We start from the raw sequence: 144179 nt of genomic DNA on the forward strand, positions 1-144179 counted from the left end.
AAATGTATGATAAAATAAACGATTTCAACTTTGAAATTGTCAGTTTTCCAATACCGGACGGACGGATATGTTTTTTGAGCAACATCATACAGAGTATATATAATCACTGCTAGGGGATCGTTGATAGTTCATATAAATTGTTATGTTACAAAGAACTTGTTACAACAGGTATACCAATATGATAAACTACGGAAGGTTTTTACTTAATTTTACAACAGAAAATGAAACAAAATGCTTAATATTCTAATCTATGATTTGTAAAATCTTTTAGAAAAGTTGTGAAAAGAGGATACGGTGTAAAACATTTACCGCCTTAGTCTAGTGGTAGAGTGGTGTAGCATCCGCCTTGTGTGCAGGAGGTCGCAGGTTCTATCCCCGGCCGCGTCTGATCAAATTAAAAAAATATGGAATCAATTTGCTCAATTGCTTGGCGCTCAGCTTTACAAATGAAAACTAGCTTCCCTTCTCTCATACCCTCGTGGCGGTGGATTCAATCAGGAATGAGGTGTCGAGAGTGGTTGAAATTAATTGTAAGACCTGCTTCGAAATCGACCTCTTTCTAACTAAAGAATATAGTTATTGCCTTTTATTACAATTGTATATATTTTTGTCAAAGACATAGTAAGATTAATAGAGTTTGGGATTGCATTTCCAATTGGACGTTTCGTGACATATTATGCACAACCTTCACATATTGCCATACATCAACTATTAAAACAAATATTTTCTGTTTTCTTGAATACGATTGATTAAGATTCCGTAAAACTAATATTTACATATCTCAGTCTGAAGAGCAATGCTTAGTAAGTAAGTAGAGCTCTTAAGACCATCGACAAAGTAAAATTTTAGTTTTGTCAAAGTGATTTAACTGATGGAAATTTTGATCGTATGTGATTGAGTACTCTATATTTATAAGAACAAAGATAAAAGAAACAGGCAGGTCCCGAGCACAAGCCTCCTCTAAAATAGTGTGTAAATACTGGCCTTTGTAAGGACAAATATAATAGGAATAGCCATTTTCCAAGAACGCTGCCTCCTCTAAAACGATATGTGCACGGATATGTTAATACTCATCTTTGTAAGGACAAATATAATAGGAATAGCTATTTTCCAAGAACGCTGCTTCCTATAAAACTATGTGTGCACGGATATGTTAATACTGATCTTTGTAAGGACAAATATAATAGGAATAGCCACTTTCCAAGAACTCTAACACGAAACCATATCTACGTGTATGATTAACATTTAAACAAAAAAAGATAGCGTAAACATTTCACAAAAAAAGATAAAACAAACTAATAAATGAAAAAGTTGGACCCAGCCTTAGAACGGTCAGGGACAGTTTAAACTGGTGAATAGTACACCAAACCGTACCCTTAATTTCCACAAGGTTGCAAAGCCATAGAACAGTAACAAGCTAAGAGTTGAACATGGCAGTTAGGGTCTATAGAACATTAAAAAGTGTCTTTTAACTACTGAAAATCCATTTCTTTTCAAACTAAACACATTATTGTATATAAGATAAAAGGTAAGAGTAGAGCACAACATTGTGCAATTAACTCGTGTCGGACGCCTGTCGGATTATTTCCTATAGTGTTCATTGAAAGTTCCAATGTCTTCAAATTCAAAAAGGAAATTCTGCTCAGTATGGTTGTATTTCACAATTTTGTTCAAGGATTTTCTTTTCAGCAGATTTTTTTTTTTTTCATCTAGGAAATATAACATCGAATCCCAGACCATTTTATCATAGTTAATCAATTAAAAGCACAGAACATGGACGTAGAATGGGTTTAATTGTGCAACACTCCTCACGCATCCCTGGCAGTAACGACTTAAGCAGTTTTCTTTAAAGAAAGAACATTCTGCGGAATAAATGATGCCATATATGACCATACATTTTAACTACACTGGAGTGTTTAGTTTTATACAGCACAGGCTGGATTTTGTAAGGCTCTGAAAGCTTTATTAATTGAATATATTGTGTGCACTACCAAGATAATTTATAAAGGAAAGTTTCGTGAATTTAATTGCAGTCGCAGTTCAAAAACTTAAAACTGAAACCTATAATAATGACTTACCCAGACTGATCGCATATCAAATGTTTCTATACATAGAAATGTTATGCTGAGATCTGAAAAAAATTATATTATCCTACTGTAGGAAATTTTTGGTATTTTCATATGCAGGATAGTACCTTATAGATATATATGTATTTGCATTTGATATTGTGCTTAACGTTTTCTTGCCATTGAAACAGTTATGCGATAAATTACTGCAGACAAAAATTATATACGTGTTGTTGTCGGAACACCTACCGCATTATGCTGAGATCTGGATACATATTTCTATGTATAACAGATTAAATATATCGGATTTACAGAGCTTCCTTTCAATGATAAACATGTTCAAAGTATGATTAAGTCTATGATCCCTTTTATTAAGTTTATGATCACATTTGATAAGCCTATGATTCTTTTTATAAAGTCTATGGTCCATGATATAAAATAAAAATGATCCCTATCATAAAGTCTTTGACCCTTTTTGCCAAGCCTATAATCCTTTTTATATGAAGTACATGATTTCTTGTCTGCTGATTTCGAAGAGTTATGCCGTTATGTTTGGATACTGTAGAATAATCAAATAGGCAAATTGGTCATGACTGATTGAAAAATTATACGAAGTTTGATTTGTTTCTTTTAATTGAGAGTTTTATTAATTGATACTCGCATGTTAAATCAAGAATTTGTCGAAACGGAACTCATTCGATACTGGTTTGATTTATTGAAAACGGAAATAATGGGAAAATTTGTAATTGAATTGATTTTGCCATCAAATGATATGGAATTTGTTTGAGATAATTACTGATTACACATACTGTATTTACATATACATAAAATACTGATATATCAAATGTGCCTTAATATTCGTTGAGCAATCTTTCATTTTTTGCATGTTCATCATGAACTAGCTAAAATACATAAATGACATGTGTTTAGGTAAAACCAATGCCGAGATTTCCAATGAAATGTACCGAGGTCAATATTTTGTTACAGTAAAGCCAGATGTTAAACTTTAGATTATACGCTGACTTGCAACATTAATTGTCTGTAAAATTTTGAAAAATGTTCCAACAAAGTATTTGATTATTTTCCTGTCAGTTTCCTCCACAACACTGACTGTTTTATGAATTATAACAATTATAATAATTATAAAAACTCATCTGAAAGTCATTGTCAATACAATGCAGTTTCAACGTAGCCATGATGGACCTTAACGCTTATTAAATGCATTTGCGCGACAACACTTAATCACTAGGTTACTGGAGAAATGTCCTTCCGTTCCATGCAAGCATTCCATCATTCATTTTGTTGTTTCTATAAGTATGCAAATTTTGTAAGTTATGGATAAGATTCTATAAAATGGCAATTGTGTGTTTATTCATGTCAGATATCATGCATAATAAGTCGGTAGGATAGGGGAAAATATTTATATTTATGCAGATTTCTCTTGAAAGATTAAATTAACAGATAAGAAGTCAAATGTCTTCTTTATAAAAACAATTCCAACTAAACTGAGAGTACTGTTAATACGTTAGTTCGTTTGTTTGCATTCTGTGCCCCCGAATGTTCTTCTTTTAGTACAAACACAATCTGACTAAAGTACTTGATCTTCTGAACGAAGATCTGAGAATGACCCATTCACATTCGTCTTCTGTATATTTTGGATTTCAAATATTGATATTTTTATTTTCGCAAATCTATTTTTATTTGAACCAATCAGACGACTTGTTTCAAAAGCATTTGGCTGAACCATCAAAATAGCGTCGAATGTCAGAGTAAGAAAAATTTGCAGTCAGTCCGGGCTCGAACCCGGGGTCCTTCGCTTACAGGGCAAGTGCCCTACCGACTGAACTAACCGGCTATCTAACACTTAACGTGACCAAGTCCGTGCCATAACATATGATTTCTCTCAAAACACGAGGGCGTAGTCGCGATGTGGTCGTCATAAGAATTGTAAATATGAAAAACCCAGGCTAAACATAGATTTTTTAAACTTACAAAATGTTGTAAGTAAGCCTTCTGATTGGCTAGCGGAAGGGTCGTCAGAACGAGGCAATCAATAGCACGTCTTCAGATCCTAAGCGTAGCGTTATAGGAGATGTACTTTAGTCAGATTGGTACAAACAGAAAGTTTCGCTAAAGCCGTACTGGAGAAAGGCGGGAAGTGGAGGAATGGGGAGGCGGTAGCGGACGAGGATATAAGAATCTTTCACTGGTCGAATGTGTTGATGGAAATATTAAGGTAACTGATTAGGCGGTAACGAGACTGCCGAGTTACCGCAACAGTTACCCGAGAGCCAGGTATTTCCATCCACACCTTCAACTAGTGATAGATTCTTTTTCTTGCATGCCGTACTTTTCAGTTATTAAAAGAAATAAATAAAACAAATGCTTTTCTTTGAAGCTCTATTTTATTATAGTAGCGTATGAATTTACGCATTCATTCATAAATTTCAGCGCGTGATTCATCTTACACCATGGGGTGTAAGATGAGTTACCGACAAAAACACGGGATAATCATGTCTGGCATGTAAGAAGTGTTGCACTTTACATTACTTCTCATTAATATACTCAATCTGAACTTTTTAATTTATTTTCTTGGTTGCATCCTATGCTTCTGAAAGATCACCAGACTGTAAATGACTGAGAAAATTTTATTGCAGTTTTGTTTGGACATACTTTTTTACATGTGAGACGTTTGTTTTTTTTTAATATCTGAAACTTTCAGAATAAAACAGTCTGTCAAATACTAAAACGACGTTCGTATGCGCAAGAATCCGCGTGCAAAATTTGTGCCCGCGTAAAAATTTAAACTAAATACTCCTTTAGTTTACGTTGAGTGTATTTTGTAGGCATATGAATCATAGATAGAACTGCTATAACTATAGAATGATTTTCAGTTTCAATTTAGGGAGACATTAAAAATCCTGATCAATCATATTAATTTTAAAAAAAATTCCGGCCGCAGTACGGTATTGTATTCACATTTACTTCCTGTAAATATCTGGGGTGAAGGTCATTTAACAGCTGATTAAAACTGTACATTTTGATTGCTGAATGAAAAATTCCATAGGGTTTCGAATGGAATAGATAATATTTTCTTAAGTGGTAGCTGTATTGTTAGACTCCTGTGGAAATAGCTTAACTTCTGATACGGATTGATCTCCCGTAAACGATTTACAGTCAACTCGTACCCTAGTCAACTCGTCCCCATATTGTCATTTGGTATCCCTTGACGATTTCAAATTGGTCATTTCGTTCCCCACTTTTCTGCTCCTCTTTTTTAGTCTTATTTTTTTGTCAAAGTGTCCTAGATTATGAATAATATAATTATGATGTAAAATATGTGTTCTGTAAAATATATATTCTAGATAAAAACATGAACATTTTACTTTGAAAACTACATTTTGGTTTGCTTTATAAATACCCGATCGTATGTAAAAGTGCAGAGTGCATGCACGTTTCGTAGCTTAAAGTGTGGCTAATGCGGCCGTGTATCTTTTTTAAAGATACTTCTTGTTTTCTTTCTGTGTGACAGAAATCTTGAATAAGTAATAACTGTACAATATCTATCAATGTAATGCATAGTTAACAATTTAATTATTTGCACATTGGCTTAGAGGATACTTGCTTTTTACGGTTGCATGTAGTTGTTTAGATTATATTAAGGGATGTTTTATTTTTTAAAAACAAAGTGTTGGTAATTGTTTAAAAATAATGTAATGAAGTGTTATGTTTAATAAATGAAAAGTGAGGGAATGTGTGACGTTATTGCCAATATTGTATTTAAACTAGAAAATTTAAGAGCAAAAATATACGAATTAGAGCAAAATAACATTACACTACTCCAGGGAATAACGAACGAAGCCAGTAATACGAAGAAAAAATGCAGTAAAGTTATTTCATTAAAAACAATTCAAGTCCAGGGAATTATTAGTCACCATGTTTAAAATTTTCTTTTATAACATTACTTTTATTTCTTTTCTGCACGATATTCACATGAACATCATCAGTTTTAAATTATGATTTTTTTCACATTTTACGACAGATCCGGTGAAACAATGAGCACCTCAAGTGTTAGCATTTTAGCATTGATGTTGGCCAACTGGCGACATAATTATTAAGTCACCCTACTCAAGTCAAGGCACCCTTGCAGTATGTCAAGTCAACCGGCGGCATATCAAGTCACCCCGGCAGCATCCACCTCAGACACGTACATTCTAATTTGGTTTTATTTCAAGGATGTAACAAATAACATGTGTAATAATTCACATGTCCCTGATAGACTTTGTGTATCTATAATGTTAAAATGATTATATTGTTACATTGTTAAGTTGTTAAGTTTGTGTATCAATAATGTTAAAATGATTATATTGTTACATTGTTAAGTTGGTAAGATTACTGTAAGTCGAAAACAACATTATTCAAATTTCAAATTAACGATGTCTCAGTTACAGTTAACGTGGTAACTATCCAATCAGTGAATTCACTGGCACCAAACTAACACTTTGTCTTATTTGTTGACAAATCCTTATTTCCTAGTTTTTGATTGATTCTGTTTTCTGTTACATGTTGTAACCTTCCATTTACACGTTTCTACGTTCTTTAATTTCAATCTTGCTTTGATAATTGGGTGTCAAAAGCATATTTTGTTTACATAATAATTTGTTTTGTAAGCTGCACGCAATAACCGTGCAATTATTGTTATTTTTATCATTTTTATTCATACTATGTAGTGGTATGCTAAATGATTTCTCGAAAAGACATTACATGAGGACATTATCGTATAACAATCTTAATGTTCTTGTCTAGACAGTATGTATTAACTTACTTAACGTGAGCTTTGTTATGTTGAATAATGAAGTTTGGGGTTCAAGTAATAATTGCGCGTTATTATTCCGACTTTTAGGTTTGCAGTACATGATTATCCTGTCTGCAGAGTATGATATGCCATATTTGTCTTATTTTTCTTTTGGGCCTACTTTGGCATGCATGGCTCTTTGGCTGTGTTTGGGGTGCTTTGTGCTTCCGGGATATCGACCCTCATCTTTTATCTTATATAATTTTTTTCTCAGCCACTATTGTTGTTCTAGGGGGTTTGAGTGTAAATATTGAGCAGCCAAGTTGAGAAAGTAATAGATAAGAAAATGATTAAAATAAACGGAGAAAAATGTTCTGAAGTGCACCTATATAAACTTTAAACATATTAAAAGAAACAAGGAGAGAAGTTTAACACAGGGTGTGAGGTAGCAGAATAGGCACTATGAATATTAAAGATGTAATGAAATGATTTGCTTTTGAGACCTTTTACAGCCACCACACGAAACAAAGTAAACAATACTTTGTTAATCAAAATGAAACAAGCAGGAAAGGCTATACTCAAAGAAAGCAGCCGCTGACGAGACTCAGTCGAGTTACCGCGAAACAGTTATCCGAGAGCCTTCTATCATTCGGTGTTATATAATTACAGACAGATTCTAGATATATCACAATTTGTCATATAATGTTCCACTTTTAATCAGGGTTGTTAATAATTACTTGCAAAAGTAATGCATTAAATTAGCATTACTTAGAAATAATCGGCATTAAATTAGCATTAGCATTACTCATTTTTGTCAAAATAATGCATTAAATTAGCATTACATAGGATGCATTAGCATTAGCATTAGGATTACTTTTTGTGAATCATTGCATGTTATATTCGAATCACTATTTGTTTGTTGTTTGTTTTTCATTTAATCATTTTAGTTGTTTATTTAGCAGTAACACATGACAATCATTTGTAATGAATCAAATCTACCAACTAGGGATTATATATAATTTGTATGAAATACTTGAAATGATCCAACAGCACCATAAGAAACACAGCATTTGAATTCTTCAGTATTTTTGTATCTGTCTATGTCTCCAGTGCTTGATATATGTTAATGTATTATAGTTTATCACTGATGCATTTTATGAACATGAGCTGCTCAAAGATTTGAGCATTTAGTCTGCTTTACAGTATTTACCTAGGTAATCTATAGTTAATTTAAATACATGCACGACTTTCTTATATTATATCTGAATTTTTCTTTTACCATTACCATTACTTTATAAAAAACACTTATGTTGAAAGTCAAGTACCTGTTTAATGACTCCCTAACAGCCTATTTGACATGACATGTAAAAGCTAGCTGTCTTAAGGTCTCAGTGACATGCTGTTTATTGATAAAAAGGTGTCAAAAGATAATAGATTCTGTTTGATATTTTGGTTGACAAAACTAATTATGTCACACTTTAATTGTTATTATGAATTTGCGCTTTGGAGCTGTCCCAGATTTTAAGTGTATAGTTCAATGCATTAATTTGCATTAGATACACTGTGAATGTTATTGAAAACTTAATTGGTTACAAACAAATAGTGCTAGTGTTTTAAGTAAAATTGTATGTTCAAAAATGTTTCATAACTAGACAGCCCATATATGATTTAAATTTTATCAGTATTTAGGCAGAATATTGTGTATACCTTAACATTTGGGTTGTGTTTTATGTCCTTCAGATTGAGGTTTGTGGTATATCTCTGGGTCTGGTCTGGTTCACACCAAGTTAACTTAAACCTGGGATTTCCAGTGATACAGAAAATAATGCCTAAGTAATGCTAAGCATTAGCATTAGCATTACAAACTTTGGCATTAAATTAGCATTATTTTTAGTGCTAAAATTGTGGCATTAATCATTACTTGGCATTATTTGAAAAAAATAATGCACTATTAATGCATTAGCATTAGCATTCGCATTACTACAACCCTGCTTTTAATGGACACATGATCATAAATGGTCATATAACTGACTTAGAATAGAAATTGTTACAATGTATAAAAGACTCTACATGTATAGTTTAAAGTCATTAGAATGTTGTCAGTCGTATTTAGAATGACAATGTTTCTTGTCTGTTTAGACTTCCCTGTTTCTGAAAGCCCGAGTTATTGAACTAGCAAAAACTTCCGAGAAAGAAAATAAAACCAGCGTATGGAAAGAGCATTCTCCTAATAGTTCTGGGAAAATAGTTCCCATATGAGCAATAAATGATCTGCTAGATACACTATGTCAGTTCAAACTAAAGTTACAGAATTTATTTCATCTTCTCGGCTTTTATTTGTTCCACAAGGAAATGTGGATTAAATCACATATACCAAAAAGATGTATGACATATTTATTGCTCCATTACTGCATATCTATTTACTGTTTCACAAAAGCTCATAATTTCGTTGATATCATTGTTGATAAAGACACGCCTAAAATATTTGTCTATCTTATTTCAGATGTGATAATTAAACGGTCATTAGTTAGTTGAGAGAAAAACATGTCTCTCCGTACTTGGATTCAGTGTTGTTTTATATTTTTTGGTCCTTTGGGATCATGGAGTCCATTCAGTATATATGCAATAGCATTCTGTTTAAGCCGGTGGTAGGGGGCGTAAGGGGCGTTGCACTTTCCATATCTTCTCATGAACATGCTCAATCAAACCGAGTCTGCTATTGTTTTGTTTCGTTGCATTCTTTGCTTCCGAAGGATCTATTTACAGATTTTATTAATTTATCGAAACAATGCAAAGAGGTTATACTCATGCGGAATATTTTTTCAAGGGCGTTCCCGAAGTGATTTATTTCACGCGGCGTATAACCGATTCGGAGTGTTAATATAATTGTATCAAAATAAGGTCTTGCTATATTTCATTTCTATTCTGATACGTGCATTATGTAAACAAGTAGATGAAATAGAAAATCAGTGTTTCACGGCCCATGAATGGCGCCATATACAGTAGGTGGACCTGATGTCAACGCGTAATATTTAGTATTTCAATAATGGTAAAATGCATGGCCCTTGGAATACATATGTTGTGCGAAGACGTCTAGTGAGTTGTTCCCGGCTTCTAGGCTTCTAATAATCGATTAAGTGTGAAACGTATTTTATCTAAAACGGTAGAAAAATTTGGTTGCACTCTTTAAGAAATTCATGGACATTACCCAGTTTTTTCGTATTGTTTTTGTATTGTTAAAGAAATATTTAAGTTATGTATTTTACAGAATAAATGACATTAAGACCATTTCCTCATATTTCTGCAAATACTATGTCAGGATTCAGCAAATCTGCGTTTTATCGCTTTGTATAGTAACTTCGAATGAACTAAAGCTCGCGCTAACTCATGAAAACTTTGTGCGTAAATTTAAACCAAAAGTTAACAAAAAGCAAGAAAAGAACCATAAAGTACCAAAAAAGAAAAAGATATGAATGTGGCTAGACTGGCTGTCGTCCCTATATTTGTTCTGTCGTTTTTCTCATATTCAAAGTTTTCTCTTATTAAAAGGAAAGTAACTCCATCAGGCTATTTTTATTGTCACCCCCCTCCCCCCCGGCTCCAAACTATCAGATAAAAATATGTTATTTTAAAGGCTTGAAATTTTCTTATAAAATGTTGGCAGTATTTAAATACATAAAAAATCACCATGCAGCCAGGGAGCCAGCCTAGAATGTGTCATTTAATAGCAGGTATCTACAATAGTTGAGATATCAGTTTGCCGTGTACAAAAATCTTTGTGGAATAGCTGAACATATAGACGAGCGATGTACAGGCGTTATTACACCCTATAGAGTCTTCGTTCGAACTCTTCTTGATCTCCATAATCTTCATTATATAGATTCTCCCAGTTTATACAGTTACTTGATTTTACTAGGTGCACTTCAAAATTTTAACTCGTACATATGCTGCGTTTATTTTGCACTTTATATCCATCTATTTAAAGGGACTAACCTACACATTTTAGGCAAAAAGTAATTTCTCTCAAAAATCTATAAAAAGTTAGTAGTTTGTAATCGACTAGTGGTACAAACTTATTGACATAAGATTTTTGTAAGACATTCTTACAAAATAACCAAACATAATATGAAGAAGGTAGTAAACCGTTGCAACGCTTTTGAAATAATGCAGAAAATATACATTCTTTTTGAATCTTACCAATATCTAACTTTTATTTTCACCCACTTTATCATTTTTAGTGTCTTATATACAGTCTATACCAAACTTGGTAGAAACGAACATGTTGAAAAATTTCACCCAAACTGTGGGCGAGTAGCTTTAACTGAATTGACTGAAATATGTAATTGAAAAAAAAAATGATTCTGATATATTTTCTTTCGCAATATTTTGCATAGTTACAGTCGCATTTGATTAAATCCAAATTGAAATGATAAATTTTCTTTTAGTGCAATTTCCGCTCTTTCTCGGAATTGTATACTAAATTGCTTGAAATGTCTATAGAAACAGCGCATCAGTTATTAAGTGCACAAAAAGAGATTTTGTTCACTGCATTGCACTCGATATTTCTTTCGTACAGACTGTCAGGGTGGTATTGAAATCAGTTTATTTTATAGCTTCAAGATGTTAAATAAGTGTCTGTCTTATACGGAATGCCGATTGTAAGTAAGTAATGCCTTTGTTAATACAGGCAACACAAGTCTCATATTTACGAATAGCATTATGCGGAGTTCCTGAATATCCTCAAATTAAGAACGGGATCGCATAGCTTTGTTACATAGTATATAGAAATGCTTTTTCTAGGAGACAAAGACGCTAGTCCAACAAGAAAAATTATGTATTCAAAGAACACTGCCACTCCTACAGCTCTGAATTAGTTTTACATTTCCAATGTCGTTCCGGCAGATTTAGATGTAAATCCTACCATCAGTTACCTATGAAGTTGCACAATGCTTCTTATAGACATTGTGAAATATAAATAGATATGATTTAAAATTTACGGTTGCCTAGCCGTAATGATAATCAGCAATTTCCGTGTCTGGCATTTTCTGGTTGTTATTACGTTTATTATTATTCTGTAATATATATTGCCGAAGGATGCCGAAACAGAATACCGAAAGTACGCAATCGCAGACTGCTCAATCAAACGAAAACTACGGGTGTCATTAGTGCGACAGGTCAACTGCTTTTATGTAGTGTGTTTAAAATGTAGTTGGCGGGCTTTTTTTTTATTCTTTTTAAAATTATGTACATCCTTTGATCGATTGGATTTTTATTATAAGTCTTGTTTAAGATTTTTTGACCTCCAGATGAGTATCTAGCCTTTGGTGTCAGCTACTGCTGGCTCACCAACCTGCTAGGCCTTCAGCTGATCACCAGATCCTTCCGCCTTCAAAGAAAACAGGGGACCAAACAAGGCTTTTTGCTAAAACTTCCAGATGTAATGCATTTTCCTGACGTCAAATCAATAGTTTTGCCATTATCGTAGAATTTCTTAATTTGAAGAAACAGCAGAAAGAAACACAGACATGGTCGAAGAAATGTCATCACTCCTTGAATCTTTCACGTAAGATTCCCAACCAATATAATTGAAGAAACCATATTCCACGAAAAAGTAGTCCGTATGTTATCTCATTACTAACAACGTTAAACAACGGTCGAAATAAAAATGAATATCTGGCTAAAGCTTATTATACGGCTTTGTTTTCAAATTATAGTCATAAAATGAGCCGTGCCATGGGAAAACCAACATAGTGGGTATGCGACCAGCATGGATCCAGACCAGCCTGCGCATCCGCGCAGTCTGGTCAGGATCCATGCTGTTCGCTAACGGTTTCTCGAATTGCTATAGGCTTTGAAAGCGAACAGCATGGATCCTGACCAGACTGCGCGGATGCGCAGGCTGGTCTGGATCCATGCTGGTCGCAAAGCCACTATGTTGGTTTTCACATGGAGGGCTCAAATCTACTTTGCTCTATGTTTCAATAACTATCATATGACCATTGAACATTTTTCCGTATCCAGTAGAAGTTGAATACAGGGTTTTGTATTCATAGTGAAATACAGCCTCAATTTCAGACAGAAAATTCTGTTATACACTAAAATATAGCACAAGTTATTTATTGCAATGTGACATCGCCACAATTAATAAAAATCTCACATCTTTGCTATGAATTTGTTAAAGATTGCTCATTACAATTTGTGACATTCTTGTCGAACTTAAGTCTATAAGAAAGTTAGTTTCAATCAAATTTCAGACAAAGTTTAATGACTCCTGGTTTTAACTTATTTTGTAATATTGGGCTATGTTTAGAATCCACATCAACACGGTATCAACGCATTGCGTCAACTTATCCCTCGGCGTTATCATTAACGACATTCCCATACCACATCATCGTGGTTTCGACTTTTCACCATCGTTGTTTCGTTTTTCGACATTTCAACATCGTAGTATCGTACTTCGGTTGTTTCAGACTAACAATATGTGGCAATGGTCCTATCGGGACACCATAATTAGCGTTTTGACTGTTCACTTGAGTCTTGTTACTAAATTGAAAGATAACGCTTTTTATACGCCCGTTTGAAAAACGGGACGTATTATGGGAACGCCCCTGGCGGGCGGCGTCCACAGACCTTGTCCGGAGCATATCTTCTACATGCATGAAGGGATTTTGATGAAACTTGGCACAGTTGTTCACCATCATGAGACGGAGTGTCATGCGCAAGAACAAGGTCCCTAGGTCTAAGGTCAAGGTCACACTTAGAGGTCAAAGGTCAAATTCAAGAATGACTTTGTCCGGAGCATATCTTCTTCATGCATAGAGGGATTTTGATGAAAGTTGGCACAATTGTTCATCATCGTGAGAAGGAGTGTCATGCGCAAGAACCAGGTCCCTAGGTCTAAGGTCAAGGTCACACTTAGAGGTCAAAGGATACAAGAATGAAATCTTTGTCCGGAGTATTTCTTCTTCATGCATAGAGGGATTTTGATATAACTTGACACAAATGTTCACCACCATGAGGCAGAGTGTCATGCGCAAGAACCAGGTCTCTAGGTCTAAGGTCAAGGTCACACTTAGAGGTCAAAGGATACAAGAATGAAAACCTTGTCCGGAGCATGTCTTCTTCATGCATAGAGGGATTTTGATATAACTTGGCACAAATGTTCACCACCACGAGACGTAGTGTCATGCGCAAGAACCAGGTCCGTAGGTCTAAGGTCAAGGTCACACTTAAGAGGCCAAAGGTCAGATACAAGAATGACTTTGTCCGAAGCATTTCTTCTTCATGCATTGAGGGATTTTGATGTAACTTGACACAATTATACACCATCATGAGACGAAGTGTCATGCGCAGTTCCCTTCTTTCGAATTACTTCCCTTTGTTGTTACTATAAATAGCTTATATTGTAACTTCTTCATTACTAGTCATAGGGAAAAACCGAGACCACTTTTCTGTAGTACAATATGCATGCTACATCCAATTTTGAGGTGTATTTTGCCCAGTCTGTACCTGGTAAAGATTTTTGTGAGGACTTACAATTTTTTTTTTTTTTTTTTTTTTTTTTTTTTTAAGATTAACTTCCCTAAGTTGTTACTATAAATAACTTATATTGTAACTTTTTTATAATTGACCGTAGGGAAAAACCAAGACCACTTTTCTGTGGTACAACATAGATGTTACTTTCCAATTTTAGGTGTATTTTAAGGTATCTCTACCTGGTAAGGAATTTTTTTGTGGACTTAGAAAAACAAAACACTTAGTTATTACTAAACAACCACAAAGTTAAAATTCCATTTGCAAATACAGGTGCTAGAGTAAAGAAATTTGCTGTGACGGGCGTATATTGTGACATTCTTGCACTCTTGTTGTAAATTGCTTTAGCTAGGGCAATAAAATCCTTGACTAATGAAGGGTACAACATTCTTTTTAAACGGATATTTTAAACTTCATGCCAATACAAGATTCATAACTACACGATGGCCATAGTTTTATCAGATCAAGTGGTTCCAACGTTGTTTGAGCGGTGAATTTTACGCCGATCAGATGGAGAAATATGGCCGATACTACAAATTCCCGGTATTGTAATTATGAGTTTAAGGAATTTCTACCCGTTTAATAACTAATCAAATGAAAACGATGGGTGCACCTGGAGAGCAAATGTGTCTATGTTTTAGCACATATGTCCATTTAGCTGATATTTGTGCCGTTTATTCAAACACACAATTCAGGTTTTTGTAATACGCGTGTGTTTATTTTAACTTTTTTTTTTTTTCTTTTTTGCTATGTGTATGGATCTTCTTTGGAGCTGTAAGTCATTGGGCAGTGATTCTTCCTTTGCATTCAGTGTAGATCATGATCAGTCTGCACATCCGTGAATTCTGATCAGGATCTGCACTGTTCGCCATTCAGTCAGTAACTTTTTGGTATGCACCCCTTTCATTAGTTAATGGTACTGTCCAAATAGAAAGATGGACAAGTTCAATATAGAAATTTAGCACGGTAATGGTTACTCGTAACTATATAAAATAGGACTGAAAAACGTGAAAGAGCAAACATCCTGTTTTAAGCGTCATTTTTTTTGCAAGCATCGTATCAAGCAATCGCATAGATCCCCCATTTTCTTATAAACAATTTTGAGAAATTCGTAATTATTCAAGTAAAGATATTGTTTTATCAATATCTTGAATATTGAAAGATTTCCCGCCGCACTATACTCTTCCGGTGTTATATTTGTGTAAAAACCGTGACCGGTATACTACACTACATTGGATAGATAACAGGTGATGGATTTAAAGTTTCGAACTATTTCTGGACTAGCATCTACTGAAATAAAATCGGGGTAAGCGTTTGTTTGTTTGTTTGTTTGATTTTTTTTGTTTGTTTGTTTTTTTTTTTTTTGGTTGATTTTTTTTCATACTGTAAAATATTCCAGTAAAAAGTGTGTATAATGCAAAAATTACTGTAGTGGAATATAACATTTTCAAGAATTCGTGTACACAAAAAAAAATCAAATGCTCACAAACTGTTTTCGAACCTAGTTTGTTACTTTGCGTATAGAAGGTAATTCTGGATTATCTTTAAAACATAAGAAGATGCAAATTGGAAATTATACACTGTTTTCCAAAGTGAAAGTACCAAGTGTTTGAATTTCATTTCAGTTGGTTTCTAGCAGAGCCATTAGTGAGGCTTTGCGGCGCCGACAGCGTCGCGTTACGGTTAGGCGTGTGAAAAAGGAAACAGAGATCGTGTTGAAAATTCATGGTATTTTTGAAATCAGAATAGTTTTATATGCGTAAAGGGAAATAACTGTTACAAATATTTGTAGTAAATCATGTGAAGAGTTATCTATCGCACCTGATCTGGCCACTATCGCATTATCCTTAGTGATAGATGGCATAGCTGACCCATACTCCTGACGTTTTCCGGATTATGTATTAGAATACCACAGCTGCGGAAACAGTTAATATACAAGAAAAACTGCTACTTTAATGTACAAACACAAGAAGAACGTTAACTATGCCACATTAGTACAAACTATGAACTTAGAGCTGACCCATACTCCTAACGTTTTGCGGATTATGTATTAGAATACCACAACTGCGGAAATAGGAGTTTGATAATTTAAGGTCAATGTTGATATTACACACAGTAATGAGAAATGATCCACCTTTTATGCCATGACCACCAAGTATCTGATTGGGCATTATAGACGTTTTTTAATACGGACTGTAACTTTTCTTTCAAAGTAAATAATACTGATACATCCTTCTCATAAACGTGGCAACTACTTTGAAGCATGTCAATAGGAAGGATAATGTATGCACTTTATATTGAGTTGTAGAAGAATACTATCAACCTGACCAGAATACTGTCAACCTGATGATAATACTGTCAACCTGCGGATAAAACAATAAACGTTTCTCAAAAAGTTCAAAATATTACTGTCCCACGAAAAGCAGTGTGAAATGTGTTTTATTCAGCATCCCCATTTTTGTTTTGGTGGGGTTGGGGCGCACTTACAATTGCCATTGTCCGTCCGTCCGACTTTGTGCAAAAGGATTACATATTACTAAACCCGATGATGGAAAAGTGGCGTTGTTGAAACATGCCAAACATCTTATTTGTCACAAAGGTTAATATACGTCGTTACCCTCGAATGCATGGTCAATATGTGAAAACAAAATCCATTGCGACTCTCTCATTACGCGCAACAATGTGCGCATCGGGTACAGCTGGTATCCAACGATTTATATTCTGCAGTTCCGATGGTGTTGCTATTGGCAACAATAACGTCACAGAGGTTATATGTGAGGCTGATCCAATCCCATCAAAGCGTCTGTTTGAACCGTATGCTTCCTCGAAGTTGGCGGGTGAACGTGTAGTTTTATCAGCCAACAGTAAGTGTTCTTGAGGAAGTAGTATAACGTAAAATTTGAATGTGCGCTTGTCCAACCGGAAGCGAAATGTGAGAATTTATGACAACATTTACAACAAAATAAACGTGTTAACTAAACATTGCTTAAAGGTTTATGAGTATATTGCTGAATTTCCATGCCATCCTTGTCTTTTCTTTAGAGAGCATTTACTTCAAACCGGTATAGATTTAATTGTTTAAATAGAAGTGGCAGAGACAAACCAACAAACCAATTAAATGATCTACTTAATGGATATTTGGTTCGCTCCCTGATCACGAGATACCAAAGATGTGAAAAATGGTACATTGATTAATAATATTGATTTCGATGCTGACTGAGTAATAAAGAGCATTTAAGTGATCCATGGCACCTGACCAAAAAATGAAAATGCCATTGTGCAGGGAATGCTTTACCCTGCCTAATCTATGAAAACCGTGGTCACCAACGGGAAAATAATTATACTAGCCACTTCTCACCTAAAACGCACAGTTCAGAAGGGGGAGGGGGAGTAGATTTTCAAGTATTTCTAACATAAAATACGGAGCGCCTCTGCAATAAGCATCATTGTGAAAGAGTAGCTGGTGCATGATGGGAGATGAATTATTAGTTACGCAATAGACATAGAACCCATTTGCCGAACTGCGCGTTTTATGTGATGAATACTCCATTTAAATGGATTAGTATATTTCCACCCTGTCTGTGACCGTGGTACTAAAAGTATACCTAGGGGTATGGTGTACCATTTATAATGTCTTATTCTTTCTACTTTGATGCCAGCGTTATTAACGTTAAACACATTATTTAGCATATATCAAACCCCAAAATATAAAACCGGATGTTTGAAATAATGCTAAAATTTGTGTCGTATCAAAAGTCAAATTATAAAATAGATTGTTTATTTGTATGTTTTGATTAACCCTTAGCCTGCTGCAGGCGAATTTAACAGCCTTTGCAAACAGCTTGGAACCAGATCAGACGCCGATTAAATCGGCGTCTGATCAGGTTCCAAGCTGTTTGTTACTCTGATAATATTTCTTCCAATTTTGGAGCAAATTGAATGAACTTTACAATTTTAACAGACGACATTTCCAGCAGACGACAATTTATCTAGCATGCTAAAGGTTAATTAAATGTATTCTTATTTTATGTTTTGCTGTTGCACATATTCTGCTGAAAATAAAGCTTTACAAAATCTTGCTTTTTAACAATGATGTTAAAAAAAATATTCCAACAGTTTAAATCGGTGATTTTTTTTCAGGTAAGAATTTTCGTTCGGTTTGCTTAAGACCATTGCTCATGTAGGGGGAGTTGGATACATCTTTCGTGCTACTGGCTCTGAGAATGGCATTTTGGACGTTTGGGTACCTACCTACCTTCAACTGCGGCGACGTAGTTCAGCAAAACGCATATGTCGGCAACGTGGCTTGGGGCTTTGTGTGCGCCGAAACGAAGTTGTATAACGATTTTAAAAAAGGTGATCCTATCTCAGAAATGACAGACACTGTTAAAAGTGGAGGTGCAAAAAGTGAGTTATGTTCTGAATTACGCAGAAGATCAAACAATACGCGAAACAGTTCAAAACTTGAAGACTTTAAAGATATTGCACGTGACTCTGAACTGTCTTCTGCTAACGTATACTACATAGCAGACGATACTCCTCCTGAAAACATTTACAAGTTCCAAGAACCGTTTTTAGCTGCATCAGGTTGTAAGTTGATAAAATACCCCTATCCTTTGATTATGATGAATATAGTATTTTATATCATTTATGGAGTACTATTATTTCTAAGGTTGCTTGGACTGAAGTTCAATTTTCCAGTGGGTCTAGGATTTTTGAGTTATTACAGGAGGTCATACATTTTCAATGACGCCAAAGCACGCGAGGAAATGGGTTACAGTCCGTTATATACACCGGAAGTAGCACTGGAGAGATCATTGAAATATTACAAGAAATTTTCTCACTGAGTAAACAGAATTAGACACGGATGCATTTTGCATTCATGAACTACAGAGGATGCAGTTTGTATTAATTCATACAGCTGTATTTATAAATATATATAGTTTCATATATAAATATCTATCAATATATATATAAAAAAAAAATGTTTTTATTATTGCCAAAGAACAAAACGTTGTAAACGCTGTAGATGACACATATTCTACTTGATATACATGAAACTCGGTAAGGATATTTGCATTTATAAAATCATAGGTTAAGTTCGAAACAGGATTATCAGAAGTCTAAAGCCAGAAGGTCAGAAGCCCTGATCATAGTATAATCTTATAAGCAGTCTAGAAATCACATTTTCTACCCGGCCCACAGGAAATCTGCTCTTTGTTGATACAGGGACTGCATATCAGTTGCAAGCGAAACCAGTTTTATTATGCTTCCTGCCATTTTATGTTTCTCGATTATTAAAATGTGTGACAATCAAAAATGATATAATGTAAGAAAGAAACAAAGGCAGTGAATGAAATCCTTACATAAAGGAATTAGGAGCTGAACATTTTTATTATTTCAAAAGATAGCTTTTTAGGTAAAAATGTAAAAACCCTTATATGAATATCATTTAATGGGACAGTTATCTTTTCACTGCCCCTGTCAAATAAGAGGTACTCCTCTAAATGCTGCATGTCTGAGAGATTATTTACAGTACACTTTCAATGGAAGATTACGTGAAGAGTGTATTGAATAAACTGTCCTTATCTTTGTTGTTAACAGTTTATAGATCTAGTATTAGTAATATTTTACTCCTACTTCCGAGAAACGATATGGTTAATCATTGTTGTGTACCACTTTGTAGCTTGGAGGATTCCATTTTTCAAAGGACAAGGTATTAGATAGCTGTGAACAAAGGAGGGACATAACTCCATCCTGCTTTTTGCAAGAATTATGGCCCCTTTTGGACTTAGAAAGATAGATTTCTTGGTTAATTTTTGTGTTTAGGTCAGCTTTTCTCCAAAACTATCAAAGCTTTGGCTTTAAAACATGCAACACTTGTTCACCATCAAAACAGCTAGAAACATAACTCCATCCTGCTTTTTGCAAGAATTATTGCCCCTTTAGACTTAGAAAATCGCAGATTTCTTGGTTAAGTTTTGCGTTTAGTTCATTTTTTCTCCTTTACGCTCAAAGCCATTGCTTTAAAACTTGGAGCAGTTATTCGCCATTCAAAGCTGACTCTGCATAGCAAGTACTGTAACTCTACATTGCATTTTTGCAAAAAGTATGGCCCCTTTTGGACTTAGAAAATCATGGGTATGACAATATTTATACTGTCTGCACCTGTAAGACGGTGCTCTTGTTTTGGTATCATTTCTTTGTCATACGCACTATTATGAGTGTCGTTAACATTACTGTCCATCACAATGTTACACGGCACTGTTATTATTATTTAATGCAACCCATATTGCTATTTCCTTGTTCACACTTCGTCAACATTATTATACATCACTGTGTTACGTTACTTATTGCTTGTATGTTCAGGTAAATACAATTATCACAAGAATCATTTCTATTTTTTTTTTAATTTCTTTATTCCATGTTCTTGATACGTTTTCACCACTATATTGCTGACTTTCTTAGCTGAATTTCCGCCTTCTGTGGTACAAAACTCAGGAAACCTTTGACTTTGTGTGTATTGTGCGTATTTGTTTTCTAGTGCGATTGCTTCTCTCATTAGTTGTCATTCATTTGAAGAATCAGACCACATCTATGAAAATTATTAGGTACTACATGTAATAATGTTTCATTCTGTATAAATGTAATACTTGATAAAAGTACTTTTTGTTTTATATCAAGAACTATAAAGTAAGATATTTATATAAAATAGATTTTCAATAATTATTACCTTAAAACGGTTTATCAATTGCTATGATTAATAGTGAGTATACATGTAGTAAAAATTATTTTCTAAAAATATAATAATCTTACTAGTTTGCAGAAAACCAATCACAGTTAAAATGCAATTAATAAATGCAACATTAACCTTCCCAAACTGAAAATGGGAACTTAATACTGCAGATTGAAATCCTATATAATTGTTTTTGTAACCATACTTGGAGCTAAAATGTCATATCTGTTTAAACCAGGTTTGGGCTGACATTTAAAGCCCTGCTCCGCGGCTATTCAAATTCTTCTGTGTGTATGCAACCCATGGTTACAACAGGTAACAGTTAACAGCCACGTGCCATACTTTAGCACGCAAAACCACACGTATTTCATATAGAATTTTATTATAAAATAGACACTATTTTGACAGGCATCACTGTTCATAGTCAGGATTTAGTGCTTTTTCAGTGACAATTCAAGGGTAAAAGGTAGGACGGGAGCACAGCTTTAAGCAATTCTAATGTAACCTGCAGTTTTAAATACTTGGTTTCTGCACTAACTGATTGGTAAAATATTACGGATATGTTACCTTTTATCTTTTTATACTTTGTTTTTGCTCCAGCTTCATGCACAATGGCAACCTATTTTGTTCCAGCAAAAAAACAGTATTTCTAAAACCATGGTTTTTGCTCTAGTAAATGAGTTAAGTTTACAAGGAATTGTTCATGCAAAGTGAAAGTATTTTGAAATACATGCTTATTGCTGGTTTGTTTTACTATATATGTGCCATTATGTAGGCAGCAACGTCAGTAAAGTGCCTGTAAATGAGGAGAGATCGAATATGAAAACCAGGTAAAGACATAATAAGAACTGAGCATACCTTACTTATACAGACTGAGTATTACCTTCAAAATGAGCAATCAACGTTAAAAGAGCACAGAATTTTAAGATACTTAACTAGTGATAGTATACAAAGAAAAAAATAAGTTTGAACATCAACAACAACACTTAAACACGAATTTAGAGTTTTTTCGGAGTTCATGCGCAAATACGTGTACTGAATTATCTACCCACTATTCGAAACCTACATGGGCTTAAAACATGTCTTAAGCGATTTTTTTTATGTCTTTTTTTTTTCAAACACGATATGATACAGTCTCATAGGCCCTGTCTTATTAATATAAACGAGAAATTTCTAATTATTTCAATATGAAACATTTTAAACAATTAAAGATTTCCCGCCACACTACATTTCCGGTGTTATATATATTTATACATGTAAGGTAAAGTTTGACGATATAGGTCATGTTTGTTTTAATTTGTACACTCTATCAGGACTTAAAAAAATGGGTTTGTGACTGTTGATTAATCAAAAGTTTTGAACTAATTCTTGACTCAATTCGCTGAAACAAACTATACTGGAGTTAAACCGAGGTAAGTGTTTTTCGAACTGATTGTGTGCACTGCAGTGAAAACTCTTTCACAAATATATGTCCAGAAAAAAATGAAATGCCCAAAACGCTTTTCGAACCTAGTTTATTCTTTAGCATATAGAGTATATATATATTTTTTTAATTATACTGGATGATTTTTGAAACACAGAAAGAAGGGTGCAGACTGTAATTTCCAAAGTGAAAGTAGGCTACTATGTATTTGACTGTTAAATGTGGCTAAAATTCCATTTCTTCTTTTCTATTGGACGGATTTCTAATTTCTCTAGCTAAAAGTCGGGACATTTTCCTTTGTTATAGTTGAGTTAGCTATATTAAAATAAACCCAATACGTGTAGCATGAAATATGCAATTAACTTTCACACAAACCTGAAAAAAGTTGTTACGTGTCAAAATCTAGGACATTACACACAATGAAAATTTATCAGCAGATTTTATATTCAATAGCATAATTAGGATAACGACCGAAATCCATAGTTCAATTTAAAAACCTAGTTTATCGAACATTAACCCATAGTTTACGTCCGTTATCTTATGTTTTCGCTCGAACATATATGTCAGTACTCGAAAAACCAAGTTTTACGTTAAAAAAACCCCTAGTTTATCGATTGTCCTAGCTTTTCGACCATGACCCTGTCGGACAATTAGACGTCAGTTGACTTGCATTTCATTCAACACTCCTTTTCGTTGTATTGTTGTTTTATGGAAAACAGGTGTCTGACAGAATGAAAATCTAGAAACTGGATCGAAATGGATCCCGATAGCCTAGTGGTAGAGCGTTCGCTTCGAGTGCGGGAGGTCGCGGGTTCGATCTACGGCCGCGTCATACCAAAGACGTGAAAAATGGTACCAGTAGCTCCCTTACTTGGCGCTCAGCATTAAAAGGGAAACTGGCCTCTTCTATTATTCCATCAGGAATAATGGTGTCGAGAGTGATTAATATAAATTGTAGAACTTCCTTCGCAATCGACCTGAAATAAATAATGTATGAACTAAAATGGATCTGAAGTGAAATTAAGAATAATTACTTTTGTTGGTATATAATCATGATGTGACTGCTACATACAGTTTCACTATGATTGATATGCAAATATAACTTGAACTTTTTTTGTTCTAATGGGCGAATTTACGACATTTTTTTCTACAGTACCTCAAAGGCAATGAAAGATTCGGCGACTGTACTTGTGACTGGAGGGACTGGCTTTCTCGGACAGCACGTTGTTGGACTTTTGCAGACAAAGGCCGATCACGTGACTGAAATACGCGTTTTGGACATGGTACCTTTTGAGAATAAACTTGGTAAGTTCAGATTTTTTTACAAAATTATTGTTTTCATTCTTAAAAATGCCAACTGATATCTGTGTTTAAGACTGAATATAGTTTTTTTTGCACATTTGAAAATCATTTTCTAAGATTAATATTCATAAACTTGAAGAACGTTATGCGATGTTATGTAGATTAAACAGATGTTTTCTTTTAATTTTTCATTGATGCAAATTAGTCAAATACTGTGATTTATCGGTTGGAGATAAGTCATATATCATTCATTTCATATCGCTCATTGTGAAATATACATGCATAACTTTGTAGGTCAACTTGTATATTGTTTATTAATTTCTGCGTAAAGCTGGATGAAAACTGTAGTCAAAAATTTTATAATGTTATGCTGCAAATAATAATATGAAAGGGGACATATGTCAGGTGCGTCACAAGACGTCTGTCGTCATTTTCGTTTACATTTTGTTGCAAATGTGCATTTATCACAAATCTAATTTATATCTTACCCCGAGGTGAGCCATTCATAATATTGGAATCATCTATTCCTTGGTGTGATATAGTCTATATAGTCCATATTCACTCAAAGCAAGCATATCCCCCCAGTGTATACATTTATTTATTACATACTCGTTTTTATTCCCCGTTAAGTTACACTGGTACCGGAAACGTCAATATTTTTCCATACACTGACGCCTGAATTTCATATCGGGTGCGTGACGTAAATCAGTGTGTGTTGTTGCACTATTTCTTTCTTTTTAGTTCAGTATTGTTAATCCTATTCAGGCTATTGAACATATTTATAATATTTAAATAATATCTATACGTGTAGATGCGTATGTAATAAAAAGATTATTATCTTTGCATCGGGAAATATGCACTCGTTCTTCAGCGGAAGAATATTGCGCTCCTAAAGTCGCGCAATATTTCCGCTGAAGAACTCGTGCATATTTCCCGTGCAAAGCTAATAACCTATAAATATTTCTTTGTTATCAAATGCTGTGCGAGATATTGAAATTGTGATATCTTATTTAATTGTTTATTTGTGTTCAGATTATAACCATACAAAGCCATTGAAAACCTTCGTGGGCAGTATAACAGATGAAAAGATTCTCAAAGAGGCATGCCATGGTGTCCAAAGTGTCATACATATAGCTGGCATTCCAGACTCCGCCATGTTCCCTGACAAGGATAGAATTAACGAAGTTAATGTACAAGGTAAACTACGACTTAAATGTACGTATACAATAAGAACTATGCCACACGAGTTCAAACTATGAACTAAGAACTGACCCATACTCCTAACGTTTTCCTGGCTATGTACATTGTATTAGAATACCACAGCTGCGGAAATAGATGGGAGTTTAATCATTTAAATTATAAACAATTATGAGAAATGATTTATCTTGTACGTCGTGACCACGGAGTTTCTGATTGCGCATTGTTGACGTCCCTTTATACGGTGTGTAACTCTTCTTTCAAAGTTAATAATTCTGATTCTGATACATCATTCTTTTTTCTAAATTAATTATAAGGGTTTCAACTACTTTGAAACATGTCAGAAGGAAGGATAATTTATACATTTTGCAATGCAGTAAACATGCAAAAGCATTAAAATTTGTCAATAATACTGTCACCCTGCGGACAAAACCCGTAAACCGAGGCGGAACTGAAGCTGACAATATTTCTCCAAAAGTTGAAATTATTACTGTCGCACAAAGAGCAATGTGATATTAGTTCGATGATTAAAACTAGAAGAATTTTTAATGCGCACGTTTCAAAATTAATTTGAATCTGTTACAGAAATAGTTAGCTAACTCTAGTCTTTATACAATAAAACTGATCCGCACCATGGGAAAACCAACATAGTGCATTTGCGCGCAGCCTGGTCAGGATCCATACTGTTCGCTTTCAAAGCCTATTGCAATTAGAGAAACCGTTAGCAAACAGCATGGATCCTGACCAAACTGCGCGGATGCGCATGCTGGTCTGGATCCATGCTTGTCGCAAATGCACTATGTTGGTTTTCTCATGGTGCGGCTCAATTCTTATTATGTCTTTATCTTGTTTTCATATTCGATCTCTCCTCATTTACAGGAACTCTATTGACCTTGCTGACAGCCTTGGGTACAGCTGGTATCCAACGGTTTATATACTGCAGTTCTATGTCTGTTGCTATTGGCAACAATGACGTCACACAGGGTATAAGTGAGAATGATCCAATCCCATCTAAGCGTCTGTTTGAACCGTATGCTTCGTCGAAGTTGACGGGAGAACGTATAGTTTTATCAGCCAATAGTAAGTGTCTTGTTTATTTGTGTTTGAAATGCACATTAACGTATGACGACGCATAACGTTAAAAACGAAGAATCCTTAGAAAATCAGTAGGTTATCCATGCATCATGTTTCTAGTTTAACAGACAGACAGATAACTTTATTATAAGTATAAGTGTAAGTAACCATTAGCAACCACCATATTTGCCGACTAAATGGTTTACTTAACCCTTACCATGCTAAATTCCTATAATGAACTTGTCCATCCTTTAATTTGGACAGTACCATTAGCTGTTAAAAGGGGTGCGAACCAAACATATACTGACTAAATTGGCGAACAGTGCAGATGAGGTTCAAAAGTTCTTATTGTATGCACCATGATGTAATGTAAAGTGACGGTAGTATCAGTACACAGATATTGGCATTTCAGAATTATTGTAGTAGGCTGCTGTGAAAATGTAACTTAAATATGTTGGGAAATCAAGAGCGATTCGTTGCTTAATTATACCCGTATATAAACGTAAAAAATGAATAAAAACCTACAAAACAGCAATTCAGTTCTGCTTCCTTAAACTTTTAAAATTTGCACTGTTTCATCTTTTTCTTTGTAGTTTTTTTTTTAAACATATATCTTAAAGGAAAACCGATTAAATGGATGAAAAAAAAATTAATAGCCTTTAATATAATGTGAAAATGGTGCCGTATCAAAGTTAAAAGTCAGTTTTCATTGCAATCAAAATGAATTGTTCATTGGTTTTAACTGAATTAATTCTGAACGAGATTTTTATACAAGTTATGGTTAACTTTCTTAAATGTTGTAAAATGTCTATGGAAATAGAGCTTTTTCAAAACTTGCTTTTTAACAACAGTTTCAAAATGTGTTTTGTTTTTCAGGCCCGACGTTTCGTACAGTTAGTTTAAGACCTTTGGTCATGTGGGGTGAGCTGGACACTATTTTCGTACAACTGTCTCAGAGAATGGCGATGTGGACGTTTGGGTATCTACCCACAATCAACTGCGGCGACGTAGTTCAGCACAACGCATATGTCGGCAACACGGCTTGGGGATTTGTGTGCGCCGAAAAAAAGTTGCATAGCGATTTCAAAAAAGATGATCCGATCTCAGAAATGTCAATCAGTGTCAAAAATGAAAGTGAAAAATCTAAGTTTTGCTCTGAATTACGCAGAAGATCAAAGAGGATGCGAATAGATTCAGAATTCGAAGATTTTAAAGATACGTCACGTGACTCTGAACTGTCGTCTGCTAACATATACTATATAGCTGACGACAATCCTCCTGAAAATCCTTTCAAATTTCAAGACCCAATTTTAACAGCATCAGGATATAAGATAATAAAATACCCTTGTCCCTTATTTATCATGAATATAGTATTTTATATAATTTATGGAGTGTTAGTGTTTTTAAGGCTGTTTGGACTGAAGTTCAATTTTCCAGTGGGCTTAGGCTGTTTGAGTTACTACAGGAGGTCATACATTTTCAATGACGCTAAAGCACGTGAGGAACTGGGTTACAGGCCGTTATATACACCGGAAGTAGCTCTGGAGAGATCATTGAAATATTACGAGAAATTTTCTTACAGAGTAAACTGAACTGGACACAGGTGCAGGTTGCATGACTTTAGATATTTTATAAATATATACTAAACGTCTGTCAATCGTTATAGTATGCTTTACTTTTATTGATGCCAAACCACTTTATTTTTTTCCCGATACTACTTTATTAAAGAAATGAAACTTGTTTTTTGTTGGGTTTAATATCGCAACGACACAATTCATAGATCACATGTCGACTTTCCTGCTTTTGATGGTAGAGAAAGACCACGTGCATGATTTTATCACTGGCGGGCACCTTGAGAGGACCACCGACATTTTGTAAGCCATCTGGATGGCTTTCTAACATGAAGAATTCTACGCCCCAAGTGTATCAACATCGGTAAGAAGACAAGTGATTCAAAGTCAGAGACCTTACCCTTTAGCCTGCTGGCGGCAAGTGATTCTGCCTTTGCGACCAGTGCAGACCAAGATCAGCCTGCACACCCGTGCAGTCTGATCATGGTCTGCACTGTTCGCTATTCAGTCGGTATCTTTTTGGTAAGCACTCCTTTTAACAGTTAATGGCACTGTCCGTCCAAATTAAGAGATGGACAAGTTCATTACAGAAATTTAGCAGGGTAAGGGTTAACCACTCGGCTACGGAGGCCCCGAGATTATTCAGTCCCTATAACGCTTTAAAGTAAGGATACTAGTTGATGCGTGCCGTCTGATCACACCTGAAAACAAAGTTCTTAAGGATGAACTATTGTGGTCGAACATTGACCGTCATTGTTCGGTGTACCTGGGCCCGTATTCATAAAGCTCCTAAGGGAAAATTTTCCCTAAGGGACTAACTTAGGGAAAAGTTCCAAAGCATTTTGTGGACAAATGTCGAGATATTTTGAATGTCTAACAATATTGTCTCATAGAGTCTGGCATAGTAATGAAGATTATCAATAAATCTTATCAAGTTTACACTTTTCTTTTGTGCTATGTTGTTTAGGAAATTTTACAAAGTTAAGGATTTTCCTAAGTTTTCTCCTTAGGAGCTTTATGAATACGGGCCCAGGTCAATAAATTTATTGTTATCTCATTAAAGACTTATTTTTAGCAGTCTTCACGATACATATACTTTACGTATACATGGCTGTCATAACATCTCTGACAAGTTCAATAATGGCATCAATAGTGACATCATTAACCGAACTGTTACAGATGAGCTACTCGATTGTTTTGTTGACATATATGTTGAATATATTTAAAGATGTTATAAAAACTACTATGGAGTATTCATCACTTTTCTCAGAATAAGAAAATATGAGGTAGACGCTAATTAATTGTACTCGGTATATAGATGTTGAAATACAGAAATGTTGAGCAAATGATCTGTTTAGAATGTGCTTTATGAAAATTTCATTTATAATCTAAAAACTTTAAGACACTATTTTCAACCATTTTCTGTGTATTGGAACGAACTATTTTGAAACTTTTTCGTCAAAATCAAAAGATGTGGTAAAATTGCAAAACTTGAAACGAACCTGGAAATCGGGCATGTGTTATTCATTTATATGAGAATAATAAAAATCGCATTGTTTGATATCTTGAACATCTCAGTCTGTATTTCAAAAGAAAAAGGGCAAAATAGCAAAATTAATTAGGTGCATGTGGCGTTTTGTTTTTCTTTCATCTTTGAAAGTACGTTATATCTTACATTTTAATTGATTAACAGTACCTTGTTACATATCACCCATGAAGGAAAATTAAATATATTTATTGGTATAGTTACAATTAGAAAAGAAGGGTAAACTAAACAGTTTCTGTTGTTTAAAGGGTCATACTGTTTTTGTTTATAATACGGCTGTCACATTCGTTTATGTTGTGGACACGATATACTCTAATTTCTTGTTAAATCCTTTCTCCTATACTAGTAATTGTTTTCTCATATAGGTCTCAAAGATTTAAATATTGATTGGAACAGTAGAAAGTATTATTCAATCCATTGTTATTATTACCTCCCTTTATTGTTGTCACTGTATCATTCAGGAAAGTGAAATATTGAAATGTAGCGCTTTTCTGACTATATAATTTTGCATAACGGCTGTCTAAACCTTTGCTGTATCTGTTTTAAACATAAATATAAACCCTTATGGAGCTGTAAATTCGTTTTACATTAAACATGTGCGTTGAAAGGCTATGTGTATTAACTATTAATATAATAAAAGGTAACATTTTTATTATTAAAATTAGTCTAAACAGTACTTTAACTCGCATTACAACCCCACAAACCTTAAGATGAGTTGTTTTAATCTTAGTATCACATTTTTTCTTAGTATTATTCGATATACTAGAAATATAAATCATCAAAAAATAAAAGGGTTTGGTGACATCAAAACAACAACAGTTAACAGAGAAATTATCGAAAAGTTGCTAATTTTGTAAGCACCCTCTTTTTTACCACTTCTAGCGAATCTTTTATAGAATAAACAGATACACGATTTTCAGTCGAAGTCTTAAAGTACGACAGTAAGGAACCGTGAGAGACGTAAAAAATGTTCACAGTTCTCATGTTATTAACCGCGACCGCCGCCGCGTTAAACGCTGCGGAGCCGCAGTGCTCAAGATTTCATTATGAAGAACAAACTCTCGCTAAAGTTATAAAACTAGAAATCCTTGTGCAGAAAATGAAAGAGGATCTAGATTCAACTCAAAGGCAAGTACTAGACAAAATGCTGGAATTAGAAAATGACAAGGAAAAAATGAAGGTTGAATTAGACACTGAAATGGAAACTATAAAAACTGAGTTCAAGCAAGTGAAAGAAAAGAGCGAAGCAGACTTGAGTAGACTCACCGAAGAGGTTAAGAAGACAACAGGTATTGTTATGCGATTTACTAGAACAGGAACATATAACAGGTTTTTGATTTGCATAAATTTACAGTGCAAGGGTTTTCAAAAGATTTCATTGAAATCCTTCTTGGTGATTACCTTACTTGGTCTAGTTTACGAACATTTTAGGTATTACTAATCATATTCACTCTATCATGAAAAATGCAGTTGGACCGCATTATTTCTCAGTTTATATTTTGTTCAGCTCGCGAGGCATTTTTTTAACTGAAATTATTTTAGGTAGGGTAGAGATACTGGTCTTCAATTCACTAATAGTCAGAGTTTTTACGTTATTCGTTATTAAACTAATTAGCATATTCATCAATATTAATCAAGATATTACAAAATGACAAAATTTTGTTTAAAATAAATCATTTTCTAAGTTTTGAACCAATTTTAACGTATTAAACGGTTTTAATATGGTCTTAAAGTTCCTCAGTATTTTCTCAAATAGTGTTTAATTGTTATGCTAAAGGTAACTTAGTGTAATCTACATGACATATGTTGTTTTTTTCTACTTTTCATAAAATGAATCAATACTTAACAAACATTTCTGGAAAAAAGATATTACTTAGTAGAATAAAATGATAACAGAAAGAATTATGAATGATTATATGAGATATGTTGTATGAAAATATAGTGTAAACGCCTAATTGAATGAGGAATCGGTCAGTAACACGCTTTACAAAGGTTACGTTACCATTTCAATATCCTTGTTTTATTGTATCAGTTTTTAGAAAATTTTCTGTGGAAACAAAATTGTCATTAAGTAATTTAGTTCTCCGACAATACAATGAAGTTATACGTACTTGTCAAGCAGTGACTGTTTTTCCATGACGGTACTTTTTAGAAATACGTTACCACTATGTTAAAACTGCATTGTAGTTGTATTTAAAAGATATGTTAGAAGCAATTGAAACTACTGTTATCAATATACTGCTTTGTTTGAACTTTAAGGTAATTATTGTAAGCTTTTTGTCATCTACATGTCAACTACAAATTTCATGACTATTCATCAACGTTCGTACTTCTTAAAGCCCTGCTCCGAGGCTGTTCAAATTATATTGTATGTATGCAACCCATGGTTACAATAGGTAACAGTTAACGGCCACGCGCCATACTTTCGCACGCAAAACCAAAGGTATTTTATATAGAATTTTATATGAAATAGACTCTATTTTAACAGGCGTAACTGTTCATAGTTAGGATTTTCATGCCTTTTCAGTGACAACTTAAGGTTAAAAGGTAGGACTGGAGCAGGCCTTTAAGAAAGCAGTGTTTTTTCATTAATCAGGTGTCCAGCTGAGCATTTCTGGAAGTGTAGGTCCTATAACAGCCTGAATTTATCGTATTTCCGAAGAATCTGCTTCTCAGTTTATTTTCTCCGCAGATGCAGCTATAAAACCCCCAACTGCTGCTTTTCTTGCCAAGGAACTGACTAATATAACACCAAAATCTGGGGAAGTCTTGGTGTTCAAAACAAGCATGCTGAATGAAGGACATGGCTATGACAACACTTCCGGCATCTTCACCGCGCCAACGGAAGGGGTGTATCTGTTTACCATCCAGCTTTGTGTCAGTCCGAAATCGGTACCTCAGTATATTATTGTAGCAGACGACAAATACCTAAAACGAGGCTATTTCTACGACAAGGAGAACGACAGCTGTCACACAGCGGACGCAGTTGCTATCCTAAAACCTAAAAGTCGTGTTTGGGTTACAACTTCTACTAATCAACCTTTGCAACAAGGTGGCTATTACTGGAATACATTCAGTGGGGTACTTTTATAAACATATATCTCACATAATAAATAGCATACTGCAAGTGTTGCTTTGGCACACTTTATTACTACAAAGATATTAAAATCAACCTATAGACTACATTTAGACAAACAATTTTCTTCTTTTCTTCTTTCTTTGGAGAATACGCAATGTGAAAACGATTGCTTATTCATTTACCGTCAACAACAGTAAAATTGTAAAAGAACATCTATTTAGGAAAGAGTTTATAGTGCGTAATCATAGAAGCATAGTTGAGAGTTCTGCTGTTTCATCACATGACCCATGTTCACAAGACTATACTAAGGGGAAGATAAACGTATCGGTTACAACAAAATTTTTACTTCGTAATTACGTTTGTTCTTTTACGTATGTGTGATAGTTTTTGACTGTTTCACTCAAACACATTGAATGTCCTAAATAGAAAAAGACATATTCATTTATAAATGTTTATATGTGGCACGTTGGATCATTTAACCCTCAAAGTAATTAAGCATTTGAGAATATGCATTTGTACTCTACAGTCATTACCGAGTTATCATTTAGTTAAGACATTTAAATTCAGTTTAACTTGAAACTGGAAGCAGCAAAGGTTTTTAAGAAAACATGCCAAATATGTGTGGACAACCCGCCTTACATATGAACCAATGTGAAGGCCACAATAAACAAGAGTTGTTTGTAAAACGTGTAAGCCTCTCATAATTGTCTGTCCCCTTTTCTGTCCCGAGATCACCAAGACCTTGCCTCTTGACCTACTGATCCCCAACACAATTACCGTCATCGCTGACCTCAGGCAATCATCTTATGAAGTTTGTGGTCTGTAGGCAAACGCGTTCTTTAATTATTGAGCAGAAATAGTTTTCAGTCTCAGTGTCACTGTGACCTTGACCTTTGACACCAAAACAACAGAGATCATCTACTGAACCCAGGCAATCACCTTATGAAATTTGAAGATATTAGGTCAAAGACTTCTTAAGTTAATTAGCGGAAATCATTTTCAGTTTCGGGGTCACAGTGACCTTGACCTTTGATCTATATATCCTGAAAACAAGAGGGGTCATCTACTGACCACAAGCAATCATCCTATGGAAAGTGACGTCTGTATGCCAAAGTTTTTGATTAGAAACCCTTTTCAGTCTAAAGGTCTTTGCGGCCTTGACCTTCTGACCACCAAAACCAAGTGGTCATCTTAAGCTCAGGTAATGTTTTTCCAACAATAAAACATTAATTTTAAGCCCAGGTGTCCTAGTAATGCTAGGTAGAAAATAGTAGAAAATGTATTTTTCGAGAGAGAATAAAGCTTTTCCATCCCGAATGCCCCACTTTTTGAATCAAGATAATGCAGTTTCAAATTCGAGTAGATATTTTAAAGACAATCATTCTGACCTAATTTTATCTGAATGGTGAGAAAATGCATCCACTTGAAGATGCAAAAAGCTTTGGACTGAATGACCAAGACGCAACTTGACATTCTGATCACATTTATATTTTAAGTAGTTGAGAAGTTTTCTCCCTATCATCTGACAGAGTTCCTTGTGTTTACCTAAAATGACCCAGTTTGGAACCTAAGTCATATAATCAGACAAACTTAGTGAATACATTTCATGTTAATCAGACAGAAATTATGACTTTCAATGATTTTACCAAGTGATCTAGGTTTTGATCCAAGATGACATAGTTGTGAACTAGACTTAGAGTTTACTGAGACAATTTTTATTTTGTTAGGTTTAACGTCGCACAAGACAATTGTGGCACTTATCCAACTTTGACTGGTTAGGTAGTTTGAACAGATTAATTTCACCAAAGCGGGCTTCCAGGTAGAGAACCACAACTTGCAGTTAAGTCGCTGAATGTTTACTCACATAAAGAATTCAAACTCCGAGTGAAGCTGAACCCTTTACAGTGAAAGTGGCAAAGCCTACTTTTAACTGATGACACTGACATCAAAATAGAATCTGATTTTACAGTGTAAAACGAATGTCAAAGACCTTTATTTTGCAATTACAGCTGTAAAAGAAGGGTAAGTGAAAAATGACCAGCAATACAGTTGCATTTTACAGGTGTAACTTTTGAGGGGTGGGGGGATACGAGTACTGGCAGCCATCTTTGATACATTTTGGCAGCATATAATTGAAATTCAGAGGCACCACATCTAAAATATTGAAATTTTGACCAATATGGAAAACTGTTTAATTATCTAATATAGCTGTAAAAGGACATTTCAGCTTTGTGTTTTCCAGCCATCAGACTTTGATTATAACTGGAAGTATGTTACAAGATGATAAGCTGTGTAATATACATAGCATTAACTATATACACTATATCTGAAGCTGATAAATAATTACAAAATTGCCATATGTTTTCATGACAAAAAAGTTTGTATAAAAGTTATAAAACAAATATTTGATGCATAGTTTCTACTTTGTATCCTACTCTGGAATTTTGCAGTTCCTATACTGTAAACATGTTTCATATTGTTTTTTACTTACTAGATCATTTATTTTGCTATTTTTATAATAATTGCTACTCTTTCCAGAGCATTACAAATCATCTTTAAACTTTGTGCACCTCTGCTTTCTTCCCTTAAAATAGTGCCCTTTTTAACATCTGTTACATTTCTACAGCTGTAATTTTTGGCCCATTAACTGCTGGAACTTCTGCATTTTTATAGCTGTAAGTTTGTTTTTTACAGCTGTATTTCATTTGCATAATTTTATCTGTCTTACAGTCATTTTCAAACTGTCAATTGAAAAATCTGTAACTGTAAATGCTATGTTGTTATATAAAATGTACTACACAGATGTAAATTTGAAATAATCATGACTGTAATTTTAAAATGCAGGTACTTTACAGCTTTAATATTTCATACAGGTTGTGACATAGATTTTGGCCCCAGATTGCACAGCATATTTGCATATAGAACTTCTCCAGTATACAATTAAGATATATTTTCTGACCAAGTTTGAGCACAGGTGTTTGAAGCTCTATCAATGAAATATATGTGCAGGTTAGATCTCTTTAAGTATACAAGGTGGGTGGGATATGGTAACTATGCATATAGTTATTGATAGAGCTTCAAGCGCCTGTGGTTTGAAGCTGTGTTTGTGGTGCTCTGTGCTTTTGAGATTCTTAAGATTTGGCCAAGACTGTGACCTCTAGAGTGCCAGCAATAAAACTGTGCACAATGGCTGACAGAATGTGGATCATCTAACTATACAATAGCTCACACTGAACCTTATTTTAGGTCAGCTAAAAAGATTTCAAAAAACACAAAAGTCTATTTTACCATTTATTCAGTAATTATTGGTTGTGAAATAACAGTTCTTTACATACCTAATTATAGGAATATACTAAACTGCTAGCTACAGTTGTGCCATAAAAGCAATTTAGATATATCATAGTATTTTACATACTGTTGATAAGACATTTCACATAAAGAAAACCTTTACTTTTAAGTAAAATACACTTATAAAGTTTATATTGTAACTCTTGTCCTTTTTAAAGTTACAACAAAATGGCAATGAGAGCACAAATTTAACAGCACAAATAAAAGTAGAACAATTTTACTACTGTAAACAAGATAATGGTACTTAGGGAGAAAGCCTGCACTAGATTGCTATCTCCAACTTATGAAACCAAAATTGTCTGAGGAAATTACTTCATTGTACCCATATACACTTCAGTATAATAACTTGTTTTGTTAATTAATTAACATAATACAAATACGTGACAATAATTTGTTTGTTGTTTTTTTTTAATTTTACAAAAGAAATTATTAAAAAGGTATGACTTGATAAATTTGACTAAAATTTTGTCAAGCATTTCTTTGTAAAATACAGGCCTATTATTTACTAACATGTTACAACAAAAATTAGACTCCCCAGGTCAAAACATTAATTTGAGCCATGCCATGAAAAAACCAACATAGTGCGTTTGCAACCAGTATGGATCCAGACTAGCCTGCGCATATGCGCAGTTTGGTCAAGATCCATGCTGTTCGCTAACAGTTTCTCCAATTGCAATAGGTTTTGAAAGTGAACAGCATGGATCCTGACCAGGCTGCGCAGATGCGCAGGCTGGTCTGGATCCATGCTGGTCGCAAAGCCACTATGTTGTTTTTCTCATTGCGCAGCTAATACCATTTTAATACATTTTTTGCAACTTAACTCTATCTGCAATTCAAGGTTATAAAACAGTTTGAAAACCAGTCTCAGAAACCTAGCATCTGATTGGCTGTTGACAAGTTCAAAATAATGAAACTGACCAATGAAATGGCTGCATCATAAGACTGGTCCCAAAACTTTGTTTTTATAACCCTTGAACCAGACAAATTCTCTACCATTAAATGTTTCAAAATTACTCTGACAAACCCGATCCTAGAATTTTGACAGATGACAAACTTGTACATACACTTCTTTACAAAATGTCCTATACTTTAAGTATAAGAAAATTAATTTCTGCAAATATGTCTGTCTGTCTTTAAATTGGCATTAGTTTAGCAAACTTTTTCAAGGTTATCATATGGTATTAAACTCCTCTGAACAGGAATCCATCGAAATGGGCTTAGCACTTTTATACATTCATAAAACAACTCATGTAAGCTTGAACAGTTGTAATTAAAAGCTAAACATTGTTTGCTTCCATGAAGTGTTTTGTGCTGTCTCTCAAATTAGGTTAAACTATTGTATTACATCAAAAACAAGAAATAAATATATAAGACTTAACGCGTGCAGAATAACAAACAAATGAGGTAAGATACAAAAACTTAACATAACAGTAATAAACGAAGTAAAACATTATACGAAATTGGGTCATCATTCTAAAACAAAACTCACTATGCTAAATAATTGCTTATATGTTTTCATTACGATGTAATGGCCTATATGTATCTTTTGTTTAACTAGCAACCTATATATCTTAAATTTTATGTAATAAATTAAGACTATTATCATCTGATGGGACTAACTTGTGAGGATCTTGATGCCCAAACAAACATACTTAATAGTTTGATCTCAATGAACATAAACATAAAGAGACATTATTTGAGCCATGTCATGAGAAAACCAACATAGTGCATTTGCAATCAGCATGGATCCAGACCAGCCCGCTCATCTGTGCAGCATCCATGCTGTTCGATTTCAAAGCATACTGCAATAAGATAAAACAGTCTGACCCGACTGCACGGATGCGCAGGCTGGTCTGGATCCATGATGGTCACAAAAGCACTATGTTGGTTTTCTCATGGCGCGACTCATTTTATTATCTCAACTAGAAAACTCCCTATCAACTACTTTATATCCTATATGAAATACAGAAATATCTGTTTTAGGTGAAACCATTAAAGGTCCATAATGCCTTTCTTTATAATGTGGCTGCCACATTTTTTGTTTTGAACATAAAATGTATTAATTTTTTTGTTAAATCCAATATACTAATATTTGTTATTTGAATATAATTTCCATAGAAGACTGTTTTATTGAATACATTGTTTTTGATTACCTCCCTTTATGACTCTAAATGATTAAATTCATAAGCAGTTTTGAAAGTAGCACTTTTCTTACCATGTAATTCTACAAAACATCTAATTGGGCAGCTGTTTCATCTGTTTTTAACATAAAATTTCAAGCCTTATGGGACTTTAAATTTCATGCAAATTATGTAATATAATTTCGTAATATACCATAAACTATTCCACAGAATTACAGGGAAGTGCCCCAGACCTCTGGTATGTATTAATGTTTGTAAGAATCATGAGTTTAAGGTTACAGAACTGAGTTTGGAGACCAGTCTTGAATTTCAAGCATCTGATTGGCTGACTCTAAACTTGAGATTGAAATTGACCAATAGGAAAGCAGCAATTGGAGACTGGTCTCTAAACAGAGTATTTAAAAAATCAGAAATAGATTTTGAATATAGGCTCTGAACATATTTCAAAACTTTCAATACTATGGTCCAATTTTACACAGAGAACATGCATATCACATATCTAACATAAATTCTAGCTTACCTATAGTATAACAGCAGATGAGAAAACTAAGTGTGTATCCATAGGACACAGGTACCCCAACCTCACTCATTACTGTTACTGAACATGGTTCCATGACTCCAGGTGAAATATTTTTATGTTATATGCAACACTTTATTAAGCACTTCATATGTATTTCATAAAATCAAGGACTATAACCCTGACCTAGCTGAGAGAAATCCCAAAGAGAACCAGGTGCACAACTTCACATGCTATATAAAAAAAATTGTCTTACGACTATAAGTCAAGTACAATTTGAGATACATGGGCCAACAACTTTTATGCCCTTAATGCATATTTCTGACTAAACCTTGGAGTGAAATCCAAAGAATTAAACTCATGCACACAATTTCAGCATGCTGAATACTATTCCTAGAAGGTTTCATGACTGTAGGTGAACTGTTTTAAAGATATTGCAATGAAACCGTTTGAGCACTTTGTGTGTATTTTTCACTTAGTCAATGGCCATAACTCTAGACTGGTTGTGTAAAATCCCAAACAGAAAACAATGTGCACATTCTATATAACAATCCCCTAATGTTTTATGACTCTTAATAAAATACTTTTTGAGATAAGTTAATACAAACCTGCATACCCTTAATGCATATTTCTGACTAAATCAAGGGCCTTTACTCTGGTCTGACCTAAAGAAATTCCAAACAAAATCCAAGATGCACAAATTCACATGCTGAATTATATTCCTATTATCTTTCATGACGCTAGCCTACTAGGTGAAATACCTTTTTAAGATATGTGCGACACAAACTTTTATGCGCTTTTATGCATATTTTGTCAAAGATTCATAACTCTTGTCTGGCTAGATGAAATACACAACAAACCCAAGGTACATAACTTCACATGCTGAATTATATTCCTGTAATGTTTCATACTCCTAGGTTAAATACTTTTGAGATTCATGTGACAGAAACATTATGCCCTTTTATGCATATTTTAGATTAAAGTCAAGGGTCATAACTCTGGTCAGGCTATCTGAGATCCCACTTAAACCAATTAAAACACCAGGAGCACAACCATCCTGAGAAACAAGCTTGTTCAGGTTTGACGACTAAAGTCATATATTGTTGAATGTTTCATTGTTGGTATAGAAAAATAAATAACATTATAAAACATAAGAACTTATGTATAATTCTTGTTGGATACGCACAAGTTTTAACTTTTGATCGACTCTGCGGTTAAATACTTTTTTTGATTATAGCATGACATCAAAATTGGTTGGAGATCAGATCGGCCAGACAAGGGAGAACCACTACATACTTATAACTTAATCATATAATCAACTTAAATAACTTCGGTGTTTTATTCTAAATACTCAGCTGACTTTTTAATTTCTTTTGAAAAATGTGATTTTTTAATGTTAATGTTGAGGCAGGTCCCATTTTAAACATAAAGTAAAGAAAAATAATTCATACATCAATATGCACACAAACATGACATCTTAACCTACATTAATCTGTGATGGTCAATGAGTACATAGCGGTGATAAAACTCAAGCATGAAAAATATAACTGAGCCGCGCCATGAGAAAACCAACATAGTGCATCTGCGACCAGCATGGAACCAGACCAGCCTGCGCATCCGCGCAGTCTGGTCAGGATCCATGCTGTTCGCTAATGGTTTTTCTAATTGCAATAGACTTTGAAAGTGAACAGCATGGATCCTGACCAGACTGCGCAGATGCGCAGGCTGGTCTGGATTCATGCTGATCGCAAACACACTACGTTGGTTTTCTCATGGTGCGGCTCATATAAAGTGTATATATCACTGTCAATATAGACAGAACAATAAAAGGAGAAAAAAATACGGCAGTCTGATCAAACACACTTTGAATCTTTTAAAAGTATTCTTACTTTTTATTCATATCAATTTCTTTTTTAGTGCAAAATTTGCAGCAGTGAACTTTATGTAAACATATCAATCTATTAAAAAAGCTTTTTAACAATGCCCGTTGCGGAAAATGTATAAAAGCATGAATTATCATTTTGGTTGACCTCTTAGTTTTCTTATTAGTGCTATGATGCATTAAAGCTAATTTACATTGGTGAAAAGTGACTCTGTTCGTAATTACATGTAATATTATGCTTTCTAATCATTCTAGTTTACAACAACTGTTTACCTTGTACCAAAGTTAACTACCTACTTAAATATGTATGTTCGGCAATTATTTAGCATGCAATTTCACCACCTATATTCATTGGTGTGTTTCTTTGACTAGTAAGTATACTTCTAACGGGACTGAAGTCTGTCACATTTGTACTGATTGGTTCCCTTTCATTTACATCAGTTAATGATTCATCCGCTAATGGGGAACCATTATTTCCATAATTAACAACCCAGCCAAGACCTTTTTCTTGAGCTGCGGCAAGGTAACGCTTCCGTCGATTTATTTTATAAATTCGTAATCTTTCCATTTCTTGATCTTCGTCATCTAGCTTGAATTCCCAGCGTAAACTTTCTTCGCTTCTAATTCTTGCAGCCTCCTCTGCAGCTTTATTTATAGCGCTTTTTTGTGGATCTATTTTCATAGTTTTTTCACGTTCTCGTTTTGTAGCACCACTTGAGGTTGTTTTGGTACCAGTCTTCGTTTTGCCCCTTTGGGAAGCATTTTTAGATTTCACTGACATTGTCGAAAGACTTGTTGATACAGACTGAATTTCATCAAGATTAGAAAACGAAACAGTGTTTTTTCTAAGTACGTGTTCAGAAGTGCTCAGAACACTCGCTGACTGCGTGTGTTTTAAAGTTCCGCTGACTGGTGTGTCGACTGATGACTTTCTTGCGGATATTAGTATTGAGGATTTAGTTTTGTTTGATAAATCATTGTCTGTTGGGTTATTCTGTGTCGGTATGGCGTTGTTTGTTGAGCTAGCTTCTGGCTGAATGGAAGACTTTGCGGACTGTACTGGTGATGGCCTATGTCCGCTGACGGGGGAATCTGTGGAACCCACACCCGAACCTGCCTGGCGACTTAATGAGCAGTCTGACTCTGGTTCTGAAACGAGAAAAAAAAATATAGTTATAAATATATGAGACTCAACAAACCTATTGCCAAGCAATAAAAGTCCCCTACAGGAAGCCGGAAGGGGAGTTTGTCGTATTTACTGCCATTGGGATCACATTTTTTATACTGAAACTTAACTGAAGGACTGGCTTTATACTCTCCAAATAACAAGTCCTGGTATATAAACCAGTTTTCATGAAAATACCTGTATTTCATTTTTTTTTCAATTTAATGCAGGGTCTATCTTTAATAACTGAAAGAACAGATAAACAGACAAAATAAAATGATGTGCATATTCTACATATTGCCATGACCATGTACCAAGTTTCATGAAAATAATTGTCTTGAACCTAAAAGTTATGGCAGGATCTGTGACTCAATGAATTGATTACTTATAAAAGCAAAAGGTAAAATAATTATTTTCATGATTTATAATCTCCACACTTTATTTTGTCAATATAGAAATTGTCACAAAAAAATCTCTTTTACATCTTAAATTATTACAGGATTCACATTTTTGTCAGTTTTTTTTTGTTTTTTGACAATTTGTTGCCTTAGCAACTACATCAATTTTTTTACCATGGAAAAAAAATAGAAGGACATGCACAATAACCATATCATTGCCATTTAAACAATGTACCAAGTTTCCGGGAAAAACATTAAGACACTGTACTAAAAGTGTACTTTTACCATAAGTTCCCCGAAGTGAAACATCAGGTAGCAGACTAATAAAGCTGTCATCAATGTGTGTTATTTATCTAGCCTGGGTATATTCTTTTCTTCAAAGGCATTTCAAATATATATAAATGCTATTAATTAATATGTAGCATACTTATATGCATACAAAAATAGTAAAGTGACAAGTTCATTTCTAAACTAGTCTTTTCTTGACTTTTGACATTGTATCAAACTATATATTTCTGCAAATCGTGATGAAAATTGTATGATGCAAGAGTTCTTTCCATTTTTTTAAATGAGACATGCACTATTTTATGCCAACAAACTGTTAAACAGAATACTGTAATTAGTTTTTTAAAACAAACTTCAACCAGTAGTTTGTCAATCCTTAAAATCCTACACTGGCTAGTTCAATGCCTTTAAACACTCACTATTATTAACAGTTACATGTCTTTGTTTTGATGCATTTACAATAATGTCCCAGTGCTTAAACTTCACATAACTTGGTTAAGCATTGATTTGAACAATTGTTTACTTTTATTTCTTTACAAATGGCATTCTTTTATAAAGGGGGACAACTTAAAAGAGAATATTTTAAGGATAACATGGTGTAATAGGCCTCAGTTTCACCAAAAGTGTACATACAACTTGATAATGTAAGCTTTAAAAATGTCAAACGATAGAAATAAGGTGCAAATTGACAAGTTATATAGTGACAGAAGTTCTCTAAAATTTCCTTTAGATTACCTCCCCTGATAACTTTGGCTTTTTCATGAGTTATCACCCCTGAAAACTAGAAAAAATGATTTTCTCCTTTTCCCTACGGGGAATTTTAAATTTCTTTTTGATATTTGTATCAGAATCATATAATTCAGCTTTCAACCACAAAATTTTCTCAAAACTCAAATTCAGATTCTCATAATCAAAGAAATTATATATTTCCCATAGGCATCAATGTTAACATCAATACCGATTATCTCCCCAAAAAATGAAAAAAAAATTGAAAAATCTCTTGGTGAAAAGTTTTCAATTATGAATGTCTTTAAAGTGACCAAATTTCATTTAAATATTACCATCCAGTTACAACATACGAAATATGGCTATTACTATGTTATCCTGAAGTATCCAAAGGTACAGGACTGTGAGTAAGGTAAAACATGTATTAGACAGGTAGATTGTTGGTAAAAATGTTGTTCCTTTACCAGTCGTTTCTGTGATTTGGTGATATACTGCTAAACCTTAATCAAGTTTTTGTAATACCAGACTACCTGTGGACCAGAAAACCTAATTACTTATGAGTTTTTGTGAAGTACATCATTCTGGGCCAAGTTAAAACTTGTATTTTGTAAATTGTCCCCTGGTATCAAGTATGTACATTTTGCATTAGTTTTGTATCTCTGGGCCCTGCATAAGAACTTGATAATCTAAAAAGTATTTACCAAAATACAATGTTATGGTATGTTTACAATCAATTCAAAACAGACAACTCAATTCCATGTAAACATCTTACCAACGTGGTTTAAAATATTTTCTGTAATATTTTTGTGATTGATTTTTATGTTTACTTAAAGAATAAGGAGATTAAAACTGAAGAAAAGACCTTATAAAAATGAATTTTCATATCACATCTAATTTGAATACTAGCGATATATTAAATTTATTTCTTTTGGAAATAAAATGCTTTGCAAAAATAAATTTTAATAGAATTTTCATGTTTTTTCACACACAGTTTACGCTTTACAAATAGCAAGGATTAATTTACACCCCCTACTTGTTAACGAGATATCAAATATTTACATTGTCGTACAATATCTGTCATGGCTATACTAAGCTATACTAAATGTAGTATTTCAGATTTACATTCAAGATATCAAATGACATGAGGACAAATGCTGATCAATAATTTTTTTATAATCTAAAGACTATTTGATTACAAAATTTACAAACCTTGACTACTTAAAAGATTTGTAATTCGTTCATTCATGCAGTAGTTTGAAATGAGCATTACAATGCAAAATTTAATAAGTTGCAAATTAAATGGACACTGTCAATCATTGAAAGAGCACTGACCACTGCTAAACTGTTATACATGTAGGGTCATTTAGAAATATAATTTCCTTATTTTCTACACTAATATTATAAGTAAATGTTCCTTAACTTTGCATATTTTGATTATTAACTTTTACTCTGCTAAATTACTCAAAATTTTGGCAGTATCATTTGTTATTCGAAGGGGTGTTCACAGAAAATTTTCTGATTGAATAGCAAACAGACTGCAGGCTGATCTTGGTCAGCGGACGTGCAGGCTGATCTTGGTCTGCACTGGTCTCAAAGGCAGAATCACTTGTCACCACAAGGCTAAAGGTGGTCAATCTGATTTTGGTTTAGTAAATTGATTTTTTTGAAACTTTTAACATCTGATCATTAAAATGCTACAGTCTGAGCACTTGATTTGGGCTGCCCAACCAAGATGAGTTTTTTAGCATAAGAATAAATTTGATCAAATACTTCGCCTAAGGAATGGTATGAAGAACAATTTCACTACATGTACATTTGTCACAGATTTGCATTGATAATTATTTGCTAAAATTCATCAGAAATGCAACTTTTTAAAAAAAAAATTATTATCTCTCTTTTGCAAATAAATCTTTCTAACCAAGACAGACTGGAAATAATTATGATGTTTCAAAAAGTTTCATACAGTGGCAATTTGGTTCAGATTGTTGAAATATCCCAATAACAGTTATCAAATAGAAATATATAACAGAAGAATTACCTTATTATGTGACTAACCCTTAGTACAAAACATTATCAGTAAAAAATAATAGAAAAACAGAGTTTTTAACACCAATTTGAGGAATGGGCCAAGGCCTTTGCTGGGAAAAGTGTTGTAAGATATCCAAACTGTTTTACAAGCCTTAGGGGCTTATTTCTCACCTAAACTAGGAACGCATACTCATGGTGAAAAATATGATAATATGACAAAAAAAAAAAAAACAGAAAAAGCACAAATACAAAAATTTAAACAAAAACATTTGGAGGGAAAAATGTAATTTTTCCATGTTTTCTCTCAAATTAATAATTGCATTTCACTTATTATTGTTTCACAAGAAATTTTTTAAAAAAAAGCAGTTTTCATTTGCTCATCTAAATTAGTAATTTCTGAAGCTGAACTCATAATTTCTGGAGCCACTGAAAAGAAAAAACATACTTTTTGCAACTGGACTTAATCATTATCATGCTGTACACAACTTATGATTCTGCCTTTGCAATCAGTGTAGATCACGATCTGCATGCACATCTGTGCAGTCTGATCAAGATCTGCAATAGTTGCCATTCAGTCAGTATCTTTGAGGTAAGCACCCCTTTCAACAGTTATTGGTACTGTCCAAATTGAAAGACGGACAAATTCATTAAACAAATTTTGCAGGGTAAGGGTAAATTTATTACCCTTGTAAAGTAGGAGCAAAATATCCTTTTATAAATCTTTGCAACCTTAAAATGAAACTTCAAAATGTATCAAAAGAATACAAAGATCTCTTACACTAAGCAACTCCTGAGAAAAAGAAATAACTGTGATCAAAAATAAAATGTCACAATTTCTCACTACATTGTATTTCACATCCCCATTGAAAAAGCTGTTACATAATCTGAAATAAATGAGTTTTTTCTTTATGTGTTAACACTAAACATGCATATTTGGTCTCACCACAGTTTAATCCTGTTTATCCAGTTATAAAAACCTTATACAATATCAGCACTTATTTCTTAAGTGTTTTCAATAGGTTTTTAAAACTCTAAATGAATTCAATCATTGTAAAACCATTTAATCCATTATAAATAAGATATGAATTACACAGGTGTTGCAAAAGAGCCAAGTTTTGATATATTCAGATTTACCCGGGCAAGACATGGGCCATTTAAAACATGGTTTCCAATATCTTCATAACTGACCCCTTCTAAGGATAATTGAAAAAGAATATGTTACAGTTTTGTAACCAGAATACAAGAAAGTTGTTTTAGTTCTTGTGGACAATGAAAGGTCTAAACGGAGAAAGATCAATTTTCATATTTCCTTTTCTTTTGAATTTATGTCTTTTTTAAATAGATATTTTGCCAAAAACTTAACTAAAATCCCTTTAATAGTCCTTAATAGACAATAGTTACTTTTCAGTAGCTTGCTTTCTATGCAATGTCTATACATTTTAGTGTCTTATGTGACCAGATTATTGCAGTTCTTCAACAATGTCAGTTTTGGTTTCTTTGCAGGCCAAACGAAGAACTAAATCTGCCCAAAACACAAATAATTAATATACATTTGTATATATCTTAAATGCAGTAAACTGGTAAAAATGTGAGAGAACATCATATAACAAAAACTCTTTTGCTTTAAATTTAATAGTCATTTGATGATATGTAAATAAAAATATAGCTTTAATAAATTTACCAGTATATTATATTATTTTATATTTGATAGGAGCTGTAATCCATCTGAAATGAGAGTAAATTAACTTCGCAAAATGATGTTGAAATGAAACACCGTCATTTAAATGCATAAATAAAAGCTGATATATACTGAAGTTTTGGAAGAAAAGGGACAACATGACTTTCAGCAATTTTTTTCATGAATTATTAAGGAGAAATATTAAGTAATTTCTCCAGCCGGCCTCCACTGGGCCTCAGAAAGTTGTAGCCACTTTTTGAGAGAAACTGCCAAATTGAAGTTGAATTGCTGAAATTTGGCCACATTTTAATAAAAATTCTTGTAGCAACTTTCAAAAATCTATAGCCAGTTCTTTGAATTTGTAGCATTTGGCTACATTGGCGAATGGCAGAGGAGTCCCTGTTCCTCGCTGAAAAATATAACTTTTTTCACTGGAACAGAAGCATAAAACTGGAAAACGTTTGACTGAAACATTTAAAAGACTTGAAATAAAAAGAAAGTCTGTTTTAACCATAAAATAATATATCTTTCACATGAAAAACCAGGCTTTCCATTTTCACTTTTGGGTCACAGGGTTCTCGGAAATGCTTAATTCTGCCTTATTTGTAAACATACTTTTTGGAAAAGGACCCCAAAATATTCCAACCATGATTCCCCAGGACGCATAGAAAAATTGTCGAACACATAGCTTACCGATTATACAAAAGAACTATCTTTTCAGAAGCTATTAATTGGCCTGTCAATCAAAGGCCGAGTTTGCGGTGGCTGCTTTGCGCTCTCAACAAGTCTTAGTAGTATGCGGTGGCTGCTTTGCGCTCTTGACCAATCAGATCATTGTTTTCCAATAACCACATGGTTAATTAAGGTAGTATTGTTTACGTAATAATCAAAACGCAACAAACTTTGATTAATGTGCTAAGTGTGTTGACCAATTTATTTTCATAACACACGGCTGAACTAATGCTTTTTACATTCGCCACAAATTTAGTGTTGGACTAAATGATGACTGAAAATAGCAGTGTTTGCAGGACAGTAACTGGGGAATAAAAATTATTCAAATCACTGCAAGTGACTGGAAAAAATTTCTTTTACAATATCTGGTACACAAAAATAGCTATAACTCCCAACTACTAATTTTTTTTCCAAATTTCAAAACAAAACTCCAAACTTGTTTGCTTCTCAGAAATGCGTAATACAGGATTCAGGTTTCCATCTGTAGTTAATGTATACATGTATATGTCAAGGTGAAACCTATATACAGTTTGCGAGCATTTTCTACTTTTAAAAGCACCTTTTGTTGTTACTGAATTTCAGTTGATTAAAAAGCAATGTATACTAAGATTAATATATCAATCAGACGAAATTCTTATGAGACTGACTTCGATTTAATTGATAAATTGATGAAGGTAATTTTTAACAGAAAGGAAATGACACAATTTTGCCTTTATTTCTTGAGGCAAGGATTAAATAACAGCACACTCACTGCACCGACGTCATAATGTCACAAGATAGTCATTACACAGGCTTAATGGGTAAATTGTTGTTAAAGCCATTTTAAAGATATGAAATAAAAATCTTTAACTAATTCACACAAGATCTTACAGTCTGGATTATCATCTTATTGAGCACTACGAAGACACAACTATAAAATTTTTTATGGACATTGTCCGACAATGATTATTTAAGACATATTTTTAAATATTTTCATTATACTAATATAAATTCCTAAATTTCATAAATGTGATACTGGCTACGAGCAAAAAACGCCATGCTTTAAAAACATATCGGAAAGAACAAGTTATATTGAAGGACCAAAATTACCATACATGATCAGGATTTCCTGTAATTTTATGTTACAGTAACTAATGTGTGCATATACCTTTTGGTTTTTAAATTTCTGTCTTGTTATACTAGCTGTATAACACTATAATAACAGGACCACACATTGTAAGTCTGCCTACATATCCTAAATGTAACATTATTTCAACGAAAAAATGGATAAAACTGTCTTTATTCTTAAAGGTTCTCCTAGGTATGTTAACTACAAGTATTTAAAACAATGCCATGAACAGTAAAAGACACCAAACTTTCTGAAAGTGCTGACACTCTTACTGGAGGGTAGTCCAACAAATTTGACACGATCCTACGAAATAACAAGTTATTTACATGTATCTTATGGGCAATTATGTCACTTGCGACATATGGCAAAATTTTTTATATTGGTGACAGACAGTCTTACCATCAAAACTTCGAAGGTCCGAAATAATGGAGGATAAATCCCAGTACACTGTCATGTAAAGTTATTTCTTTTATCGCTTGCGCATATTGCGGTGTAGATGCAGTAAACGTTTATCGTGTACAGTACACAGAAATACATTTTCACTAGAAAATTCGTACTTTTGGAAAATATTTGATAATTTTTAAATAAATCAATGAGGAATTGAATCCCCTTTTGATACATGTAGGTTTCATTGGAATTTATCTCAAATTTGCTATAAGATCAGCATTTAAACCCAAATTGGCAGTGGTGGCAATTTCATCGGAAATTTCCATCACTATTTTGGTTTTTCGAGTGTTTGCATATCATAAAACAATCTAGTCAAAATAATTCGACGTTCGGATTGTTTTATATTTGTGACGGGCAATCTAAACGTCAAAACTTTGAAGGACCAAAATAATGGAAGTTAAATCACAATACACATGCAGTCATGTAAAGTTATTGGTTTTATATGGCGTGTAAACACACGGTAAACGTTGATCGTGTACAGTACATACAAAGGTTTAATTCACCAGAAAATTTGTAATTTTTGATACTATTTAACAATTTTTACTCAGATTACTGAGAAATGGAATCCCCTTTCGATACATTAAGTTTTATTTTAATTTATGGCCAATTCGTGAAATAATCGGCATTTAAACATATAGCATGTAAAGTGTCGGCACCGATGAAAATTTCATCAGAAGTTGCTTCAACTATTTTGGTATTTTGAGTGTTTGACGCAAGTGGGGATATTGTCCATATGAATAAAATATCTCAATATTTCCTAGGATCACGTCAAATTAGTTGGACTAAAAACAATCCGACTGTAGAATCATTTTTTTAACTAACTGGAGGGGCAGTGCCTTTTCACAGAAAAATCCAAAATACCTCACTTTACAGATAAGCTGTGCTTAATTTCCTAAAGTCAGTTATACCTGTTTGTTCAAGTGCTTGAACCCCTTCCACCTCCAGAATATCCGGACTTTGATCGTTTTTCGTCTTTTTGTTCTTCTTTTTCTTTTTACCAGCTGACTTTTTCGATTTTTCTGTACCCATCTGAATTTTCTTACTGTTTTGTTTTGCACTATTGTTTTTATCCATATCAAAACTGTTGAAACAAACGTGTCGCTTCTTTCTTGTTTTGTGTGGCCGCCATATTGTTTACACCGAACAACACAGAAAAACGTAGCACCGAAATCAATATTTTTTTCACGAGACTGTGTTAGGAATACAAAAATACATTAAAAATAGCAATGTGATAAAATATGGGAATTATTTATTTCATCTCAAGAAAACGAATATCTTTATAATGTCATTTTGAATATGTTTTATTGTTGCTAAGGTAATTAGTTCGCGCACTACTTTCACGGTGAATCATTTTATTTTCGTATACGTGAAATTTAGTGCGCAGCGCGCGAGTTTAAAATGCAGGAATGTGTTGTCAAAGATTTTAGTGACGATGACGATGAGTTGCTGTCTAGGGCAATAGAGAATTGTAAATAGTTTATCGTTTTTGATAACTTTAATATTATTTAATTTCATGACATTGAAGAGAAATGTGTCAGTTTCAGGTTTATCATTAGTTTTCGCTATGACTAGATACCGGAAAGGGCCCTTTCCGCAAAAAGGACTTAACATGATCGGAAAGGGCCTGCCATATGTTTATTACTGGAATTTATTTAATTATTTTTTCATATTTCATTATGACATTATAAAAGAAAATAAATTATGAAAAAAAGTTATCATTTTTTTTATTTTTAAATGAATTATATAGACAAAATACGAGTAACGACTTAAACCGCGCTGATCGGAAAGGGCTTAACATGATCGGAAAGGGCCTGTCACATGTTTATTATTGAAAATTATTTAATTATTACTTCACATTTCATTTAACATATGAAAAAGACAATAATTCAAAATAAAGAAATCATCAATACTCGAATTTTAAATGAATTATAGACAAAACACGGGTCATGACATAAACCGCGCTGATCAGAAAGGGCTTAACATGATAAATGAATTACAAGAGACTTTTAATAATCTACTTTTAGACATCCACATTACTGTATGAATAACAGTCACAAATGATATCATATTCTATATCCTAAAAACTTTGAAGAATGAACAGTTTTCAAATATCTCATATATCGAAAGAAATACTTTTTAATAATTTATTTTATTCTTTATTTGATAAATTAAACATGATACATGAATGTAATTGATACAGATCAACTGAAAGTTTAATTATAACAAATATTCTTGAAATATACTTTTAAAAATTCATTGCCTATCGTTCTGTTTAAAGTACCTTAAGTACCTTATAATTGTTTATAACGAACGGAAACGTTATTCAAGAGTCACCTGTCAATCAACAAGTTGAGTAAACACCGATTGCTATACGTGTCAATCAAAAGGTTAAGGATGTTTTTACGGCTTTTCGTTGTTAAAATAATCTGCCATTGAGTAAATGATGCTTCATTCAAGGCGATTATCTGTCCAGTATAAAGAAATTGTTAGACCGTATTTGTTGCATGTCCTTTGTGTGTGCTTACAAATACACTGATTAATTCATATAATCAATAGGAGTGATAATCCAATCAAACTCTATCAGGACTAATCAGAGGCACGTGTTTGTTACGCCGCATATATTATGTTAATTCTGCTTTGACAATGAACGCAGTAAACGTTTTTGTAATTATATATTAAACATAATATAATTCTTTTGAAAAGTGATTTTTCATAATTTATTTTCTTCTTAATTTATCAAATTAAACATGAAGAAATTATTCAATTAGTTCCAGTAATAAACATACGGACTGTCCTTTCCGATCAGCGCCGTTTATGCACTGATACGTGTTTTGTGTATAATTCATTTAAAAATCGAATACTGACTTTTTTTCTGAATTTATTTTCTGTTTTATTTGTTAAATGAAATATGAAGAAATAATGATGAACTATGGGTAAATAAATAAATGATTTCCAATAATAAACATATAGCAGGCCCTTTCCGATCATGTTAAGCCCTTTTCGATCAGCGTGGTTTATGTACTAACGCATATATTGTCAATGATTCATTTAAAAATAAAAAAAATGTTATATCTTTTTATTTTTCGTAAGTTCTTTAATTTTTTGATTTGATAAAATGAACTATGGGTAAATAAATAAATAATTTCCAATAATAAACATATAGACGGTCTTTTCTGATAATGTTAAGCCCTTTCCGATCAGCGCGCTTTATGTACTGGTACGTATTTTGCCTATAATTAATTTAAAAATCAAAAATTGGTATATTTCTTTGTATGTTCTTTTCTTTTTGATTTGATAACTGAAATATGAAGAAATAAAAAAAAAACAATTTCCAATAATAAACATATTGCAGACCCTTTCTGATCATGTTAAACCCTTTTCGATCAGCGCAGTTTATGTCATGACCCGTATTTTGTCCATAATTCATTTAAAAATCGATATTGATAATTTTTTTATCTTCAATTATTTTATTTTTTATTTCTTGAATGAAATATGAAGAGACAATAAAATAATTTCCAATGATAAACATATAGCAGGCCCTTTCCGATCATTTTAAGCCCTTTCCGATCAGCGCGGTTTATGCTATGACTCGTATTTTGTGTATAATTCATCTAAAAATAACAAATTGATAACTTTTTTCATAATTTATTTTCTTTTATCTATATCATAATGAAATATGAAGAAATAATTAAGTATATCCCAATAATAAACATATGACAGGCCCTTTCCGATCATGTTAGGCCCTTTCCGATCAGATACCACGGAAAGGGCCCTTTCCGGTATCTAGTCATGCCCATTAGTTTTCGCTATGTACAGGTTGGGGAAGGTATTAAATTTAGCTAATTTAGCTTTTTATAACTAATATAGCTATATATGGCTAAAAATTGAACAAAAGAACTGCACGCTTCCATTAATTACTCTTAAACTGTAAATAGGTGCATATTAGTTACTTGCATATCAACTGAAGTTGGCATTTGTAACATTTCAGAGAAATAAAATAAATTATTTACGCAGTGTTCGAAATTCACAGTAGTCCGACAGCCTGTGGCTACCAAATTTCAGCTCGGGCTATCGATTTTCCACAGGTACAAGCCCGACTGGGCTACCGAATTTTCCTCATTTGTTTAAAAAAAACATGCTAATTAAACTAGTACTGCAATGTGGTTTTCCAGACTGAGAAACGCTGATGGAATTATTTGTTTTTGCACTCTTCAAAGACGTAACCGCAGCGCTAATTGGCTGAATACAAACACCTCTAGCGTAACGGATAATTTGATTAGCTTTCACACTTCTCGCGAAAATCTCACAAGTACCTGCAGTAGGCGGAGCTTAAATTATGCTATCAGCGTGTGTGTAAACGTGTATTCAGCACTCGGTATTACATCTTACAAATTGTCAACAGTCCAAGTTGCAGTAATTGGCGAGTGCGGATCCTAAAAAATCGGGCATAACAGTTTAGATTTCGTTTTGGCAAGGAGTGTCATGTCCGATGCTTTTGGACTCTGACGATGCTGGTCTGGACTGGAGTATTTCGAGTTAAAATGTTTAAAAAACATGGCAAACATGTACTGTAATCTCTGTATGTCTTTTTTATTACTTCAAACATGCATAGAGATGTCTGTAAAACAAAATGTTATATGGTGCAAAAGTTATGTATTTTAAGGTGTTAAAGTTCGGGCTAGTGAAATTGGTGTCGGGCTTGGAAAATTTTTAATCTGGTAGCCCAAACGGGCTATTGGATTCAAATCTGAATTTTGTACACTGTTTACGGATGCGTTTTTTCAGAAATAATTCAATTTCTCCTTCCATCACACAAAGTAAATCTGATAAGCACACAAAACAAATTATTTTTTCACAATGTTTCTAATTTTCAGCTCTTCTTTCCTAAGCACTCTTAACACATCTACATTGTATGAAAATATGTTCAGAAAGTTGTCATTTGTGAAAAATCTGTGATATCACACACAGTGTGCGACATTAACGGTAGCCCGATCGCCAATGGCTACGAAAATTTGACTCGGGCAACAGAAAATCGGCAGACCGTAGCCTGTCGGGCTATGAAAAATTCTGAGGAATAAATTTACCAAAAAGATCATTGCAAACATGGGAGCAAAATAGTTGCTTTGAAGCTTCAAACTTCGCTCAAATCCAATCTCTAAGCGAATTCAAGTTGCCCGAATTTTTTTTTGGATGCACACCCGCTAATCTTTTGACAATTTGCACCATGTCATAATGTGCGTTGAATACACATACACACTCGCCGATAGCATAATTTAAGCTCCGCCTACTTCAGGTCAGCGTTCGACACTAACTTTTTTGCCAGGTATCCCGAAGGAATACCTGCTGGGAAATTTAGGAATCCCTGCTGAAAATTAGGAGTCCCTGATAACAAAATGTGGTAAGAACATGAAAAAACTAAAATCTAACAAACACAACTGTTTACAGTACTACATGTATTTTATTTCCACTTTATTTCCATTTTACATCAATGACAACAATAGCTTGTATGACTTTTGCTGTAAAAGAATAATGTCATTTCTGTCCAAGTCCTCTTCCCCCTCATCTTCACTACCATCGCACTCCTCTGCCATTTGTTGTAGTTCGTCTAAATGTATGCCGCCTAGTTCATTCCCCCTTATAACCCCCTTATTTGTAATCATTTTTTTGACATAAAAAAAAATTCCAAAAAGTCTCTCTTAAATAAAAAAAAATTCAAAAAAAAAAAAAAATGTTCCGACCTACCTACCCTAATTTTTTGAGCATGTTACCAGATACAAAGATTTTTTAGGCCTTATTAATGCAACTCCCACAGACTTTATCTAAAACTAGTACATTGGTCATAACAGATTTTCTTAAACATTTCATATTTTAGTTGTTTTATTTTGCACATTGCCTAAAAGTGGGTGGGGTTTAGTGTTTGCATGCTTTTATCATCAGCAAATTCTTCTAAATAAGAGCTGCTTTGGCAACAGTGATCATATTTTTCGTAAATGCAGACGTTTTATTGGCTTTTTATTTTAGTTTGTACTAGAAAAATCTTGTAAGAAATGATAAAAATGTTCGAAAATGTCGGTCTAGAAAACGAGTGACAAATACGAAAAACAAAAGTAACAGTTAAAGTTCTTGAAAAGATAACTGTTTTAACTTTATTTTCTCATCATACCACGTATAATTTCTGCTTATTTAATTTGTTTTGCCCAAACAAAGCCTCGGCAATGATAATAAATTTGTTATAGACCGTAACGGCCGACCGGCTCATGTAATCGTATCGAGCACACAAAATAATGGTACAAACACGATAATCTAAGGCTGCATTGTTTATCAATTAACTTGTAAACATTGATCAATAAACACCTTTGATAATGACAAGGCATATTGTACTAAATACAAACCGCGAGATAAGCACGTGTCATATGGCGCGTGGCGTGACTGACATCTGTCGGTAGCTAATTAACATACGACGCTCCGCCTACTGCTATATTTCCGCTTGTGCCGGCTAACAATATTGAAATTCACTGGGATTTTGATTGACAGGGGGCAGAACTATCGAACTTGGAACGCATCTAAGTAAATTTTCGCGTGTCAAGCCGACGCACATGCCGTAATTTATGCGGGTAAAATACGAGTTTTTCTCGATTTTCGCGGGTCAAAACCCGAGACCTCGGGTCAACTGAACGCCCTGGAAGCCTTAGCAAAAGACCGATGTTTGAGCGAACAAGACTGGGGAATTTCATTTTTTTAGAATCATATTTTATCTGAAAATCAAGAGTCCCGACGGAACACCGAAATTGTGAACTTTAGGATCCCTTGCGGATTTTTGGTGTCCTCGGGATCCCGGGACACCGTTAGTGTCGAACGCTGCAGGTACTTGTGAGATTTTCGCGAGAAGTGTGAAAGCAAATCAAATTATCGGTTTCACCAGAGGCAATTGTAATAGGCCAATCAGCGCCGCGGTTACGTCTTTGACACTTAGCATTTAATTGTCAACACGTGCGAGTCGTTTTCTAAAGAATTGTCAATTACATATGCGATTAATTGGAATTATAGACACAATTATTTGGTATCCATGGTAAAAGAACGGCATGTAAAGTATTAACTTCGTAAAACTAACTTTGATGGATGAATTGATTTGAATACCGGTATGTATTTCTAGGTTTGATACAGTTTACTTTCAGTTTTATTCGAATGAGAAACTGTTCACACAAGTGGTGACTCGGTATAAATGTGTATGGTAAAATGATGTAACTAAGAAAATGAGTGGTCATTGAATCAATTCACAGCGTCGAGGTAGAGATATAAAAATTAATGGAGTCTTCCAACTTCTCCCTAAAGTCTCCCCACTTCTCCTTAAATCTGTTTGAGGGATAATTGACTTCTCCCAAAAAAATAATGGGCCTAGCGAGACCCCTGGTCAGTCTACTGCCAAGCTATTTCTTGTCTACCATGTCTACAAAGCTGTTTAGATCTCTTTTCATGACTCTGTGTCTTTGAATTTCTGCACAATTTTGTGAACACTGTTTCAGATTTTGAAATCAATTCTGAAAAACTCATACAAATTTCTGAAATATATCAATATTCACCAACCTACAGCAGTATATCGAAAGAAATTAAATATTACTAGAATGAATGTCTTGTTCATTCTTGAGCGAAAAATTAGTGGGGCTACGAAAAATTCTGTCGGGCTACAAAAAATTGGAAGTCTGTAGCCCCTTTGGCTACGGTTTAAAAAGTTAATGTCGCACACTGCACACAACATGTTTTATAGCTTGCATGTATAATGTGTAACCAATGTAAAAAATTCAAAAACTAGGTCACCAGGTCAGATAAAAAGTAAAGCCTGTTAACAATCTAGAAGCCACATTTATAACTGTATCTTCATGAAACTTGGTCAGAATGTTAATCTTGATGATCTTTAGATCAGGTTCAAATCTAGGTCATGTGGGATCAAAAACTAGGTCACAAGGTCAGATTAAAGGAAAAACTAGCAGGGGTTCCATTTGACCCGGGAGATTTTCAAAAGACGCTCAAAGGACCCGGCAGAATACTTGCCTGTGCGTCCTTCGGGACCCGGGGGCATTTTCCTTTGATAATCCTTTTTCTTATCATTAATTTCCTTCAGTAAAACTATTTCCACGATAGACACGTGTATTCAAAATAGACACTCGCGGTCATGCTCTACAGCTTTTGATCTCTGCTAAATCCCGCCCTTTCGCCTGTAGACATGCCTCGCTGATTTTTATCAGCAAGTTACGTCACGGCGAGTGCACATAGGTAACAAGAAATCAATGAAGTGTTGAAATTAATTGATAAAGCGAATCCTGTGTACTGTCAAAAAAGGCGCCAATTATTAAATTATCGTAAGCAGCTGATTACCGAGCATGTGGAAAGTGCCCTGCAAGATTTTCTCATGCCAACTTTAAATTAGACCATTGTTTAGTGATCATATCGTAATTTCAACAAGAAACTTCACAAATTTTGATGAATTTCGAAAGCAAAAATAAGTTTAGAATGTCCGTTCACGGGTCTAATTACACCCAGTGGACACCAGGGCATGCTAACATACATGGGAATGACAAAGCTGACACCCTTGCTAAAGAAGCGGCCAAGGAGGCTGAAGACATGGAGGCAGAGGAGTTTGATCAGCCAACCAGTCAGACAGAAATACGTGCTGCAGCATCGCTGGCTACCTGTGACAAATGGCAACGCAGATGGGAAATTTCAGAAAGTGGGCGAACTCTCTTCCAGTATCAACAGAAAGTCAAGCGTAACAAGGTAAACTTTGATGGCCTACCGCATCAAAGAAGCATATTGGCACTACAGAGTGGTTACTGCTTGAAAGACTACAATTACAAAGTTGGTTTGACTGACTGTCCATACTGCGAACGTAGAAGTCGTGAGACAATAGAGCACTTTTTATGTGAATGCCCTATATACAACAATGCAAGGGAAAAGGCAAAGAAAGAGATGTTTCTCTTGACAGGTATATCAGTCTTCAGTGAGAAGCCCTTCCTAACCATTGAAGAAAATGACCCCTACGAAGAATGGCGACGGGCACTCAACAACGAACTGAATGATTTCATAGAAGCCACCAAGCGTTTTGGTTCCCGTGGTCCGAGAAATTTTCTCGCGTAACCACTTTTAAACATAGACATATATACATAATTCATAACAATACCTGAGTGTTTTGTACCCGAGAGATCCTACCGGAAGTAGACGATACCGACGAAGCATTCAATCGGCCAAGTTTTAGGCTGTGACTCAACTCAACTCATATAATAATAATTATGCATATTTCCAAAATTCCTAAAAAAAACCTGACTTTCAATGCAGTTTTTTATGATAAGTAGCATCATTATTTGAGGAACTATCGCTGATTTAGCTTAGTTTGCCAAATAAACTGAGCAAAAACTACTTTCCGATGACATTCTGAAAGTGTAATAGTATTCGGATAGTACATTTTGGATACATTTTTCTAGAGTGTTATAGCACTGTTCTGTTATTAAAAATGAAATGAAATATTGAAGAAAAACCTAATTAAAATAACATGAATTTTGATAAATATTAGTTTACAATATGAGACTATATGACCTGAGACTGACATTTTTATTATGCTGTAACATGATCTTGGGTTTATTGTTTTCTTCTAGGTAAAGATCTACGTATTACTGAATAAAAAAATATAGTAAATTATATTGACGTGTTGGGACAGGACTCCTGTATTTTGGATAAGGACCCTTCAAAATTTGGGCCCAAGGGTCCTGGGACTCTTGGGTTTTCGGGTCTAGTGGAACCCCTGAACTAGTAAACACTCTAGAGGCCACATTTATGACCATATCTTAATGAAACTTGGTCAGAATGTTAAATTTGATGATCTTTAGGTCAATAGGTCAGGTGAGCGATACAGGGCCTTCATGGCCCTCTTGTTTATTACTTGCCATAGGGAAAAATCGAGACCACTTTCCTGTGGTACAACTTGCATGTTACATTGAATTTCTAGGTGTATTTTGACCTATCTCTATCCGGTAAAGTCTAATAGAATTTTTTTTTTAAGGATTAATTTCCCTTTGGTGTTACTATAAATAACTTATATGATAACTTTTTTTAGGTTTTTATATATGCAAATTTTTATCCAAGTGTTTTGTTATAACATATTGTATATATAGTACAATATTGTTTATACATCATTGACAGATATCAGTTTATTATTTTATACTGCAGTAGAAAAATTAGGTGCCTTCCAGTAGGGGACTTTGTATTGCATGGCAATACTTTATTCACTTGTTTACACTGTCCCGTGACTTTTGAACATGGCCAAGGTAAGAGGGTGCGCACCATATACCGGTTTAAGTTTCACAGTAATGTTTTTGCCACTGACAGTTACAAGGCCATGCCCTTCTGTGTTCCTTAATTTGTTTGTTTTGTCCTCTTGTGTTTGCTAACTGTATGTGTGTGTGTGTTGGCATTGTGCACATCTGTGTGCTGTGAGTTTTGTTTTGGGGATGCTGCATTTTTAGCTCGACTATTCATAGAATAGTAGAGCTATTGGACTCGCCCATGCGTCGGCGTCTGCATCCCGATTTTGGTTAAGGTTTTGTATGTAAGCTGGTATCTCAGTAACCACTAGTGGAAATGGATTGAAACTTCACACACTTATTCACTGTGACAAACTGACTTACATTGCACAGGTTCCATAACTCTATTTTGATTTTTTACAAAATTATGCCCCTTTTTCGACTTAGAAATTTTTGGTTAAGGTTTTGTATGTAAGCTGGTAACTCAGTAACCACTTGTGGGAATGGATTGAAACTTCACACACTTATTTACTGTGATGAACTGACCTACATTGCACAGGTTCCATAACTCTATTTTGCTTTTTTTACAAAATTATGCCCCTTTTTCGACTTAGAAATTTTTGGTCAAGGTTTTGTATGTAAGCTGGTATCTCAGTACTTACTAATGGGAATGGATTGAAACTTCACATACTTGTTCACTGTCATGATCTGACATGCACTAAGCAAGTCCCATAACTCTACTCTTTTTTTTTTTCAAAATTATGGCCCTTTTTCGACTTAGCAGTTTTTGGTTAAATTTTTGTATGTAATCTGATATCTCATTATCCACTAATTGGAATGGATTGAAACTTCACACACTTGTTCACTGTCATGATCTTACATGCACTGTGAAGGTCCCATAAGTCTGCTTGGCATTTTTACAAAATTATACCCCTTTGATTTAGCAGTTTTTGGTTAAGTTTTTGTATGTAAGCTGGTATCTCAGTATCCACAAATTGGAAAGGATTGAAACTTCACACACTTGTTCACTGTCATGATATGACATGACTGACATGCAGTGCAGAGGTTCAATACCTCTACTTTGCATTTTACAAAATTATGCCCCTTTTTCAACTTTTGTATTCAGTCAATTGACAAGGCTGTTGAATAGTCGAGCGTTGCTGTCCTCCGACAGCTCTTGTTGGAACATGGCATTCCCTGTTTGATATTTATTCTTGTTTTTTTTTAGCATTCAATAGAGAATAAATAAACGCCAGCTGATACTAACATAGATATTGCACACTATTGACACTGTCATTGGAGTATTCTGGACCGTAACATGTCTTTCAAATAGATTTATAACCACAGTGCCATAGATACAAGCATTTTTCCCCATTGAAAGACAGCAAAACATTTAAAAATGATGCTACTGTATGGAAGGGGAGGCATAATCCTGCCAGGAATATCAAATTTGCTGTTGAGAATTGCATTTCATCAGTATTCAAACCTTCGAAAAATATTGGAGGAAACAATTATTGGAAGTAAGATTTAACAAGAAATTGAAAACCACAGGGGAAAATATTTTTTGAGGGGGAAATTTGGTTCCCTGAAACAACCTCAAAAATCATTGTCTTGTGTTAACTTATTATTATAATAAGTACAAGAACTTACTTTTTCATGAAATCAGTTTTATAGATGGGCCGTTCCATGAGAAAACCTGTATTAGTGACATAATATAAACATTGCATAATAAGTAGTTTAAAATACTGGAAAATCATTGTTTTTCTCATGTTCATGCAGAAACTAGAAACACAATACAGTTACTTAGAAGGGAAATCAAATCCGACAATATTTTACTAATAGTTTTCATTTGATTTGTTCAAAGGGAAATTTCATCACATAAAAATAAAAGAGACATATATCTGTTTTCAACGCTTGGCAGTTTATAAAAATTTCAGCTTCTGCTTCTTACGGAAGAAATTGTGTGCTGCTTTACACAGATGAAAATCTGAACACTATATTAAAGCTGACCTTGCTAAATTTCTATAATGATCACGTTCATCTTCCAACGTGGACAGTACCATTTACTGTTAATAGGGATGCTTACCAAAAGATACTGGCTGAATAGCAAACAGTGCAGATCATGATCAGACTGCATGAATGTGCAAGCTGATCATGATCTACACTGGTCGCAAAAGCAGAATTAATCATGTCCAGCACGGTTAGGGTTAAAGCTGACTAAACATAATTCATGCATTCTTAAAGTTTTTTTTGCAGATGAAACCACTTCAAACCCTATCACAAACAATGCTGAACGTGTTATTCCTGTTGTTACTAGTGAAGGTGAACTTGGATCTCCCCTGTCAAGGTTTAGACCAGGATATCTGTGGGTATCTGACCTGACTAGACAGAACTGGTGTGAGCAACAGTTGTACTATAGCTTCACAGTGCCTTCAGTAGTGGAAGAAAATCCCGTCATGACTGAAGGTTCCAGCCTTCATCTAGCAAGAGGTATGTATTATTATGTCATTGGGAGGTATATTGTTTACAGTCAGTGTATCTAAGCTGTCTGTCTGTCAGCTATCACATTTAACTTCTCCATAACCACTGGCTGGATGTCAACCAAACTGGAGTGGTTGGTATTATTTCTGGTGGTGCATTCATCCTGTTTGGTTATGTCACTGGAACATTTGACTGGGGTTGTTTATTGTGGTACCATTTGTGGTCACTTTTGAAAACAACGATATAAGCTTGAACTTATTGATCAGTACAAACTACAGCCAAATTTCTTCTTTTTATGCCCGGGGCATCTACTGATGTGGGAGGCATATAGTGATTGTCCTGTCCGTCTGTTCGTTCGTCCGTCCATGCGAGGTTAACCAAATGGGATCGTTTCCTCTAGCACCAATACCCCTAACTAGAATGACTTGATACTAATGCAGATGTAACCTGTGACCATTCCTCATCTTCACACATCACCTGACCTCATATTGACCTTGACCTTGAACTTGACCTCATTTTGGACTTAGGTTGCTTTGTATTGACAAGGCTGCCACCGGGGACATAAGGCGTTTATTGAAGGCATCTCCTTGTCCAGTATATTTTACAGACTGCAATACATGAGTGTTGTCAAAAAGTGCTATATAGAACTTGCTGAAAAGTCATTTTTAGCTCGACTATTCATAGAATAGTAGAGCTATTGGACTCGCCCATGCGTCGGCGTCCGCGTCCGCGTCGGCGTCCGCGTCCCGATTTGGTTAAGTTTTTGTATGTAACCTGGTATCTCAGCAACCACTTGTGGGAATGGATTGAAACTTCACACACTTATTCACTGTGATAAACTGACTTACATTGCACAGGTTCCATAACTCTATTTTGCTTTTTTACAAAATTATGCCTCTTTTTTGACTTAGAAATTTTTGGTTAAGGTTTTGTATGTAAGCTGGTATCTCAGCAACCACTTGTGGGAATGGATTGAAACTTCACACACTTATTCACTGTGTTAAACTGACTTACATTGCACAGGTTCCATAACTCTATTTTGCTTTTTTACAAAATTATGCCCCTTTTTCGACTTAGAATTTTTTGGTTAAGGTTTTGTATGTAAGCTGGTATCTCAGTACTCACTAATGGGAATGGATTGAAACTTCACACACTTGTTCACTGTCATGATCTGACATACACAAAGCAGGTTCCATAACTCTGTTTTGCTTTTTTACAAAATTATGCCCCTTTTTCGACTTAGAATTTTTTGGTTAAGGTTTTGTATGTAAGCTGGTATCTCAGTATCCACTAATGGGAAAGGATTGAAACTTCACACACTTGTTCACTGTCATGATATGACATGCAGTGCAACGGGTCAATAACTCAACTTTGCATTTTACAAAATTATGCCCCTTTTTAAACTTAGGAGTTTTGGGTTAAATTCTTATATGTAAGCTGGTATCTCAGTACCCACTAATGGGAATGGATTGAAACTTCACACACTTGTCCACTGTCATGAGCTGATAAGCACTATGCAGGTTCCATAACCCTATTTTGCTTTTTTTAAATATTGCCCCTTTTTCGACTTTCGTATTCATTCAGTCGACAAGGCTGTTGAATAGTCGAGCGTTGCTGTCCTCCGACAGCTCTTGTTGCTTTTACTTTTAATTTGCAGTTTCTGTATTAAGTTCAGAATATGTCTCCCCCCACTGGGGGGGTGGGGGGGGGGAGACATATTGTTTTTGCCCAGTCTGTATGTCCGTCCTTCTGTTCATCCATCCGTCACACTTCATTTCCGATCAATAACTGGAGAACCATTTGACCTAGAACCTTCAAGCTTCATAGGGTGGTAGGGCTTATGGAGTAGACGACCCCTTTTGTTTTTGGGGACCGGGTCACTCCATTAAAGGTCAAGGTCACAGAGGCCTGAACATGGAAAAACATTTCCGACCAATAACTTGAGAATGACTTAACCGAGAATGTTGAAACTTCATAGGATAATTGGTCATGCAGAGTAGATGGCCCCTATTGGTTTTGGGGTCACTCCATTAAAGGTCAAGGTCACAGGGGCCTGAACATTGATAACCATTTCCGATCAATAACTTGAGAACCACTTGACCCAGAATGTTGAAACTTCATAGGATGATCAGACATGCATAGTAGATGACCCCTATTGATTTTGTGGTCACTCTTTTAAAGGTCAAGGTCGCAGTGAACAGAACATGGAAATCTATTTCTAGTCAGTAACTTGAGAACCACTTGACCCAGAATGTTAAAACTTCATAGGGTGATAGGACTTACAGAGTAGATGACCCCTACTATTTTTTGGGTTACTCTATTAAAGGTCAAGGTTGAAGCGAACAGAACATAGAAATCCATTTCAAGTCAATAACTTGAGAACCATTTGACCTAGAACCTTCAAATTTCATAGGGTGATAGGACTTACAAGGTAGATGAAGTGATATTGTTTTTGGGGTCACTGCATCAAAGGTCAAGGTCACAGTGGGCTGAACATAGAAAAACTTTTCAGTCAATAACTTGAGAACCACTTGACCCAGAATGTTGAAACTTAATAAGATGATTGGACATGCAAAGCAGATGACCCCTACTGACTTTGGGGTCACTGGATCAAAGGTCAAGGTCACAGGGAAAACCGTTTCCAATTCATAACTTGAAAATAACTAGGCCGAGAATGTTGAAACTTAGTGGGATGATTGGACATGCCAAGTAGATGATGCCTATTGAAGTCAAGCATCAGTGTCTTTTTTGACTTTTGCTCCTGTCCCCTATTTACTTCTTGCCTATACCTATGCACTGGGGGAGACATGCGCTTTTCTACAAAAGCATCTTCCAGTTTCAGACATTTATAATGTCTTGAGGGATGCCCCTTCACAGTACGTTTAGATGATAAAGGATGAGAGATTTTATTTTCAGAACTGGCTGTCCATGATGTAGTTCAAGTGAAAGTTACATCAAATGAAGACATTTGGGCAATCAAAGTATTGAACCTACTATCATCACTGGTATCTCTTCTCAATGGGCAGACCATTGCTAGAGAGGTACCAATATTTGGGGCTCCTTTTAATGAGGATGTGTTTATTGTGGGACTGATTGATGAACTTCGATTTGATCCTTCGTCTTTCCAGTTAGATTTATGGGAATTTAAGACACGTAAATATAAATCTATGCCATCTAAATCACAGCAAGCACAGCATAGATTACAAGTTATGCTGTATAAGAAACTGTTTGATGATTTAGTAAAGGGGAAATTGTCCAAAGAAGTGATTGCAAAACATTTGAAATTGGATTTGAATAGAACTTTCGGAAGTGATATTCAAGAAACAATAGATGGTAAAGGTATGACAGGTACAAATCTTCACCAACTGTTAGATGTGCTGTTTCATAGAATACAATGCATTACATGCATCAGGGAAATTGGAATAGAATATGAACATCAAAGTAGTAAGGAATCTATAGGGATACACAGTGTTGATTATAATGATGAAGAACTGGTAATGTTGTTTCGAGATTATCTCCAATTTTGGCGAGGTCAGAGGGAAGTTAGGGGTGTGGACATAGAGGAAGCATGGAAATGTCAGTCATGTGACTTTGCTGATGTGTGTGATTGGAGGAAACTCAAAGCAGAACAATATTCCAAAGTTGGAAATAGTAAAAGTAAAGTTACTCATAAATAAGTTCACATGATGTTCTGGAACTGGAAATATAAAGCAAGTCCCAATGAGTGTCATTTATTGATACATAAGTTACCAGCCCTGGCATTTTCTATATATGTGAACTTGAAGTAGGCCCAAATTAATGACTTGTTAGTTACCAGCTCTGGCATTCTGGAAGTGTGAATACAAAGCAAGCCCACTCAAAAAAGTTACCAGCTCAAACATTCTGGAAGTGTGAATACAAAGCAAACCCACTCAAAAAAGTTACCAGCTCAAACATTCTGGAAGTGTAAATACAAAGCAAGCCCACTCAAAAAAGTTACCAGCTCAAACATTCTGGAAGTGTGAAGACAAAGCAAGCCCAAAGTAATGACTTATAAGTAACCAGCTCTGACATTCTTGAAGTGTGAAGATAAAGCAAGCAGAAATTTAACTCCTGAGTTACCTTTTCTGGCATTTTTGAAGAGTGATAACAAAGCAAGCCCTGTGAAGACGAAACAGCCCAAATAAATGGCTAATAAGTTGCTAGCTCAGGCACTATGGAAGTGTGAAGACAAAGCAAGACCATATTAATGACTCCTAAGTTACCTGTTGTGGCATTCTGGAAGTGTGAAGACAAAGCAATTCCAAGTAAATTACTCTCCAGTTACCTGTTGTGGTATTCTAAAGAAGTTGAGACAAAGCAAGCTCAAGTGTGAAGAAAATGGGACCCATAAGCTACCAATCCTGTCATTCTGAATTGTGTGAAGATGAAGCAAGCCCAAATTAATGCCTCCTTAGTTACCAGCTCAGACATTCAAGAAAAGTGGACAAAGCAAGCCCAAATTAATGACTCATTTATAAGTTTAAGTCTCAGGCATTCTGGAAGTGTGGAGACAAAGAAAGCTCAATTGTAATTTATACAACTCCAAAGTTACCTGTTGTGGCATTCTGAAGTTGTGAAGACAAAGTGATCAATAAGAAATCAAGCCTGTCAGTTTGAAAGTGTGATGATGAAGTAAGCCCAAAATTAATGACTCATAAGTTATCATCACAAGCATTCTGGAATAGTGAAGATGAAGTAAGTCGAAAACCTAGTGACATTTTGGTGTGAAGTTGAGCAAATCCAAATAAGTGACTCATAGTGAGATGTGAATGTAAAGTAAGTGTGGAAGGACTATAAGTAAAGTAAGCTGCAGTAACATCTCAGTGATGTAGAAGAAAGGGCAAAGTAAAATAAGTAAGTGTGTTACATGTATAAATTCATGTAATTTGTTTGAGAAAAAATAGGTACTACTCTTAAGCTTTGTTTTGCAAATTTTTGTTAAGTGTTTTTTTGTGTAGAAATTCTACTAAGTTTATATTTATGCCCCGCTTCGAAGAAGGAGGGGTATATTGTTTTGCAGATGCCTGTAGGTCGGTCGGTCTGTATGTAGACCAATCCGTTTCCGGATGATAACCAGCAGATGACCTTATTGATTTTGAGATGAGTAGGTCAAAGGTCAAGGTCACAGTGACCCGGAACACTTAAATGGTTTCCGGATGATAATTCAAGAACGCTTGGGCCTAGGACCATGAAAGTTGATAGGGAGGTTGGTCATGAGCAGCAGATGACCCCTATTGCTTATGTGATTAGTAGGTGAAAGGTCAAGGTCACAGTGACCCGGAACAATTAAATGGTTTTCGGATGATAACTCAAGAATGCTTGGGTCTAGGGTCATGAAAGTTGATAGGGAGGTTGGTCATGAACATGAACAGCAGATAACTCCTATTGATTTTGAGGTCAGTAGGTCAAAGGTCAAGGACACAGTGACCTGAAACAGTTAAACGGTTTCCGGACGATAACTTGAGAATGCTTTGGCCTAGGATCACAAAGCTTGATAGGGAGGTTGGTCATGACCAGCAGATGACCGTTATTGATTTTGAGGCCACTAGGCCAAAGGTCAAGGCCACAGTGATCCGGAACATTTTAAAACGGTTTTCAGATGATAACTCAAAAAAGCTTGGGCCTAGGATCACGAAACATAATAGGGAAGTCGATCATGACCAGCAGATGACTCCTATTGATTTTGAGGTCAATAGGTCAAAGTTCAAGGTCACATTGACCCAGAACAGTAGAACTTTTGTGTACAGTGACCAAGTAAGTTCTGTTCCTTGTGCAGTTACTGAATGCATCAAGGGTGGGGGAGCATTTCGTGTTCTACAAGCTCTTGTTCAAGATTTAGACAGTCAGGGGTGTAACTAAAATAAGTTACCAGAATTGTAACCTAAAGCAGTTATTTTTTAACAATGTAAGATTTGTTTTGCTTGAATCATGAAATTTGACCAGAACATTTTTGTAACTTTTTAGCTCACCTGTCACAAAGTGACAAGGTGAGCTTTTGCGATCGCGCAGGGTCCGCGTGCGTCCGTGTGTCCGTAAACTTTTGCTTGTGACCACTCTAGAGGTCACATTTTTCATGGGATCTTTATGAAAATTGGTCAGAATGTTCATCTTGATGATATCTAGGTCAAGTTCGAAACTGGGTCACGTGCGGTCAAAAACTAGATCAGTAGGTCTAAAATAGAAAAACCTTGTGACCACTCTAGAGGTCAAATTTTTCATGGGATCTTTATCAAAGTTAATCAGAATGTTCATCTTTATGATATCTAGGTCAAGTTCGAAACTGGGTCACGTGCAGTCAAAAACTAGGTCAGTAGGTCTAAAAATAGGAAAACCTTGTGACCACTCTAGAGGTCACATTTTTCATGGGATCTTTATGAAAGTTGGTCAGAATGTTCATCTTGATGATATCTAGGTCAAGTTCGAAACTGGGTCACGTGCCATCAAAAACAAGGTCAGTAGGTCTAAAAATAGAAAAACCTTGTGACCTCTCTAGAGGCCATATATTTCACAAGATCTTCATGAAAATTGGTCAGAACGTTCACCTTGATGATATCTAGGTCAAGTTCGAAACTCGGTCATGTGCTATCAAAAACTAGGTCAGTAGGTCAAATATTAGAAAAACCTTGTGACCTCTCTACAGGCCATATTTTTCATTGGATCTGTATGAAAATTGGTCTGAATGTTCATCTTGATGATATCTAGGTCATGTTCGAAACTGGGTCACATGCTATCAAAAACTAGGTCAGTAGGTCTAAAAATAGAAAAAACCTTGTGACCTCTCTAGAGGCCATATATTTCATGACATCTTTATGAAAATTGGTCAGAACGTTCACCTTGATGAAAAACTAGGTCAGTAGGTCAAATAATATAAAAACCTTGTGACCTCTCTAAAGGCCATATTTTTCATTGGACCTGTATGAAAATTGGTCTGAATGTTCATCTTGATGATATCTAGGTCAAGTTCGAAACAGGGTCATGTGGGGTCAAAAACTAGGTCAGTAGGTCTAAAAATTAAAAAACCTTTTGACCTCTCTAGAGGCCATACTTTTCATGGGATCTGTATGAAAGTTGATCTGAATGTTCATCTTGATGATATCTAGGTCAAGTTTGAAACTGAGTCAACTGTGGTCAAAAACTAGGTCAGTAGGTCTAAAATTATTAAAATCTTTTGACCTCTCTAGAGGGCATATTTTTCAATGGATCTTCATGAAAATTGATCTGAATGTTCACCTTGATGATATCTAGGTGATTTTCGAAACTGGGTCATGTGCGGTCAAAAACTAGGCCAGTAGGTATAAAAATAGAAAAACCTTGTGACCTCTCTAGAGGCTATATTTTTCATGAGATCTTCATGAAAATTAGTGAGCATGTTCACCTTGATGATATCTAGGTAAAGTTCGAAACAGGGTCACATACCTTCGAAAACTAGGTCAATAGGTCAAATAATAGAAAAACCTAGAGACCATAATTTTCAATGGATCTTAATGAAAATTGGTCAGAATTTTTATCTTGATAATATCTAGGTCAAGTTCAAAACTGGGTCACATGAGCTCAAAAACTAGGTCACTATATCAAATAATAGAAAAAACGACGTCATACTCAAAACTGGGTCATGTGGGAAGAGGTGAGCGATTCAGGACCATCATGGTCCTCTTGTTTCAGTTATCAAAAACTGTTCTCAACAAGGGCAATAACCTGCTTTCTTTTTATTAAAGATTATATTAGTCTATTTAAGATTGGTTTCCCCTCTGAAAATATTAACTGAAAACAGTTATTCCCTATACAAATTAAGCAATATGTACATAATTTCTTGCTGTCTGAAACTTGTTCTGCGCAGGCGGTCAAGATTGAAAACAGTAGTCTGTTAAAAAGCACTTGAGCTAAACCTTTGAATGTTTGTGTCTTGACCTCTCTAAATAAAACTTATCCTTTCTTATGTTAGATTATAAAGTCATGTTAAAAGAATATTAATTCAGTAATGAGGCGTGTTTTAAGAAGCATACTACGGAATATGTAAAATGGCCTCTAGACACCACCTTAAATAGCAGGTATAACCATGATAACAGGAGCATGTATCAAAGTATTTATGCTATCAGATGACTGCAAGTGATAAAATGACTCTGTTTAGTTATGTAAATGTTAAATAACTATATTATCAAGAGATGTAATTTACAAAAAGCTGTGCAAATGATCAAAACAATACCTGGTTTGTTTCCAGAGATATTGAAGGAAACACTTAGCTACGGGATGGTACATGTCAGGACAGACAGACTGACCGCCCTATAGTCCAACTAAAGCACCCTGTATTTCACACCTTGAAACCACAATAATAATACAACTTCATATATATACATGTAATTATGGTTCAGTGAAACTCTGGGATATTTATACAGAAACGGTATATGAAAAAACTCACTTGATAATCTAGAAACAAAGAAGAACATTCAGTTTCACTTGTCTATTTCTATCTTTGTTCTTCAACACGGAGCAAATTATTCGCCATTAAAAGCCGACTCCGTACAACAAGTACATAACTCTACATTGCTTTTTTCAAGAATTATGGCTCAAGAATATATAGAAAAAAAAATCAGATGAGTGTCTACACCCGCAAGTCGGTGCTCTTGTTTTAAACTGTTTTTTCATTGTCCACAACAACCTGTTCTAGTGATAGTTTCCTCTTTGTTAGGGCAGGATTCCTTGTGTTTTCCAAAAACTCGACATACGGTGGCGATCTTTCTAGGACATCTGTAACCTGAAAAATTACATAAATTTGGTTACTTTATACATTCTGAAATAACCGTTAATTTTTTTTAAGGAATATCAAAAACTCTTAACAATTTCTGATTTATCTTATTATACTATAATTCAAAATAATCATTCCAAACACACTTTAATTTATCTGAAGAAGACTTCAAGTCAAAGGCAAACGAGACTGAAATACTGTTGAAAAACGGCGTTAAACCCAAACAAATGAACAAAGGCAAACAAAAGGTTGAAATACATTAAGACGGTTATGAAATTACTTTAAATTGCAAAACATCAGACCGTATCACCTAACTAATTATAGATAATTAAATCTTCCCTGAATTTATACTAATTTCGCAAATGTGCATTTTCTTGGCAATAATTGAGATTTGACCTGCTACTTTTGTTGTTAGAGCGAAAAGGTGTTATTTACACTATAATATAGTTGTCGGGAGAGCAGATAGGTTCGCAAGTTATAGCCATCTATGTTTGAGTGATCTGATGCAGAACAATATCTGTAATATGACGGGACCGCATGTTTAGTTCCAGCGAACAAAGTTGAACTGTACTATGAATTATATTTACTTATTTTCAAAGTTTTTGTTAACTGTCTTCAGTCTTTCTATTTCTATCGTTTTCTACAATATGTTTTCTTTCTGCACAACGTCCATAAATGATATACAAGATTTCTTCAATCAGACTGTACCTGTAACATTTTCGTTTATTTCATATTGAGCGACTTGTGATTTTGCACTTTTTTTATGCCCCCACTTTGGAGGGGTGTGGGATGGGGGTGGCATATAGATTTGCCCTTGTCCGTCCTTCCGAGAATGTTGTGTCGCGCCTAGCTCCAAAAGTATTTGATGTAGAGTAACAAAACTTTACAGGAATGTTGGTCAGCATATGTAGTTGTGCACTTGGGGTTTCGCGTCCGGATTAATTCAATCATTAGGTTTTTTTTTCGGCCGTTTTCATAGCCGTTATTCGGCTATATTCCCAATGCCAAGAAGTATATTTTTTTCCAAAAAGAGTGCAAAAATTCCCAATCTACATCCTGAAAAAAAATTGATCAAAATTGCACAAACATTGAGCAAATTATGGACAATTTTGTAATGAAAGTATGTTTAAGAGGTTGTACAATGTGAAACAAGTGTATGAGAGTGTGCTTAAACACATCCTTACTATATCCTGTGGGACTGAATATTTCCCAATTTGGAACATTTACACGTCAAAATTCCCAATTTTGGGGGTATAGGCTATGTTCCCAAAATAGCTAGAAAAAACCCTGATCATGTAGGAGTTATGGCCCCTGACTTTGTAAAAATTGGTCATTTTAGTGTTGTGTCGCACCTAGCTCCAAAAGTATTTGACGTAGAGTCACAAAACTTTACAGGAATGTTGGTCAGCATGTGTAGTTGTGCACCTGGGGTTTCGCGTCCGGATTCATTCAGTCTTGTAGGAGTTATGGCCCCTGACTTAGTAAATAATTGGTCATTTTAATGTTGTGTCGCGCATAGCTCCAAAAGTATTTGACCTAGAGTCACCAAAGTTTATACCTTATCTTCAAATTACCGTTCAAAGTGTTCTGAACATTACACTGATGATTTAAATAAACTTTGCCAAGGGGGACTTTCATACTGAAATTATAATGGCTTGTCAATAATCAAAAACTATAATTTTAAGTGTGTTATTACATGCCATCATAATAAACTTTCAGAGTTTTTTTTATTTTTTGTTTTAAAGGAATTTTTTCAAAAATAAGCGCCAGGAGGAGGGAATATAAATAAGAAAAAGATGTCCAAAAATGAGCGTCGAGAAAAAAGAATAAGAATAAGATGGATTTTCCATAATTATATTTTTCTTTTTTTTTCGGAAATCTTTATAGAACGTGTGTTTTGAGGTTGTGCACACTTGTTTTGTACTCTATACTGCCTGTTGTATAATAGTTTTGTATTATAAAGGCAAAACAAGCTGTCATTTTCACAAAAAGATGATAATTCATTGTGTGGGAATAGGTTACCAAGGGAGCAGTAACACGCTAGAAACTGCAAGGATGTGCAGTTGATGTCTTGCTCCAAAAGGTAAAGAGGGGTGGAGTGTAGTGATATAGGCCACTTCAAAAGCCTTCCTGTTGGGATAGCTCTTTACTAGACTTTAGTGACATGGTTGTGTGTGCGCTTGTTTTGCAAAATGTACTGCGTTCAATTCCCAGTTTGGCCTAAAGGTTTTCATCTCTCGGTTACTTCAGTAGCAAAGAGGATAACTCGGTGTGTGGTAACAGTCCTCTTGGTTACTTCAGACATTATTTTCGACCAGAAAAAGTGTTAAACAACACAAATACAGTCTTTAATATATGTTTGGATCTGCATTCATACAGTCAAAAATTGGGGGCCTCCGTGGCCGAGTGGTTAAGGTCGCTGACTTCAAATCACTTGCCCCTCATCGATGTGGGTTCGAGCCTCACTCGGGGCGTTGAATTCTTCATGTGAGGAAGCCATCCAGCTGGCTTACGGAAGGTCGGTGGTTCTACCTTACCAAAGAAGCCTTAGCAAAGAAATTTGTTCAGTCGCCATATGACCTATCATGTGTCGGTGCGACGTTAAATCCAACAAAAAAAAAAAAAAACAGTCAAAAATTGTCAACTTATGAAAACTTCTCACAATAATCATTTACCCAAGTTGTACCAGCACATGCACTGGGGTGTCTAGTTTGCAGAGGAACTGATCACTCCCCGTCCCGGTGTTGATTTTGTCCACCACCTGATCATCGACTCTTTCTAGGATAGCGTTGAGGGCCTCTCCCAATGTAACTGAATCTCTCTATTTTGTTAAACTCGTTGTTTTTCTTAAGACTTTTAATCGAAACTTTGAAATACACAATGGCTTCCGCCATGTTTAAAATTGTGGAAGACTGGTATTAGGTGCAGTATACCAATAAAAAAAGGCAATCGATAAACCAGTCTGCGACTCAGTGCGAGTAAATTTTACGTTGTGAAATTAGCGTTAGGTTAAACAACACTAAATTTTATTTTCAGTCGGAGATCCAAGCAACGACCGGCAGAAAAAATAAAAATAAAGTTAAGAATTTGAATCATATTCTTATTTGGGTTTTACAATATTTATGTACGGCGCTCCCGTAAAACAAAACATAAAAAACTCTGGCCTAATTGTTCTAAAAGTTTTGACTTACAGCAGGACTTCAGAAAACTTTTTAGGCCAAGTAGTATCGTCTTATCAGAAGTATATAATGATTTATGACGTTTTCATTATCTTCTTTTTCACTGACTTCTGTTTTAATTTTCTTTGATGCTCTCTCATTGCTGAAAGTGTGTTGGTCTCTGTCTCTGTCTCTTGTGCAGAATTAAATTTAAGGAGCTCATCAATATGTGGTACGATGGGGCCATTCTGCAAGCTTTTTTAATTCCTTTAAGGTACCTTTCCCACTATTTCTGGTCATCCTCCTCCATCTGACCTGTCGGTGAGTATTTTTGAAGATCTGCTTCCATGCTCGGTATTACTGGAACAATCTTTTGGTTCATTTCTGCACTAACCAGATAGTCCAAAAATTAAGACTAGCCACATTCTCAGTCATATCTAGTGCTGAGTAAGTATCCAATGGCCAGTCTTTGTACAACGTCTTCCAACTTCATTCTTTCAATTTAAAGGTAAAATGGTGCACCCTTTGAAAACCCTAGTACATGTAGTAAGAAAGAGCACAACCTAGACACTTGGCCCAGAAATTCCCTAGACACTCGACAGATGAGTTACAATTGGTGCAGGCTCCATGCTCTGTCTAACTGCATGATGCAGTTTGGGCAAAGTTGAAGCATCTTTCAACTTCAATCTCTTTCCTACTCTACTAAAAACAGCATCGATATCCTCGAGTGTGTGCCCTACCATAAGGAAATTCAGCTTGATCTGAAACAACAAAAATCATTCGTTTGATTTTAATCTCATTTCAGGGTTTTGTAATGCATTTTAACATATCTAAATCCAACTACCCAGGTACCCACTTGTGATGAAATAGTGCACCTGGGGTCTTGCTCCACCATCTAGGCTGGAAAGTCCCCATATGACCTAAAATTGTGTCGTTGTGACTTTAAACCCAACAACAACAAAAAAGAGAAAAAATATTCCGCTCTCTGTGTAGTGATACGCAACTTAAACACTTACATTTATTCTAGAATAAGTAAAAAAAAACGCCGTTACATGACTGAAATACTGTTGAAAAATGGCGTTAAACCCAAAACAAAAAAAAAAAAAGAGTAAGTAAATGGTCAAATGCCGTTTTGCATTTTGTACTGTGTAGCACAATTGTCTGAATAACGATGGAGGACTTTTAACAGGGATGTTCTGCAAATGGATAAGAAGCTGCTCAGTGAAAGCAAAAACTGCATCAGCGTCATGAGTGAGATGGTCTGAGAGTATTATTTATAATTTTTTTACAATGTCTGGACTGTCTTCTGTGCTGTTGGTAGCATGCCAAACAATGTAAACTGGATGCAGTGTTACCTGCTTGTGTGTCCAGTAGTTAGACTCTGCCTCATGTTGCGGTTGCAATGACGTTTTCTGAGAAGTCGATCACCACTAAACAGGGAGAGTGGAGATAACTTCCATTTCAATTCGATGTTGTTAATTAGTTCTAAACATGTGTGTTTGAACGTATCAATCTTTTCAGCCACGCTATCCACAACTTTTCAACTTTCTCATTCTTCTAAGACTGGGTCAGTCTTGTTGTTTCAATTCAATTTTGCATGTTGTGTGATATTCTCCCAATGACTGAATCTGACAGTTTCCAATTCCAAGCAGCATTGTAGCAATGGTGAATACAGATTTTGTACAGTAATCACCCAACAGTTCTTAAACTTTCGTTTATATACGCTCTGGCAGGTATTTTTTATCAAGGACAAAACTGACAAATCATGACAAATCAGACAGTTATCTAGGGATGCATTTTGTGAGGTCTTTCATTGATTTTTCTTAAGCCTTTTTGTTCAGTGCATTAACCTGCTGTTCCTGGTAATGGACACGCGCTTTCTACAAAAACATCTTCTAGGTTTTTTTTCTATATTTTCACTTTGTTGTCTCTTGGAAGCCGAACATTTCTGACAATATGTCATTTTAGCTCACCTGAGCCAAAAGCTCTCAGGGTGAGCTATTGTGATCGCTCACCGTCCGGCGTCCGTCCGTCAGTCCACACTTTCCTTTATACATTTCCTAAACCACCAAGCCAATTTTGATGAAACTTTACAGGGATGATCCATGGATGGTCTTCTTTAAAAATTGTTCAAAGACTTGAATTACATAAAGAACACTGGTTGCCAAAAGGAAAAACTTTAAAAATCTTCTTGTCCAAAACCACAAGGTCTAGGGCTTTGATATTTGTTATGTAGCATCATCTAGTGGGCCTCTACCAATATTGTTTAAATTATCCCCCCTGGGATGAAATATGGCCCCGCCCCGGGGGTCACATGGTTTATATAGACTTACAACAGTGTATATAGGGAAAAACTTTGAAAATCTTCTTGTCTGAAACCATAAGGCCTAGGGCTTTGATATTTAGAATATAGCATCATCTAGTGGACCTCTACTAAGATTATTCAAATTATCCCCTAGGATGTAATATGGCCCCGCCCTGGGGGTCATACGGTTTCTTTAGACTGATAAAGGGGAAATCTAATTGTCCAAAACCACAGGGCTTAGGGATTTGGTATTTGGTATGTAGCATCATCTGGTGGGCCTCTACCAAGGTTGTTCAAATGATCCCCCCTAGGGTCAAATATGGCCCCGCCTAGGGGGTCACATGGTATATATAGACTTGTATAGGAAAACACTTCAAAAATCTTCTTCTGTGAAACCACAAGTCCTAGGCCTTTGATATTTTGTATGTAGCATTGCGTAGTTGATCTCTAACAAGATTGTTCGAATTATGCCTCTGGGGTGAAAAGAGGCCCCGCCCCGGGAGGTCACTTCATATATGTATTATATAGGAAAAAATTACTTCAAAAATTATCAGATCATATTTCCTAGACTGTTTAATTATAATTACCTGATGACCCCAAGTGATAAGGGGTCACTCGACTGTGACCTTGACTAGCTGACTTTCTTTCTTGAAATTTGGATGACACAGATCTTAATACCCAGTTCCAATGACCATGAATGTGACCTGTTGACCTACTTTATTGTTTTTGAAGCCTTAGCAAAGAAATTTGTTCAGGCAAGCAACTAAACTCAGGTGAGCGATTAAGGGCCATCATGGCCCTCTTGTATTCCACGCCCTTTTTAACCAACTTCAGTCATATTCAAGGCCTGTGTTACTAGCTGGAGGCTCACCAACCTGCGATATTAAAACGGACACCCGGCAGGGTTTGAACATTCGACCTCCCGCTCTGTAGGCTGACGCTTTAACCACTTAAAGCCGCCGAGACAGTATAAATAAATTGTAAAGTACTTCTAATCTAAAAAAGTCTTACATTTTAATGACTGATACACTAGGTCTTCCTCAAACTGGACAGTCCCTCTTGAAAATGCCAGATCCCATGAATCATAAAACGAGTCCATCAGCTTTTTAACCAGGTTTTCAATGAAAACCTTAAACCTGAGTTATTAGATTGGGGTTGGTCGGGTGGGCGGGCGGGCGGCGGCGTCAAACTGGTGTTTCCGGTCAATAACTTTTGTTTCGGTAAAGATATTTGAATAATACTTGGTATGTATGTAGCTTATATCAAGACAAAGGCTGTGATTGATTTTGGGGTTTCTGGGGTCAAGGTCAAGGTCACTGTTACTTAAAATAGAAAAAGGGTTTCCGGTCAATAACTTAACTTAGGAATGAGCTATCATGATGAAACTTGGTGTATAGAAAACTTATATAAAGTTGTAGCTTGGGATTGATTTTGGGGTTTCTGGGATCAAGGTCAAAGTCATTGTTACTAAAAATAGTAGGGTTAGGGTTAGGGTTAGCATTTTTTATCCGTTACAACGGAATTTTCGGATTCCGACACTGACATTATTCTTTAATGTGCTTTAAAGTGGCGCACTGTGATTCAGTATACTTTTTTATTTTTATGAAAAGTGTTGAAAACCTGGTTTCGTGGCATTGCCGCGTTTCTTGTTATTGGTTTTAGATGAAAGTGTATTGAAGAGACAGATGTGCGGATACAAGAGAATCCTAGTACCAAACCCTACCCTTTTTAGCACTAAAATGTCTTACATTTTAATGATTGATAAACCGGGTCTTCCTCAAACTGGGCAGTCCCTCTTGAAACTGCCAGATCCAATGAGTCATAAAACGAGTCCATCAGCTTTTTAATGGTTTCAGATGATTGGTCTCCATGGGATCTAGGTTTCACCTGCTTCCTTCTCTTTGCCCACCTGTCCTGTGACCTGCCAATTGTTGCAAGGACGTCGTGCAATCACAACGACCGCTCAGCAATAAGGGCATCAGGCGCCAGAGGTTGATATCTTTGGGTATGTTCTTTGCCCCTGTTGTTTCTATCAGAATCTAAAAAAATACAACATAAAATCTACAAAATTTGAGAAGTTACTTTATTTGCAAAACAGAACAATTGGACAGGGTTGCCAGAAACTAAGACAGGTAAAATTCTTTAATTATCAGCCAAGAAGTGAGTGTTCAGGGGTCCTCCTCCAGGGAAAATGTTTAAATCTATACAAGTGTATTGAAAAGACAGATGTGCGGATACAAGAGAATCCTAGTACCAAACCCTACCCTTTTTAGCTCACCTGTCACGTAATCAAACTTGCACAAAACGTATGTCACCATAAGATCTTGGTTCCTTTCTTGAACCGGCCAGATCCCATAATGGGTTCTAGAGCTATGGCCCCTGAAAGGACCAAAATTAGCTATTTTGACCTTGTCTGCACAATAGCAGCTTCATTTATGATTTGATTTTAACCAGACTTGCACACAACTTGTATCACCATAAGATCTCGATTCCTTTTTATACGCCCGAAGGGACGTATTATGTTATCGCCTCGGTGTCCGTCTGTCTGTCGGTCTGTTGGTTAGCAATTTCCCTTACACTCTGTAACTCTTGAACCCCTTGAAGGATTTCCAAGAAACCTGACACAAATGTTCACCTCATTGAAACGACGTTTAGAGCGCATGTTTCGGATGACTCACTTCAAGGTCATGGTTACTCTTAGAGGTCAAAGGTCATATGGCTTTGTTTTGTTTTGCAGTGCTCTTTCTATTTGGCAGATGCTTCTTTTGTTCACTTACAATATTTTTTTATGCCCCCACCCCCTCGAAGAAGGAGGGGTATATTGTTTTGCAGATGTCCGTCGGAATGTAGACCAATCCGTTTCCGGATGATAACTCAAGAACGCTTGGGCCTAGGATCATGAAAGTTGATAGGGAGGTTGGTCATCACCAGCAGATGACCATTAGTGATTTTGAGGTCTGTATGTCAAAGGTCAAGGTCACAGTGACCCTGAATAATAAAACGGTTTCCAGATGATAACTCAAGAACACTTGAGACTAGGATCATGGAAGTTGATAGGGAGGTTGGTAATGACCAGCAGATGACCCCTATTGATTTTAAGGTCAGTATGTTAAAGGTCAAGGTCACAGTGGCCCTGAACAGTAAAACGGTTTCCGGATGATAACTCAAGAACGCTTAGGCCTAGGGTCACGAAAGTTAATAGGGAGGTTGTTCATGATCAGCAAATGCCCCTATTGATTTTGAGGTCAGTATGTCAAAGGTCAAGGTCACAGTGACCAGGAACAGTAAAATGATTTCCAGGCAATAACTCAAGAATGTTTGGGCCTAGTTTCAGGAAAATTGATAGTTAGGTTGGCCATGGCCAGCAGATGACCCCTATTGAAATTGAGGTCTTTAGGTCAAAGGTCAAGGTCACATTGGCCAGGAACAGTTAAACGGTTTCTGATCTTCTTGTCCAGAACCATAGGGCCTTGGGCTTTGATATTTGGTATGTAGCAAAATCTAGTGGTCCTCTACCAAGATTGTTCAGATTATTTCCCTGGGGTCAAATATGGCCCCACCCCGGGGGTCACATGGTTTATATAGACTTATATAGGAAAAAACTTTGAAAAACCTCTTGTCCAAAACCACAGGGCCTAGGGCTTTGATATTTTGTATATGACATCATCTAGTGGTCCTCTGCAAAGATTGTTCAAATTATTCCCCTAGGGTCAAATATGGCCCCGCCCTGGGGGTCACATGGTTTACATAGACTTATATAGGGAAAAACTTTGAAAATCTTCTTGTCCAAATCACAAAAACTATGGCTTTAATATTTTGTAATGTAGCATCATTTAGTTTGTTCAAATTATCCCTCTAGGGTCAAATATGGCCCCACCCCAGGGGTCATATGGTTCATATAGACTTATATAGGGAAAAACTTAGAATCTTCATGTCCATAACTTACATCATTCAAATTTGGACCACATGTATAGTTTTGAGTGGCAAGATGAACCTTGACATGGGTTGACCTTGATCTTGACCTAGTGACCTGCTTTCACATTTCTGTAGCTACAGCCTTCAAATTTGGACTACATGCATAGGTTTGTGTACCGAAAAAAAACTTCGACCTTGTTATTGACCTAGTGACCTACTTTCACATTTTTGAAGGTACAGGCTTCAAATTGGACCACATGCATAGTTTTTTATTTCAAAATTAAATTTGACCTTGATTTTGACCTAGTGACCTACTTTCACATTTCTCAAGCTACAGCCTTCAAATTTGAACCACAAGCATAGTTTTGTGTACTGAAATGAACTTTTATCTTGAGAATGACCTAGTGACCTACTTTCACATTTCTTAAGGTACAGGCTTTAAATTTGGACCGCATGCATATTTTTGTGTTCTAAAATCAAATTTGACCTTGATTTTGATCTAGTGACCTACTTTCACATTTCTCAAGCTACAGCACTCAAATTTGAACCACATGCATAGTTTTTTGTGTACCAAAATGAACTTTGATCTTGAGATTGACCTAGTGACCTACTTTCACATTTCTGAAGCTACAGGCTGCAAATTTGGACCGCATGCATATTTTTGTGTTCTGAATTGAAATTTGACATTGATTTTTACCTATTACCTACTTTCACTTTTCTCAAGCTACAGCCTCCAAATTTGAAGCACATGCACAGTTCTGTCTACCGAAATGAACTTTGACCTTGAAATTGATCTAGTGACCTGCTTTCACATTTCTCAAGCCACAGCTTTCTAATTTGGACCACATACACATTGTTTTGTACCGATATAAAATTTGACCTTGATTTTGACCTTGAGCTAGTCTTGAAATTTGGAACTTTCAAAAATGGCCCAGTTGATGGTACCATGATCACTATGTAATCTCTTGTTAGGTTAATAGGTTAAAGGTCAAGGTCAGATTAAACCAGAGTTGTAGAACTTTTGTTTACAGTGAGCATATAATTTCTGTTCCTTATGTAATTACTGAATGCATCAAGGGGGGAATTTTGTGTTCGACGAGCTCTTGTTTTACATTACTTCCCTTTCATGTTACTATAAATAACTTATTTAATACCTTTTTTATTATTGGCCGTAGGAAAAACCCGAGACCACTTTTCTGTGGTACAACATGGATGGTACCTCCAATTTTAGGTGTATTTTGACGTATCTGTACCTTGTAAGATTTTTTTTTCTTCCCTTTGTTGTTCCTGTCCTTAAGATTTATGGCTATATAGAAAACTGATTTCAAAACGATTTTACACAAGACAAGTGTTCCTTGGGTGACCCTCTACAATATTCCTTCAAATAATTTTGATTCATCGAGAAACATGGCCCCGAAGGGGTTTTGCATATTTTCCCTATATGCCTATATAGAACTTTGAAAATCTTTTTGTCAGAAACTGCTGGTCCGTTTTCAATATAATTTTACACAAATGTTTCTTGGGTGACCCTCTACCAAATTCCTTCAAATAATTTTGATTCATTGAAAAAGTTGCCGCTTGGGGGAGGGGCTTATTTTCCCATATGGCTATACAGAAAACTTCTTGTATGAAACTACTGGCCTGATTTGAAAATAATTTTATTTGAAGTAACTTTAAGAAAATATTTTCTCATAATTCTTTTGATTGATCTTGATTATGATTTTAAGCTCAGCAGAGCCAAAGGCTCAGGGTGAGCTATTAGGATCACTCACCGTCCGTCGTCCCTTGTCAGGCGTCCGTAAACTTTTACTTCAAACGACATCTCCTCATCTCCTCATAAACCGCTAGGCAAATTTCATCCAAACTTCACAGGAATGTTCCTTGGGTGAAGCTCTACAAATTTTTTTCAGAGAATTGAATTCCATACAGAACTCTGGTTGCCATGGCAACCGAAAGGAAAAACTTTAAAAATCTTCTTCTCAAAAACCAGAAGCCTCTAGAGCTTAGATATTTGGTGTGAAGCATTGCCTAGTGGACCTCTACCAAGTTTGTTCAAATCGTGACCCCGCCCCAGGGGTCACTTGATTTTACATAGGAAAATCTTCAAAACAATTATAAAAATAAAGCAGAAGGCCTAGATCTTAGATATGGACCTCTACATAATTTGTTCAAATCAGACCCCCGGGGTCAAAATTGACCCCGCCCCAGGGGTCACCTGATTTTTTATAGGAAAACCTTAAAAAAAACCTAAAAGCAAAAGCCCTGGAGCTCAGATATTTGACATGTAGCATTGCCTAGTGGACCTCTACTAAAGTTGTTCAAATCATGACCCCCGGGGTCAAAATTGACCCCGCCCTAGGGGTCACTTGATTTTACATATGAAAATCTTCAAAAAATTTCTTAAAATAAACCAGAAGGCCTAGAGCTTAGATATTTCACTAATAGCATTGCCTAGTGGACCTCTACAACATTTGTTCAAATCATGACCCCAGGGTCAAAATTGTCCCGCCCCAGGGGTCACTGTGGCCGAGTGGTTAAGGTCGCTGACTTCAAATCACTTGCCCCTCATCGATGTAGGTTCAAGCCTCACTCGGAGCGTTGAATTCTTCATGTGAGGAAGCCATCCAGCTGGCTTACGGAAGGTCGGTGGTTCTACCCAGGTGCCCGCTCGTGATGAAATAATGCACGGAGGGGCACCTGGGGTCTTCCTCCACCATTAAAGCTGGAAAGTCGCCATATGACCTAAAATTGTATCGGTGCGACGTTAAACCCAACCAACCAACCAGGGGTCACTTGATTTTACATAGGAATATCTTCAGAAAATTTCTAAAAATAAACCAGAAGTCCTAGATCTTAGATATTTGACTTGTAGCATCGCCTAGTAGACTTCTACAAAATTTCTTCAAATCATGACTCCGCCCCATGGGGTTACTTGATTGTACATAGAAAAATCTTCAATATTTTCTAAAAATAAACCAGAAGGCCTAGAGCTTAGATAATCGACATGTAGCGTAGCCTAGTGGACCTCTACAAAATTTGTTCAAATCTTGACCCCCAAGGGTCAAATTAGCCCAGCCCCAGGGGTTACTTTATTGTACATAGGGAAATCTTCATAAATTTGCTTAAAATAAATCAGAAGGCCTAGATCTTAGATATTCGATATGTAACATTGCCTAGTAGACTTCTACAAACTTTGTTCAAACCATGACCCCCGGGGTAAAATTGGCCCCGCCCCAGGGGTTACTTGATTGTACATCGGAAAATTTTGAAACATATTACTCTGGTGAGCGATCCAGGGTCATCATGACCCTCTTGTTTGACCTTCTTGTCCTTAAGTGCAATGATAACAGGTGATCGATATAGGGCCATTATGACTCTCTTGTGGAGAAGACCCCTTGCTTCTTTAACGTGCCCGATATATCGCACCGTTACACACTGGGATTGCCTGGTTTCTAACCAGTACACATGTAGTTGAGTGAGAGACACTAAATAGCATCTCAGAAATTTCCAGTGCCCGGACCCATAATTGAACAAGGGACCACCGGATTGACAGTCAAGCGCTTTAACCACTCTGGCATTTCACCATCCATGTCTTACCTCGTGATACCACAGTAGTCCATTAGTTAATCAGTGCTTAATGTACAGTGATGATTTTTTTTATTCTTTATTCAGCTAGAACTGGTTGAAAGTCAGGTATCTGAATGTGTATCTTACTTCAGAAACTGCTTGTATTATAATGATAGCTCACAGATGTATTAACAATTTTATGGTAGAACGTCTAACTCCTGATCCGAATGCTATGGATATTCTCAGTGCAAGGACGTCCTCCAGGACTACTTTTCCTGTATAAAGCAAACCCTGCCTTAATTTTGTAGCTTTTCACCTTTCTAATTCACTTAAAGCTTCTTGGTTTTCGAGGGAAAATAGTTGGCATGCAATTTCTTAGATCTATCAGACAATTACTTATTATGCTATCTTGTTTACTGGAAATCCTACCGCCTCGGTAGCGTAGTGGTAGAGCGTCCGCTTTGAGAGCGGGAGGTCATGGGTTCGATCCCTGGCCGCGTCATACCAAAGACGTCAAAAATGGTACTAGCAGCTTCCTCACTCGGCGCTCAGCATTAAAAGGACAGTTTTAGGACTGGTCAGCCCGGTGTCAGTATAATGTGACTGGTTGGAATATCATACCACTTGTCTACGGCCTGATATTCCAGTGAGGCAGCACTATAAAGTCGGGCATTATGCTCACTGCTACAAATAGACACCGTCGTTTATATGACTGAAAAACTGTTGAAAAAGACGTTAAATCCGAACACACACACGTACTGGAAATCCTACTTTCTCTAGGTCCTTATTTTTAGCTCACCTGTCACAAAGTGACAAGGTGAGCTTTTGTGATCGCGCTGTGTCCGTCGTCTGTCCGTGCGTCCGTCCATAAACTTTTGCTTGTGACCACTCTAGAGGTCACATTTTTCATGGGATCTTTATGAAAGTTGGTCAGAATATTCACCTTGATGATATCTAGGTCAAGTTCGACTGGGTCACGTACCCTCAAAAACTAGGTCAGTAGGTCTAAAAATAGAAAAACCTTGTGACCTCTCTAGAGGCCATATATTTCACAAGATCTTCATGAAAATTGGTCAGAATGTTCACATTGATGATATCTAGGTCAAGTTCGAAATTGGGTCACGTGCCTTCATAAACTAGGTCAGTAGGTCTAAAAAATTAAAACATTGTGACCTCTGTAGAGGCCACATAATACATAAGATCTTCATGAAAATTGGTCAGAACGTTCACCTTTATGATATCTAGGTCAAGTTCGAAACTGGGTCACGTGCCATCAAAAACTAGGTCAGTAGGTCAAATAATAGAAAAACCTTGTGACCTCTCTAAAGGCAATATTTTTCATGGGATCTGTATGAAAGTTGGTCTGAATGTTCATCTTGATGATATCTAGGTCAAGTTCGAAACTGGGTCACGTGCCGTCAAAAACTAGGTCAGTAGGTTTAAAAATAGAAAAACCTTGTGACCTCTCTAGAGGCCATATATTTCATGAGATCTTCATGAAAATTGGTCAGAATGTTCACCTTGATGATATCTAGGTCAAGTTCGAAAGTGGGTCACATGCCTTCAAAAACTAGGTCAGTAGGTCAAATAATAGAAAAACCTTGTGACCTCTCTAGAGGCCATATTTTTCATGGGATCTGTATGAAAGTTGGTTTGAATGTTCATCTTGATAATATCTAGATCAAGTTCGAAAGTGGATCACGTGCCGTCAAAAACTAGGTCAGTAGGTCAAATAATAGAAAAACCTTGTGACCTCTCTAAAGGCCATACTTTTCATGGGATCTGTATGAAAGTTGGTCTGAATGTTCATCTTGATGATATCTAGGTCAAGTTCGAAACAGGGTCATGTGCGGACAAAAACTAGGTCAGTAGGTCATAAAATAGAAAAACCTTGTGACCTCTCTAGAGGTCATACTTATGAATGGATCTCCATAAAAATTGGTCAGAATGTTCACCTTGATGATATCTAGGTCAAGTTTGAAACTGGGTCACTGCCTTAAAAAACTAGGTCAGAAGGTCAAATAATAAAAAAAACCTTGTGACCTCTCTAGAGGCCATACTTTTCATGGGATCTGTATGAAAATTGGTCTGAATGTTCATCTTGATGATATCTAGGTCAAGTTTGAAACTGGGTCAACTGCGGTCAAAAACTAGGTCAGTAGGTCTAAAATTATTAAAATCTTTTGACCTCTCTAGAGGCCTTTTTTTTCAATGGATCTTCATGAAAATTGATCTGAATGTTCACCTTGATGATATCTTGGTCAAGTTTCGAAACTGGGTCACGTGCGGTCAAAAACTAGACCAGTAGGTATAAAAATAGAAAAACCTTGTGACCTCTCTAGAGGCCATATTTTTCATGAGATCTTCATGAAAGTTAGTGAGAATGTTCACCTTGATGATATCTAGATAAAATTCAAAACAGGGCCACGTACCTTTGAAAACTAGGTCAATAGGTCAAATAATAGGAAAACATTGTGACCTCTGTAGAGATCATAATTTTCAATGGATCTTCATGAAAATTGGTCAGAATTTTTATCTTGATAATATCTAGGTCAAGTTCAAAACTGGGTCACATGAGCTCAAAAACTAGGTCACTATGTCAAATAATAGAAAAAACGACGTCATACTCAAAACTGGGTCATGTGGGAAGAGGTGAGCGATTCAGGACCATCATGGTCCTCTTGTTATCATATGCTCATTAACAACAACCTTTTCATTACACCTAAGCATATAACCAATTGGAAAACATTTGACCATGTCAGTTGGCATTTTACTGAAATGTGTCACTCCGTGATGATGTTCAACTTGCTCTTGGTTTCTAAACGACAACCCAGTCCTTAATTGCAACCCTTCAGCCCGGTGTCAGTATAATGTGACTAGGTGGAATATCATGGCACGTGTCTACGGCGTGATATTCCAGTGAGGCAGCACTGTAAAGTTGGGCATTGTGCTCACTGCTGCAAGTAGACACCGTCGTTTATATGACTGTAAAACTGTTGAAAAAGATGTTAAATCCGAACACAAACACATACTGGAAATCCTAGTTTCTCTAGGTTCTTATTTTTATATTATATGCTCATTAACAACAACCTTTTCATTACACCATGTCAATTGGCATTTTACTAAAAGGTGTCACTCTGATGATGTTCAACTTGCTCTTGGTTTCTAAACGACAAGTCAGTCCTTAATTGCAACCCTTCATTGTTTTGGTATTTAGTTCGTCCAAACCAGTTTCCTATCTTTGTACAGTTATCACTACCATAGTATACGGAATAGTGTTTGAATTCTTTTACCAATGCTTTAGCTGGTGCATCACAGACAACACAAGCATAAGTAACTGTAATAATTTTTATGCCCCTGCGAAGGAGGGATATATATTGTTTTGCAGATGTCTGTCGGTCTGTCGATCCGTAGACCAATCAGTGTCCGAATAGTAACTCAAGAACTCATGGGCATAGGATCATGAAAGTTGATAGAGAGGTTGGTCATGACTAGTCAGTCAAAAGCTAAGATCACAGTGACCCAGAACAGTTAAACCGTTTCCGGATGGTAACTTCAGAACGCTTTATTATCATTATTCATTAAACTTATTAGGGGGGTTGATCATGACCAGCAGATGAGCCATATTGATTTGAGGTCAATAGGTCAAAGGTCAAGGTGGCAGTAACTAGGAACAGTCAAACCGTTTCCGGACGGTAACTTGAGAACGCTTGTGCCTAGGGATCACGAAATTTAATAGGGAGGTTGATTATGACCAGCAGATAACCCTTGTTGATATTTTGCCACAAATGTAGCTCAGATTTAAAATGTTTAATAATTTTCTGGTTGAAGATGGTTTACAAACATTGAAAGCGCTACCCTAGTAATATTAGAAAATAATGGAGTATGTGAAACTAACTTTTATATATTACAGTCTATTACAGTCTATAAACACGTGCCTCAGTAGGTAAGAGCGTTGGTCTACGGACCGCGGGGTCGTGAGTTCGATCCTCGGACGGGGCGTATGTTCTCCGTGACTATTTGATAAACGACATTGCGTCTGAAATCATTAGTCCTCCACCTCTGATAATTCATGTGGGGAAGTTGGCAGTTACTTGCGGAGAACAGGTTTGTACTGGTACAGAATCCAGGAACACGGTTAGGTTAACTGCCCGCCGTTACATGACTGAAATACTGTTGAAAAACGGCGTTAAACCCAAAACAAACAAACTATAAACACGCGTAACCCCCATTTTTATGTGTGTAATGTGACTGGGTGGGGTATCATGTCACGTGTCTACGGCGTGATATTCCAGTGTGGCAGCACTATAAAGTTGGACATTGTGCTCACTGCTACAAGTGTCGTTTATACGACTGAAAAATTGTTGAAAAAGACGTTAAACCCGAACACATACACTCACATTGCCGGCGTCTTTCTGTGGTTAATAATAGAAATTGGGGAAAATAATAAGGATGAATTTGTCACGGCTACATAAAACTTCAATTTTCATCAGAAATTATGAGTCTGTTTATTGAAATTTGGTATAGCTTAGCTTGCTTATCCATGTATAATACAGTATTTGATAAATTGATAATGTTCCACCTTTCCTGCTGACAAGATTTTAATTATACCGTATATGATTTTCTTACAATGATTATTTTATTGAATAATTCATTAAAAATAGTTTACGCCTTGTTTGATGTTAATTCTAAGAACCCAGTCTGCTGTAACAGTAATTTAAAGAGGTATCCATATGATCAATAACTTTTCAGAGCATGTCACTACTTCTTCTTAACTGTTGTCTTGAACGAAAAAAAATCAAGAAATTCTAACCTGATTTGCATTTGATCTTTTTCATGGGAAACTTCATCAAACTTTTACTTGGTACTTTTCCATCTGTCATGGCCTTTGACACATCGCATGTGTTTCGCCAGTAGACAGCATCATCTATAACCCAAGATTCTGGAATCTCGGCCTCCTCTTCTCCTGTCTTTTCCTGTCTTCTCTATCCATACAGCTTTAACCCACTTCATATCTTGAAACAAAAGAATACAAATTTTAAGTAATATAGTATTCGCGGTATAATATAACATATACCGAAGACATATACATTACATATGCATAATTGAGTCAAAAAATGTTAACTTACAATCATATTCACCCAACTGTAGAAGCATATGTTCTTATGTTCGATTCTAGCTCTGGTCATGTGCATTGCATCATAAACTAAAAATACAGCTCTTAACAACACATATCAATGCAAATAAGGTAAGCAAATCACTTTTCTTTGTAGTTGTGGTTTTTAATGAGTCTCCTTGTGGTACGTGTTTGTTCCAAGTTTCTTATGAACACAATATTCAACAATTTTGAGTCGCAAGGTTCCGTGAAGAAACTTTTCAGTTCCTTCTTGTATAAGGACATCACATACCAACGGATCATCTCTTATTTCTTTCTCAAAAGCAAGCTCTTCCGTATATGTTAAGAAACAACTATTCCTGAAATGTGTTGATATAACAGATATCTCTGTCTGCCTTTTACAAGAAGCTATCCCTGCCAGTTCTAACTCTGTAAGTCTTTTAGAAAATATAAGCTATTGGATTTTTTGAATTTCGCACAAACTTTTTTATTCTCTGCAGGTGATTTTCAGATGGAAACACAGACGTCGTTTAAGGAACATTTAAAATGATTTGCATCATCAGCAATATGAAGAAGGCAGTGAACATTGTACACCACAAATTGTTCTGTGTATATGTTCTTGGCATCCTGTACAAAATAGCTTAACAGCTGCCTTGCATAATCCTAGTACGCAGCACGTTTCCCATCACTTGAATCTAATGATATTGAGACTGCTACAGTCAATGACAGACAATGTCTGTACAAACTTTTAGGTACTACTTTATTTAGGACAACAGGGCCAGTGTACAACAAGAATTGTCTGAACTCGGTTGCCTTCCATCTCTCTTGCTCCTTAAATGATCTGGGGTTTCTCGCAAGTTCACTTTGAGTTTTTCCAGACAGATACAACTACTGGATATTTCTGAAATATGTCTGTTAGAGAGTCTACATTCATTAGGGCCACATTTTAAGTAAAGAAGGATTCTTTTTACAACACCAAAACAAATAAGGTGCATATAGTCTAAACTAAAATCACTAATGCAATCAACTCCACATTTGGTTAATGGGCTTTGTCCAACTTGATGGTCAGTGTAATTTTACTCATTGAAGTCAGCTTTGGTTCTTTTTTCAAACAAATCAGCAGTATGAAATGTTGTCCTATTATTTGTCCTGTTACCTTTGATGGTACAACGCTCACATATGTAAAAACCAGTGTGGCCCTTAATACATTTGATGCTCTACCGGCATACATGTTGACACCGGTGACTGCAATGTTTACGTTTATTTTGAGTAGCAAATAAAGTTTTTAGTTTTTAGAAAGAAGTTTCCTGTATGTAAATTTATTTATCATACAGTTTAAAAAAAACAACAGAAAAACATACTTTTTGGAGAAAACAGATGACAACAATTACTACGGAGATATAGCACATGTATGGCAGATTCTCTTACTCGTTTGCACTGTCAAAAAGATGAATCTTGTAGTCATGTCATGACGTGGTAAAACAAATAATAAAGATTGCAAGCGACAAATTTTGAATCAGTTTCATTTTTTTTGGTAACTTTTCTTTAAGGTTTCGATGGAGGCATTGAGAAACAAAAATCAAACAACACCAAATCATAGAAAGGAAGAGTTGTTTGACATGAAAATTGAACAGCATGTAAAACATGTATATTACTTTACGAAACAATTGTCAGTGTACTGATATAAACATTGAATTCCGGAAAAGGGCTGCCTAAAGGGGCTCCACTTCCGGACAGTTAAACGCCTTTAAAAACCCACCATTTTCAAAGAAACTGTTACACATGTTTGTTTTTGATGCATTTGCAATAGGTGCGGGGTGGTGAATTTCACGTAACAAGGTTGGAACATAGTTTTCAGAATTGTTTATCTTTTTTTCTTTACAAATGGCATTCATTTTCAAAGGGAGACAACTTTTCTCAAAGATTACTTAAAATAATCGGAAAAAGTTGTTTCCCTTTGAAAATGAATGCCATTTGTACTTAAAATAATCGGGAACAGTTGTCTTCCTTTGAAAATGAATGCCATTTGTAAAGAAATAAAGATAAACAATTGCTGAAAACTGTGTTCCACCTTGTTATGCGAAATTTCACCACTCGCACGCTATTGCAAATGCATCAAAACGAACGTGTGTAACTGTTCTTTGAAAACGGTGAGTTTTTAAAGGCGTTTAACTGTCCGGAAGTGGAGCCCCTTTAGGCAGCCCTTTTCCGGAATTCAATGTTTATATCAGTATACTGACACTTGTTTCGTAAAGTAATATACATGTTTTACATGCTATTCAATTTTCATGTCATACAACTCTTTCTTTCTTTGATTTGGTGTTGTTTGATTTTTGTTTCTCAAGGCCTCCATCGAAACCTTAAATATTCAATTTTCTTCCAAGATGAAATTTGCACGGCATGTTGACAGATTATAAATTATAATGATCTACCTCTTATCAATTTAAGTTTTCCATATCACATGATAAATGAAATGCGAGCATGGCAGTCTTCTCGTCGTAAATTGGTTGGCTTTCGGGACCGCAGTGTAGCTCCTAAGACTAGTGTCAATATCCCTTACCAAAATAACATATATGCCACTTACATTTATTTGCCATTTTTATGCCCCCCCCCCCCCCCTTTGAAAAAGGAGGGGTATATTGTTTTGCAGATGTCGGTCGGCCGGTCTGTCGGTCTGTCGGTCGGTCGGTCGGTCGGAATGTAGACCAATCCGTTTCCGGATGATAACTCAAGAACGCTTGGGCCTAGGATCATGAAAGTTGATAGGGAGGTTGGTCATCACCAGCAGATGACCCCTATTGATTTAAAGGTCTGTATGTCAAAGGTCAAGGTCACAGTGACCCTGAATAGTAAAACGGTTTCCGGATGATAACTCAAGAACACTTGGGCCTAGGATCATGAAAGTTGATGGGAGGTTGGTAATGACCAGCAGATGACCCCTATTGATTTTGAGGTCAGTATGTCAAAGGTCAAGGTCACAGTGACCAGGAACAGTAAAATGGTTTCCAGGCAATTACTCAAGAACGCTTGGGCCTAGTGTCAGGAAAATTGATAGTTAGGTTGGCCATGATCAGCAAATGACCCCTATTGATTTTGAGGTCATTAGGTCAAAGGTCAAGGTTACATTGGCCAGGAACAGTTAAATGGTTTCTGATCTTCTTGTCCAAAACCATAGGGCCTAGGGCTTTGATATTTGGTATGTAGCAAAATCTAGTGGTCCTCTACCAAGATTGTTCAGATTATTTCCCTAGGGTCAAATATGGCCCCACCCCTAGGGTCACATGGTTTATATAGACTTATATAGGAAAATACTTTGAAAAACCTCTTGTCCAAAACCACAGGGCCTAGGGCTTTGATATTTTGTATATGACATCATCTAGTGGTCCTCTACTAAGATTATTCAAATTTTTCCCCTAGGGTCAAATATGGCTCCGCCGTGGGGGTGACATGGTTTACATATACTTATATAGGGAAAAACTTTGAAAATCTTCTTGTCCAAACCACAAAGACTATGGCTTTGGTAATTTGTAATGTAGCATCATTTAGTGGTTCTCTGCCAAGTTTGTTCAAGTTATCCCTCTCGGGTCAAATATGGCCCCGCCCCAGAGGTCATATGGATCATATAGACTTATACAGGGAAAAACTTAGAATCTTCATGTCCATAACTTACATCATTCAAATTTGGACCACATGTATAGTTTTGAGTGGCAAGATGAACCTTGACATGAGTTGACCTTGATCTTGACCTAGTGACCTACTTTCACATTTCTGTACCTACAGCCTTCAAATTTGGATCACATGCATAGGTTAGTGTACTGAAAAAAACTTTGACCTTGTTATGGACCTAGTGACCTACTTTCACAGTTTTGAAGATACAGGCTTCAAATTTCGACCACATGCATAGTTTTTTGTTCCAAAATAAAATTTGACCTTGATTTTGGCCTAGTGACCTACTTTCACATTTCTCAAGCTACAGCCTTCAAATTTGAACCACAAGCATAGTTTTGTGTACTGAAATGAACTTTGATCTTGAGATTGACCTAGTGACCTACTTTCACATTTCTGAAGGTACAGGCTTCAAATTTGGACCACTTGCATAGTTTTGTGTTCGGAAATGGAATTTGTGTTTACAGTGAGCATATAATTTCTGTTCCTTGTGCAATTACTGAATGCATCAAGGGGGGCATTTCGTGTTCGACGAGCTCTTGTTATATGGTACTTACAGTTCACATAGGCAGTCTACCTATAAGTCACTTATATGGGTAATGTTAGCATTTACATGCAAATTAGATGTATGTGAAGTATATGTAACATATAGGTATATGGAAAGTATAAGTAGCTTATATTTCACATATAAGTGATGTTGCAATACGTATGACATATATAATCATTTATAAGTGACATATAAGTTCAGTATAAGTGACTTATAATTCCCATATAAGTGACTTATAAATCACATATAAGTCGTTTTGGATGCCAAAAATACTGAAACTTAAAAGAACAGGGTACAATATAAATGTTAAATTCACTGTCATCTATTACAGTTTCAGTAAGTTTCTGTCCATTGCTGATTATGCACAATTATAATCAAGCTAAATTACAGGTTTGGCCAACACGAATCATACATAACCAGGTGTCCACGGCACAATAATGATATAAAAGCAGCACATATAATCTTAATATCACTTTATTAATTATACCCCCACAAAACGAAGTTTGCGGGGGGGGGGGGGGGGGGGGGGGGGTCTGTATATAGGAGTGAGCTTGGCGGTCGGTCGGTCCGTCCGTCCGTTGGTTTTTCATGGTTTCCAGATGATAAATCAAGAAAGGCTTCACCAATTTAAATAATGTGTAACATCAGAAAATACAGGTCAGTTCGAATTTGGGGTCAGTAGGTCAAAGGTCAAGGTCACAGTGACCCTGAACGGTTAAATGGTTTCCGGATGATAACTTGAGAACGCTTGGGCCTAGGATCATAAATTTTGGTACACAGGTGTAACATCATGAAATGCAGGTCAAGTTCGACTTTGAGGTCTGTAGGTCAAAGGTCAAGGGCACAGTGACTCGGAACAGTTAAATGGTTTCCAGATGATAACTTGAGAACTCTTGGGCCTAGGATCATAAAGTTTGGTACACAGATGTTACATCATGAAATACAGGTCAGGTTCTACTTTGAGGTCAGTAGGTCAAAGGTCAAGGTCACAGTGACTTGGAACAGTAAAACGGTTTCCGGATGATAACTTGAGAATGCTTGGGCCTAGAATCATGAAAATTGATAGGGAGGTTGGGTATGACTAGCAGATGACCCCTAATGATTTTGAGGTCAGAAGGTCACAGGTCAAGATCACAGTGACCCAGAAAATTTAAACAGTTTTCGGACAATAACTTGAGAATGCTTGGGACTAGGATCAGGAAACTTAATCTGGAGGTTGGTCATGTCAAGCAGATGACCCATATTGATTTTGAGTTCCAAATGTCAACGGTCATTTAAACCTTTTACGGACAATAACTTGAGAACGCTTGGGCGGAGGATCATGAAACTTCATAGGGAGGTTGATCATAAATAGCAGATGACCTCTATTGATTTTGTGGTCAGAAGCTCAAAGGTCAAGCAAGTTCGGCTTTGACATTGGCTTAGTTCTGTGACAAAGGCATATTGTGGGGTATAATTCGTCACTCCTGTGACAACTCTAGAGTTTAAACTTTATGAACATGGAGCATTTCAGGCTAAAAAAAACAACAAAGTTAATATTCTGTTCAGGGGTTTCTTCTAACTAAAAATGTAACAGTTTGAGTTTATATACATAAAATAGCATTTGAGAAAGAAAAGAATGAAGTTAATCAAATCTCAACAATGTCATCATTAACACTAAGCAAAAACTATATACACAGCCAATTTTCACTGCATTGTCATAGATGTTTTTTTTTCTACACAATGCTGCCAACGTTGACCTGGCATCAGCACATTTCTGGTTGATCGTCTGAACGACCTTTCTCCGTAAGGTTTCTCTTTGAACACTCATAATTTGGAAAAGAATTCAAAATAATCCTTGTGCTACCTTCTACAAATATTGTTCTTTTTTTATTCGTCAAAAAACCTCACCCCCAGAAGGCGTAATCACTTTTCATCAACAATTTCTTTAAACTATATCTCCAAAACCACTGAATGGATTGTGATGAAACTTTACACAAATGATCTCTGGGTAGCCCTCTTTCAAAGTTGTCCAAATAGGTAACCCCAAAGTCTTGGTCTGAATCTACATTTGTATCATCTTCGGCATCTATAATTAACAAGAACAAGCTCATAGGTCAATCTTTTCGAAACTGTGTATCGGTGCTATTTCCATTTGTAACTGCATGCATTTGTTTGATGTTAGTCACCTAATCAAAGTGGAAAGTAGCTAAAACTGGTTGAAAGTCAGGTATCTGAATGTCTATCTTTCTTCTCTTTCTTATCTTAACGATAGCTCACAGATGTATTAACAATGCTATGATAGAACGTCTAACTCCTGATCCGAATGCTATGGATTTTCTCAGTGCAAGGACATCCTCCAGAACTACTTTCCCTGTATAAAGCAAAACCTGCCTTAATTCTGTACCTTTTCACCTTTCCAATTCACTTAAACTTCTTGGTTTTCGAGGGAAAATAGTTGGCATTTGATTTCTTAGATCTAGCAGACGATCACGTGTTATGCCGACTTGTTTACTGGAAATCCTCGTTTTTAGGTCCTTCAGTAACAACAGCCTTTTTCATTACATCTAAGCATGATTGGTGCATACAATCAATTGGAAAATATTTGACCATGTTAATCGGCATTTTACTAAAAGGTGTCACTCTGTGATGATGTTCAACTTGCTCTTGGTTTCTAAACGACAAGTCAGTCCTTAATTGCAACCCTTCATCGTTTTGGTATGTAGTTCGTCCAAACCAGTTTCCTTTCTTTGTACAATTATCACAAGCATGGTATACGGAATACTGTTTGAATGTTTTACCAATGCTTTAGCTGGTGCATCACATACAACACAAGCATAAGTAACTGTAATAATTGTTATGCTCCCTGCGAAGGAGGAGGGCTATAGTTGTTTTGTGGATGTTTGTTTATATACTCGTATCCCCCATTTTCAGTTTGTATCATCTCCTTCCACCATCTCTAACTTCTTCCTGCATAATCTCATTTCCTTCTTCCTCCACCACCTCTTCTGTCTGGGGAATATTTCAACTTTGATTTTATGGCAAAATTAACATCGTGCTCAGTTCCCTGAAAATTGTTGAGAGCACATCTTGAAATGATAAGAATTACAATTCATCCAAAATAATTAATACTTCAAAGATGCTTCTTTCTTTTTAAGCACGCTGACGCTAAACATATTAGAGGATGTTGAAGTAATGGTGCAAACATCAGAAAATGAACTTGCAGTGTTTGGGAAGGCATTCATTGGGTTACCTTTGGAACATTACAATATGGACAGTATGATAGGCAAGGAGGCCATTGTTTACAACGGTGTGCTAGGACTTTTAGAGTTGGGGACTTGCATACACCTCATTTATACAGTGGTGAAAAGTTTATTCCCTTAGGTGAGACATAGACACACATACATGAAAAAAAACTTATTATAAACATTAGTGAAATTGAATGATAACGGATGTACCATATCAGAAATCATGGTCATTATTTATAGAAAGATGTTTACATGTGGTAGCCATATAGTAAATACTGCATGAAATCGGGCATACGCTATAACCACCAGGGTCTTGGGTTTTACGACAGTTCCCGTTTGACTGCAACACTGAACTTGTGTCAGCAAACTCATGTTTTACCACCTATGTAATTACTGCCGGTGTGTGTGTGTGCCTCTTCAAAATAATGTGTATTGGAGTGTGATTGTGTGTGTATGTGCGTGTGCTTGTGCATAAAAAAGAAATAAATATTAACTGTACCTTCTCTATGTTTTCTATCTGGATCGTTCCTAAATAGAAAAGACAGTTATTACAAAGTATCCTGTTTTTCTTTTTTTGACGTATCACCCAAATATGTCAGCTTAGTCTTGCAGTGTGTTGTAAATGTCCGATATAAAGATCAAATTGTTTTTCAAAGCGCATCCTCTTGACACATGTAAATACTTGGTCTGGTGTCTCCAAACATTGTTCAGTACATTTCAACATTACCTTTCTGCAATAAAAACAAGAAGCATTTATGTTTGTCATTTAAATGCTTTTCATAGGCGTGTTCAGATACAGTGAACCTCACGATGTCTAATTCACACTGGCCAACATTGACAGACAAAAAGAAACATGTGCATGTACAAAGTGTTATGATTGATTCGATGTGAACACTTTTCATTGGTTTATGGACTTTGTCCAATAAAACCTGATTTCACTCCCACCACTCTGAGAGTTACAAAGTGCGAAATCACGCCTGGATGCTGTTCATAAGAAGTTAATGATTTTGTCACCTTGATTCAGAGAGTCTTATAGGCCTAGTGCAGGTATTATATACTATCTTGTACAAGAAATGGCATTGACTCGTGTAGGATGAGCAAGAATTGGAAATATATGGTATTACTGACTAGTCAAAACCCTTAAATAATGCTCCATTGTAATAATGTTTCCTATTTTATAGGTAGTTTAAGGGGCACACTTTTACATGCATTTGGTGTACAAAATGGGAAAATCAGTGCAGTTAATACATGTATATATATGATATAAAACATGTATTAATCATTTATTATATTAATTTTTACTTATTAAGTAATATTATACAAACCACACTGTATTACTATTAATTTATTGAAAGGCCAATTTCCTGGCTACTATATAATAGTCTCTATTTTTTCTCAGTTTTGTTGCAAATCACAAATCTAGGAGGACTTTTAGATAGTTTAGTGATCTCATTATGTGTCTAAATCACAAGTTAACATGATAGGTTTGAATCTTTATAAATTATCATTTTAATAATAGATCTAATTAAATTTTAAATAAACAAACCTCTCAGTTTCTGTTCAGGGGTCATGTTAGAATAATTTATTTAATTTAGTGCTTCACAGTTTTCCCCCAGTAGTAATCTCTGGCATTTGGCTTTCTGTAAATCTCTAAAATCTTAGTTTTGTCTTTTTCACTCAAATTGCCACTGCTAGATATTTCTTTGCATATTTCTGGCAAAACTTTCATCAAAGTGAACAAATAAAACCAAATTTGACACATGCTTGAAATTTTCATCCGGTATTACTGGCATTTTCCTACGGTAAGAGTTTCTATTTTGGTGCAGTTGGATAAAAATGCAAGATTTGAGACACATGTTCCAGTTAAATCTAACCAAACAAGTTTGCTGCTTCTAACTTAAAGGGCCGACTTGGCTATAAATTAGCTTCCAGAGTCTTGTGGTTTTCCCTGACATTAATGCCCATTTTATCATAATGTTTATCTCATTTCAATGATCAGCCATTACCAGATACACTCTAAGGCTATAATGCTGGCCATGGTTGCTCACTGACCATCTGAGTTCCTCTCAGAGAATATGTTCATGCTCCAGTGTGGAATTGCACTTGTGATACAGAAAAAAAAATTCAATCAAATGTCATGTGCAGTAATATATATACCAGTAATTCGATAATTTACAGTTCAATCACTGTGACTCAGATCACTTGTACTACAATCACTGGGTCTGCACTAAAACCCCCATTACTTAGTACTTGAGTTTCTGTTTTTCTGAAATATATCTTTCATCGTTTTCATCATTGGGGGTTAGTTTTTTTATGAAACACATACTAAGATCTATTGTATTTCAAAGTAACTAGAGCTTGCAAAACAAAATGTGACATTAGTAATTTATTTACATAAATATGAGACAATAATGGATTTACAGTCAACTCGTCCCCTAGTCAACTTGTCTCCCAGTCAACTCGTCCCCGATTTGGTCATTTCGTCCCCCTTTTGAGGTGACACCGCACATTACTATCTATGTGCATGACTGAGATGAATGTGATGAAAGTAATTTATTTAAATAAATATAAGACAACTAAGGAGAGCGTTGGTCTACGGATCACGGGGTAGACAGTTCGATCCCCGGGCAGGGTGTATGTTCTCCGTGACGATTCGATAAAAGGCATTGTGTCTGAAATCATTCGTCCTCCACCTCTGATAATTAATGTGGAGAAGTTGGCAGTTGCTTGCAGAGAACAGGTTTGTACCGGTACAGAATCCAAGAACACTTGTTAGGTTAACTGCCCGCTGTTACATGATTGAAATACTGTTGAAAAATGGCGTTAAACAAACAAAGAAACAAAATTACACAATTGTGAATGTGATAATAGTCGGGGCCTTTCCCCCTATAGATCTAACCCTCGCTAAAAGCAGGTAATCCCAAAGCAAAAAAAAAAACAAAAAAAAAAAACTGTCTTTATTCCAGATTCCTAAATGAGTGTTACCTTTTTTTCTTATTTATTTATTTGTTTATTTTGCTGTTTTAAAATAGTTTTGATAAAGTTTATGTATATTTTGGTTACCAAAGGAATAGTTATACTGTTTAACAATTACTGAAATGCTTTTTTATGCAATCTATTAATATTTTACACACAAAAATATTTTTACATAGATTTTGAAATTTGAAAATATTCCCACAAGAGCATTATCCCAATTCTACTGGTTTTGGTGGCATTCCCAAAATGATGAAGAAAAGGCCTGATAGTAATTTATTTACATAACTATAAATGTCTGCGTATATATATAAACAGATGGAGAAAGAATAATATACAATAAATTTACATGTATTTACAATAAATATATTTACAATAATTACATATTAAATATTCCCGAAGATATGGATTTACTTCATGGAAAGATTATATCAATATGCATGTACTATAATGAATAATAATATACTCTAAAAATATAATAAGCCTAATCAAATAGGACCAGTGACTGGATAACGACATGGAAATAGTAATAAACTTACTCTATTGTAGTTTATTTTGTGCTAGAAGAAGTTGCATTACTTCATGTTTTTTTTTAGTGTGACACAAATACCATAATATCATAATAACGTTAGTGCTGAATAGTTTAAATTTGTGTATTTTTATCTTGTTTTTTTGTGAATATTTTTTGAAATTCAGAGTTCAGCTTTTATTTTCTCTCAGAGATATTTATACAGCATACATGCTTGGTGTGAAATTTCAACATGTAACAACACACACCTGATTCCAAAAACTGACCGAATTAATTGCTCTCTTGCAATTCATGCTGGGCGTAATGGCCATTAAATTTCCATGTTATAGCTGTAAGCAGATAACTGATAAAAGTTGCCTGGAGAACCAAGTCGGCCCTTTAACTGTTATTAATACACATTATGTGACATACCTAGTAAATTATCACCATTAGGGAATGAACAAATCATGGCAGGAAGGTCAAAACGATGGAGAGCTTGAGCATGCTTTAGGGCTGCTTTCAGCTGTTCGTCAGTAAACACAATTGGGTTTAGTCTCTTCCATACTCATATGAGCCCAAATAATCGATGTAGTACAATCATTTGCTTGCAAACTCTTGTTACAGTTGTCAGCGTGTACGGCAATCCAACTTACTGCAGAATATGTACGAGACAAACATGTGCCATTGCCAAGAGATCCCTCTGAAATTAGCAAAAAAAGTTTGTCAACAAACAAGTGCATCAAGTTGTAATACATTGAAAAGTATTTGAAGAATGCAATGAACGATGACCACTGTCTCCAAGTTTTACAACGGTCTGATGACATGATAAATTTATCAAAGATCTATATATATCTGAATAACAATCTGGTAGTTAATTGTACAAGTTACTGTGATTGATTTTCAACATTGTATGTTTTGTGTTTTATTTCCCTTTTCAGCAGTGTTTCAGTTACATAACTAAAGCGCTGTTGAAAAACAGCGTTAAACCCCAAACAGACAAACAACATCTTATCAGTGACATGAATCATGGATCTTTACGCTGTTAAGAATCACAAATATTTACACTGACATGAAACTGTTAAGAATCGCAAATGTTTACACTTCTATGAATCACTGGTTTTTACTCAGTATTTACACCGACATGAATCACTGGTCTTGACACCGGTATTTACACTCTTTAAGAATCACGTGTATTTACATTTTTCAGAATCATGGATGATACAAACTGATGTATTCACTCCATCCGAACCTTAAAGTCATCCTATAAATACCTTTTTATTTTTTAGCTCGACTATACGAAGTATAAGGAGAGCTATCCTACTCGACCCGTCATCGGCGTCTATCCGCGTCCCCACCTTGGTTAAAGTTTTTAGCTCACCTGAGCACGAAGTGCTCATGGTGAGGACAGGTATTGTGATCACACTGTGTCCGTCATCTGTCCTTACGTCAAGTCGTCCGTCGTCAACATTTGTGTTTAAATGTTATGTTACTATACATAAATAGGTAAAATGATAAAATTTTGAAATTGTTTTGCTCTAAATCCATCATATGCGCAACTGACCATGTATCTTTGAGTGAAAAAGTTGACAGTTGCTTATGGGGGATGGAAGCCTAGTACTTGTTCTTTCCAGTAACGATAGTTAGTTTAGTTGTCCGCACCATATGATTCTGACTTTTGAAAGAGGACGTAAATCAAAAACAAACAAAAAGAAGTATTAAATACGCATAAAGGTATCATTGTTGCACCGAGAGTAACAGCAGTAAAACTATTATCTATTTATAGCACGGAGAATGAATATATTTGCCAGGAGTGTGGAATGTCTTCTCGGAGAAAAAGTAATTTAAAGGCGCACGAGAAGAGACATAGTGGAGCGTGAACCTATCACTGTTGTGGGGAAAACTTTTTTGGACGACCCATTGTCTAAAAATAACAACAGAAAAAACTTATTACTTCTCTTCTTGACATGTTTATATTTTGTATATCATGTCAAATAAAAGTCAGTATAATAGATCTTATAGTCGCAGTGTAAATTTATTGTCCAAACATTATTGCGCTTCAATATGAATAACAAGTAAAAAATTGCTGCAAGATGCAGCAAATAGATGGTCGCACGGCCCAAAAAAACAAAGTGTTTGACCCATATTCAGACTTGACCTAGATTTTATCAAGGCAATAATTCTGACCAAATTTCATGAAGATCAATTGAAAAATACTGTCTCTATCGCATACACAAGGTTTTTCTTTGATTTGACCTATGACCTACATTTTGGCCCCAGATGACCCATATTCAAACTCGACCTAGATTTCATCAATGCAATCATTCTGACATAATTTTATGAAGATCAATTGAAAAATACAGCCTCTATCGCATACACAAGGCTTTTCTTTGATTTGACATAGTGTCCTAGTTTTTGACCCCAGAAAAACCATTTTCGAACTTGGCCTAGATTTCATCAAGACAAAATTTCACGAAGATCAGTTGAAAAACAGGTGAATGAAGTATTGCCATGCAATACAAAGTCCCCTACTGGAAGGCACCTAGTTTTTCTCTACTGCAGTATAACATGATGAACTGATATCTGTCAATGATGTATAAACAATATTGTACTTTATATACAATATGTTATAACAACACACTTGGATTAAAATGTGCATATATAAAAACCCACAGTTGTTTTCATATTGAAATGTTTTTTGCCGATTATAAAAAAGTTATCATGTAAGTTATTTATAGTACCAACAAAAGGAAATTAATCTTAAGAAAAAAAAAAATCTATATAATGTAAGTCCACAAGAAACTCTTTACCAGGTAGAGATAGGTCAAAATACACCTAAAAATTGGATGTAACATGCATGTTGTACCACAGAAAAGTGGTCTTGACTTTTCTCTACAGCCAATAATAAAAAAGTTACAATAAAATCTGTTTATAGTAACAAAGGGACATAATTCTAAAATAGGGTGCCTCATGGTGGTGACCATTTGGTCCAAGTTACATCAAAATCCCTCAATGCATGAAGAAGAAATGCTCCGGACAAAGTCATTCTTGAATTTGACCTTTGACCTCTAAATATGACCTTGACTTTAGACCTAGGGACCTGGTTCTTGCGCTTGACAATCTGTCTTATGTTGGTGAGCATTTGTGCCAAGTTACATCAAAATCCCTCCATGCATGTAGAAGAAATGCTCCAGACAAAGTCATTCTTGTGTCTGACCTTTGGTCTCTAAGTGTGACCTTGACATAAGACCCTGGGCTTGGGTTTTGCGCATAACATGTTGTCTCATCCAGGGGAATATTTGTGCCAACTGATGTCTAAATCCTGTTTTGCATGACAAAGTTATAGACTGGACAGGAAAAAATCCTACTGACCTTTGATCTCAAAGTGTGACCTTGACCTTTAAGCTAGGGTACTGGGTGTTGCGTATGACATGTCATCTCACCATGGGGAACATTTATGCTAAGCAATATTGTAATCCCTTCATGGATGACAGAGTTCTGGATCGGACAGGAAAAAATACTTATTGACCTTTGACCTCCAATTGTGACCTTGACCTTTGAGGTAAGGGTCCGGGATTTGTGCATGACAAAACGTCTCATCATGGGGAACATTTCTGCCAAGTAATATTAAAATCCCTTAATGAATGTCAGAGTTATGGACCGAACACGAAACAGACCTTGTTCATGCTATGTTAACATTTGACTGCTAAGTGTGACCTTGACCTTTGAGCTGGGGGTCTGAAAGTTGTGCATGACACATCGTCTTATTATGAGGTACATCTGTGCCAAGTAATATTAAAATCCCTTCATGGACGGCAGAGTTATGGACCGGACAGGTAAAAAGCCCCGTTGACCTTTGACCTCCAATTGTGACCTTGACCTTTAAGCTAGGGGTCTAGGTTTTGCGCGTGACTCGTCGTCTCATCATGGGGAACATTTGTGCCAAGTAATATTAAAATCCCTTCATGGATGGGAGAGTTATGGACCGGACAGGAAAAAAGCCCTGTTGACCTTTGACCTCCAATTGTGACCTTGACCTGTGAGCTAGGGTCCGGGTTTTGCACATGACACATCGCCTCATCATGGGGAACATTTGTGCCAAGTAATAATAAAATCCCTTCATGGATGGGAGAGTTATGGACCGGACAGGAAAAGAGCCCTGTTGACCTTTGACCTCCAATTGTGACCTTGACCTTTGAGCTAGGGGTCCGGGTTTTGTGCATGACACGTCGTCTCATCATGGGAACATTTGTTCCAAGTAATATTAAAGTTCCTTCATGGATGACAGAGTTATGGACTGGACACGAAATTGCGGACGGACGGACGGAATGACGGAAAAGCGCATTCCTATAGTCCCCGAAACTGGTTTTCAACCAGTAGGGGACTAATAAAGCCTCTGTCGCATACACAAGCTAAATGTTGACAGACGACAGAGTGACATCGAGTGATCACAAGAGCTAAAAAAAACAAAGAGTACAAATATGCCCCAAAGAGTAAACAAAATAGTGGGGAATAAATTTATTTCAAGGTAAATACAGTATTACAGCAGTTTAAGTAAATAAGATGCATTTTATATTTTACCTGTAGATCTTCTATAAAAAAAAAAAAACTGGAAAAAGTTAACTTCACAACGCGACAGTTTGCACAGCCAGACCAGGATTCGAACCTGGAACCTCCCCAAAACACAAATTACCATACGTAATTTCCTCAATTTTGGGTTGCTCTGCCAATTGAGCTATCTGACCAGCGGAACTGCAATATCCTAGCAATATCACTTAAGATAAATGTTTGATTTGCGGTTTTTAAAGCTGAAAGGGAGCATGAAAATGTGAAAAAATGGTAATGAGGATATTAGTAACCATTCAAGTTTCTACCAAGTCAACTCTGTATATAAGCTGATTTACCACCTTTTTTTCTATTGAGCCTGCTGAAATTCTCTCAAAAATATTAATTAAAATCCTCTTTTAATATTTAAAACAAGCATTGTCATTTATAAATACAAATTAGGTTAGAAAAAAAAATTGTTTCCGGTATCCCGACCTACCCTTTATTCCGGACCCTAATTCTTTTTCATTGCCTCGGAGAAGTTTTTTTTTTTTGATTTAATGTTTTAACAAAAAGTTGAAAAACTGCACTTTTTATGTTTTAAACATAGTCAGTGATGTTAAAAATCAACTTACTCAAGAAAAAATCAGCAGGGGCTAAGGGTGTAACGATACATCGGAATTCATTTATCATGATACATCAGTTTGGCGATACAAATATCGTACCATAGGCCTGTTATTTCGAAATTCATTTTACCATGATACATCAGTTTGGCGATACGCGTATCGAATCATAGGTCTGTTTCACAATACAGAAACGATAAGTGGAAACTAGAAATATTGCATGATATCTTACATACAATCAATGTTAAGGATAGTAACTAAAGAAATGTATCATTCCAAGAGTAGAGACATTGAATAATTTTTTTTTGTCACACAAATGCTTACTTACGATACTCAATTCATATCGCGATATGTACCGTATCGTTGCATCTGTATCACGATACATATTGTATCGTGAGACTAGCATATTGTTACACCCCTAACAAGGCCCAGTAGCCCATGGTTCCTAGATTTTTGGCTGGGACCCTAAATTGTTGAAGAAAATGCCCATATACCTAATGTTAAACATTTATTTTGACAGTCTGGGCCCAAAAATAAAAATAGCTAGTTTATATCCTTGTTACTGATGCTCTAAAGGAATAACTCCCTTATTCGTATTTTTGTACACAAAAATAGTTTCCGAAAGGTCCCACTTGATAATAAAAATCCAGATTTTTTAAAAAAAAATTACTGACCAGCTACCTACCTATTTTTCTTTAGCATGTTACTGGAAACATTTGTTTGGCCTTACATGTATACCTAAATTGTAGTCATACAGGGTATCTTGAATACTCTATGATTTTAAGACGGAAAGTGTGCAGATTGGAAATTATACCTACACTGTTTTTTCAAAGTGAAAGCACCTAAGTTGTTTTTCAAAGTGAAAGCACCTAAGTGTATTTGAATCATTCATTTTTCATCAGGTGGGTGCGTAATCTCCCTATAAATCCATATCTAAATTTACAGAAATACTCCCAACATTCAACTATTAATTTCTGATCATAACTGGGAGGTCAAGGCAGTTGTTAAAAACTGGGATATCTTCAAATAAATGTAGCACAAAATATGCAATTATACCTGCTGTCACTCATGCAGAAAAACCTGAAAAATGTGTTAGTGTCATAATTTAGGCCCTATATAAATCTTTATTACTTTAATTTTATGTCAAAAGCATTGATTGTCATTCAATACATTCATACACTTACAAGAGTCCAAAACACAATTTTCGTCTTGTAATCAAACTAGCAGAAAAGTAGTGGTTGCTATTTATCATCAGGAAGTACATTATGTACCAGAAGACAGCGAGTCAAAAATTTTCACAAGGTCTCAAATCGCCCATTATCTGGACTGTCATTGGACCTTATAATAAGACGAAATGCCCCCTTGTGCAGGACATTGGATTATGTTTAACGGTTCGCTTTAACAATTGGAAAAAACCTTGAACAGTGCCACCTGCCGAGTGTAACCTATCAGGGTTCTAGCCAGGATTTTCTGAAGGCATGTTGCAGAAGATATTTTTTGACGAGCAAAGGGGTGGGTGCGGGAGGGGTGTCCCTCCTTCATGGGGGGTTTGGGGGTCACCCCAGAAAATTTTGCGTTACTACAACTCATTTTGGTGCATTCTGGTGCATTTCAGAGTGAAAAACATAGTGGTATTTTCAGTGATTAATAAGCATCATTTACATGTACAACAAGATAAGATATTAGGTCATAAAAATCCTATGGAGTTATTTGCTGAATGACAAAAGTTCATCAATTTTAAGTTGCTAAAAATGTTCATTTACTATTTATTGTACATAAAACAACACAATTTTAGCACTGCACCAGATCTATTTGTATTTTAAAGTTTATGTCTTCTATTTCTGCGGAGTTTATTTGCTGAAAACTTATCCATTTTAAGTTTTTGAAAATGTCAACTGTTTGTTGTACATACATGTAAAACAACACAATCTCAGACTGCCATCCAGGGAAACGCTGGTTTCCCTTTGGATCAATGCCCGATTTCCTTTGGCCATTTGGCGTGGCTGGGAGGGATTCTGAAATTGTGACCGGCGCCTCCGTGGCCGAGTGGATGTGGGTTCGAGCCTCACTAGGGGCGTTGAATTCTTCATGTGAGGAAGCCATCCAGCTGGCTTACGGAAGGTCGGTGGTTCTACCAAAGTGTCCGTTCGTGATGAAATAATGCACGGAGGGTATTTCAAAGTTTTCTCTACAAGTTCTATTTTGAAAGTGACAACAGAAAACATTAATTCTTGCATTTTCTTTTCGATATTCCGCCCGAGAAAACACATTTCATACATGTGAAAAATATTAATATTACGGCGATAATTGTTCAAAAGCATTTTACCGTGTTGAACAATTTTTGACTTAATTCCTTACATTGTCTTTCCTTGATTGCGAAAAACATTCGGACGATAATTGTTGAATCATCTGTCATTATATCTAATGACATGTATAATCTTAAAACGTGCGAAAACAGTCACTTTCATGTACACATCACAAGATACCGCCTGTCAAAGGATTTAAGGCGGAGCTACGACGAAATTTACGTCACACGTTCCACATATAGGAAGCTGTCATTGGTTTATCGGTTATCTTAACTGGCATCGCTTTACCTAAACTATCTGGTAGCACGTGGAAGCTTTTCGAATACACTATCGAATTAATCGGGGTGTTTATTGGGATGATTTTATTGACATGTCGCTTCGGCAATTAAGGGATGACGGGGGAAGTAAGGGATGTCGAATATACAACTCAAAGTCTGAAGGCATGTCGCACGCGACAGGCGATAATAGCCTGGCGAGAACCCTGCATATGTACATGTGTAGTAAATTCGTGTCGTAAGTCACATGGACTATTCTAGGATTTCTTTGTTTTAAAATATATACTGTACAGTACATATATGGACCATCCATGATTTCAAAGATTTTTCTATCTATAATTTTACAGAACATTCAAAATCCTAGACTTGTTATCTCTTTAGACAAGCTTATACATCGGATTATTTCGACTATCTATCTCTCATACTGCATCGCTCCTCTTGTTATCAGGAAGTATGTATGCTGCTTTCTCCTTGATTCGAGCCTTTTAAATCTTTTAGGGGCGTGCATATTTTTATAAACCGGTTCAAAGAAGTATAAAATACACAGAATGGCAACTGGCTGTAATCTCGCGTGAGCTCGTGTCAGAGCGTGATTCGGCGTTATCTTACTAAAAACAAACATCGGCGAGCATGGAGTTACAATTTGTAGCTTTACAACTACATAAAATACATGTTAGCTTCTAAAACAAAATTAGTTTAATGTGAAATGGTCTTAAGACACGAAGTACACGTTTTTTTTGCCATCGAAAGAAGCGTGGTCATACGGCGATCATTATTTTACCGATGAATAATTGCTTTCGCATACAAAATAGCGCATGGAGAAAGCGCCACTTCGGTAAACGAGATCTCGTTTTTTTGTCACGGGAGGTTGGCGAGATTTGCTCTATATGCCTTTCAAGTTGCCAATCTATTTATTTTTATAGCTCTTTGACCGGTTCAATTAAATAATTTTTGTTTGTTGTTACAAAAATATTTGCATTTAACAATGAACATTAAAAATTACAATGTTATCATGTTTTATATGTACCTTTTTTGCACGAGACTGAAGGAGGTCAAACTCTGCATCATTTTAAAACTTTCTCATTGATTCGAGCCCTTTGTTTGGTAGGTCAATAAGTGTTAATGTTTGCACAGTCTATTTCCATAAAGCAAATTTCTATCAAGACTGACTTCTTGTTCAATTGTTACAACAGTCGAAATATGCTCAGGATGCTTTTATATATATATTGAAATTTTGGCTCATAATATTACCCACTGTGTAATTTCCTTTTGAAATAAGCATTTTTTTGATGCAAAATATTAAAACAAGTATTTACTCAATTTTTCAGTGATTTCATGACTAATATTTTCATAGGCATTTTAAAATGTAAATGGCACGAGTTTCTGATGGAAGAACATGCTTCATGAGCATGAATTTTACTAAAACACAAGGGCTCGAATCGATGAGAAAGCTCGAATCGACGAGAAACAGGCATACAAGAAAATTCTCTCCAAGACACCGAGTCAGAAGTTCTGACGCGGTCTCAAATTGACAAATTAAAATGCCTAATGTTTCAGTAACTGTTTCAGACATAGGGATATGTGGAGCACTTTTAGAATCTGTCCGTAGGTAAAATCTGCATAATTTGCAATATCCAGTACCTGTATGGTTTAAATAAAGGTAAGGCTTTTTTAGTTTGTATATTTCATAATTGGGGGGCTGCTGCCCCCCACACCCCCCGCATTTTCTAAACCTGGTGAGGAAATATATCCATGCTACCATATCGATAAATAAAAGAATGCCCAAATAACGAGAATAGCTACGGACAGATTCTAAAGTCTAGCCGATATGTTTATAAATAGCGTCATTTAATAATTGGAAAAACCCTACACAGCGCCACCTGCCAAAAGTAACAAATGTACATGTATGTGTAGTAAAATCGCGCCAAAAATCACGTGGTCTATTGTTTACACTATTCCGTCTTCAAAAACTTCACATTTATACACATTAAAAAATGATACTTTTGACTGCAATTCATCTCTATAAACCTATTAAAATGCATAACTAAGCAAAAAGTCTTCTAAAGCATGCTATTTATTTATGATTCCTATTGATAGTGTAAGTAGGTCATCATTTAGGGTGACTCGCTATGAGTTTGGTTTATTCTAAAATTTAGATCAACGAATGTGAATTGGCACTCAAAATGCATTGTTATCAAAAACTATATTGTTGGTAACAATTTACCTTTTTCTTGACAAAATCCACTACAAAATATTTCAATAAAAAAGACGTTACACTGACTACACTTTATGTACAGCAAGAATGTATAATTTTACTGCGCAAGCGCGAATGGCTCTGCGCGAATAACTTGAAAGGCTGAAATTGATCAAATCCGATTCAATATAATGCAAATTCTGCAAATATTGCAAAATATAAACCAGAAGGAACACAATTAAATAATATTAATTCTATTATTTTTGCGATTACACGTTAGAATATTCACTTTCTGAGTGTCAAACGAAAATTTAACAGAAATATGACTCGAAGGGAAAAAATTGTCAAATCCGAACCCATTGCACATTCTAAAACCACCTCTATATGCCCGGCCCTGATGGGCCGTGCAATAAGACCGCACGTGTCGCCTGCTGGGGACGAATGCTAGAGTAGTTCACATAAGAGAAGAAGAATGACCTCTACTAATGTGCGAAGTATCAAGTCAATCCTTTATATTGTTTTTACTTGGATTCCAGACAAGTTTCTTACACATACAGGGAGGTAATTAAAAATGGAGTCAGTAAGAGTTATGATTCCTTATCACTGCACTTTCTTTCACTGACCTGTATTAATGTGCAAAGTATCGAATCAATCCTTCATAGTTTTTGGCTTGGGCTTCAGTCAAGCTTCTTGCTTTTCCTTTTCAAGCATAAAGGGAGGTGATTCAAAAATGGGGTCAGCCGAAGTAATGGTTCTTTGACACTGCACTTTGCTTCACTGACCTCTATCAATATATCAAGTATCAAGACAATCCTTTATATGGTTTTAACATTGGCTCCAGACAAGTTTTTTCATAGATAAAGGGAGGTTATTCAAAAATAAGGTGAGCTAGAGTTATGGTTCTTTGACACTGTACTTCCTTTCATTGGACCTCTATTTATTTATGTGCAAAGTATCAAGTCAATCCTTTATATAATTTCGACTTGGGCTTCAGACAAGCTTTCTTTATAATGATAAGGGGAGGTTATTTAAAATTGTGACCATCACACTGCACTCTTCCGTCAATGTGTAAAGTATCGAGTCAATTCTTCAAACAGTTTTTGACTTGGGCTCTGGACAAGTCTTTTTATAAGGATAGGGGGAGATAATTGAAAAATTGGACCACCTAGAGTTATGGTTCTTTGATACTGCACATCCTCTCACTGTGTTCGATCATTGTGTGAAGAAACAAATTAGCACCTTTATTACTTCTTGAGTTATGCTCCGGACAAGAAGCGTGACGGACGCCAGCCGGTCGCCAGACGGACAGACGACGGAAAAGTGATCCCTATATGTCGCAGCTTCTTTGTAGTAGGCGACACAAAAACTGTCTAAGTCAGCTGTGCTTGTTTTAAAAAAAAAAACTCAGATTTTTTGCGACATTTTCTAACTTTTTTTTTGCGATCCAATATAGCTTAGTTTAGTTTAATAGTTAATTATAATCTCGTTAATGCTTATACCTGTACAATAAATTATATAATAATGAAATCATTATCAAAATATATAAGGTATTTGATTTTGTGAATGAACAACCTAAACTTAAACGACGCTGTTACTTTAAAGCTTTGGATGTAATTGACGCATTTATAGATCTATATTATCAGAATATGTCAGCATTTATAATTTAATCAACCATGGAATGGCTATAGTCTTTAGATATGCAAAATTTAGGTTAATACTGATATTTTGTTTCAGTAAGGAGGTCTAAATGAATAACTAGCTGACCAACAAACTGTCACTAACCTACAGAAAGAATAACATTTTACTCCCGCACGATAATTTAAACGACAACGTGTTTATATTATTGGTTGATTGTTATGGTCCCATGCATGATAGAACTCAAAAAGTTTGTCAATGATACAAATAAGGTGCATGCTGTCATATTAAACAAAAAGATTTTCTGTATTCTAACGTTTTAATGAAGAAAAATCATGGTTATCAAACATGCTATCGTTCGAGTTATCGTTCAGAATTTATACTAATTCCAGCATCTTTTTAACAATATAAAAAATGTTTCAACGGGTCATCAAGAAGATTTGAACATATGGATTTGATTAAACCCTGCTGACAGACAGAACTACATGGTTTATTCCCAGAAACCTAATTAACTTTTGATATTTGGAAAAAAAAGTGAACATTTAAAATGGCAAGTGCTAACAATGTCTACTTGTCAAATTAACATACACGTTTAGACCATAAAATTTCAACTGCTATTCATTTTCACTGTAGCATCTCTGTATATACTAACCTACCGAAAGAAAAACAGCCTATTCCCAGCATCTGCATCTTTTATAACAATATCAAAATGTTTACAGTTCAGTCATTTAAAGACGAAGATGTTCTACATGCATGATAAATAGTCTTTGACGTGTACGTTACCCTCTGGGGAAAAATGACGTGTACGTCACCTCCTGAAAAACCGCAACGTGTACGTTACCGCACCCTTTGTCTTACGATATCTGTAATATTCCTGAATAGTCATGTTAAATATTTGGTACAGGACTTTGGACAAAGACAAGCTTTATTTTAAACCTAAATTCCAGCGAAAATTCTCTGCAGAACCTGTGCTAGGTGCGTAACTTGTGAACAGACGTGTTCGTTACCAAAATATTTTGCATCTTTCGAATCGGTTGGGCGAGGATTACGTAAAAACGGGAGGGAGTTTCATCAAGTTACATATATGCGCTGAAAGAGCTTTTTATTGCGGGGTTTATGCACGTTATCTCGTTTAAAACAATTGCGGATCAAAAAAGTTATAGTGAAAAAACATACCTGAAGCGGGCCTATTTTTAGCACTTTTGCGTGCACGTTATCCAAGTTAGTCACGTGGTTTCCCCACCGTGATTTTAGTTCATACATTATTTATTTCAGGTCGATTGCGAAGGAAGTTCTACAATTTATATTAATCACTCTCGACACCATTATTCCTGATGGAAGAATGGAAGAGGCCAGTTTCCCTTTTAATGCTGAGCGCCAAGTAAGGGAGCTACTGGTACCATTTTTCACGTCTTTGGTATGACGCGGCCGTAGATCGAACCCGCGACCTCCCGCACTCGCAGCGAACGCTCTACCACTAGGCTATCGGGATCCATTTTGATCCAGTTTCAAGATTTTCATTCTGTCAGACACCTGTTTTCCATAAAACAACAATACAACGAAAAGGAGTGTTGAATGAAATGCAAGTCAACTGACGTCTAATTGTCCGACAGGGTCATGGTCGAAAAGATAGGACAATCGATAAACTAGGGGTTTTTTTTAACGTAAAACTTGGTTTTTCGAATACTGACATATATGTTCGGGCGAAAACATAAGATAACGGACGTAAACTATAGGTTAATGTTCGATAAACTAGGTTTCTAAATTGAACTATGGATTTCGGTCGTTATCCTAATTATGCTATTGAATATAAAATCTGCTGATAAATTTTCGTTGTGTGTAATGTCCTAGATTTTGACACGTAACAACTTTTTTCAGGTTTGTGTGAAAGTTAATTGCATATTTCATGCTACACGTATTGGGTTTATTTTAATATGGCTAACTCAACTATAACAAAGGAAAATGTCCCGACTTTTAGCTAGAGAAATTACAAATCCGTCCAATAGAAAAGAAGAAATGAAATTTTAGCCACATTAAACAGTCAAATACATAGTACTTTCACTTTGGAAATTCCAGTCTGCACCCTTCTGTGCTTCAAAAATCATCCAGTACAATTTTTTTAAAAATTATACTCTATATGCTAAATAATAAACTAGGTTCAAAAAGCGTTTTGAGCATTTCATTTTTTTTTTCTGAACATATATTTGTGAAAGAGTTTTCACTGCTACTGCAATGTACACAATCAGTTCGAAAAACACTTACCTCGGTTTAACTCCAATAAAGTTTGTTTCAGCGAATTTAGTCAAGAATTAGTTCAAAACTTTTGATTAATCAACAGTCACAAACCCATTTTTTAAGCCCTGATAGAGTGTACATATTAAAACAAACATGACCTATATCGTCTCGGTTAATCTTTAGATATTACATGTATAAAAACTTTACCTTACATGTATAAATATATATAACACCGGAAATGTAGTGTGGCGGGAAATCTTTAATTGTTTAAAATGTTTGATATTGAAATTTCTCGTTTATATTAATATGACAGGGCCTATGAGACTGTATCATATCGTGTTTGAAAAAAAAAGAACTTGGAAAAAACAAAAACAAACAAACGCTTAAGGTTTCATACCGTGTTTGAAAAAAAAAAAAAACATAAAAAAACCGCTTAAGTCATGTTCTAAGCCCATGCAGGTTTCGAATAATGGGTAGATAATTCAGTACACGTATTTGCGCATGAACTCCGAAAAAACTCTAAATTCGCGTTTAAGTGTTATTGTTGATGCTCAAACTTTATTTTTTCTTTGTATACTATCACTAGTTAAGTATTTTAAAATTCTATGCTCTTGTCACGTGTACCGAGCGTATCTAACTATTAAACTGTTTATATATATAATTTTCCTTAAGCTATCTACTTTTGATTGGTATAAAACTTGTATAATGAATTTTACTTAAGCTGCCTTGCTTCTGATTGGTTTGACCAATTATTTGTAAATGATTGTTTGAAACATAAATTAACTAAAAATCAAGCAGATAATCAATTTACTATGCGGTCCTTATTGTACATAAGCTGGTTTCCAACAACCTAAATTTATGACCTTTAATCAGCTGTTTCAAACCGTACGTTTCAACACCCTGTAATGAACCACTCGACCTAGAATGAGTGTATGGATTGGAAACCCCACAAGTATGAGCATACGCTGCAAGGATGAGGGACTGACCTTTCCACAACCTACCTAGGTCCAAACCTTAACACTATTTCAAACCAAATGTCTCAAACACCTAACAATTTTGTCTTAAACCACTGTTTTAACCCTTGTCTCAAACTATGTTTTAAACCTTGTTTCAGACCTACCAAGGTTCAGCACTATAACCTTAAACCATCAGCTTATACTGCGACCCGGACCAACAAAATAATATAGCTATCAAGAGGACCCAGCAAGGATGAGCCGAAGCTGCAAATATGAGGGTGCCTCACCTAAATTATTTATTACCAAAGTCCCAGTTATAATTACGGCTTATTGATTATAAATTATTTCTCCAGTTTTTCTTCGATGTGCACTCTTTGAGCTCCTAGGACGATCTGTCCAAACTGGATGCGCAGTGTGTATTTATATGGCCGTATGACGTCACTTGCATACGGACATACCTCTGACTTTTACATAGACTACTGTATACCGATACAATTTACCGAAATGCACTTAAAGCGCGAAAGGACCAATTTCACGACATTACCCACGCCTCCGATTTCCAAGCGTCCCGCTTGACTTCATTTAACATTCATTCATCTAATGTAATTTCAAAGCATATAACATAAAACGGATCTGTCTCAACATTTTAAATACTCTATGATAAATTACTTAAGCTTGTGTAAGAGATCCATACAATGTCTCCATCACCGCCATCTTTCATCTCTTCTGTTCTTGTAATCAAGCTTGGATATGAGTTTGATTCTTTAACCTTCTTTTCCTTTATTATGGTTGAACATTCTGACTTCTTCACACTTTCTATTGATGGATAAAAAACATCTTTCTCAGATATGCCAGAATGTTTCAGCTTTTTATGTCTTGACAGGTAATTCATTTTCTTGAACGACCTTTGACAAATCTTACACAGATGTCTTTTCTGAGTACATTGCAATTCTTGGTCCTGAAATATTGCGGATTTACGTAGATGATCCTTAACCGATGGACATATCATATCCAAACCATGTTCTTTCATCTCCGGTAACTCTGATCTACATACTTTTGACTTACAATGAACAGTCTTACACTTAACATCTGATAATTTTTCTTCTTGAACTCGGGTATGACCTTTCCGAACATATGTAAAGCTAGACATACAACATGTCCTGTCAGCTAGTCTTAGACTACATTCCTTACCTTGTATTATTAATGTATCCGATACTGCATCAACCTGACAGTGTTGAGTTTTAAGAAAGTCTAAGCCAAGAATAGCATTTACATTAATGTTAGCAACTGCAACGTTCCAAACACATTTTATGCCTTGTAGTTCAATACAAACGTTTGTTTTTCCCTTTACATCAAGAGTTGTGTTTGAAGCAGTATAGATTTTACTTCTGTATGATTTTAAAGGGTTATGCTTGGAATAGTTTAGAAGTTTGTTCCATAAAGATAATGATATGATAGAAAGAGAAGCACCTGTGTCAATTAGGCATTCAGATTGTAAACCATTAAACTTTACATCAGCAATAAGTCCCGAACCTATGGAATTATTTGACTGCCTATTGTTTCCAGGTTTATGATGTAATTTAGGGCAATTCCTTTGGATATGATTCTCAGAACCACAGTTGAAACATTCACGCTTTTCTTTCAATTTTGGGTGAAACCTTGGTCTTTGAAAATTTTGAAAATTGCCTTTGTTTGAATTCTTATGACCCAATTTGTTTTGATAATTTTCAAGAGATTTTACCGAGTTAGTCAGTTGTTCAACCGTTTTCTGCAGTGTTTTTAAACCTTCAGCAAAGTAAGTTTCAGACATCTTATCACGGTCACCTGCTGAACGGATAAAACCCTCGCTATCAAGATGTTTCCTTTCGGCTTTGTTATAAGCTTCAAGCTCAACGGCGTGTCGCACTGCATCATTTAAATTAATTGGTCTAGCCTTTTTAACACGAATTCTCATATCTGAATTTATTAGGGCATCCATGAATTGTTCTTTTGCCAAAGTTTCTCTTACATCGTTTGGGGCTGTTGGATATGCCATGTTTGTGAGACGCTGTATGTCTTGACCAAGCTCTGACAAAGTTTCAGTTGCTTTTTGTCGTCTTTCACGAAGTTGAACCCTATACAGCTCTGTCTGGTTTGGTGGCGCAAATCTTTCTTCTAATGATTTTGACAGTTCGTTATAATCATTTTTGTTGCCTGATAAATTACCAAAAACTCCTTGTGCCTGCCCTCTTAAACATATCGCTAGATATAAACCTTTTTCATCATACGACCAGTTATTTAGTGTTGAACAAGCTTCAAAATGAGCCTTGTAATCTAACCAGTTCCCTGTTCCATCAAAAGTTGCAGGTTTCAGCTTGGCACCACTCTGTTTTGAACTAGCTTTAGTTGGAACTGATATATCTGACGTAGAGGCATCCTGTTTTGGTGTTGAAGTAGCTGGTTGTTTCTGCTTCTTTCTGTTTGTTACAAAACGATATGGGTTTTTGATTTGGTCTGTTGTGTCGAACTGAACTTTCCTACTTTGTTTAGGTGTACCCAAAAGTGACGTATCTGTACCAAACATACTGTCTGTGCTTCTTTTATGGTCTTGAAACAACTGTCTTGGCCGTGTTTTGACATCTGTTGTTTCAAGCATGCTCAGCTCACGTTCAAGAAAAGATATTTCTGTCTGGAGCTTACTGATTTCGTTCCTTCTTTGTACTTCCCTCAAACGTTCGTTCATACTCTCCAGTCGTCGCTCCACATCTTCTGGACTATCCATCTTTATGTGTGGGTAAGTGATATTGTTCGATATCTGTTGAATCCCGCCGCTGCCACCAAAAACTTCTGTCATGTGTACCGAGCGTATCTAACTATTAAACTGTTTATATATATAATTTTCCTTCAGCTATCTGCTTTTGATTGGTATAAAAATCAAGCAGATAATCAATTTACTATGCGGTCCTTATTGTACACAAGCTGGTTTCCAACAACCTAAATTTATGACCTTTAATCAGCTGTTTCAAACCGTACGTTTCAACACCCTGTAATGAACCACTCGACCTAGAATGAGTGTATGGATTGGAAACCCCACAAGTATGAGCATACGCTGCAAGGATGAGGGACTGACCTTTCCACAACCTACCTAGGTCCAAACCTTAACACTATTTCAAACCAAATGTCTCAAACACCTAACAATTTTGTCTTAAACCACTGTTTTAACCCTTGTCTCAAACTACTTTTTTAAACCTTGTTTCAGACCTACCAAGGTTCAGCACTATAACCTTAAACCATCAGCTTATACTGCGACCCGGACCAACAAAATAATATAGCTATCAAGAGGACCCAGCAAGGATGAGCCGAAGCTGCAAATATGAGGGTGCCTCACCTAAATTATTTATTACCAAAGTCCCAGTTATAATTACGGCTTATTGATTATAAATTATTTCTCCAGTTTTTCTTCGATGTGCACTCTTTGAGCTCCCAGGACGATCTGTCCAAACTGGATGCGCAGTGTGTATTTATATGGCCGTATGACGTCACTTGCATACGGACATACCTCTGACTTTTACATAGACTACTGTATACCGATACAATTTACCGAAATGCACTTAAAGCGCGAAAGGACCAATTTCACGACACTCTTTTAACATTGATTGCTTATTTTGAAGGTAATACTCAGTCTGTATAAGTAAGGTATGCTCAATTCTTATTATGTCTTTATCTTGTTTTCATATTCGATCTCTCCTCATTTACAGGCACTTTACTGACGTTGCTGCCTACATACTGGCACATATATAGTAAAACAAACCAGCAATAAGCATGTATTTCAAAATACTATCACTTTGCATGAACAATTTCTTGTGAACTTAACTCATTTACTGGAGCAAAAACCATGGTTTTAGAAATACTGTTTTTTGCTGGAACAAATAGGTTGCCATTGTGCATGAAGCTGGAGCAAAAAGAAAGTATAAAAAGATACAAGGTAACATATCCGTAATATTTTACCAATCAGTTGGTGCAGAAACCAAGTATTTAAAACTGCAGGTGTTTTGCACTGACCTGTTTACATTAGAATTGTTTAAAGCTCTGCTCCCGTCCTACCTTTTACCCTTGAATTGTCACTGAAAAAGCACGAAATCCTGACTATGAACAGTGATGCCTGTCAAAATAGTGTCTATTTTATAATAAAATTTTATATGAAATACGTGTGGTTTTGCGTGCTAACGTATGGCACGTGGCTGTTAACTGTTACCTATTGTAACCATGGGTTGCATACACACAAAAGAATTTGAATAGCCGCGGAGCAGGGCACAAACCTGGTTTAAACAGATATGACATTTTTGCTCCAAGTATACATCAAATTTTAGCATCAAGTATGGTTACAAAAACAATCATATAGGATTTCAATCTGCAGTATTAAGTTTCCATTTTCAGTTTGGGAAGGTTAATGTTGCATTTATTAATTTCATTTTAACTGTGATTGGTTTTCTGCAAACTAGAAAGATTATTATATTTTTAGAAAATAATTTTTACTACATGTATACTCAATATTAATCATAGCAACTGATAAACCGTTTTAAGGTAATAATTATTGAAAATGTCTTTAATATAAATATATTACTTTATAGTTCTTGATATAAAACAAAAAGTATTTTTATCAAGTATTACATTTATACAGAATGAAACATTATTACATGTAGTACCTAATAATTTTCATAGATGTGGTCTGATTCTTCAAATGAATGACAACTAATGAGAGAAGCAATCGCACTAGAAAACAAATACACACAATACACACAAAGTCAGAGGTTCCCTGAGTTTTGTACCACAGGAGGCGGAAATTCAGCTGAAGAAAGTAAGCAATATAGTGGTCAAAACGTATCAAGAATATAGAATAAAGAAATAAAAAAAAATTAGAAATGATTTTTGTGATAATTGTATTTACCTGAACATACAAGCAATAAGTAACGTAACGCAGTGATGTATAATAATGTTGACGAAGTGAAAAAGGAAATAACAATATGGGTTGCAATTAATAATAATAACACAGTGCAATGTAACATTGTGATGGACAGTAATGTTAACGACACTCATAATAGTGCGTATGACAAAGAAATTATACCAAAACAAGAGCACCGCCTTACAGGTGCAGACACTGTAAATATTGCCATACCCATGGTTTTCTAAGTCCAAAAGGGGCCTACTTTTTTCAAAAATGCAATGTAGAGTTACAGTACTTGCTATGCAGAGTCAGCTTTGAATGACGAATAACTGCTCCAAGTTTTAAAGCAATGGCTTTGAGCGTTAAGGAGAAAAATTGAACTAAACGCAAAACTTACCCAAGAAATCTGCGATTTTCTAAGTCTAAATGGGGCCATAATTCTTGCAAAAAGCAGGATGGAGTTATGTTTCTAGCTGTACAGAGTCAGCTTTTGATGGTGAACAAGTGTTGCAAGTTTTAAAGCCAAAGCTTTGATAGTTTTGGAGAAAAGCTGACCTAAACAGAAGAATTAACCAAGAAATCTTACTTTCTAAGTCCAAAAGGGGCCATAATTCTTGCAAAAAGCAGGATGGAGTTATGTTTCTTGCTGTTCAGATTCAGCTATTGATGGTTAACAAATGTTGCAAGTTTGAAAGCAACAGTTTCAAATTGATAGTTTAGGAGAAAAATTGATCTAAACATAAAACTTAACCAGGCAACGCCGACGTCGAAGACAATCAAGTGATGACAATAACTCATTTAAAAAAAAAAACATCTAGAAATGTGTCTATGGGACACAGATGCCCCCACTACATGACAAAGGACACAGATCAACTTTGGGAAAACAATATGTTGCTATTTAAAAAAAAATGCAAAAAAAACATATATAATGTACATATAAACATATAACTGAATGAATCCTTTTGGAGCTAGGTGCGACACAACATTCTCGGAAGGACGGACGGACGGACGGACGTTCCTACATATGGGCATTTATGTGGCTACTCTTTTGTTCTTTCTATTATTCTTTTAGGCACATACAAGAAAAATAGCCACATAAAAGCCTTACGAAATGAATGACATCAAAGAAAAAGTACAGTTACCTATTGTTCCTATAGCCACTTAAGTATGCAAATGTGGGCTCGGACGGACAAGGGCAAAATCTATAACCCCCCCCCCCCCCCCCCCCCCCCACACACACACACAAAATCACCATTGTAGTGGGAAATTTCCTACCGAAGTCTTCTGGCATATATGACGATGTTACAGACCTACAAAGCCACCAATTAATTTCATTCTAATTGAAAATACATAAAGTTTAACAAGCAATGCTTGAAACTCTTGTTTTGCTCGAATTAAATAGTAATCCAATATTGTAAATCATCTTTGTTCTGATGCAATTTCATTAAAGTTACAAAATGCTGATTACATTACTTCAGTTTGGTGGTCCATTGCAGGTCCTAAGCATGTATAAAAGATGATCATAAAGTGCTCGTAATCGTCATAGCAGTTGGATTTTGTATAAACTTTTCAACCGATAAAGGTTTTCAAAGTATACTGGCAGTTCACACTGAATGGCAACATTTATTGTTGCGGGGCTCTAATCGTCCTCCGATATTGATTCACTGGGCTGGTTACCCCGCTGAAATGAAGGCATCACGCTTCCGACGGCACAGGCATTTAACAGGATGTTTACAAATATAACGGGCACGGTGAGTAAAATTGAATGTTTTTGGTTATTTTCTTGTTACAGTAAAAATATTTGAGAAATCGGAGAATGCAGCGGTATGTAGTTGTGTCTTGCCGACACATCCATGCCCAGGTTGCAAAGAAATATGTATTATTGTTAGTTTGCACGTGTTTTTCATCAGGTACAGTAACGTGAAAATTACAGAAGCAGTGAATATTACGAGTCATTTTACCTCCTGCTAAAAAGGAGTGATGCATTTCTATATCATAAAAAGACATGATATCTGACCCTTTGAAATATAATACATGTCCAGGAAAAGGCATATCCCCTCATTCTGTCGAGTTCTTAGTTAAGTGCCGCAGGCATCTCGATGGTGTCTAAGGCATCATGAGGGGTGCAGTGATCTTGAATACTACCATATGTAGTCAGTCGTACGTGTAATTTCGACCAACCAACATGTATTTAAGATAAGATAAGATATGTTTTATTTAAAGTCGGCAAAAAACAAACATTACAACGTAAGCTCTGAAAAGCTTTTGAACCAACATGATGAAAACATTAAGAACAGGTCATAGCTTAAACTATCCTGTATTTGTTGGTCTTGAACTATGGGTCTAAAAACTGCTATAAAAAGATCTTTGTAAAAGAAAAAACTAAAGAGAAAAACGACACAATAGTTTATAGCTAGAAAACGGTTATAAAATACCTATTATCACCACAAATCAGATTTGGGGAAAACTGATCCGCAACTGCTTCAAAGCCGTACAAATTACAAAACATTTAAGGATAAAACAAAGGCAATAGGCTTATATGAACAAACACAAGAAGCATCATCATAGTCAGTTAAATGATACATCTGCAAGTACAAGCAGGTGTGACGGGAACATAGGCAAGCACATTGAAATCAATAATTAAAAAGGACATTACTCAACAAAATGATAATGATTTATTGCATCAGCACAGAGCAAACAAAAACAAAGCAGCAAATAAATAAGAAGAAAAAAGCCAGAGAAAATGTGATTTCTAGACAGCTTATAAGATTATACTATGATCAGGGCTTCTGACCTTAGCCTGGCTTTTGTCTGATAATCCTGTTTCGAACTTAACCTATGATTTCATAAATACAAATATTCTCAAGTAGAATATGTGTCATCTATAGCGTTTACAACGTTTTTGTTCTTTGGCAATAATAAAAACATTTTTTTTTTGCAAATATTGATAGATATTTATATTAAAAAATATATATTTATAAATAACAACTGTATAAATAATGCAACTGCATAAAAAATATTTAAAGCATTTATTAACCTCATTTAGCTCGCTTGCCGCGAACATGCGCGACCGATTGTATATCGGTCACAGTTGTAAATGGTGAACATAGTTATCTACATTGGACTAGCTAACATCGTGTAGTTACATTAATTACTCTGAATAGCACGTGTCACTTTCATTGGCCTTTTCATCAAATGTTTCAGTTTTCTCTAACTAGTTTGTTGTTTCAGTAACAGTGTCTTTATAACTGAAAAATACTGAAGAATGTTCCTCAAGCCGCTAAACAATAGCGGAAAGGTTACTATTTAGAAATAAGAAGGAGATGTTCAAACCTTATACAGTATCAAAATACTAAATATAAGAATCTTTAAATGCAAAATGTTTGTCCATTTTCAACAGTTGATTCACCGCATTCTATTTTTAAAACAAATTTATCTTTAACTTTGTTTGGCACACGCCGTGATTTTGTAACGTAGCGTGGCCATTTAGTACAACAAACATAACCTTTTAACCAGTTTTATTTAGCATAGCAACAGTCTTCAATATTTAAACATAACATTTTAGCTAGATATTATTAAGTAAAGGTGACCTTATCAATCTAGCATCTATAACCCATCTTTCTCTCTATCTCTAAATCTAACTCTCTCTCTGACCGTAGATAATTATATTTCAGCATATATATTTAATTAAGCAGTCTAGCCGCTATGTAAAATTACACAATACGTCGTGCATTTTTCCTTAACATATCTAACTTTGATCCCGGAAGTAAATGATATAAACGACTAAGTATACTGTTTAACCTTGGGCTACATGTTTTGTGACAGGTTTGACAATTCAGCTTTTCAATTTAGATCAAGTATTATAGTTTATCATCTTTTCTACGTAGCATATTAAACAATGATTTATAGAATATACAATATTCCGAACCTTTCAAACTGTTACATTACAATCCCTTCATTTCTTCCACAAAATAATAAAAAAAGATTAATAGTAAATCTAAGCTAAAACAAATCCTTAATGTTGATCGTTTAGAATGTTGCCGAGGGTTCGCCAGGTATAATTTTAGTAAACATAATTAGCTTTTGGATGCACGACTTAAACAGTTGGGTAATTTTACACATACATATTAAAAGACAATTTAAAGTACATAATATTACAGATAGATACAATTTCTCAGTATTTTGGCATCAGAATAGTTAGTGCAAGCATAATACAAATATAATCGAGGAATTTCTTAAAACGTGATGATTTCTTTCATACAAATAAAGTGCATTATATATCTTTTCAGAACATTCGTCTGTAGTTTTATAATATTACATTATACATTAAAATTAAACAGTTTTTCATTTGCGAGTCACATCTGTCTATATTTTCACGATTACATGTATATAACAGAATATAGATATAATATATATAACTCTAAAGTATCACGTTCGTCAGATAAACGTCTGTTTGTTTCGTTTTTCGTTCATTTTGTGGAAATTCCGTCTTTCTGATGCATCTATCAGAGCTTGTCATACATATAAAACATAAGTGATTCTGAAATTAGAAAGCAAAATTACATATCTGGTTTTAAATACTACATGTACATGTTTATAGATATCAACAGCCATAAAATCACATCTTCTATAGATACGATATATCTTTTGAAACATGCTAATATTTCAAAATTAAATACGCGCACATGTATAAAGTACAGATTAAAGATCAAGGTATTTATATGCCTTGAACATGTATTTTTTTTTTATTTGCGCTCATGCTACAAGTGTATACGCCGAAAGTCGGATATCTAAATCACACATTTAAATTACTGAATATTCTTTCAAAAGTATAAATTCTGAGAGACTTGTATCTAGAGTATACATTTTGTATAGAGTATACATTTTATAAATACATTTGTATGCACCGAAAACATTTATTTATTTATTTTTTTATAAATTTCCTTTCTTTCTTTTAAATATTCAAATGAAATAAACAATAAATGATACAAATTTTAAACAAATCTGCCTCCAACATCAGCCATTTCTCTGCAGCGTAGGAACATTCAGTTGTCGGTCATGTGGCACCAAGTCTGCTGTTTCGCGTTGTTCACATCGGCGTCTCATAGTTCCGTAATAATTCTCTGTTGTTGTTGAATTCTATATGCACACATCTCGTTGCGGAGTAGCGGAGCAGGCCGTGGGATCTTGAATTTGCTAATCACTAAAATTGTCTAAAATACTTCCAGTTATATAGTTTCAAATTGTTGAATATTTGCAGTTTTCAGCTAGGGCAAAATAAAGTCTTTATATCAGCTGGGTAAAATAGTCTTCATAATCAATTTTATTTGCAAAACTGTGTCGGGTATTTTCATAAGAATTGCATAGGGAATAAAAGTATAATACTGTGACGAGAATCTGGCATTGTGTAAATATATCTGTTGCTAAAATGTTTCTTATTTGTCTTGTTTCTTTGTTGTTTTCTACACAGAATTTCAGATTATTTCCTTTTTCATTTTAACATTTTTCATAAATTCTGTCTTAACAAAGTTTCTTTAATTGTAGATGGAGAGAAAATTTGATATATCATTATAGCTCGGGGTTAATTTTCGTTGATTGTTGTATTATTCATGATTTTATCTTTGTCACTTTGGCGTTCCACCAGGAAGTTGCTGATATAGTTGACTGATAATAAGTCCTTGAGGCTGTTATTGTTACGCAGTTTCTCATTGGTCAATATCGTGCGTTCAACCGTGGAATTTGTCAGTTCCCTTTTGCATATATGGTAGAAGCTGTTAGCTAACTGGCATTGTCTTCTTGCTTGTATTGTGTGCAGACGTGTTTTAGAAATTTTGCTTGAAATTTAATTAAAGTTCCACCGTAATACGAGCACTCAGATATAATAAGGATATAACAATGGACAGGAGGAATTATTACACGTATTCAAGTTATTATAAGGTAAGTACATTATATATTTATCTTTTAACTGATATAAATTGTTTTTAAATATGAAATACTCTAACATTTAATTTGCATTTGCAAACAGACTTATATTTTATGAATTATTCGCTAAAATTATTCGGGCAAGTGAATTTGATACATAGTTAAACGAATAACAAAATTTTTGGACTGGTTGCCGCATTTTTCTTTTTATTTCACAGCATTTGTGACCAGGTTTACTTTATTAATTTAAAAATTGAACAATATAACTTTAAAATGAATACTTTTAGGATATGAACTTTGAAACATGTATATTTGATACAAAAAATAGAATTAATACGATTACAGCAATTTATTCATTTTGTGGAAATGTATCGCGGTAAATTGCTTTAACTATAATTGCTAGTAAAATATATGCTTGTTCTCACAAAAAAAGGTCTGAGAACACTAAATCTAAATCAACAAATCATATATGCAATAAAATAATTACGTAATGTAAGCCTTACTTATTCGGCTTATTCTATGATAGGTTATTAAATTGTTGTTATGCCTCTTAAATTTAGTCTTATCTGCATTTTACTATTAAGAAAAATACGTGTAAAAATTCAAATATCATTAGATACTGGCAAAGCGTACGTGCTTTAATAAAACATAAATCTCGTATAGAAAACTTCAAATGTGTTGAATATAACTAATTCTTTTTTCTTAATCTAAACTAAAATCTTCAGAAATACGTTTAAACAGGTGCTAGGAGATATTTACCATGACACCGGTTTTTTGTAGCAGGTGCGTGTGTAAACCTTTCATAACACGGTTTCTGGAACAGGTGCGTGGAGAAATCTATCATGACACCAGTAAATGAAACAGGTGCGTGGAGAAACTTATCGTGACACCGGTTTTAATATTCTACAGACTGCAGCGAACATTAAATTGCAGAAATGAAACTTAAAATATACAATTTTTATGCTTTAGTGTTAACATTAAGAAATGATCATCATTGCAAACCTCACATATGACTGTTTTCATGCGTCTTACAATACTAATGTATGCGTAAAACTAGTGAACCTCACGATATAATTTTTCTCACAGGTCTCAGAACACTATATTTTGATAACATAATTTCAAATGTGAATAACAGCATAGGTATTCTGTTCTAAACAGAATTAAAGAAACAAATGTTACGTTGAGGTTCTATCTTGTATTTTCTACTAGCCTTTTACTATGCAGAAATATAACTTTGTGCATTAGGAATTTAACCAACACCGAACAATTATAATAATAAATGTATGAACAATAACTTTAATTGAAGATATTTACAAAACAATACAGTGTATATGAATATACACCTTGGTGAAGTCATTTGGATTTATCAACGTCATCATATAGCGCTACTCTTCTTACCAATCTCTTGTTAAATCATTTTATGCTATAAAATAGCAAAATATTCTCTAAGATAGGACCTTCGCGTAAGTCCTTAAACAATTGTCTAGCAGTTAAGGTCTAACACAATGTCTTTAGCAGACCTTGCATAATTTCATTTTTGCTTTTTTCATTCTCAGCCATGTGACTTAATATCATTTGCAGATATTTTTGTTTGTCATCAGTATCATGTTTCATAACATGATTAGGTGTTTTTGTGTGTCTTGTTACATTTTCAATAACCATGTTACTTTGATTATTTTCAGACTCGTTTGACAAAGACTGTGTATCCATGTCATCTGTCTCTATGGACTGATCAGAATGCGAAGCACCTGATTCCATACGGGATTCATTATCAAGGTAATTGTTTTCTTCTGTATTGTTACCCATACTAGCAGAACTTTCGCCAGTATTGCTTGCTTTTTGTTCCGTTTCTGAGTCATTTTGTTCCCTACTCTGTTCTCTTAAATGTTTTCTTAACTGAGCTAAAGGAATGTTATCTTCTGAGGAAGAATTTTCACGTTCTTGACGGACCCTATTTGTGCTTTTAGGCATTTTAACTTTTCTGATTTTGTTTGATATTTCAGCATCAGAAACATCAGATTCATCATTACTTCTTGAGCTAGAATCATCTGGAGGTATTACATAATTTACCCTTCGTCTTGGATAACCTTTAACAGCTTTGCGTTCGGGCCATTCAACAATGTCAGCAAGCCTTATCTGATCTGCATGCACTTGAACAACTGAGTTGTCAAGCTGGTTCTTAATAAGGTATGTAACTGGACCTTTTTGTTCAAGGATTCTGTAATGCGATTTCCAACGATCTTCAAGCTTGTTTTTTCTTTGATAGTTCTTATAATAGACAGGATCATTTATTTCGAACTTAATGTCTTTTGCTTTTTTGTCTACTTGTGCCTTATGTTTTCGTTTTGAACGTTTTAAATGTCTATAAGCAGTAAGGAAACTTGCATGTTGTTCTTGAAGAACTATCTTGTGAAACTCTTCGCCGTGGTATTTAGCTCTAGGCTTTAGCAAATTATCAATTGGTAAAATCGGGTCTCTGTTGTAAACTAAATAGAAAGGTGTGAATTTTGAACTTGAAGAAACATTGTGACGTATGCCTGCTAAAGACATATTAAGATGGAGATCCCATTCTCGTGTATTACCTTGAACTCTTTTTGCTAAAATATCATGCAGAACTCTGTGCATTCGTTCTTGTTTGGCATTACTTTCTGGGTGGTATGCTGTACATGATACATTGTCAATATTTAACTCTTTCAGGACCTCCCTAAAGGCAGAACTTGTAAATTCTGACCCTCGGTCATGAATTATCTGGAGAGGACATCCATATCTAGGATATATCTCATTCAAAAGTAAGTCTATAACTGTATTTGTACTTTTATCAGGAGCTGCGAAAGCTTCTGGAAAACCACTGAACATGTCAACAAAACAAATGATGTAACGATTGCCACTAAGTGTTTTTTCATAAGGACCACATATGTCTATTGAAACAATAGCAAATGGAAATGGTGCAATATTTGTTTCTCTTAAAGGAGCTTTAACCTTTGTCAAATTTCTAGACTGGCAATCAACACAAGTTGTTACATACCTATGAAGTTCTTTAAACATATTTGGCCAGTAGTACTTTGTTTTTATAGTTGCAAACATACGTTGTGTACCAGGGTGACCATTGTTGTGATATTCTGTTATAACTAATGATTTCAAATGACTAGGAACATACAGTCTCATAACTGGTTCTTCATCTGGGTTCGAAATATAGTATAGAACATTGTCTACTTCTAAATATTTTTTGAATTCAGCCTTATTTGGGTCACCATGCTTAAGTTGCATTTTCATCTGAACAATTGCAGGATCTTTATCTTGTTCTAATCTCATATCTAAATCTGCAAATGCTGGGACAGTTTCTACTAAAGAATCTTGTTTTTGATATTCTTTGTTAGCCACTTCTTTCGGGTTTAAGTTGTTAGAGTTTATAACATTTATACTTTTAACTTCATACTTGTCAGAAACTTTGTAGGTATTGTCGTTAATATCTGGTTCGATTTCTGCTCACTTTCTGTTTGTTTATTTTCAGAATCTGGTGGCCGTGAAAAGAAATCAGCAATAACATTTGCCTTTCCTGGAAGATACTCTATCTTACAGTTGTAACCACTAATAGACAATGCCCATAACTGAATTTTCTTGTTTTGCATTTCACTTTTTAATAAATACTGAAGCGGAGAATGGTCGCTTTTGATTGTAAATTCAGCATTGTGTAAAAAGTAATTTAAACGTTGCAAAGAATAAAAAAATGGCATATGCCTCCTTCTCAATAGTGCTGTATTTCTTTTGTGTTTCACTTAGTTTATGAGACAGAAAATATATAGGCCTTTCTTTATTTTCATCTGATTCTGGTGAATTACACGCTTGAGTTAAGCACGCTGCCACGTGACTATCGCTGGCATCGGTATTACAATGTATACGGCTTGTTTGGATCTGGGTAGGATAAGAAAGGAATAGCTGTTAATTGTTCTTTAATTTTCTCAAAACTGTTCTGACATTCTTCTGTCCAAATAAATGGAGACTTTTTCCTTGTAAGGTTAATAAGAGGTTCTGCTATTTCTGAGAATGAGGGATGAATCGACGATAAAACGAGGATGCCCCAATTATTTTTCGAATTTCACGCACATTTTTTGGAACCGGAAGTGACCTAATAGCTTTAACTTTATCAGGATTTGGTCTGATGCCATCTTCATCTATGACAAAACTAAGTATTCGGTTTTAGGCTGCATGAATTGACACTTTTTCAACTTAGTTTAGTTTATGCTCTCTTAACCTTTGAAAAATAATGTCTAAGTGGCGTTTATGTTCTTCTAATGTTTTACTGAATATGAGACAGTCATCTAAATATGCCACAGCAAAATCTAATCCCTCTAAGACTTTAGACATTAATTCCTGGAACACCCCCGGGGCATTAACTAATCCGAAGCACATAACGTTAAATTCGAATAGACCTCTGAATGTGGTAAATGCAGTTTTTTCTTTATCTTTTTCATCAATCGGTATTTGCCAAAATCCTGAGCAGCGACAGTCTAGGGTAGTAAAGTATTTTGAATCACCTAAAAGAGCCAATATATCATCGATATGAGGTAGAGGATATGCTGTGGGTCTCACCAGGGCGTTGATCCTCTAAAGTCTATACAAAATCTGGTACTGTTGTCGTTTTTTCTTTTTAACCAGCACAACAGGACTCGCATAAGGGCTTTGAGAAGGTCTTATTACGTTAGCCTTAAGCATTTCATCTATAGCATCACTCATAATTTTTCTATCATTTAATGGTACTCTATATGGTCGCTGTTTTATCGGTTCATGTTCTACAGTAGGAATTTTCATTGTAATTGTATCTGTCTGTGACAATTCTGAGTCATTATTCGCAAAAACGTCCCTATTTGTTTTAACTAATTTTTCTACATACTGAAAGTGTTCTTTAGGTGCTACTATTTCTTTTGTATTTATACTTGATTTTTCACCCTTATTGTGTGATATTTATTGACATCAGAAACAGAAGCTATACATTTTTCATCAATTTGTTCAACAGTTGCAACGGCACACCCTTTTCTTAATTTAATTGTTCTATTTGTAGAATTTACTAACATAACAGGAAAACCTACGATGCTTTCGTAACTTTATGACTGAATTAGCTACCATTAAACCAGGTTCTGTACTAAGATAACCATCTTCAACACTTTTTAATATCATAGGTTTTAAAATTCTTTAGTTTAGAGTCTTTTCGTAATTGTCCTGAACAAATATGCACTGTTTGAGGTTTAATTACAGTATCTTTTTGCAACCGAACTACTGAAGCAATATGTACATCTTCTTGTAATGTGACATAGCTATTTTTAATTTCTCATTGATAAAAGATCAAAAATAAATTCTGCATTTGTTCTGAATGAGAAAGTCCCTTCCAAGTATTGCTTTTCTATTCATATTTGAGACCACATAAAATTTTTGTTCTATTTTTTCACCACCTATTCGAAAAATAAGATTGGTGTATCCATCTACATGCAGTGAATTACCATTAACAGACTGTAATGAAACTTTATGATTTTTAAATAGTTTTGGCTTTCTATTTAATGTTTCATATGTCCTCCTGTTAATTAATGAGACTTCTGCTCCAGAGTCTACTAATGCCCTAATCTTCTGTTTCCCTATTCTAATTGTACAAGAGTTTGGATTTCCCGCTAGCGCTATAAAATACGTTGATAAATCATTATTCCTACCATCGACTTCTTTATGATAGGAAGATCTTAGTTTAAAGGCCTAAATATATTCTTTTTAGGTCTCAATACACTCTTACATTCTCTCATAAAATGTCCTAATTTCCCACAATTCCAGCATCAATTATTTTTTCCAATCGTAATTGTTTTGAAATTTACTTTGGCTTAATTTCTGCATATGTCTAGTGGCTTTCTTTCGTAATAATATTGCATGAACATATTTTTGACGTGTCCTACATTGCTTGACATTATGACCTAGCCTTCGGCAATATTGACAACGAATTTGTGGCTGAATATGATCTAACTCTTTGCTTTTTGACAAGTTTCTGAAAATTTTGCTGGCTAGTAACATTTCCGAATCGTAAATTAAATCGATTTCTTAAATTTTGTTCATTCATAGCTGACGTAACTGCAGCCTGTAAAGTTTCCGGCGAATCACGCATAACTTTCATTTTCAGATAATTTTCTGTTAATCCGTCAATAAAATGACCTATTAACTGTTTCTGGATAATTGCTAAATTTGCAATATGATTTCGACCTTGATCTTGATTTTCATAGCATCTTCTGCCAAAGTTAATAATCTTTCAGCATAGACATTTACATTTTCATCAGGTTTTTGTTTTATATTTTGCAAAAGATATAAAGCATGATGTGAGTCGTGTACCTCAGAAATCTAGTAAATAAAGCATGTTTTAAAGCAGCCAAGTACAGTCTTGATTTTCGCTTATAAATCTATGTATAAAATCTGACACTGGCCCTGTTGCAGTCTGATAGCAAATTAATTTCTTTCTTTCATCATTTAAATCATTTAAAATAGAATATTTTTCTATTGATTTTACCCACGACTTAAAATCTTCAGATTTACCATCAAATTTTGAAATCATATGTTGTACGCTCTGAGTTCCTATTGCGGTGGAAACATTTTTTAATTGAATAGCCAAATCTTGAAAAATTTGCTGAATAGAAGCGTTGTCTGCCATTTTAAAATAAATTATTTAACAAGCAAATAGAATAGACAGTTTTCTAACCTTGTTTCTCGGCGTGATCATCTAGTGGTATTGCGTACTTCATCGTAGTGCCCTGACAACATTCCAAAGGTCCATCCTGGTCTTCGGCACCAGAAACGCGCGTTGTAACGTAGCGTGGCCATTTAGTACAACAAACATAACCTTTTAACCAGTTTTATTTAGCATAGCAACAGTCTTCAATATTTAAACATAACATTTTAGCTAGATATTATTAAGTAAAGGTGACCTTATCAATCTAGCATCTATAACCCATCTTTCTCTCTATCTCTAAATCTAACTCTCTCTCTGACCGTAGATAATTATATTTCAGCATATATATTTAATTAAGCAGTCTAGCCGCTATGTAAAATTACACAATACGTCGTGCATTTTTCCTTAACATATCTAACTTTGATCCCGGAAGTAAATGATATAAACGACTAAGTATACCTGTTTAACCCTTGGGCTACATGTTTTGTGACAGGTTTGACAATTCAGCTTTTCAATTTAGATCAAGTATTATAGTTTATCATCTTTCTACGTAGCATATTAAACAATGATTTATAGAATATACAATATTCCGAACCTTTCAAACCTGTTACATTACAATTTATAAGGCCATCATATCGTCATATTCTTCCTTCTATTTTATTTATAAATGAAATATGTAAACTTGCCACATATAAGTTCATTTACAAGAACTTTTTATATAAAACTGTAAATATCAAACCTAAGGTACACATTTTCATTCTCTCAATAAAAAATCTTTTGAATGGGCCTGCATGACCAAATTGTTAAAATCGCTGACCTCGAATCACTTGCCCATTATCGATGTGAGGTTGAAACTTCGCTCGAGATGTTTTATGTGAGGAAGCCTGCGGAAGACCTGTGGTTCTAACCATTTGCCCACACATGTCTGAAAAATGCTTGGTGTCTTCCTCCACCATTAAAGGCTGAAAAGTCGCCGAATGACATATGGTATTGTACATGTGATGCTAAACCAAACAAATACAAACTAAATTAGAACATATCAGGGGTAATTGCAATTAGTTGTAATCGATTACACTTTTTCAAGTAATTAAATGTTATCAGGGATCACGCACATGTTTGATTACATGTAATCCTTATGTAACTTATATATATTGAAAACAAAAACATGCTCTTTTAATTGGCCTTACATCTTCAGAAAATTGTTTCCATTTTTTATCATATTCGTAGTATATTAAAATGAATCAATAAGTCCTTCATAAACAGTTTGTCTGGAGTAATTACGTTTTTATTCACTCTAAAATTTCTTGTTGTTAAAGCATTTGCACAAAATTCATGATGTTTTCATTAGAAGATAAAAATCAAGTCGACATACTGTAAAACATAATTATGAACAAGTCAACGACGAAAGATTCGAAAGTCGCAATCGTCGGCTCAAACGAAACTGGTTCTCAACTTGCCAATGCAATTACAATTTCTCGACCATAGAGCAAGGAAAACATTTTCAATGGGATCCGGTCCTTTTCATTGTTTTAAACAAATATCCTATCGTACTTCCGACCCGTCAAGAAGGGCCAGAATAATCTGATAGCAATAAAAAAACCTTTCATTTTTAAACTACATGTTTTCATCATCAACGTATAATTTCCTCCAGCAATATCACAGCGTAAGTAATATCTGGATACATGTACCTATGAGTGACCGTGCTTTCATACTAAAGAATGACTCTTAATAAAACTATTTGAAGATGTATTTTTATAAAGTGTATATCTCCTTGGCTATAGAAATTCCCTTCGTCAATAAACAGTGCTATCATATTCCCTTCTACATAGAAAATAAGTCCTCAACAAATTAGTGGCTTGACTAATCTTTGTTGGTTACTGAATAATAATAAAGGTGAAAGATATATGTAAATAACTAGCTAATGGACGTACAATTACCGACAGAGGGGATTTTGAAAGCCCTGTTAATTTTATTTAGGGGAATTTAAAATACTTTTTTTATTTTATGAAGGGGATTTTGATAGCCCTGTTAAATCCACACAGGTAATTATGATAGCTCATGTAAAACTATGAAGGGGACAGTTTATCATCCTCTCTTTTTCTGTGGAGGGATTTTATGAAGGTAAATGTTATCAGATTATTTGATTACATTATTTTTGTTTTTGTTGGCCTATCTCAAAATGATTACATAACTAATTGGTTTGAATAGTCAAAGTCCTATTCTCTACACTCTGCTAATTAAGAAAAATACTCACAAAATAATTATAATGTGATCAATCACATTTAAAAACAAGGGTAGTCACAATGTTATTGATTACTTTTGAAAGGAAGGTAATTGTATTTTAATTGGTGATATTCTTGTGTAATTATACCAGGTGGATTTAACAAAATGAACACTAATACGTTGTATATTTTTCAGTGTATATGGGTTTAGGAAGTCGAAACAAAGGAATCACGAACACTATCACGGCATTATTGTAAGAGCTATGTTCAATTCACCATTTTTGATAATGCACAGAAAAATTTTAAAGGAGGGCATTTTGAATGAATATAAACTCAAATTCTTAAAGGGTTGTTCAAGCCATTGAAATTTAGAAATGTGAAATTAAGTGTTTTAAAAGTAATTTACATGAATAATCTTAAAATCTGTAAAACATACGTAATGTTTAAAATCTAGCCACTTAAAGTCTTCCTGCCTTATCTCATTACTCTTCTATATGTAATGGTCATAATTTAAGTACTGTAGTCAGTAAGATTATTTAAGAATGTTCAAACTATACAGAAACATTATTGCTATATAAAAAAGAGTGTAAAACTGAAATCTATAATCTATCCTGTATAAAGAGGTCATTGAAAATGACCAATTTACAGGGTTTGCCAATTTATCCAGATTTTCTATTGTGCGTGCGTGCGTGTGTGCGTGATTGTGTATGTGTTGGGGTTTAGCTTCATTTTCAACATTTTTTTTAAAAACGCCGGTGTGTAGCAGTGAACACAGTGCCCAAACTTATAATTCTGCCTCACTGGAACATCAAACCATAGACATGTGACATTATACTCCACCCAGTCACATTAAACTGAACAGGGCTGACGTGTCCTAGCATTATCCTAAAAATGCTAAACGCCAAGCGAGGAAGCTACTACAGTAACTACTGTTTTGTACGTCTTTTGTATGTAGCGGCCAGCGAGCGAACCCACGATCTTACGCACTCGAAACGGTTTCTGTAACACTATGCCACAATGGCTGTCAGATCTTTGACGTAATGCATTGATTAAAATCCTATTATGGATATTATAAATAAAACTATTATTTTTTTCTAACATTTAACATTATTTTACATTACACATAAAAATCTAGCCTTGGAAGCCGTTAATAATATTCGTGCTTTGTCAGAAGAAATCATACCTAATATCTATGCATTAAAGATCCCACTTAATCTGCGCTATTTAGTGTTAATTGACATTCATCGAGTTTCTGAGATATTATTAACGTCTGTCAATTTGCAGATAGAAAAAAAGTTAAAATTGTCAGAATATATTCCCAGGCTAATAAAGGCCTTAAAATATGTATATAGTCAGAAGAAAAAGAAATATTATTATTGATATCGGTAACGGAAAGAGTTAATAATTCCGCCGTAGTTATATTGCTTTTTTTTTTGGAAAGAGAAGTACAAACTTCATCTATAGCAAGCATAGAGAAAATTAATTAATGTTGTGTAATAATTTATTTAAAGTTGATTGAGAAATCAGTCAAACATGGTCTAAGATAATCAATTTGATGGGGGTGCAATATCAATTATTATTTATAATGATTGGAAAGTTCGCACAAGGGAATTTGTAAACATATCTTTTTCCAATTTAGATAAATTGAGAAGATCACTATCAAAATTAATTTTCATCCTGTACCTGGTGAAAGTGAAATGATAGATTAACCTTGACAAAACTATTGGTGACAAGAAAACTGTGGTTCGAGGTATGACATGGCTAGCCAAACGAACAATACAGACAATAAATACGGCTTAATATAGTAAACTATCTACAAAAACAACCGCGCTGTAAACTTATTTTCAAAAGGCACTTTTTGTTCTGATGTAATGGCTAATGATGATTTACGTTTAACAATGTGCACAACTGAGGGACATGAAATCAAAGAAAATATTCTTTTTAAAAAACAAACGTAAAGAACGGTTCAGATAAAAAATAAAAGAAGTTAGCTAATAAAAGAGATATTTATCAAATACCGATGATGGATATTCAACATAATAGAAAAACATCGTAGCATTGTTAGAGAAATAAGGGTATAATGGAAGCCGAATTAATCCTACGGTTCTCCAGTACGTAGCAGACAACTTTCTAGCGATTATTCACATAGATGTTCCTTTGTATGATGGCAACTTTAGACTATAGTGGCTAAGTTTGAAGCAGAGAAGTTCTGATTCAGAAATAAGGGAACGCAACTGGAGAAATGTTTTAATTTACACAATAAAAAATTATGATAATTTGAAGCAATCTTTACATACTTTAACTTTTTAATTCTTTAAAATGACGTTTTTGATAGTGTCCTTTCAAAATAAATGGGTAAGACGCCACCGTAGAACTCCGATTTATTAAGCTACGATTGTTTTCTATTATATTCTTGATAATAACGTATTACACCTGAGTTTCCTTTGAACACTATCATATCAGACGACGCGTATTCAAGTATGACCGTACGGATGAAAATCATATACCGGATTGTGTTTAGCAAACTTATGACATTAGACTTACTCACGAATTAACAATGGGTTAAATACGTCAACGCTTCTTTTTTTATATACACTGGTTATCGAAAACAGGAATCTATAGTAAAAGTTACATACATATATGAGGGCTACCTAGAGAAGACATTATTAAAGGGACAACTAAACGATTTTTATTCATGACGGAATCGAACAGTTTCACTGTGAATGCTTTTTGCCGATTTAAGAATTTTCAAAATGAGACGAAGATTTTCAGTTAGAGGCAGGCCATTATGATAATGAAAGAGATTTGTAGTTGACAAAATGTCAGTCAATTCTACAATAACGTCGTTGTTTCTGAGCTCCTTACATTAGAATGGGGGTCTAAACTGAATTTAGTAACTGACATAATATCAAAATTGATCGTTCAAAGTATTTCGCAATGGTCCAGCGCATACATTATTTCTATTATAAGCGTTTCTTTTCATTTTATCTTAAGTATTTTGTTAAGTATTAGGCATTTTCAAGAATTTGACATGCCGTTTTGAATGATTTTTTTTATTTTTTGCTTTCTAACAAGTAAACGACCACCTCCTTCGACAGCTCTCTGAAGATATACTTACGAGGTTCTGTGTTAACAATATTTGTCAACAAGATTATTCCATAAAAGTCTCGTCATATTAACCTAATTAAGTGAGTCTTGAACCCCCTATCCCTTCCTCCCCCTTTTTCTACATTTTGCATAAAATTTTAATGTACTTGTTGGATTTTTGAAGCAACCCGTCTATAATATTTTTCCGTTACAGCTTCTTTTTGTTGTGGGCCTACTTTGCAAATGCGTGGCTCCGTGTCTGTGTTTGTTGTGCTCTGTGCTTCCGGGAAATATACCCTTACCTTTTATCTTTTGTAGTTATTACATATAAATGATGTGCAGTTCTTTAAAAGGACTTAACGAGCCTAAGAATTATCAAAATAGGCCACATGGTATGGTATGCCTTTCACTTTCTGTATGCCTTTCACTTTCTGTATGAAGTTAGTTAATCCAGCGTCCCAGCTCAACTTCTCAGTTATTTGCATTGATCAACATTCAGCCTAACAGTTCTGTTAAATATTGAATCCGCTTGACACAAGTTCATATGTACAAAATGTACAAAAGTACATTCTGATTTCCCAAGAGTAGTTGCTCTATATTCAAAAAACAAAGACAAATATCAAACAGGGAATGCCACGCACCAAAAACGCAGCCTCCTCAAAACGAAACACCCAGCACGCAGACGCGTGCACCGCACACAAACAAACAAACAAACACACACAAAGCCAACACAATCCATTCCCGTAAGTAGTTATTGAGATACCACCTAACATACAAAAACTTATCTTAATCGGGACGCCGATGCAGACGCAGACGCCGAAAGGCGAGTGCAATAGCTCTACCTATTCTTCGAAACTAAAACACGGCGATAACTCTTTTTTCTGGACGAAACTGTAAGTAATAGCTAAGTTAGATCATGATCATTGCTTCGATTCAAAATTGTGATAAAAATTGTTTTCCAAATTTTTGTTACGAGAGTAAAATCATTAAAAGAATGAAGTTGGAATTCTAGTATTTAGAAATATTGAATTAACTCAATGATCCCAAAGGACAAGACAATATAACAGCACTGAAAGACATTGTACGACCGTGACATGGCACTTGGGATTGTAAAATCTATAAGAAGATCATTTAGATGTGCAGAACAAAATAGTAACGGAGTCTGTTAATGAGACGCAGTGAAATGTTCAACACCCTACACGTTCTCGCTTACTTAAATTTCCTTTAGTACTTCTCTTTATGAAATAGGTGGGTCAATTTCAGCACTTTGGAAATATCTAAATAGCAGCCTATGCAGTTCTATGGAAAACTATAATTTTCATTAGATATTCAATAAATGATCTATAAAATGTTGAAATAGCGTACGAGTGATGAAATTTCACATAACTAGGTGGAACACAGTTTTCAGCAATTGTTTATTTTCATGTCTTTACAAATTGCATTCATTTTCAAAGGGGGACAACTTTTTCAGAATATTTTCAGTATCCGTCGCTATAAAACTCCGCAAGCTTAGTCTAGTTGTGGTAGTGCAGGACCATTAACTACAAGTATGACCTAACATGTGTACCTGTCCTGAAGTGGGACAACTTTTTCAGAAAATTTTCAGTATCCGTCGCTATAAAACTCCGCAAGCTTAGTCTAGTTGTGGTAGTGCAGGACCATTGATGCCCTGTGGACGGTATATCAGAAACGGTCGAACACCTTGTTAGAAATCTAGACCTGTTGCGCACCAGCTGATTAGCTTCTTCACATGGTAGATTTCTACATCTCGGTGAGAAACGTTCGAACTCACAGAAATAAAGGGGCTAGTGATTTAAAGTCAGTCACATTATGGACTTAGCTGCTGAGGTACAATTATAGTATTCCGATATCTAAATATACTTAGATAGTTTTTATATCTTACCAGTGTTCCTTTAGACACATCATATCCTTCTAGATTAAGATCTTGCGTACATTTGCGACCTGCTAAGATAGGCACCACAGTCAGAAGTCTGTGAACTTCAAGTTCTAATGCTTCTAAATGAGGACAATTAGGCTTGTCTGTGTGGACCGGCGGACGTCCAAATTAAATTGCAATAGAAGAAAGCTTATATGAGATAAAGGGAGGTAATTCCATAAAAAATCATGTGGAATGTAGATGATAAAATATAATGAAGGGAGGTAATAAAATATTGTGAAGTTAATAGTCTTCCTTTCTTTGATGAGCTAATAAATTGTTTTACATGTTGGTTTATTAACTACATGTATGACCTAACATGTGTACCTGTCCTGAAGGAAAATAAAAAAGGTTGTTTGATGTCCTTGTACTGTTAAGAAGTTCCTTGATTTGTTTACATTCCATGACAGAATGAAATGAAGAAACAGACTTTAGTGAGGGTATCCCGGGAAAATACCTAAGTTTATTTTTATATTAGCAAATTTGATGGGATAGTCATTCAGGAGTTGTCTATCCTATTTCCAAAAATGTTATGAGGACTAATTTTTTTGGAGTAAATATCACTTTTAAAAAATAACACACAACATTTTAATATTGTGTTTATATTTTCTGATGCACTTAGCAATATATATCTTGAGTCTAAATGTTTTTCGTCTATACGTAAATCTTTGATTAATCATTAATGAATAAAATGTTTCTGCATTAGATACCGACACTGACGAATACGTCGACTTGATACTAACGTAAATTAATTTCCTCCGAGGTCTGGTCGAACCAAATGCGATGAAAAGGTGCATATGATTTGTCAAGGAACTTGAAACGGAATGTTGGTATCAATCATTGATTTTAATGAATAACTGAGAGCAGTCTGATAGTCTATTCAAACTGTATTGTCCTATTTTGGTTGATCTACCACAGAAACAGAATATTTATGAAGGTGATAATGTTACTTTAGAAGATAATTATGTGGATCAACTAAATTATTACGGTGACAAAAATAATGATTTTCATCGTAATGATGATATTGATTTATTTAATTATTCGTTTGTTTGTTCCCTTGTTTATTTATTTCTTGGGAAGGAACTTTGGTACCGCGTAGTTATGTTGTGGCAAAAACACGAAAATGCGGCACTTATAGGATGTAAACACATAAAGTTTATATCTGCGGACGCGATAATGTATTCCGTCACATTTTCGTCCCCGGAAGTCGTGGTTTCGCATTTTTGCTTTGCCAAGGCGCCAACCAAAATATTCCCTTGAAACATTCTTGTATTTTAAAGGTTTACCTTCATGTCCGTATTAACTACAATTTTGTATAAAAAAGAGCTACAGTTCTGACAGAATTTATTGTAATTCAAGTTTTGATATATGGCAATTACAGACAGCACAAAAACTCATCTTGAAAATATGAACTAATACCGCTGTTTAAGAAGAACACAGCGATTAGTTTTAATCTCCAACTGAATCACTGGCAAATCATAGCTGTGGGTTTGAAACCTGAAACCTGGCTAGGTATGTGGAATTCTTTCATGTAAGAAAGCTATACAGCTTGTTTACAAAAGTGCTATAAAAACCTTCCTGTATGATGAAGAAATTTGTATCCATATGTATCAATTTGTAACTGTGTGAAATTCCATCTGCAAGCGACACTGTCTGCAAAAAAGTCTTTAAGCGTAGGTAAAATCTATCTGTAAGCACGTGATTTATAAAGTACGTGGTAATGATCTTTCGGTGGTCTTTCACTCTCATTTTCATAGCATTAACTTTTGACGCGTTTCTATCTACACTATGGTATTGTAGCGAAACCTACCAGTATTTTCCAAATTATATAGAAATACTGTAAAATTAACCGGTGCAACTTTCACGCTGTATGTATCGCTATTTGAGTGGACATTAATCCGAGAGATCGTATCAGGAACTGCGCTTTATTTGCAATGCATAATTATTTGAACTAGTCACGTCTTGTACTATTTAAAGCGGATATGAGCCGCGCCATGAGAAAACCAACATAATGGGTGTGCGACCAGCATGGATCAAGACCAGCCTGCGCATCCGCGCAGTCTGGTCAGGATCCATGCTGTTCGCTTTTAAAGCCTACTGCAATTAGAGAAGCCATTAGCGAACAGCATGGACCCTGACCAGACTGCGCGGATGCGCAGGCTGGTCTGGATCCATGCTGGTCGCAAACCCACTATGTTGATTTTCTCATGGCACGGCTCATATAGTTTTTAGTGGTAAAACACCAGACTATGAATCTAGGGTCACGAGTTCAATTCCACACTGAGTCTCATACAAGTAAAGTTCTAGGAGTCTTATGTATGGGGACTTTACAAAAGAGCCAGTGAAGATTCTGGAATTCAATCATCTTTTGTCTCTTGCATTACTACTATTTTCCTCCTACAACAAGTAGAGAAGTCATCCATATGGACTGATATATACTGCATGTAACGCTATTCATACTAGTAGATAAAAACACGATTCACAAATGCATCACTTAATTCATTGGTTATAACACTAATGGGACGTAGCACAGATACACGAAAAAGAAACTGTAAAAGTAAAAGATTATTCCACCATTGCCGTCTTGTCTGCTTCTCAAATAGACAAGTCAGCAACCTGAAATACAAGCATTCACAAGCAATAGATAATTAGCTATATTTATACATAATTTCATTTAAATTTAATGAAAAATTAATCAGACACGGTCTTCTTTTTCTTCTTCTTGGCGTTCACCAAATACGGTCTCTCAGCATACCAGTTTAGAGGGTTTGCAAAATCAATTATTTACTATCAACAGGGAAATTCTAATTTACTTAAATTGTTAATCACATAACTGATGAGAATGAAAATATGATAAGCTTTCAGAATAAAAGCTATTGAGTTTTAAACTATAAACGAAACCATTCATTCAAAGAATTTGACAAGACATATTTAATTCTATGTATCACAGGACGGGCGTAACAACACTTTAGGTAATATTACCGACAGTGACGATAAGGTACATTATGTGTGTGTGTTCGGGTTTAACGTCTTTTTCAACAATTTTTCAGTCATATAGACGACGGTGTCTACTTGTAGCAGTGAGCACAATGCCCAACTTTATAGTGCTGCTTCACTGGAATATCACGCCGTAGACACATGGCATGATACCCCACACAGTCACATTATACTGACACCGGGCTGACCAGCCCTAGCACTATCCTCTTAATGCTGGGCGCCAAGCGAGGAAGCTACTAGTACAATTTTTTACGTCTTTGGTATGACGCGGCCAGGGATCGAACACACGACCTCCCGCAATCGAAGCGGGCGCTCTACCACTAGGCTACCGAGGCGGTAGGTACATTATGGTACATAACGGTCTTTCATTTTCAAGAAAGTTCTTTTGGATTCGATGTAACGTTAATGATTCTTTGTGTTAAAAACCTGATCATTTGAGGGTCTTGGAATCCCAGTAATTATCTATAAAAAACAAGTACCATTTAAAAAAAAAAAAACCTAAAAATATATCTCTTCTGTTTAATGATTGACACTTGTCAAATAGACTAATTATCGAAAGACCGCTTAGGTCGCAATAACGATTTGAAATTATATTTTTTAATTATGTTTAAGAAACAAAATGCATTTAACCGGGTACCGACTTCATTAAAACCAATGATCGGACCTTAACTGTTATCTGATTAATCGTGTCCAAATACCCGAGTTAAAACGTTTAATTTGAATATCAATACACAAATGTACTCAATTCTGTAACAATCAATATAATTTAAAGAAATAGTTTGTTGAAACCAAATAATTTGCAACAGTAGATATGTTGCTGCTTACATTCAAAATTCAAAGCTCTTTCAAGAAGTCCCACATGAGAGATAATTTCATTAAAATAGCATCCATAATTTTTATGCCAGTGCAATGCAAGAGAGACATAAACCATCTAATTTATTAGTTCATTGTTTATTAATCATTTGTCTTGCATAATCAGAAGGTATAAAAAATCGTCGATAACTGGTGAAAAAAAAATCACTAATCAATATGAAAGGGAGGTGCATAGAGATTATTTCTACCTGTTCAAATGTGATGGTCTACTTATTAAATATGTGTTTTGTCCCAATTAATAATACCTGAATCTTTGGATAGAAAAAAATAATCAGGGCTTTAAAAAAAACATCGTTCAAAGTTATACACAGGTCATTTCTAAATATTCAAAATAATCAGGTGCAAGAGAATTTAATATTTAATATATGAAAAAAATATATCTAAAGATGTGTAGCAATTTTAGTAACTGTGTCGGTGTGGCGTTACACCCAACTGAAGCTAAGACAAACGTAAGGTTTTCAGATTACTGCTATGCTAATGCACATGAAATATTAATAGTTCATTTCATAATGTCAGATTATGACTGAATACCTTATAGGGCGTTTAAAATGTTCAAAGTAGCGATAAATCACCACTACATCGAATAGTTTCACAATACCATGAACTAACTTGAAAATGCTTGAAATGAACTGTTTATTTGATGGTGACCAAAGACAGATTTGTTTATAGAGCCCGAGGCAGGGTGCCAAAAACTGTATCCCGGATCTACGAATTTTAGGAGAGGTACATTTTTTCAATCAAGTCTGTTTCGTTAAGTTGTATATATGACTGACAGGAAAGATTATTACAAAGTTTTCTATATTCAACATTATTTTTAAAACTGAATGTTATTTTGTTCATAAGAAATAATATTAGGGTTCCTTATATATTGTGGTTTAAACAAATCACTTTCTTACAGTATTTAATGATAGCATTTTAAGTTAATTATCAATTTACCATTTTACGGTGTCTAGGGCCAATTACAAACTTTAAGGCTTGTGTCGAATACAAGTCCAGCCGCACAACTCTGTTCTACCCAGGAGTACACAACGGAACCATCAGTGTTCACAGCACTAGGTGCACACTGGCAAAACTGCTGACAATCTGATCCAGTGGCGCATTTGTATACGAGCAGGGAGTATTCGTCGTATGTACAAGAATCTGTTTTAGTAAAAGTGTATAAGACGTACATGCAAGTTTATTAAAAATAAGGTTACCTTATAACATTTTAACCAGCCAATAAATATAATTTACCTGTTTGCAAGTGTTAACTCAGATAACAAAAATTCTCTCACGCGGTACCTGAAAGACATTCTGGTCTGATCGTACTTAAATGTGCTATTCTCTTTCCATATAATTGGTTAACATGTAACTATCAGAAACATAAAAAAGTAATCAAAGCATTAGGAGCCTGATGAGGGCGTTTATTTTTCTGTTTTATGTCAATGTCTACTTATCTTAATGCTATTTATTGACAGTTTGC

The 144179-nt window shown here is 35.2% G+C and overlaps 4 protein-coding genes across 4 annotated transcripts; 3 read left to right on the forward strand and 1 right to left on the reverse strand.

Annotated features, from left to right (window-relative positions):
* The first annotated feature begins 22380 nt into the window (after positions 1–22380).
* LOC123534278 (3 beta-hydroxysteroid dehydrogenase/Delta 5-->4-isomerase-like) lies at positions 22381–27866 on the forward strand. The gene is made up of 5 exons (XM_045316448.2): positions 22381–22542; positions 23707–23858; positions 24888–25052; positions 25932–26132; positions 27003–27866. Exons 2-5 carry the CDS (start codon positions 23720–23722, stop codon positions 27716–27718), a joined length of 1221 nt encoding a protein of 406 aa, XP_045172383.2. The 5' UTR covers positions 22381–22542; positions 23707–23719; the 3' UTR covers positions 27719–27866.
* Positions 27867–30159: 2293 nt separating this feature from the next.
* LOC123534552 (complement C1q tumor necrosis factor-related protein 5-like) lies at positions 30160–34018 on the forward strand. Its single transcript, XM_045316837.2, has 2 exons — positions 30160–30532; positions 31936–34018. Exons 1-2 carry the CDS (start codon positions 30211–30213, stop codon positions 32334–32336), a joined length of 723 nt encoding a protein of 240 aa, XP_045172772.2. The 5' UTR covers positions 30160–30210; the 3' UTR covers positions 32337–34018.
* A 6450-nt stretch (positions 34019–40468) lies between these two features.
* LOC123533611 (immunoglobulin A1 protease autotransporter-like) lies at positions 40469–49924 on the reverse strand. The gene is made up of 2 exons (XM_053519147.1): positions 49686–49924; positions 40469–41359 (listed from the first exon to the last, which is right to left on the reverse strand). Exons 1-2 carry the CDS (start codon positions 49849–49851, stop codon positions 40533–40535), a joined length of 993 nt encoding a protein of 330 aa, XP_053375122.1. The 5' UTR covers positions 49852–49924; the 3' UTR covers positions 40469–40532.
* A 208-nt stretch (positions 49925–50132) lies between these two features.
* On the forward strand, positions 50133–96569 carry LOC123533610 (exonuclease V-like). Its single transcript, XM_053519146.1, has 4 exons — positions 50133–50245; positions 61326–61559; positions 64467–66425; positions 95726–96569. The coding sequence occupies exons 1-3, from the start codon at positions 50176–50178 to the stop codon at positions 65225–65227; spliced, it is 1065 nt and encodes a 354-aa protein (XP_053375121.1). The 5' UTR covers positions 50133–50175; the 3' UTR covers positions 65228–66425; positions 95726–96569.
* The last annotated feature ends 47610 nt before the right edge of the window (positions 96570–144179 follow it).

Source organism: Mercenaria mercenaria, chromosome 12, assembly GCF_021730395.1.
Source record: "Mercenaria mercenaria strain notata chromosome 12, MADL_Memer_1, whole genome shotgun sequence".
NCBI lineage: Eukaryota > Metazoa > Mollusca > Bivalvia > Venerida > Veneridae > Mercenaria > Mercenaria mercenaria.

What these genes read in the sequence shown, in the direction of transcription:
- LOC123534278 (XM_045316448.2), top strand. Translation starts at nt 23,720, where the DNA reads ATGAAAGATTCGGCGACTGTACTTGTGACTGGAGGGACTGGCTTTCTC. An exon ending in ACCTTTTGAGAATAAACTTG is followed by an intron (nt 23,859 to 24,887) that starts GTAAGTTCAGAT and finishes ATTTGTGTTCAG; the next exon opens with ATTATAACCATACAAAGCCA. An exon ending in TAACGAAGTTAATGTACAAG is followed by an intron (nt 25,053 to 25,931) that starts GTAAACTACGAC and finishes CCTCATTTACAG; the next exon opens with GAACTCTATTGACCTTGCTG.
- LOC123534552 (XM_045316837.2), top strand. Translation starts at nt 30,211, where the DNA reads ATGTTCACAGTTCTCATGTTATTAACCGCGACCGCCGCCGCGTTAAAC. An exon ending in AGAGGTTAAGAAGACAACAG is followed by an intron (nt 30,533 to 31,935) that starts GTATTGTTATGC and finishes TTTTCTCCGCAG; the next exon opens with ATGCAGCTATAAAACCCCCA.
- LOC123533611 (XM_053519147.1), bottom strand. Translation starts at nt 49,851, where the DNA reads ATGGATAAAAACAATAGTGCAAAACAAAACAGTAAGAAAATTCAGATG. An exon ending in TCAAGCACTTGAACAAACAG is followed by an intron (nt 41,360 to 49,685) that starts GTATAACTGACT and finishes TTCTCGTTTCAG; the next exon opens with AACCAGAGTCAGACTGCTCA.
- LOC123533610 (XM_053519146.1), top strand. Translation starts at nt 50,176, where the DNA reads ATGCAGGAATGTGTTGTCAAAGATTTTAGTGACGATGACGATGAGTTG. An exon ending in GTCTAGGGCAATAGAGAATT is followed by an intron (nt 50,246 to 61,325) that starts GTAAATAGTTTA and finishes TTTTTTTTGCAG; the next exon opens with ATGAAACCACTTCAAACCCT. An exon ending in CAGCCTTCATCTAGCAAGAG is followed by an intron (nt 61,560 to 64,466) that starts GTATGTATTATT and finishes TTTTATTTTCAG; the next exon opens with AACTGGCTGTCCATGATGTA.